The sequence below is a fragment of the Chiloscyllium plagiosum genome, unplaced genomic scaffold (genome assembly GCF_037043375.1).
Source record: "Chiloscyllium plagiosum isolate Xiang-an unplaced genomic scaffold, Cpla_swu_hap1 HiC_scaffold_8, whole genome shotgun sequence".
Classification (NCBI taxonomy): domain Eukaryota; kingdom Metazoa; phylum Chordata; class Chondrichthyes; order Orectolobiformes; family Hemiscylliidae; genus Chiloscyllium; species Chiloscyllium plagiosum.
The window spans coordinates 53,702,023-53,846,201 of NW_028270146.1; the positions used below are offsets into that span (position 1 = coordinate 53,702,023).

At 40.4% G+C, this 144,179-nt stretch overlaps 1 protein-coding gene across 2 annotated transcripts; it reads left to right on the plus strand.

Annotated features, from left to right (window-relative positions):
- Nucleotides 1-60,900: 60,900 nt before the first annotated feature.
- Nucleotides 60,901-89,042, plus strand: tmx1 (thioredoxin-related transmembrane protein 1). 2 transcript variants are annotated; one of them, XM_043697632.2, is made up of 9 exons: nucleotides 60,908-61,085; nucleotides 61,480-61,595; nucleotides 62,432-62,477; nucleotides 64,700-64,828; nucleotides 72,369-72,414; nucleotides 73,796-73,897; nucleotides 74,936-75,005; nucleotides 76,243-76,474; nucleotides 87,343-89,042. In XM_043697632.2, exons 1-8 carry the CDS (start codon nucleotides 60,919-60,921, stop codon nucleotides 76,452-76,454), a joined length of 888 nt encoding a protein of 295 aa, XP_043553567.2. In that variant the 5' UTR covers nucleotides 60,908-60,918; the 3' UTR covers nucleotides 76,455-76,474; nucleotides 87,343-89,042. The 2 variants fall into 2 exon arrangements, with proteins under 2 accessions (XP_043553566.2, XP_043553567.2); XM_043697631.2 differs by lacking the exon at nucleotides 87,343-89,042 and having other exon boundaries at nucleotides 60,901-61,085; nucleotides 76,243-76,507.
- Nucleotides 89,043-144,179: the final 55,137 nt, after the last annotated feature.

The window sequence follows — 144,179 nt, forward strand, 5'->3', positions numbered from 1 at the left end:
AATCCAACTCAGAGAATGTGAGGACTGCAGATGCTGGAGATCAGTGCTTAAAAATGTGTTGCTGGAAAAGCGCAGCAGGTCAGGCAGCATCAAAGGAACAGGAGAATTGACGTTTCGGGCATAAGCCCTTCTTCAGGAATCCTGATTCTGATCCCTGAAGAAGGGCTTATGCCCGAAACGTCGATTCTCCTGTTCCTTTGATGCTGCCTGACCTGCTGCGCTTTTCCGGCAACACATTTTTAAGCTTGAATCCAACTCAGTTTAGTAGTATAAAAATCTCCTTCATGCCAAAGTTCCAATGCCCAAAACTGACAATAGTTCATCAGAAATGTATTTCAATCAAAAAGATGAATAATGTGGCAAATGTGAATGTCACATATCTAATAACCTCCTTCCCTAAGGTTGAGGGTGAGGCACATTGTTGAAGCTGAAAGAGGAAGTTTTATTCTTGTGTCACCCGTATGACATGACCTGGGGTCAATACTGGAATTAGGTGCAGAAAATGTTGCACTCTCTCAGGATATACATATCCAGTTTTACTGAATTACAAAACAAAATCTTTGAGACAATTAAACATTTCAATTTCCTTGTCATTGCCTTATGAATAGCAAATAGCTTTGAAAGGTTTCCATTCATTTCTGTGATTTAGGGTTCACATTAGTGCAGATTAATTCATGAGTCTATTCAAAAGCATCATACTGAAATCCTATGAAAATGTTTGTCAACTCTAAATGTCAGTTTTTTTATAATGAAACAGGAAAGTTAAAAACAAGTTTTAAAATGTAATACTTTAGTTTCTAAGACACCCAGAGAAAATGGATGGCAAATGAACAAAAGTTGAAAAGATAATTACTAAGCTTTCTTTGATAATTACTAGCTTTTATCAAATAATAGCCACCTACTTCTATTCCTGTTTTAATTGGAGCTCATTACCTCTGAAACATGTTTTTCAGTTTCAAGTTACATTCTGTATTGAGGTCAACTGTGCTGAGGGGAAGAGGGGATTGAATACTAAAGCAACTGCAACCTGTTCTAATTGGCATATTTTTCAGAATGCTGACTATAATGACATTCAGATTTATGTTTACTTAATCCTCAGAGAAATCTCCGGAAGTTATATCTATGTTAAATATATAAATTACATATTATTCAGCAACACACACCTCAAATGGCTTATTGTTAATGGAGGCTTTTATTTCTTTATGATGTTCTGTTGTAATACCCATTGTTATATAAATAATCCCAGAAATAATGACTGTAATGTACAAGATAATCTCACTTCCAGGCTGATTTTAACATTTACTTACACTCAACCATATGCTTTCCAAAAATGAGTTTTATTTTAGGGTTAATTTTTACAAACACTTAGGTTGCTTAATTAACCTTAATTTATGTTACAGTTTAAAGCATTGCATTTGCTCTACAAATTGTGCAGGAATATCGAGTAATGGCTACTTAGAAACATGAAATATCTATAATAGGCTGACTCCTACAAGTACTTCACCATAATGGCATATTCTAAGACTTTTAGATTCTACGTTATTGTTTTGCATTGTTCTTGCAATACCTTGCTATACTTCCAAGATCATTATACTGTCAACAACTTTGCTTAATTTGATATAGAGAAAATGCACAAAAGTTGAAAGGGTTAACTTGAATTTCTACTAAATGAAGGTACTGAAAGGCAATACATTAACTATGATTCACAGCAAAACAATATATAAAGTATTATATGAGCTAACAATACAAAGCTCTGAGAAAAGAAAGAACATTCATGTTTTATTCTATTCATTTTTCTAATTTTCTCCTTTCCTCTCTTGAAGATAATAAGTGGTGTTAGGGTAGACGTCCACAGATAGTGCTATGCATCAGTGATTTAGTGGTTAGCACTAATGCCTCACAGCACCAGGGAACCGGGTTCAATTCCCACCTTGGGCGACTGTCTGTTTGGAGTTTGCATGTTCTCCCCATATCTGTGTGGGTTTCCTCCAGGTGCTCCGGTTTGCTCCCACAGTCCAAATACATGCAGGTTAGGTGAATTGGCCATGGTAAATTGCCTATAGTATTAGGTATGTTAGTCAGGGATAAATATAGGGTAGGGAATGGATCTGGGTGGGTTGCTCTTCAGAGGGTTGGTGTGGACTTGTTGGGCCGAAGGGCCTGTTTCCACACTGTAGGGAATGGAATCTAATCTAATCATTGATGCCCTGTTTAAGTTGTCATTCTGTACATTAGAGCTGATATATTGAATGGTGACAGGTTATTCAGCTGTACTGGCCATCATGGTTAAGCTCTATTTATTCTGTTTCATTCAAGATCCATACGTCAAAGCTTTTCTGCATGAATCTCTGAGAAATTATTTTCCTCTCTAGCTCACCTCTGCTGTGGCTAATTATAGCTGCTCCACTGATGATTCAGTTGAGATCACTAAAGTCAGCACGGGTTGGAAATTGAATGGGATCTAATAAAAATGCCCGGTGGAATCTTACCCTGATGCATTGCTGGAAAAGTTTATATTAATGTTTTAAAATGATCACAAAGGTTGAGCATTCCTTGTTTTATTTTAAATTAGTGTGAGATGGTGGGACACATTGGTGGGACACTAAAACAGAAGTTGCTGGAAAAGCTCAGCAGGTCGGGCAGCATCTGTGAATAAAAATCAGAGTTAATGTGTCAAATCTGGTGACCTTCCTCAGAACTGATGGTAGCTGGGAAAATGTTGGTTTATGTGCAGAAGATAGGATGGGGGGAAGAGGTAAGGATGAAATGATAGGTGATAATAGATTAGATTAGATTACATTACAGTATGGAAACAGGCCCTTCGGCCCAACAAGTCCACACCGACCCGCCGAAGCGCAACCCATCCATACCCCTACATTTACCCCTATACCTAACACTACGGGCAATTTAGCATGGCCAATTCACCTGACCTGCACATCTTTGTGACTGTGGGAGGAAACCGGAGCACCCGGAGGAAACCCACGCAGACACGGGGAGAACGTGCAAACTCCACACAGTCAGTCGCCTGAGTCGGGAATTGAACCCGGGTCTCTGGCGCTGCGAGGCAGCAGTGCTAACCACTGTGCCACCGTGCCGCCCATAATAGAGCCCGAAGAGAGAGAAGAAAAGTTGGACAGACAAAGGACTGATAAACGATCTGGATAGGAGGGTTAATAGCCATTAATGGAGACTGTTAGTGGTTAAAAATCTCCCACATCCTAGACCCCTACTCCCACATCAGGTCTTGTTATCACATATTCTGCCATTACACACACGAGCGCTATTGTTAGCCACAAACAATTTCCATTAACAGCTATTCACTCTCCTAGCCAGATCTTTATCCACTCCTTTGTCTGTCCAACTGCTCTTCTCTCTCTTTGGGCTCTCTTCCCATCTATTGTTTACTTATTTTCCCCTCCCCCCCACCCCATCTTCTACATATAAACCAACATTTTCCTAGCCACTGTTAGTTCTGAGGAAGGGTCACTGGACCCGAAAGGTTAACTTCGATTTCTTTTTACAGATGCTGCCAGACCTCATGAGCTTTTCCAGCAACTTCTGCTTTTGTTTCTGATTTACAGCATTCAAAGTTTTTTCAGTGGTTATTTAACATTGGTGGAAGTTGCTTATAGGTGACCAAATAGCAGCAATAATGTAAATCACACAATAAATCAGAAAGTTTGATGTACGCACCACAAGGATAATTCAGTAATCATGGGGTATTTCACTCAACATATGGACCATGTAAACCTAATTAGTGCTAATATTGTGGAGATTGAATTGTTAGAATGTAGGTAAGGTGTTTTTTTTTAAGATTGCTGCATTGAGGAGCCAACTAGGGAATGGGTTAAACAATTAGATCTAGTATTGTACATTGAAAAAGGAATCACTAATAATCTTGTTGCAAAGCCTTTGGGAAAGTGTCATCATAGTGTGATAGAATTTTACATTAAGTTTGAAAGTGATATTTTACAATCAGAAACGAGTGTCTTAAATTGAAACAAAAGAAACAATGACAGTATCAGGGCACATTGGCTATGGTGGCTTGGCAAACTACATTAAAAGTAGTTGGACTGGCAATGGCTAACATTTAAGGAACTAATACATAGTTCACATCAAAAATTAATTCTTTGAATGAAAAAAAAACCTAATAAGGAATGTGTTCTAGGTGTGGCCAATGAAATAATCAAGGATTATGTTGGTTTTAAGGAAAATATCTATGAAGTTGCCAAAAAGATAGTAAGGCTGAGGATTGGAAACATTTTGCAATTTTGCAAAGGGAACCCAAGTAAAAGCTTCAGGAACAATATGATATTCAATTAAGCTAGCAGAAAACATAAAACCGGATTGTGAAAAGCTTCTATGGGTATGTAAAGAATGAAAGGATAACAAAATCAAGTGGAGGTCAATGACACACAAGCCAGATAATTTATAATGGTGAATAAAGAACTATCAGAGAGACTAAACTAGGTAAAATATGAAGAAAAACAAAGAATGGCTATATATTGTTACTAAACAAGAGAGATACTTCATGAAAGTTTTTCACCTTGAATTCATCATGACAATTGACAAGAAATGCCAATGTAAAGGGAAAACATCATTTATACTGTAAGGGAAGAGGGTGTTGATTGGATGACATGTTGATCCTGACTGTTAGAGCCATTTCATAGAAAATACATTAGTTAATGATGACTAACAATTAACTACCAAATATTATTTAAATTTTAAACAGAACAGGTTGATTCTGCTTCAGAAAAGCATTGTCCTGAGAAATAAACCAGGGAATGATTATCACATAAAAATTAAACAAAGAGCTACAGATGCTGGAACCCTAAATGAAAACCTGAAATTGCTGGAAAAACTCAGCACATCTGGCAGCATCTATGGAGAGAAAGTGTTGTGTGTCCACAAGTCTGGCAGCAGCCATGACTCCCACATCCTAGAGCACTTTCATGTACCTGCGGTGTATGAGGGCCCAGTAATGAGGGCTCATTACTGGGGGACAAGGAATACCTGCTGCAATTATGGCTCAAAACACAATTGCGGAATCTCCGAGCTGAAGTGGAGCTCAGATAGAAGGCTGCCATGCTTCAACCCAGGGCCATGGTCGAGCAGGTGATAAGGTTAAAGATGCAGTTCTGTTGCTTGTACTGGTCTGGGGTGGTGGGGAGGTGTAGCCCATTAGTGTAGTCTGAATAAGTATGTCACATTATCCTGGCATGCTGTGCTGTGACAATTGGAGTAGACATCAAAGTGATGCAATAGATACTGAAGAACTAGAAGAATGGGAAGAGTCTGCTGAGAAGATTGAAAATATTGGGGAGAAGGAAGCTCTCCTTGGAGGCAGATCATTTATGACTGAGATAAGGAGGAATTGTTTTCTCAGAGACTGGTGCTTCTTTGGAATTCTCTGGACCAGATGGCCATGGAGGCTTGGTTGTTGTGTATATTCCAGACTGAGACTAATGAATTTCTACACACCAAAAACCTCAAGAGATGTGAAGAGCGTGCAGGGGAATGTTGTTAAAGTAGAATATCAGATATGATCCCATTGAACAGTAGAGTGGGTTCAAATGAATGAATGACCTACTCCTGCTCCTGTTGCTTATATTTTTGAGCTCTAATGCACAGACATGCACAGTATTAATTCCATGATAGTGAAGTCTCAAAAGGATTGGAGATAAAATTATTGAAAAACTACAGCATTTAGTACCTGTCAAATACAGCAGGTATTTGACATTTAGTCAAATAATAATGTGCTTCAGAAGATTTTAAACAATTTTTGAGCCCAAAATTTAAATGGCAAATTCTTGGATCAGAGTTGGCATGGCAACAAAATGTACTTTCATACTTGTGATTTTGTAAGCATTGTGTATGCCTATTCTTGGTCACAACACCTGCCTTAAAGGAACCTTGTGTGAATTTATTACAATCGGAAATTTTCTTTGAGTGCCAACAAATACAGGATCTCATCGACATTATAAACGTGCTCAGAAATCCACGGTGATAACATATCTGTTTGTGCTAAAATGATCTCAAAGTGTTGGAATACATTCAGCTAAACATCAGAGTACCCAACGGCAACAGTTTAGACATTGGCAAATTCCAATTGAAATCAGGGAAATTTGCAGGTTTTTAAGCAAGGAAAACTGTACAAAGCATGAGCAAGTGTTTCTCCTAACTCATCTGTTCCTATTATAACATTGGCTTTCAGGCTATAGTTAATTAAGTAAGTAAAATCACACCTTCAATTCATGGATCTATTGGTTCTAGTTGATCAAACAATAATGCTCTCAACTATCATGTACTGATAATTCAAATAATGGATTATTTAGTCTGTTGTCAAGGTCTCCTTGGGCTCCAATCTTTAATAGGCGGGTAGAATATAGTACTCTTTTTATTTGTTCATCAGTTATGGGCATTGTTGACAATGTCAACATTTATTGTCAATCCCTGTTTGACCTTGAGTAATGGTGATGTGTCTTCTTGAACTGCTATAGTTCACAGTGGATATGTATACCCATGGTGCTGTGAGAAAGGGAATTACAGAATTTTGACCCAGCAATAGCACTGGAATGATGATATGGTTTGCAGTCAGGATGTTGCGTAGCTCAGAATAAAACCTGTAGCTCATGGTGTTTGCATGTACAGATAGTTCTTCTACAATACAATGGTTGCATTCTTATGCAACCCACATTATAGAACAATCATGCTTTAGAAACAGTCCTTAAAATATTGGTGATGTAATTGCACTACAGCCAATGCATGTTTTAAAAGTTTGCACTTTAGAAACTGTGTCTCCAATTTGTCAATCGCACTACAGTGAATGCATGCTAACAAAATGTACGTTATAGCAAATGACCTGTATTTGCAACCATGTTCTTCTTGATGGCAGAGGTCATGGTGCTGTTGAAGGAGCTGGAAGGAGTTGCTGCAGTGTATCTTGTAGATGGAATGTACCGTTAACCCTTTGCATCAGGGAATGAATGTCAAGGCAATAGTTGGAGTATCAATCCAGTGAATTGCTTTGTCCTGAATGGTGTTGAGCTCCTTGTGTGTTGTTGCAGCTGCTCTCATCCAGGCCAACTGAAAATCAAAGAGATTCTACTTATGTGTTCTTGCAAAAGGAGGAAGTCATTATTTGATGATTAAACATGATGATATAAACTGATATAACACCTGAGAAACATAGAGAGGCATCTTACAGGGTTGTGAGTGATGCAACCTGTGGCAAGATCTTGTGGCAGAAGGTGATAAGTTTGATGAGGCCCATCTCAGTGTTGAGATCAGCATACTCCACCTTATATACTTTTCACAAATGGCATGGTGAGATTCTCAGTAGGCAGCAGTGAGACATCAATCGATACTCATGACTGATTGTTAAACATCTTGTTTATGCCACAGGGTGTCATTCATATTCAAGCTCCCATGTTACCATACTTGCTGAAAAAGCTCAATGCTAAAAAACAAGGAAACCAAAGCAGGCACTTGGCAAATTCAGCTCACCACGTGGTACGAGCAACCTCCATGTTGGACAGCAGCAACATTTCAGGGTCTGCTGCATGGGCATCAGCCATGTACAACTCATGCCCACAGGCGTTGATATCTGACATCTGCCAACTTCTAAAAGTCCTCCTGGTACCTCTCCAGTCAACTTACAAGACACGTCTACACATCAGTACTGCATCTTGGGCTTCACTGACAACCATCATCGTAAAGCTGCAGCAAGGACACTATGCACTCAGTGGCCTTAGTGGGAGGTGGATACAGTAGCAGACATTGGGTAAGTATGAGTCATTCGAAGAAAAGATTATGCCACTTACATCAGCAGAATGGAAAAGGATATTGACCTTTTTCCTATAGTGTAGGGCATTTCTCTAGATGGCCGAGACTGATTTAAGCTGATTGACGACTTCGGGTTATGTAGGCATGGTTGGGTTTAATGACGTCCACTGTTGGATCTTCAGGACAACAAAGTCCCACCTGTTGTCCCATCCAATTGGTGCAGGGTACAGGCAGCAAAGCAAGTGAGTGGCACTCAACGGATATCTCCCTTTTGATGCTGAATCTGGCATGTTGAGTGTCTTTGCACATGGGTCCTCTCCTCCTTCCTACAGAGGCTCCATAAATAAATGTGTTGGAGTTTGATCACTTTGCTCCCCACTGAGGAGCCTCAACTGGTGTTGGGCAGATACCTGCCACTGACCTAGGTGGGGTGGAGGCAGGAAAGTGGAGATGACCACTCAGTACTTCTACCTGTATCCATCACAGTCCCTCTAATAATGTGACATCCCTTGCCACCAAACTCACCCTAAGATGGAACTAAATTCTGACACTGGAGATTAGTCCAGCTAAGATCAGCAGATTATTTTTGAACGATAAATAAATGGTTATGTGGTCACCATTGCAGATGCTAACCTATTTAATTCCAGATTTATTTTGTTAAATAAAGTTAAATTCCCTCTCTACCATAGTGAGATATGAATTCATATCTCTGAATCTTTATTCCAGGCCTCGGGATTGTGAGTCAAAAATGTGGTGCTGGAAAACATTCCTGATGAAGAGCTTATGCTCGAAACGTCGGCTCTCCTGCTCCTCGGATGCTGCCTGACTGGCTGTGCTTTTCCAGCACTACATTTTTTGACTCTGATCTCCAGCATCTGCGGTCCTTACTTTCTCGTCCTTGGGATTGTGAGTCCAGTTCCAAAAAAAACCCACTATGTCATCATTTCCTTTATTTCTGAATGTGGCATTACAAATGTAGAATTAGTTTTGCAAACTCTCTTTTATGTTTCTGATGAATAACCTTATCTAACACTTTCTTTCAAATTCGATTCATACCTCTTTACATTTGCACAGTTGCTGGTTTATTTTTGATCACCACTTCTTGAATATTTTTCTTCACACATTCACATTACTGAATTCTGTCACTGGCAGATTTGGAATACAGGTAGAAGTACTGAGTTGTTTAGCTCAGTTGGGTGGATAAGTAGTTTTCGAAGCGCAGTAATGCCAACAGCGCAGGTTTAATTCCTGTAACCGGCTGAGATTATTCTGAAGGTCCTGTCTTCTCAATCTTACCCCTTGTCTGAGTTATGATTGCCCTCAGGTTAAACTCATGGAGTTTATGGAGACTTTACCTTTACTGCAGAACTCAGTATACCATATAAATAGGATAGTTTCTACAGCAACAACAGCTTCAGCCAATAATGCAGAATAATTCACAAAGCAGAATTCTGTTATAAAAGCAGCATTAGCTTTTTAGCTCACAGGAAACTGTAACTGTGCACCCCCGCACTCTACATAGATTGTGACGATGTGAAGTGATGGATAAATTAACAACAGTAAAGTGCACAAAATAAAGGGAAGCAGAAGAGGGGTTTCAGAGGATTAGCTTCAATAGTTATGTAGTGTTAATCATAGGCAATGCATCTTTCACTATTTTGTCTCTTACGCAATCTGCTGAGTGTTATGTAAGGTTGAGTTGGATATGATACCCTGGTATGTGTCATGGGTTGACACATCTCCATACAGTCTGCAGTGCAAGTTAGAAATATATGCAACAGATCCATTAAAATATGAATATACAAGTGATCACAATGTCCATATAAGGCATTTCTGAAAGTAGATACTGAAGCATGTTCTCTCCACCAGTTTCTCACTGCCCAAAACAGATGCAAAAATCCAAGTATTTAAAATGGCATTGCAATTTTATTTTATGAACATGGCATGCAATGAATAGTTTGTTCATGGATATTTAGTCTGGGAAATAGTTTTAATGCAGGAAAGCAGTGAGAAGAGGGCAAAGTGCCGGGAACACACAACTGACCACCCTGAAGACAGCAAGCTCTGGTAGCTAATAGGATGCATGATGCTGCACATTGGTTGGGATCCTAGGAAATTCAGCTCTCTCTGCAGGTAATACCTGGGATTGGACTTAACGCACTCCACCTGGTGGATTTGAAGACAAGATAGGCATGTTAAATCCAGCAGGCACTGTGCTTACTGGCCACATGCATTTCTCTGCCTCTTGCCACAGTTTTATGAGCAGTTGTGTGGTGGCCGGGCTCCCAACCATCTTCTATTTGTCGGCCATTATTCTGCCATTGTCAGCAGTGGGAGGAGCTCACACTAAATGCCCTGTCTAGCAGCACATCCAGTGTGAGCTTATTTTGGACATGGGGCCGGGTCTCAAATTGACGCCTCTGGACATGTGAGGTTTATCCCAAGATGTAAACCACCTCCTTCCAATCCTTTTTCCTCAGGCTTCCTTCCCTCTGCTGGCCTTATTAAATCAGATCCCATTTTCCATCCTTACCAGACCTTGGCCCTGGTGAATGTCAGATTCACCTGACATTCTGGATCCAGAAGTACAAGTCTTCCTTTCAGCCTGACTGAAATGCAAGTAATGGTTATCACTCCCCCTGGTGCTGTTGGTAATGGAGAGTAATGGGTACTAATTGGCCTGCAGTCTCTGGACAGGGATTCCCTGTTGCTAAAGTTCTTCCTCAAGTCAATGAATAGTCAATCAATATTTTAATTTTGTAGGGCAGATGGTGGGCATGAATTATATTACCCTGTTACATCCAGCCCCTGGTGACGCTATGGAGGGGTTTAGGGATGTGAACGGTATAGGGGTGAACTTGCTCTGGTAGCAGCACACAGTATCAGTACATTAACATAAGTTTAAAAGGTGACTAAAGCAAAATACTGCCAATTCTGGTAATCTGAAATAATCATAAAAATGCTGTAAATTATCATTTTTTATTAGATTAAAAGAACCTTGATTTTGTGTTTAGGTCTTGAGTGCTCCTTTTATGGAACTAATTCAATCACTGAAGATCTGGTTAAAGTAAGTACAACATTTGCAGTGAATGGTCTGCCTAGTTTTACTGTGGACTCCAAAACAAGGCGACAAGCTCAAAATATTGGTTTCAGTATTCATTTCCATTGCATCTGTTCAGTAGATGTGTGAATATATTATTAGATCGAAGACTTATTCCTGACTGCAAGTTTTCTTTTAATAATGATAGTTGATATTAACTTGTTGACATCAATGCATGAGAATCTGGACTGTCCTCAAAATGGAGAAGATGGAATTACTGCTTAATAATTCTAACTATCAGCTAGCTATTATTTTCACAGGGACCTGCTGCTGGATGTTGGAGGTCCCATACTGCTTCAGCTTATAACAAACCAATGTGCCAGAATGAGAAAATCCAGTGCTTTTGCTCCATGCTTTCCTCTAGAGCCTTGGGACTCAGTCTGTGTGCTTCTCTGAATGATGAACATTTATCTCCAGCAGGCTATTTTACCAAATGTTTCAATGATGCTTATGTTATCTCCCAATACTGAGAACTAGGACATAGATATTACGGTATTGAGGAATTCAACAGTCACTTCTTGCAACTAGCTAATATGGACAAACACTACATTCATTGACATATCATTGTTAACATTGAGCTATTAGATTGCAACCGATCTGTATGCTTTCGATACTATGTCATGCTTCAAGTGATATCTGAGTAAGATAAAATATGAGACCTTTGACCTCGCAGATCACATGCTGTGATAGAGTGAGGATATCATGACCCTGTTCTTAAAGATATACTCGACATACTGACCATGAAAAATAAGACAACATTCCCATTTTATCCAAACATATATCTTATCTCAAACCGGCATATACAGTTGTGTAAAGACGCATGTTGTCAATTTAAGAATTATACAAATAGCAAAACAGAGTTTATAAGATTAACAGTTTAATCTTCAAGGTATTACTTCACAGATGTGACAACTCATCCTGATCTCATGATTGAATACCCATTCGGAGGGCCAAGGGGTTCACTCTGTGCTGCTATTGTTTGTCAAAAAGGCACTCTTGCTGCTTGTTGCTGTCACTTAATACCATTGCACAATCTTCATCATTGGAGTGTTTTTCATCAGAGTGTTTTATGAAGGGTAGGTTGTGCCTCACAAACCTTATTGAGTTCTTTGAGAAGGTGACCAAACAGGTAGATGAGAGTAAACCGGTTGATGTGGTGTATATGGATTTCAGCCAGGCGTTCGATAAGGTTCCCTACAGTAGGCTATTGTACAAAATGCGGAGGAATGGGATTGTGGGAGATATAGCAGTTTGGATCAGTAATTGGCTTGCTGAAAGAAGACAGAGGGTGGTGGTTGAAGGGAGATGTTCATCCTGGAGTCCAGTTACCAGTGGTGTACCACAAAGGTCGGTGTTGGGTCCACTGCTGTTCGTCATTTTTATAAACGACCTGAATGAGGGCGTAGAAGGTTCTGTGCAGACGACACTAAGGTCGGTGGAGTTGTGGATAGTGACGAAGGATGTTATAGGTTATAGAGAGACATAGATAAGCTGCAGAGCTGGGCTGAGAGGTGGCAAATGGAGTTTAATGCAGACAAGTGTGAGGTGATTCACTTTGGTCGGAGTAACCGGAATGCAAAGTACTGGGCTAATGGTAAGATTCTTGGTAGTGTAGATGAGCAGAGAGATCTCGGTGTCCAGGTACACAGATCCTTGAAAGTTGCCACCCAGGTTGACAGGGTTGTTACGAAGGCATACAGTGTTTCAGCTTTTATTAATAGAGGGATCGAGTTCCGGAACCATGAGGTTATGCTACAGCTGTACAAAACTCTGGTGTGGCCACACTTGGAGTATTGTGTACAGTTCTGGTCACCGCATTATAAGAAGGATGTGGAAGCTTTGGAAAGGGTGCAGAGGAGATTTACTAGGATGTTGCCTAGTATAGAGGGAAGGTCTTACGAGGAAAGGCTGAGGGAATTGAGGCTGTTTTCGTTAGAGAGAAGGTTGAGAGGTGACTTAATAGAGACATACAAGATAATCAGAGGGTTAGATAGGGTGGACAGGGAGAGCCTTTTTCCAAGTATGGTGATGGCGAGCACGAGGGGGCATAGCTTTAAATTGAAGGGTGATAGATATAGGACAGATGTCAGAGGTAGTTTCTTTACTCAGGGAGTAGTAAGGGTATGGAATGCTTTGCCTGCAATGGTAGTAGATTCACCAACTTTAAGTACATTTATGTCGTCATTGGATAAGCATATGGGCGTACATGGAATAATGCAGGTTAGATGGGCTTCAGATTGGTATGACAGGTCAGTGCAACATCGAGGGCGAAGGGCCTGTACTGTGCTGTAATGTTCTATGTTCTATGTTCTATAACCAAACCCAGTGTTGCAGAATGTGAAAATCCAGTGCTGTTGCTCCATGCTTTCCTCTAGAGCCTTGGGACTCAGTCTGTGTGCTTCCCTGAATGATGGACGTTTATCTCCAGCAGGCTATTTTACCAAATGTGACAATGATGTATTTGTTATCTCTCAATACTAAGAACCAGGACATGGATATCATGGTATTGAGGAATTCAACAGTCATTTATTGCAACTAGCCATTATGGACAAACACTACATCTCAGTGCAGTTTTGGTAGTTCGCTATCTGCTCATTGGTCATGTATCTCTTTCATTCTGCTCTGTCTTTGAAGAAGAATGTCTCAGAATGGGTGGCCAAATAATTGCTTTGCAAGGTCAATCACACATGCCTTCTGAGCATAAGTCGTGCTGGAAATGGTAATCTATTCTGCAATTGTGTTGCATGAAAATGCAACAATGTGACGGAAAACCCTTGTTTGGTTGTTCAACACTGAATGAACATTGAATTGATCATATATAGCATGTATCTTATCAGGACATAATGGGAAATGATGTGATATGGCTCACTTTGAACTTAGTACACAGGTCTTGAAATTCGCAATGAACTGTGGTCTATTGTCCATCATTATCTTTGTCTGGGTACTGAATAAACTGTGCTCATTGCATTAATAATGATTACACTTGTGATGTTGCTAATTTGTGAAGAATGGGAAATTTAGAGAACTAATCCATTGTAAGATATAATTTTCCCCATGGATGTGACTAGATCTGTTGCACTTTTGTCCAATGAATGGATGGAACATCATGAGTATCTTGATCCATGTGTGATTGGGTAATCTGCTCAATGTGTTAGACATAAACATCCTGGAACCTGACTTACATTCACTTCAAAGTCACATCCTTGGAAATTGTTGAAAGATTTAACTGTGTCATGTTGGCCTGTTCTGCCACAGGCATGGCATGGCACAGATATCTGTATCAAGATCTGTGGAAGTTGACACAGTCATAGGGGCCATGCCTCAGGTAAGGGGTGAGGTTGAGAAGGTAGGGCCTTTACACTGGCAGGAATTGAACTAGTGCTGCCACTGTCACTCTGCATTTGTAAACCAGCCATTCCCTATATACCTGCAGACCTAGTACTTCTGTACTGTGGTATCTATAAGGTAGAAGGCTTTATGAAGCCAAGATTAACTTGTGTATTGGGTCTGCAATGTGACTCTGTCAATGGAATTAATTATCCATTACACCCTGTGAGTTGTTCTCTCATGAGTTCTATCATGAAGCAACATTTGCTGTGATTATGTCTTTGAGGTTGAATAATGATAATACGTTGACACTAATTCTCATATCAAAATTATCTTTTGGGTGAGTTGTCTTGTATTTTCAGGACTTATGATTTTGCAAAGCTTTTTAAAGGTTGTATAATGTTGATATGGTATTTGAGGTAACAGTATGGAAAGCTTGGTTATTTTCTAAAATTTGCCTTTTGTTTGGTTGACTCAGAAACTCTTAAATCAGATTGTGTTTGTGCACCTTCTAAACATTTTCCTTGTTGCCAGTACTGTGGTGTTGCACCATATAGTTGGTCACCTGTGTATTTTTCTAGAGCCAGACTCCACCTTTGGAACTGAATCCCTTGCATAATATGTCTCAGTGTTCCTTAAGAGGGTACAATTTAAAAATAAGGGGCATGCCATTTAGGACTGAGATAAGAAGAAATGTTTTTAGTCAGAGTATCATAAATCTTTGGAATTCTCGACCCTGGAGGACTATGGAAATTCACTGAGTTTCTCCTACAGTTGCTCGTCAGAAATGTCACACTCATGCCCTTTGTGTTGGCATCTTCCGACAAACTGGTCAATATACTCTTGATACTGCTGTCTGTGTGACTGACTTGGAGTTAGTTATGACAGACTTGTTAATCCTGAAGTTATTTCTCGCCATGAGTTTAATTTTGTAAGCTATCCAGTTGTTTTCTGGATCTTTCAAATGTACACGAAGACCAGATCTGTTAATTCTGCAACCCTCCTCACCAATGGCAAGGCAATATTTTTGGAGCTCTTCTCTCAGAATCAATTATTACTTCAGCTGTAATAAAGAACTGCGTATGTTGCTTGAATATCTGTAATCAGTGGATGGCCAAGTCATAATTAAGTATTTGCCTACGTTCTCCTTGCAGGTCTTTGTTTTTGTTTTAAGAGGTCAAGTGCAGTGTTTGTTTATTCCTTTTACTGGTTTTGCTTTTCTCTCCTTTTATTTTTGCCTTTTTTCTTCTATTTGCTTTTATTTATTTCCTCTGTTACTTCTCCTTTATACATTCCATTAAGACTACCTTTTAAAGACTACTTGCTTGAAATTTAAGAATTGCAGGCTTATTTTTGCAGGTTTCTGCCTGTAGATGACATTAATGTCAAAATGGGAATGATGATGTCAAATGTATATTCCTATTTTTACATCGATGTGGAGAAAGGAAATGGTGGAAATCACCAAGGTTCAGACACAGGGGAAGCTTTTAAAAGATTAAATCACTTTTTCATGTTCTTAAAGCTATATTTTGCTTCAGGAATCGTTTGGAGTGATGTGGTCAGGAATATTTAATTGCAAAATTTAAAATTGGATCAACAGGTTTTCAGGGCTTTTTTATAGTGAGGGATGGTAGAATGCTCACTGTGTAGCCTTTAGCTTTGCTTGCATTTGTAACTTAAGCCTTTTTAACTTTTAAGTAAAGGAACTCTTTGAAACTTCTTCTATCTGAAAAGAACTTAGAGTTTTATTCAAACAAAATTCATTTTGCCTTCTGGCTGATCATTGCAGATCTGTAAAGCTGTCTGTATTCAGAGAAACTGATTCTGCTGATTGGTGAATTATCTGATGTTCACAACTGTTGGTCAGTTGGTCTTCAATTAGTTTTCCAATTATTAGTCAAGGTGATCTTAGTTTTTTTTTAAAGAGATGGCCACCTTTGCTCACAATGGATGGGTTTTGACTCCAGCAGGGCATTCTACCTAATGTGGCAATGCTTTTTTTTTCCCATAACAACACATATTGTACTGTCGAAGAATCCAACATATTTATTGCTCCAAACTATTGTATATAAACATTACATTCACAGGAAAATCAGTATCAAACTTTTAGAGTCAACCGATCAGCATGCTTTTAGTAATGTGTCATGTTTCAAGTGATTCCATAGTCAGATTCAATTGGGATGTGAGAATTTTAGGTCCTCAAGTCACATGCTACAATACATTGATGATATTAGGGACACATCTCCAAAACATACACTGACATACTGATCATGAGACTTAAAACAACATGCTATGAGAAGGAGCAACAAAGCCTGGGACACTTCCGAGATAAAGAATGTTGGAAGTGAAGTTCTAACACGATGATTTGCTTTCTACATGGTAAATGATTCCATGATCTTATTGCACAGGGTCTACAAACTTGTAATATTAATAAACTTTGTTCAATTTCTCCTCATCATCTGCTGTGACTCAATGGAACACTTTGTGAAAAACAACAGTATGAACTATTGATGATCAGGAGATCCACCAACCTTACCATCACGCATCTCCCTTCAACAATCCCTTTGGTTAATGAACTTCACAGCTATTTTTGCTGTTTATGCACCTATCCTAAGACAGTGGCTGTAGTACCTGGTCATAGTCAATAATATTCCTCTATCATTTTTCTTCTCAGCTCTAGCCTTATGATTTGAGTTCAATGACTCCGTAGGCAAGTGTCTGCAGTCACTATTAGGCAATAAGCATATTCTGATCCACTTCTTCTGGCTGTCTTGTAGTCTGCAAGCCACCCATTGCTAATTTCTTACTTACAATATCTATAATACTCCTTACCCAGCCACTCCACCCATTTAGATGAATGTAAGTTAGCTAATGCGTGGGAATAAGAAAGCAAGTGAGGTAGGAGTTACATCAAAAGTGTTGAGGGAGGTATACATTGATTAGGATAGCACAGCCAAAGCTCAGTGTTTTTCCAACAGCTTTATTTTAACATTCTTATCGTTGATTTTAAATCTCTCCATGGATTTTCCCCTCACCTTTGTAATCTCCTCCAGCCTTACAATCCTCTGAAATGATTGTACCCCTCCAATTTTGGTGTTTTGATTTTAATTGCTTTGCAATGGTAGCCTTACCTTTAGTAGCCAAAGCCATAAGCTTTGGAATTCCCTTCTTAAACCTCTTCAAATGCCATCTAGACATATCTGATTTGCGAAAGAGTTTTGGTAAATTGCATTGCTTTTCACTCCTCTGTAAAAGAATAAAAGTTCTGTTTTCTTGATTATTCAAAGTTATGAGAAGAGGTTTTCTCTTTGTTTGAATTATTGATAGTGGGCAAGACAGCACGTCTGGTTGGCTGGCCTTCATACTGACCCCAGAGTCTTTGTGGCTCAGCTTAATGACAATAATAAAAAAGCTTTCCAGCTGGGTTGCTGCCTTTGATTGAGAGACAGTGGAATTGAAAGGAAGTTAGTATGCTGCTGCAATGACAGTCATTAACAAAGAAATATGTACAATTCGAAATCTGTACAGTATGTTTGAGAAGCTCACCAAAGTGCAGGGTATCTTACTTTTTGAAAAGTTTGGTTGAATTCCTGTCTAATATTAGAAAGAATAGAGAGATGCTCTTGAGAATGAATAAAGAAATAATCAAGCACTGTGACAAGGTGGTCTTGGCAATAATTGCTGCTCCTACCACTCTACTCATGACAAAGCATTGTTGTGAATAGTTTAATTACCTCACCAGTTCATGCAGGAAATGGAACCATACTTAATAATAACACTGTAATAAAATCTGACACAACCATCTTTTCCTCGCTGTATTATAGTGCTATTAATGTCCAGATGGCGTCAAAGGACTCTTAACTCACCAGTTTCATATATGGAGACTACTAAAAGTGAATTGTATTATGTGTTTTCTAGTCTCATTTTTTGCTTGTTTTGACACTTGGGTTAATTTTGTCTCATGGTATCCACAGGATTTTCATTCTCTTTTTATTCTTCCTATTCTAGATGCCTACTTTTTCTCCTCTGTTTGGTGTACAAGACAAGAAGATACTGAGGAGGATGTCAAACATTCAGCAGACCCTTTAATTTTACTCTGTCAACATATCAGTACACATGCCATCATTCACTGTCTCTGGCTCAAACTGACTAGTGGTCTTTAACCTGAGGGGCAGTAAATGGTGGTTTGTGAGATGATGATGCACAGAACTTCAGGTAGTTGGAGAAGCTACATCAGAAACTGAGGTGGATAGTCAGGAAAATCAGGTGGTATTATTCTGGGCAAAGTATAGAAGAAACTTACTAGCCATCATGAATTGGAGTCTTGTAAATTTATGGTCTACCTATCTTGGGAGATCCCTTACTAATTATTGCATTGGTTTTAAAGGAAACCTAAAGTCATATGGCTGACAAACCCTTGTTTCAAATAGGTCAGTGCTTCTAATAAAAGAGGAAGCATAAAAAGCATGTTAAACATTCATAAACAGTGATCCTACAATATAAATATCATGACAGTTCAGTAAATTTCAACAGTTAGCAGCTACAAATGTCCATAACTTGCTCTTAATTAAATCCAAATATAGTTAGATTAACAAATCATGATGTTAGTAATTTATGAGAAATAAACTGCCTTGTATATCAAACAGTTGCTCGTTGAATGGGGTATCTGCCATTTATGTAAATTCATGTATATAAAATTTGATATGCCAATTCTGGTTGGAATAATGAGTAGATGGATTGCCCATGAGAATCACATAACAAATTTTGGCAAGCTTTTCAAGTATAGTTGATTGCAAAGTATTTTGATATAAATTTATTAACTCAAAAACCTTTTGAGAAATGTTTTAATGATCTGCACTGTAAGTAAATGCTAAATAATAAGTTACCCTTTTTCATAAGTTATGAATGAAATTGATTCAGATTTTCTCCTTAGGATAATGAGATAAGTGCTCTTAGCATAAACACATAAATGGTCTACAGTAAATAGCAGCATGAGTACTTAGTGGTGTAGACTGTAAGCTTTTTCCCTTTGAGCGGCCTCAATTTGAGTCTACAATTTGGGAAGAGGGGAGGCTTTCTGTGGAATATTTTGATAAAATGTGGAACTAAACAAAGATTAAATATGGCAGGTGGCTGGCTCCTTTTTAGAGCTATGTGATATTTGTTAAAGTTAAAACTTGTGTTTCAATACTACTTTAAGTTGAAGACTGCATAAGCTAAATTTTATCTCCAATGTTATTTAATACAGAATTTACTAAAATTTAAATTATTGCAGATGTTCTGAGGTATAGCAGCCTGTGCAGCCAATCAGCATATTGCAATAGATAGATATTGGTACAAATGATTTAATGCATTAATACTCACATTTCCTTCCCAAGAAGAAGAACATGGGAAACATTTTCCAAATGGTAAGCTGTACTGATATTATACTGTTAAAAATTAATTCTGCAGTTTGCTGGTGAGGAGAAAAAATTACTTGAGGGTTTCTGGGAAAGTCAATTTTCCTACTGGAATAATGTTTAGAATAAATCGTGTGTAAAATAGATGCAATTAGCTGGACTGTAAACTAGTTTAACTTGCAAATCTAATCTCAATCTGCACCGTTAATGCATTGAAACAGTGAAGAATTTCATTCCCTGCACAATTGTCACTGAAAGGAAAATTGTGTGAAGATTCAGATTGTATGAAGATATGATCAGATAACTGATGCCGTTATTGACTGAGAAACATAAATTGAGAAGAACATTCGGGATGTTTAGATTAGATTACTTACAGTGTGGAAACAGGCCCTTCGGCCCAACAAGTCCACACTGCCCCGCCGAAGCGCAACCCACCCATACCCCTACATCTACCCCTTACCTAAAACTACGGGCAATTTAGCATGGCCAATTCACCTGACCTGCACATCTTTGGACTGTGGGAGGAAACCGGAGCACCCGGAGGAAACCCACGCAGACACGGGGAGAATGTGCAAACTCCACACAGTCAGTCGTCTGAGGCGGGAATTGAACCCGGGTCTCTGGCGCTGTGAGGCAGCAGTGCTAACCACTGTGCCACTGTGCCACCCACCAATGATGGAATTAGAGAATTTACAGACAGAAGGAAGCCATTCAACCCAATGTGTGTGTCACTTTTTGAAAGAGTGATCCAGTTTGGATCCGAGTATTTTTTTCACATAAACCTTACAGTTAGTCTTCTTCACATATCTTGAGTACTTTCTATTTTTATCTTAGATTTGTATTGTTCATGGGATTTTGCTTTTGTATTGGATAATTTGCAACTATTTTGCTTCCAGGAGTGCCACTCTCCCTAATGTGTTTTCCATTTCTTTTCATTCCCTTGTTCATGTTTACACATTCATTCCTTTTTGTTTCCCTTCTTGTGTTTGATCAGGTATCTTCCAAAATCCCCTTCTTTAGGCACATCTCCTTTTTTCATAACTCTTTCTAGCTCTGACTTATTTTATGTAGATTCCAATCAAGTTTCATCTTACATGAAAATAAAACAAAACTGCAAAGGAACACCTCTGCGTTCCTTCGCCAACATTTCTGTCACAGATTTGCTGCAGCGTTCCAGCGAGCCTCAGTACATCCTTGAAGAACAACACCTCATTTTCTATTTGGAGACCCTGCAGTCTCTAAGGCTCAACACTGAGTTCAATAACTTTAGAGCCTGGTTCCATTCTTCCATGTTTTTTGACCCACCCAGACCTGTTATGATGTGGGTTGCTTTTTAGTACAGTCACCCATTCCCATGTACTCCTAGGCTCTTTATCACATTGTATGGTTTGCATTCAGCAGAGCTAACCAATTTTCTCTCTTAGCATGTATTATCACTTATTCAGCTTTTCTTCTATCTTGGCAGCTATCCATAATCTCCTGTTTACTTACTCCTTTTGTATCCTTCTCTCTGGCCTCCATCTCCACCTGTCCGGTCACCTCTACCCTTACCCCAAACTTCCCCTTTCAGATTCAGCATAAATATCACATTTTCCTAGCTACTAACAATTCTGGACTTGAAACATTCAATCTGCTTTCTTCCTACAGATGCTGGCAGACCTGCTGAGTTTCTCAAAAATGTTGGTTTTTATTTTTGTTTCATCTTATATGTTTTGAAATCAGGAGAAAGGGAGGACTGCAGATGCTGGAGATCAGAGTCAAAAAGTGCAGTGGTGGAAAAGCACAGCCGGTCAGGCAGCATCCGAGGAGCAGGAGAGTTATGTTTTGAGCATGAGGACTGAGGGCCCAGGATTATAGGTATCTCCTAGCCATTCAGAATCCCTCAAATTGTTGATCTCCTGAGATCCACTTTTGATGCCATGCATCACCACATGCATACTCTTTAAAAAAAGTCAGTTTTTCTCACTCATTTTTTGTGGACATGCCACAAGATCCACAGCTACTGGGACAGCGTAACGAATGCCTTGGCAAAGATCTTGGGAACTGAGATTTGGTTGGATCCAGTGTCTCTCCTTTTGGGTTTTCTAAATTTTCTCTCTCTAGATGCACATGGGAAGGAACTGTTTACTCTTTTTGTGTGAGGAGAAACATTTTAGTGAGCTGGATATCGGAAAGTCCCTCAGGACTCTTGAACTGGCATAGGATAGTTATGGAACACATTGCCCTGGACCTCCTTATGAATATGGTACACCAGAAAACTGAATTGTTTTATAGAACATGGATGCCCTTCTTGAATTATATCGATGTAAATACATTGGCCATATTGTCTAGGGCCATTGTCTGGCCATTAGGATGATGTCTGTCGGTTCGGCGACCCCTGGGAGGAAGAAGCCCACATAAATACAGGTCTACTCACTAATGCTCCCATCGATTGCAAGCTGTGATGAGAGTGCTTTGAGTGTTGTAACTTTATTGAATGTAAATTAAGCTATCTTGTTATAACTTGGTACAATTCTATTTTGAATGTTTATTTATTTTTTGTTAGGTTTTTACTGTACTGCAGTTTTTTTATATATAGAGCTTTTTTCTTTTATATCCTCTTTTGTGTTTTGGTAGTTTGTAGAGATTAGAATTCCAATAGTATGGAAACAGGCCCTTCAGCCCAACAAGTCCACACTGGCGAGTAACCCATCCAGACCCATTTCCCTCTGAGTAATGCACCTTGTGCTATGGGCAATTTAGCATGGCCAATTCGCCTAACCTGCACATCTTTGGACCGTGGGAGAAAACCAGAGCAAACCCATGCAGACACAGGGAGAATGTGCAAGCTCCACACAGAGAGTCACCCAAGGCTAGAAACAACCTGGGACCCTAGTGCTGTGAGGCAGCAGTGCTAACCACTGAGCCACAATGCCACCCATGCTATGTCAAGTAGATTAGTAGCCTGTTTTCTTTATTTAAATTGTTGTTGCTCTATTGTAAAGTGGTTGCACTATTTTGTACTAGTTTTGTAATTTTGAAAAAAAAAACCTAAAAGCTTTCTTCTTTTCAATAAAAATATTTACAAAATAAAAGTCAGTTTTGATGAAAGGTGCTGAAACATTGGGTTGGGTTTTATGGTCCCACACTGGATGTGTTTTCAGTAGAGGGGCAGGTAAAATATGATGGGTGGATTGGCTACTGCCTTCACTTCCAGTCTAAACTGGTCATAACATGATTAACGTGAAGGCACAGAAATTATCAGCACACTGCAATTCAAAACATAATTACTGGGAAATTGAACTTGTTCTCAAGCCAATACACCTGAATAATGCATTGCCCATGTCATAAAATGATTGCATGTGCAGGTAAGTTTCAGACCATTTCTAAATAACATGATGGAAAAAGTGGGAAGGATTGGGATACATCTTTTGGGGAGTTTCCTGTGTGCATCATGAACACCCCACCAAGATGTTACTCCCCACTTGCTTTGTCCCAACTTGACCCTCAAACCCAACTGAAATACTCTTTGACTCTCCCTATCCCTTCCCATCCTAAAAGCTCATCCTGTTTCAATGTCCACAGTCTATTGCTCTTCTTCCATGAGCCTGAGAACTGGAATTCTGGCTGTACTGGGAATTCTAGAGTTGCAATCCAATCAGATTGGCTGGCAGTTCTCAAGGGCAGAAGCCTTACTGAGTGTTAGTATTGAGTACTGAGTGCAGCACCAACTCTCCCTCCTGGGGTGTGAACAATGTGCCATTCTGCTTATAAAATTCAATCCATTAGCTTTGTTTCTCCCTCCACAGATGCTGCCTGATTTGTTGAGATTTCTAACAGTTTCTTTTTGTGTTTCAGATTTCCAGCACCAGTTATGCTTTTGCATAACTCTTTAAATAAATCTCTATTTACTTTTAAAAGTTCCCAAGGCACCTGATTCCATCACCCTTTTGGGAACCTTCATGTCTACTTACAGTTTGAGATTCTGCCCATCCTGGGGAGGCCATTGCCCTTCATTGCTACTGCTCCTCAAATCTGACAGTTGTACCTCCATGCCAGCTGCGGCCTTCATGTAGGCAGATGACCAATTAATTGTGAGTGGCTGTTTTGTGCCCTGCTCTTTTGCTCCTGCAATGTCAGATACTGAAGATCCCTTTCAATGCTAAAGCATTGGGATACATCTTTTGGAGAGTGTCCTGTGTACATCATGAACACCCTACCAAGATGTTACTCCCTACTTGCTTTGTCCCAACTTGACCCTTGAATCCCTTTCAATGCCAAAGCATCAAATGCCCTTTCTCCACCTCACCCGTGCAGCATCACAGGCAACTCTCTACCAAATGGCAACTCACCTGCTGTACCAGTGACCCTCCTATGAGGCTGGGTGATTGTCTGGGACAATCATGACAGGGTCTGCACTCTTGTACTCACTTCCTTTCAGATGACATGCAACAATGGTTGGCATGATGAGTCAGTGGCTAGCACTGCTACATCACAGCACCAGGGACCTGGGTTCACTTCTACCCTTGGGCGACTGTGTGGAGTTTGCACATTCTCTCTGTGTTTGCATGGGTTTCCGCTGGGTGCTCTAGTTTCCTCCCATAGTCTAAAGATGTGCAGGTTAGGTGAATTGGCCATGCTAAATTGCCCGTGGTGTCCAGGAATGCAGGCTAGGCAGGTTAGCCATGGTAAATACAGGCTTAAACAGTCCTTGGATAAGCATACGGATGATGATGGGATAGTATAGGGGGATGGGCTTAGATTAGTTCACAGGTTGGCGCAACATCGAAGGCTGAAGGGCCTGTTCTGTACTGTATTGTTCTATGTTCTATGTTTCAGGGATGGTCTTTGGCAGATCGGTGTGGACTTGTTGGGCCGAATAGCTTTATCCCACACTGTAGGGATTCTATAGTTCTATGCAGTGCATGTAATCCATATGCTTCCTTCTGAATTTCTAGCAAGCTTGTAACAAGCTTTAAAATTACTTTAATATGCCTCAATACAGAGGAGAGTGTCCTGCATTGTCTCCATCGTTACTGAAACTGATAAGGCAACCAACAGCAAGCTCCCTCGTGTATGTTCTCATCTCCAGGGAAACACTACAAATTTAGCTTGATGCTCCCATCTACTTGATGCAAAAACAGGAAATAAAATTTTAAAAATTAAATCTGAAATGTATGTACAACAAGTAGTCTTAGAAGCAAAGAAAAAATGAACAGAATAAATATTAAAAACAAACTGCCTTTGAAATGAGCCACCAACTATTGCAATAAGGGCAAAGGTTGAAGATTTGTGAAAAGAATATTTATGGAAATTGTTGAAGATGAATGTCCAAAAGTCAGGAGAAATTTAATGTTTAGAGTGAAAGAGATACAAAGAAAATAATGGGCGAGGGCACACCCTAGTACCACAGAGATTCAAGGGCTAGACTTAATAAGCTAGAATGCTTTTGCTCAACCATTAATTTTCACATGCCCTTGGAAGAAATTAAGATAAAACAGAATAAACTAAGTTATTTATATAGAACACAATTTGTATGATTACAACACACACTGGTTTAGAATCATGGCTCCAGAAAGACTAAAATGTTAACTATTAAACCCCTTCATACACATAGGCCAAAACCACATGCCACTAGTTCAATATCCAAACATTAAAGCATTTTGTATTAATATTTATTAATTCAACTATGTTGTTGTGGTTCTGTTCGCCGAGCTGGGAATTTGTGTTGCAGACATTTCGTCCCCTGTCTAGGTGATATCCTCAGTGCTTGGGACCCTCCTGTGAAGCGCTTCTGTGATCTTTCCTCCAGCATTTGTAGTGGTTTGAATCTGCCGCTTCCGGTTGTCAGTTCCAGCTGTCCGCTGCAGTGGTCAGTATATTGGGTCCAGGTCGATGTGCTTATTGATTGAATCTGTGGATGAGTGCCATGCATCTAAGAATTCCCTGGCTGTTCTCTGTTTGGCTTGTCCTATAATAGTAGTGTTGTCCCAGTCGAATTCATGTTGCTTGTCATCTGCATGTGTGGCTACTAAGGATAGCTGGTCGTGTCATTTCGTGGCTAGTTGGTGTTCATGGATGTGGATCGTTAGCTGTCTTCCTGTTTGTTCTATGTAGTGTTTTGTGCAGTCCTTGCATGGGATTTTGTACACTACATTGGTTTTGCTCATGCTGGGTATTGGGTCCTTCGTTCTGGTGAGTTGTTGTCTGAGAGTGGCTGTTGGTTTGTGTGCTGTTATGAGTCCTAGTGGTCGCAGTAGTCTGGCAGTCAGTTCGGAAATGCTCTTGATGTATGGTAGTGTGGCTAGTCCTTTGGGTTGCGGCATGTCCTCATTCCGTTGTCTTTCCCTTAGGCATCTGTTGATGAAATTGCGCGGGTATCCATTTTTGGCGAATATATTGTATAGGTGATTTTTCCTCTTTTTGCAGTTCTGGTGTGCTGCAGTGTGTTGTGGCCCTTTTGAATAGTGTCTTGATGCAACTTTTTTTGTGCGTGTTGGGATGGTTGCTTTCGTAGCTTAGGACTTGATCTGTGTGTGTGGCTTTCCTGTATGGAACACACTGCAGTACACCAGAACTGCAAAAAGAGGAAAAAGAACACCTCTACAATGTATTCGCCAAAAATGGATACCCGCGCAATTTCATCAACAGATGCCTAAGGGAAAGACAACGGAATGAGGACATGCCGCAACCCAAAGGACTAGCCACACTACAATACATCAAGAACATTTCCGAACTGACAGCCAGACTACTGCGACTACAAGGGCTCATAACAGCACACAAACCAACAGCCACTCTCAGACAACAACTCACCAGAACGAAGGACCCAATACCCAGCATGTACAAAATCCCATGCAAGGACTGCACAAAACACGACATAGGACAAACAGGAAGACAGCTAATGATCCGCATCCATGAACACCAACTAGCCATGAAACGACACAACCAGCTATCCTTAGTAGCCACACATGCAGATGACAAGCAACATGAATTCGACTGGGACAACACTACTATTATAGGACATGCCAAACAGAGAACAGCCAGGGAATTCCTAGAGGCATGGCACTCATCCACAGATTCAATCAATAAGCACATCGACCTGGACCCAATATACTGGCCACTGCAGCGGACAGCTGGAACTGACAACCGGAAGCGGCAGATTCAAACCACTACAAATGCCGGAGGAAAGATCACAGAAGCGCTTCACAGGAGGGTCCCAAGCACTGAGGATATCACCTAGACAGGGGACGAAATGTCTGCAACACAAATTCCCAGCTCGGCGAACAGAACCACAACAATGAGCACCCGAGCTACAAATCTTCTCACAGACTTTAATTCAACTATTTATATTATAAAATCAATTTGACCATAATCTAAACTAACTCAAGCAAAAATTGTAGCAAACTACTGTCACAATAATGTGTATAAGCCAGATATTTCTTTTATTGTTGAGAAACCAAAGTCCAGTTTTGTATCCTAGCAAACTTTATTGGTAAGAAACTAATATTCCATGTGTATTTACAAAGTATTTACAAAACAGAACTCAGTAGAGATATGAAGGGTTGAGGACAACAGCTACTTTGGCTGAAACCATTCACTAATGAATTCAAATCACAGTAATAAGGTTAATAATAAATCCTGTAGAGTTTAGATAATCAAGCTCTATAAGAGATGTGAAATCTCCTTATTCTTTTTTTATAAATGGAATGAATTGTAATTGCTACATATTGTAGGGTTGTGTAGTTTTTTTACATAAGAACAATGATTATGAAAGGGCACAAGGAAAAAATAATCCTTCTGTAGACCAGGGTGCATTTTACAGTTCATTTAAAATAATGATATCTAACAGCAGCATGTGTAGTGATGCGATAACACTTTTCACTCTATATATAATTTCGACTGTATGTATGTGAAAATAGCTGTAAATTGCAAGCACAGGTGATTCTGATAATACTATTTTCTTTGCATTCCAACAGGCATGTTGTCAAGTGTATGATACATGTGTGATGACAGATCAGTAATAATCATTCAAGTTAGATGCATTTTTATTTCCACTTTGATGATATATCTATGGGTGGGCTATAAGATAACAACTGATAACCGAAGAATGTAGGTCACTAGTTTTATGTCTAAATGCAATGTTATGTACATTGTTCTCAACTCTAAGATTACATCAGTGCAAATATGTACTAAACGGTTTTGTGTCATTCTGGTGTTGTATTTATTCATCAGTTGTGAGTTGTTTGTCCTCCTTAAATAAAGGTGAAATCCAGAATGCTTAATAGAACTGTATTAAGATACCTTTTGATTGATTATGATTGTACTAAATATTAAAATAAAGCAATGCAAGCACCCAGGCATTATACTTTTGTAAAATACCAATTAGTAGAGATTATTCATTGAATTACAATGCACAAAGAAACCCAGTCCAATGGGCCCTGCAAAATCTTCCTCACTAATATCAGGAGACTGGGGCAAAATTCAAGAGACCTATTTTACAAATCTGTCAAAGATCTATGTATATCAAGCAATACACCAGAGGTTTCTAACACCATCCCTAGGTATGCCCTGTTACACTGACAGGACAAACTATCCAAGAAGGGGAATATGTGATATACATCTGGGAAGGAATGGCTTTGGGAGTCCTCAGAATTGTAATCAGATCTTATATAGTTTATGACTTCAGATGAAATGACTACTGTCTTCCTTCACATGATCAATCAGTACTCCATAGTAATGTAACCTAAATAAATACGAAGTTGGCAAGGACACTGAAAGTACGATGGATGGGGGTCTTGATTATCTATAACTTTGACTTGATTAAGGAAGTGAGGAACTAAAATATGATTGAATGTGGTTAGTTGCAAATGTTTTCTGTAAAGAGAAAGCCATATGTTCTAGGCCAAATTAATGTCACGGGTTTATGGTTTGATAGTTGTTTTATGGCTCAAGCTAACCTAAATAGTTAAAATGCTTTGAGGTAAAATCCTTTTATTTCATTGTATGGCTATGTTTTAAAATGGTTCAGTTTTATTGCTTGAAGTATGTGATAGGCCTATGTATACTAGTTTTGCTTATTTTGACCTTTAACTTGTGTTACATATCAATAGTTGTTGTGAAGTCACACATAACTGAGTTTTATTAAAATTGGCTAAGCATCAATTTTGGGGATGTTCATGGAGGGATTCTCTCCTTGAACGCTAGTGAGTTACACTCACAATTCTCTACTGCTCAAATTATTATATATTCTTCACACCTCTCTGGTGCCACCCCCATGCAATTTGGATTAGCACTTGAAATGTGGGCCAATGTTACCTGTGTAGACTCGATGAGCCAAAGAATCTCTTCTATAATGTATGATCTTATGCTACTTTTGGATTTCTGGACAGCTGTGCAGCTTAGAGGGAACCAACACACAGTAATAATGTATTTCACTTTGTACTCGTCAATTTTCTTGTTGCAGATGTGGATGTACATAGTAGCACTTGTGAGGTTTGACATCCACTTTTACTCTGAGGTCAATCTTCAGTGTGCTGTGTTGCACCACTTCTCTGCTAAATGGATGGATTCAGAATAGACTAAGGAAGATGCAATTAGGTTTGCCTGAACTGCAGTGACCATTAATCCCAGCAGAGTTGTATATCACCAGAATTTACAACATCATGCCCCAACATATTACTTATTTCTCCAACATCAAGCCAGATGACCAAACTTGCTTCTATTTTTTTCCCTTTTTATTCATTCATGGGATGAGAGTGTCACTGGATAGGCCAGTATTTATTGACCATCACTAATTGCTCAGGAGGCAGTTAAGAATCAATCAGTTGCTGTGGGTTTGGACTCACATGTAGGCCAGACCTAGTAAGAATGGTAGTTTCTTTCCCTAAATAACATTAGTCAACCAGATGGGTGTCCGACAATTGACAGTGGTTTCATGGTCATCATTAAACTCTTAATTCCAGATCTTTTTTATTAGTGAATTCAAATTCTGCCCTCTGCTGTAGCAAGATTCAAATCTGGGTCTCCAGAACATTATTTGAGTTTCTATTAACAGTCCAAAATAAAGCTCCTAGGCCATCACCTCCCCCTTTAAATGTGAAGTGTAAAAGTGTATGACAAGTGCAGCACTACCTTACTCAGAAAATAGAAACATGTGATTAAAGGAATGGTAGTAATTTGTATGGATGATTGATTAAGGGATGGTGGGGAATGGATGTTTTACTTACCGGAAAGAATTATGCAATGGTGATCCCCAGAGGTCTGCTCTTCATTGCTTTATGTAAATGTTCTGGACTCTGATATCGTGAGTACAATTTTGAAATTAATGAAGGATATAAAATTTGACAACACAATAAAGAAATGGATAGGATATTGCTGGACATCAGCAGGACATAGACTGCTGTAATGGGCAGGCATACTGCGGGTGTAATTTAATGGCAGCAAGTGTGATGTGATGCTTTGTGAGAAACAACATAGTGAGGCACAATGATCTCAATGGTGTATTTTGAGAGTCTTGGGGATGTGCATTCATAAATACTTGGAGATGACACAGCAAGTTAACACCAGTAAAGGAAAAGGTGGCATAAATGTTATGTCACTGGACCAGCAAACCAGAGGTTTAGGCTAATACCGTGAGGTCAAGAATTCAAATCCCACTGTGGCAATTTGAAGAATTTAAATCAATTAATTTAACTTGTTTATTTAAAATATCTGGAATTGAAACATCGGTTTTGAATTCCTGTAAAAAAATCAATTTGTTTCACCAGTACCCTATAATAAAGGATATCTTTGATCGTTATCAAGTCTGGCCTAGTTAGTGTTGCTCCAGATTTGCAGCAATGTGGTTGACTCTTAAGAAGTTTGTATCAAGCCACTGGAGAAAAGTTACACAGGAATAAAACTGGATGAATCACCTGACATTGATGTAGGGACAGGAAATAACAATGACAATAACAATCCTGCAAAGTCCTCATTACTAACATTTGGGGACTTGAGACAGTTGTCTTAACAATCTACAGACTGCAACAGCAGCCTGACATCACCAGACAACATCTTATAGCTAACACCCTGGACACCACCATCACCATCTCTAGATACATCCAGTCCCCCTAGCAGGATACAGTAACACAGCAGCATACGGCCAGGAGGGAATTTCCTTTGGAAGCCCTCAACAGTCCCTCTGAACCCCAGGAAATTTCACAGCATCAGGTCAAACATGGACAAGGAAATCTCCTGCCGCTATGACTGACTACTTCCCATCAGGTGATGAATCAATACTTCTTCATGTTGAATATCAAGAAATCAACACACTGATTCCATGAAAAATGCTTAGCAGCATCTAAGAAGTAGTACTCGGCACAAGTAAAACAAAAATGTCAACCTGATGAAGATACTGCTGGATTACTTGCATTCCAAATAACAGAAGCAGCATTAGTTGACAGAGCTAAGCAATCCTGCAGTCAATGTTGCAGAATGAATTATCAACTTATTGTTATTGGATCAAAATCCTAGAACTCCCTTCTTAACAGCATTATCGGTCTACCTGCACTAAATTGGCTGCAACAATTTAAGAAGGTGACTCCCTGCCACCTTCTCAAGGGCAGTTAAGGATGAGTAATAAATATCCACTTTGACACCAACATCCACAGAGAACAAAATATTCAGAAAACAGTTGTGAGATTGAGCTTTGTAAATAAAGGTAATAAGCAGAAAAAGAAGAAGTACCTAGAAACACTTTGCAAATCATTGCTTAGGTCTCAGGGGCAATATTGTTTGGTAGCAGCACATTCAGGGAAGATTGTCATGGACTTGGAGAGTGTACGTAGGAGATTTACCAGAGGAAGATACCACTGAGTAAGTTCTTCAATTACAAACACTAACTCACAAATACTCTGCTCGCTGATGCTCAGTTTGGGTTCTGCTCAAACTGCTTGGTTCCAGATCTTGTTATAGTTTTAGTCTAAACATGGACACCAAACATGAATTCCAGGGTGAAATGAGACTGATTGATTTTGACATCAATACAACATTCAGCTGCTTATGGCATCAAGAGAGGCTGGTAATATTGACGCCATTTAAGGTCAGCAAATACTTCTCCAGTGATTGGAGTCATATTTGACTCAAAGTAAAGTAGTTGCAGTTATTGGAGTTCCAGAACATCACTGGAACAATTCCTCAGAATAGAGTCTTATGGTCAATTGTTTTCAGCTCCATCATTAGTTCCTACCATCCATCATCATTATGATTACATACTGCTCAACTCTGTTCATATTTCTCTAGATAATGAAACAGTCAATGTATGTCAAGACTTAGACAACAATGTACTATGAAATGCCAACTAATATTTGCACCATGTAAGTGCCAGACAATGATAACTTTGAACAAGAGCCTCCTTAACCATCTTGCCTTGAGATTCAATTACATTGCTATCAGCAAGTTTCTCCACTGTCACTACTGACCAGAAACTCAACTGGGCAAGCTGCATGAACTCAATGAGATCAGTACCTGGTTATTCTATGGGCATTGGTCACTTTGACTCCTAATTACCTTGATCATCTGCCCCTCACAGATTTGTAGCCTTCATTACCAAAGAGTCCAAGGACAGATGCTGCATTAGAGCATCAGCACCTCAAAGTTCCCCACTGAATCACAAAACATATATTAAACTCATTTTGACATATATTAAACTCATTCACCATTGCTGAATCAGAACATTTTATTTCCTTATGTAGCAGTAATGCAGGTACAGTTTCACCACAAAGGCTGTAGTTAAAAAGCAAAATTTTTAGAGGATCAACTATCTTCTGATATCCACAATTAACTATGTTAGTACAATCACCAGATGTTATTGTTTAACTTATCCTTTAATGGTGTGAACATTGGTAGCCTTACTATTGTTTTAACTGCAAAATTCATACCTTTACATTTTGGATAGAATTGGAAAACAATAAGGGTGATTTCAATGCAATTATAGGGCCAAGGTAACAAGGCAACTGAATTTATTTGACTTTTGGTACATGATACCATTTACTATTTTGTAATTATTTGCTTCAGTCCACCATTTGCAATTTGACTTTGAGATTTGAGTCTGTGTTATATACTCAACAACTTTTCCAATCCTACAACCTACTGAGACCTTCAGAGTCTGGCCGTTTGTACATCCATGATTTTTAACCATTACTTCATTAATGACCATGCTTTCAAGGCAGTTGTCGTTTCGATCTACCTATATGACTCAAAACCATGGTCAGATTGATGGAAAAGCACAGCTGGTCATGCAGCATCCAAGGAGCAGGAGAGTCAATGTTTTGAGCATAGGCTCTTCATCAAGAATGTGGGTGGGGGTGGGAGGGCTCAAGGGGGCTGAGAGATAAATGGGAGGGGGGTGGGGCTTGGGGAAGGTACCTAGGAATATGATAGGTAGATGAAGGTGGGGGTTGATGGTGATAGGTCAAAGAGGAAGGTGGAGTGGAGAGGTGCGAAGGAAGATGGACAGGTAGGACGGTTCAAGAGGGTGGCGCCGAGTTGGAAGTTTAGATCTGGGGTAAGGGTTGGGGAGGGGAGATGAGGAAACTGGTGAAATCTACATTGATTCAATGAGGTCGAAGAGTCCCAAGGCGGAAGATGAAGTGTTCTTCCTCTAGTCATCAGGTGGCTAGGATTTGGTGATGGAAGAGGCCCAGGACCTGCATGTCCTTAGCAGAATGGGAGGGGAAGTTGAAGTGATCAGCTACAGGGCAGTAGGATTGTTTAGTGCAAGTGTCCCAGGGATGTTCTCTGAAACGTTCTGCAAGTTGGCGTCCTGTCTCCCCAATGTGAAGGAGATCATATCAAGAGCAACTGTTACAGTAGATGAGGTGAAAGTGAGGACTGCAGATACTGGAGATTAGAGTCGAGAGTGTGATGCTGGAAAAGCACAGCAGGTCAGGCAGCATCTGAAGAGCAGGACAATCGACATTTCGGGCAAAAGTCCTTAATCAGGAATGAGGCTGGAAGCCTAGGGGGTGGAGAGATAAATGGGAGAGGGATGGGGCTGCGGGGAGTGTAGAGCAGATAGGTGGGAAGGAAGATGGACAGGTAGGATGGACAGATAAACCAGCAGACAAGGGGTGTGCCATGGTAGTTTGGCGCACTGATCTCTACACTGCTGAAGCCAGGTGCCAGCTTGAAGCCACCTCTGCCTACCGCCCCCTCGACCAAGACCTCACCTCCCATTACCAAACCATCATCTCCCAGACCATATACAACCTCATCACCTCAGGGGATCTCCCACCCATAGCTTCCAACCTCATAGTTTGGGAACCCCGCACCTCTTGGGTCTACCTCCTACCCAAGATCCACAAGCCGGACTACTCTGATGGACCCATCGTCTCGGCCTGCTCCTGCCCCACCAAATCCATCTCCACCTACCTGAATACTGTCCTATCTCTCTCAGTCCAGGAACTCCCCATATGCGTTCGGGACACCATCCACACCCTCCACCTCCTCCAAGATTTCCGTTTTTCCAGCCCCCAATGCCTCATCTTCACCATGGACATCCAGTCCCTCTACACCTCCATCCACCATGACCAGGGCCTCCAAGCCCTCCATATCTTCCTCTCCACCAGTACCCTTCCACTGACACTCTAATTTGTTTGGCTAAACTGGTCCTCACCCTCAATAATTTCTCCTTTGAATCCTCCCACTTTCTCCAAATGAAAGGGGTAGCCATGGGTACCCACATGGGCCCCAGCTATGTCTGTCTCTTTGTTGGCTGCATGGAACAGTCCATCTTCCATAGTTACACTGGCACGATTCTCCACCTTTTCCTCCGCTACATTGATGACTGCATCGGCGCCACCTCCTGCTCCCATGAGGAGATTGAACAGTTCATCAACTTCGCCAATACATTCCACTCCAACCTAAATTCACCTGAACTATCTCAGACACCTCCCTCCCCATTCTGGACCTCTCCATCTCTATCAACAGTGACCGACTCAACACTGACATCTTCTACAAACCCACTGACTCCCACAGCTACCTTGGACTACATCTCCTCCTACCCTGCCTCCTGTAAAAATGCTATGCCTTATTCCCAATTTCTCCGCTTCCACCGCATCTGCTCCCAGGAGGACCAGTTCATCACAGAACACACCAGATGGCCTCCTTCTTTAAAGACCGCAATTTCCCTTCAACATGGTTGATGATGCCCTCCAGTGCATCTCATCCACTTCCAGCATCTCCATCCTCGAACCCCACCCCTCCAACAGCAATAAGGACAGAAGCAAGAACCCCACCAACCTCCGTATACATTGCATCATCCTCCATCATTTCCGCCACCTACAAATGCTACCCCACCACTAGAGACATATTTCCCTCCCCATCCCTATCCACTTTCCATAAAGACCGTTCCCTCCGCGACTCCCTCATCAGGTTCACCAACCCACCCTCACCTGCCTACACCTTCCCCTGCCACCGCAGGAATCGCAAAACCTGTGCCCACACCTTCCCCCTCACCTCCATCCAAGGCCCAAAGGAGCCTTCCACATCCATCAAAGTTTTACCTGCACTTCCACACATGTCATTTACTGTATCTGTTGCTCCTGATGCAGTCTCCTCTACATTGGGGAGACAGTACGCCTACTCACAGAGTGCTTCAGAGAACATCTCCGGGACACTTGCACCAATCAACCCCACCACCCCGTGGCCAAACGTTTCAACTCCCCCTCTCACTCTGCCAAGGACATGCATTTCTGGGCCTCCTTCATCACCACTCCCTAACCACCAGATGCCTGGAGGAAGAACGCCTCATCTTCTACCTTGGGACCCTGCAACCCCATGGCATCAATGTGGATTTCATCAGTTTCCTCATTTCTCCTCCCCCCACCTTATCCCAGATCCAAACTTCCAACTCCCTCACCACCCTCATGATCTGTCCAACCTGTCCAACTTCCTTCCCACCTATCCGCTCCACCCTCCCCTCTGACCTATCACCATTACCCCCATCTATTGCACTCTCAGCTACCTTCCCCCCAACCCCACCCCCTCCCATTTTTCTCTCCACCCACTAGGCTCCCAGCCTCATTCCTGAGGAAAGGCAATTTCCCAAAATGTCGATTCTTCTACTCCTCGGATGTTGCCTGACCTGCTGTGCTTTTCCAGCACCACACTCTCGACAGTAAAGTCATAGAGTCATAGAGATGTACAGCATGGAAACAGACCCATCAGTCCAACCCATCCATGCTGACCAGATAGCCCAACCCAATCTAAACCCTTCCTATTCATATACCCATCAAAATGCCTTTTAAATGTTGTAATTGTACCAGCCTCCACTACTTCCTCTGGCAGCTCATTCCATACACGTACCACCCTCTGTGTGAAAACATTGCCCCTTAGGTCTCTTTTATATCTTTCCCCTTTCACCCTAAACCTATGCCCTCTAGTTTTGGACTCCCCCACCCCAGGCTTTGTCTATTTATCCTATCCATGCCCCTCATAATTTTGTAAACCTCTATAAGGTCACCCATCAGCCTCCGATGCTCCAGGGAAAACAGACCTAGCCTGTTCAACCTCTTCATATAGCTCAAATCCTCCAACCCTGGCCACATCCTTGTAAATCTTTTCTGAACCCTTTCATGTTTCACAACATCTTTCCGATAGGAAGGAGACCAGAATTGCACGCAATATTACTACAGTGGCCTAACCAATGTCCTGTACAGCCACAACATGATCTCCCAACTCCTGTACTCCCACAACATGATCTCCTAACTCCTGTACTCAATACACTGACCAATAAAGGAAAGCATACCAAATGCCTTCTTATCTACTTGTGACTCACTTTCAAGGAGCTATGAACCTGCACTCGTAAGTCTCTTTGTTCAGCAACATTCCCTATGACCTTACCATTAAGTTTATAAGCCCTGCTAAGATTTGCTTTCCCAAAATGCAGCACCTCGCATTTATCTGAATTAAACTCCATCTGCCACTCCTCAGCCCATTGGCTCATCTGATCAAGATCCTGTTGTAATCTGAGGTAACCTTCTTTGCTGTCCACTATACCTCCAATTTTGGTGTCATCTGCAAACTTACTAACTATACCTCTTATGCTCGCATCCAAATCATTTATATAAATGACAAAAAGTAGTGGACCCAGCACCGATCCTTGTGGCACTCCACTGGTCACAGCCCTCCAGTCTGAAAAACAACCCTCCACCACCACCCTCTGTCTTCTACCTTTGAGCCAGTTCTGTATCCAAATGGCTAGTTCTCTCTGTATTTCATGAGATCTAACCTTGCTAACCAGTCTCCCATGGGGAACCTTGTCGAACGCCTTACTGAAGTCCATGTAGATCACATCTACTGCTCTGCCCTCATCAATCCTCTTTGTTACTTCAAAAAGCTCAATCATATCAGACATGATTTCCCACCCACAAAACCATGTTGACTATCCCTAATCAGTCCTTGCCTTTCCAAATACATGTACATCCTGTCCCTTAGGTTTCCCTCCAAATACTTGCCCACCACTAACATCAGGCTCACTGGTCTATAGTTCCCTGGCGTGTCCTTACCACCCTTCTTAAACAATGGCACCACATTAGCCAACCTCCAGTCTTCCAGCACTTCACCTGTGACTATCGATGATACAAATCTCTCAGCAAGAGGCCCATGCCCCTCATAATTTTGTAAACCTCTATAAGGTCACCCATCAGCCTCCGATGCTCCAGGGAAAACAGACCTAGCCTGTTCAACCTCTTCATATAGCTCAAATCCTCCAACCCTGGCCACATCCTTGTAAATCTTTTCTGAACCCTTTCATGTTTCACAACATCTTTCTGATAGGAAGGAGACCAGAATTGCATGCAATATTCCAACAGTGGCCTAACCAATGTCCTCTACAGCCGCAACATGACCTCCTAACTCCTGTACTCAATACTCTGACCAATAAAGGAAAGCATACCAAACGCCTTCTTCACTATCCTATCTACCTGCGACTCCACTTTCAAGGAGTTATGAACCCGGCACTCCAAGGTCTCTTTGTTCAGCAACACTCCCTAGTATCTTACCACTAAGTGTATAAGTCCTGCTAAGATTTGCTTTCCCAAAATGCAGCACCTTGCATTTATCTGAAATAAACTCCATCTGCCACTTCTCAGCCCATTGGTCCATCTGATCAAGATCTTGTTGTAATCTGAGGTAACCGTCTTCCCTGTCCACCACACCACCAATTTTCGTGTCATTTGCAAACTTACTAGCTTACTTACATCGTATGCTTGCATCCAAATCATTTATATAAATGACAAAAAGTAGAGGACCCAGCACCGATCCTTGTGGCTCTCCACTGGCCATAGGCCTCCAGTCTGAAAAACAACCCTCCACCACCACCCTCTATCTTCTACCTTTGAGTCAGTTCTGTTTCCACCTGGCTAGTTCTCCCTGTATTCCGTGAGATCTAACCTTGCTAACCAGTCTCCCATGGGGAACCTTGTTGAATGCCTTACTGAAGTCCATATAGATCACATCTACCACTCTGCCCTCATCAATCCTCTTTGTTACTTCTTCAAAGAAAAAGAGGTGTTCGGATGTACAGGAAAATCTCTACTGGATGTGGAAGAATCCTATGGGCCCTTGGATGGAGGTGAGGTGGGAGGTGTGGGTGCAGGTGTTACACCTCTTGCAGTGGCTAAGGAAGGTGCTGGGAGTGGAGGGTGGGTTGGTGGGTGCCGTGGTCCTAACAAGGGAGTCACAGAGGGTCTCTGCAGAATGTTGAAAGGGGTGAGAATGGAAATATATCTCTGGTGGTGGGTTCGACTGTAGGTGGCAGAGAATGATGCATTGTATCCAGAGGTTGATAGGGTGGAAAGTGAGAACCAGGAGTCTTTCTCCTTGTTGTGGTTGGAGGGATGGGGTTCAAGGGCAGAGCTGCGGGAAGTGAAAGAGATGCACTGGAGGGCATCGTTGACCACGTGGTAGGGGAAATTGCAATCCTTGAAGTAGGAGGCCATCTGGCATGTCCTGGAGTGGAATTGCTCCTCCTGGGCGCAGATGCGGCAGAAGTGGAGCAATTGAGAGTGAGGGATAACATTTTTACAGGAAAGTGGTGGGAGGAGGTGTAGTCCAGGTAGCTATGGGAGTCGATGGGTTTGAAGTAGATCTCCGTGTTGAGTCAGTCGCCGGAAAGAGGTCCAGGAAGGGGAGGGTGATGTCTGAGATGATCCAGGTGAACTTGAGGTCAGAGTGGAAGGTGTTTGTGAAGGAAATTCAGACCAAAAGTGTAGCCATGGGTACCCGCATGGACCCCAGCTATGGCAGCCTCTTCATCAGGTATGTGGTACAAATCAACTAAAAGTGAGGACTGCAGATGCTGGAAACCAGAGTTTAGATCAGGGTGGTGCTGGAAAAGCACAGCAGGTCAGGCAGCATCCGAGAAGCAGGAAAATCGACATTTTGGGCAAAAGCCCTTCATCAGGAATAGAGGCAGGGAGCCTCCAGGGAGGAGAGGTATGTGGTACAGTCTACCTTCTGCAATTACACCGGCACCATTCCCCACCATTTCCTCTGTTACATCGATGAATGTATCAGCACCACCTCGTGCTCCCATGAGGAGGTGGAACAGTTCGTCAACTTCGCAAACACCTTTGAGAAGAAAGAGATGTAATTGCAATTGAACGCCTGACATTTTTGGGTTGGACCAGAAAGATTACTTCCTCCAGCTTGGTAGTCTAGATTTAGAGAACATAATCTCAGGATGAAGGTTTGAAAATTAACTCAGATGGTTGTGAATCTTTGTAATTCTCTGCTCAGAGGTTGGTAGGTACTCATTTAATGTGTTTATTCAAGATTGATGAATTTGGGGACACAAAGGAAGTCATGCAATATCGGATTAAGATAGGAAAGCAGAGTTGGTGTACTTGCTCAGCCATGATTCTATTAAAAGACAAATCAAATTCAATAGATTGCCTGGCTTGCTCCTGCTTCTACTCCTTACATTCTTATATTTTTAATTTGTTGCGTAAAATACTTAAAATGTGGAAAATGCACAAGTAGGATTTCTTCATTAAGAGCACTGCACGCATTTATTCTATGAATCCATTTAAGTTAGTGTGGAGGGGGTAGAAATGATACGAGGCATAGGTTAATTGTAATTGACATCAAAGTTATCATTGAACCAGTGAGGATTGTTGAAAGCAGGCATTGCTGGTACAGCTCTGAGCTGATCACAGAAGCTTATCTGTGGATCTGGACTGCGAGAGGAGAAGCTGGTGCATTTGTACATAAATGATCTGCCTACTTCTGTTGCATAAGGTTGGGATAAACTACTTCCTGAAGATTTTTTTTTGAAAAATCTGTTTTGTAGATTATTGTGATTGAGCAGAACATGGAAGGTTTAGTTTGAAGCAGACCGTGAGATTTATTTTAACAATGCAGTAGGTTTTGGGAGTGGGTGACTGGTGGAGGTGGAAAATGTCTAATACACTGACACATGATAAATTTATGTGATCTGCTTAGTGACAGAGTGGGAGCTGTGATGTGGAAGATTCTAATTAAAGAACAATGTGTTGGATGTCTGATTGCTTGGCAAGGTGCTGCATGGATAACTAGAACTAATTATGCAAGCAACGAAGGGAAAAATTTGCATTTATTCCATACTTTTGCACTTATATATGAGATAAAAAATGTTGCTTCTCAATAAAGAGCATTAATTTATGTAAAGTATTGAAAATTCCATTGAGATATATTGCTATACTTTCCAACCCATTTCTTATCTGTAGCGTCATCTAGTGTTGACAACGTAACAATCACACATTGCAAATTCTTTATCTATTTGCATTGATGTAACAGATGAGCTGTCGTTCAAATAGCTAGTAATTTAAAAATCTCAATATGCATTTTAAAACAAAAGATATATAATGTATATTTGCATAATTCAAAGATAATTACAAAAACCGCAAATTGGATAACAAATACTAAATTGAAATAATTGAGGTAAGAATAAGTATTTGGTAATTGTAAGCACATTTTAGAAAACCCGCAGGAAGATTTATTTTAAATTTTCTGAAGGTGTAATTTCCCTTCTGCTGTTTTTGAAAGAACTGAAACAATTACAGATCATTTTCTGTGAAAGTGACAAACTGAAGATTGAGACATTTCCTGGTGTGATGGTGGGCTGCTAATAATTTCCTGTGGTTCTGCAGCAGATGGACAAGCTTTCTGGCAAATGCATCTGTTCTGAGCTTGTGTTGTGTTTGGCATCAACTATTCCTGCAAAGTAGCTGAATTTTAAAAAAAAAATAAAGCTTCATGAAAAAGCTACATTTTATGATCAAAAAATTATAAACTTCTAGCATTCCATGAGTTGGTCTACAAAAATAGCTTTTGTTCTGTGTTATGCTCACCACAGTTGCAGAATCTAGAGACAGAAAACTTTTAATGGGAAAAAGACAACTATGGGGCTGCACCATTGAATGACATAAACTGGAAAATAAAGCAGACTGCATTAAAATTCTGTACATTATTTATTTGTAGAACTCACTATGGATATTTTTAATCAACCTATTCAGAGATGGTATGACACATTTCTGGAGTAGGTGGGACTTGAACCCAGACGTCCTGGATCAGAAGTAGAACTCACTATAGGCTTTTTGTGAAACATGTATGCTATTATTCTAACAATAGCACCACAAATAGCTCATGTTAACAGGAGTAAAAAGGTACCACATCCTGCAACCAATGAAAGCCGTGACTGGAAATTGTATCCATATAAAAGGCCTTGGATGTAATTTTCCCCTTTCTGAGGTGGCACAAAATAATGAGGAGTGAGATGACAATTTAATTTGACTCAAAAAATCGGATTTTCACTGTCAAGTTAAAAATCTTGCAATTAAGTCCTCACACCTGAGATGGCAAACTCAAAATCTCACTGCTGGATGTTGACAAACCTATGTGCATGCATTTGTATCTCATTTATAGTTTAACTCACTGTATTAAGATCATAGCTATTGCGACAATTGGAAATTTAGATGGATGCAAAAATTCAACCAGGAAAACATGGTTTCCTGTCAGTCCCTATTGCAGCTTGTGTGATGCCTGCATCAGTCATCTAACTTCCCTTCACAAGGAGCAGCTTCATCTGCAGAAGCTGCCTCAATGGTCAATGGGCACATTCCTCCAAAGCCCTTCATCCATTCATTAACTCAGCATCGGCAAAGCAGCATAGAGTCATAGAGATGTACAGCATGGAAACAGACCCCTCGGTCAACTCATCCATGCTGTCCAGATATTCTAAATTAATCTAGTTCCATTTGTCAGCATTTGGCCATATCCCTCTAAACCCTTCCTATTCATATACCCATCCAGAAGTCTTTTAAATGTTGTAATTATACCAGCCTCCATCAGTTCCTCTGGCATCTCATTCCATACACACATCACTTTCTGTATGAAAACGTTGCCCCTTAGGTCCCTGTTAAATCTTTCCCCTCTCACCTTAAACCTATGCCCTCTAGTTTTGGTCTCATAGTATAATCTTGCTTGTCCTTGGGCCAGTCTAGTTATGGCTTGAGGGCTTCAAGTAACTACTTTGGAGCTGAATAAGAACTGGGACTTGGATGTTTGTGCCAGTTTCTTTTATATTGAGGGAAAGCCAGGCATCTTATGAACATCTTCATGACTTTTAGTGCTGACATGGAGTCAGGCATCTCCTGTTTCTTAGCTCACATTTTAGCACAGGCGGTTACTTAGTCTGATTTGGGGGTATTCTGTTTCTAATTTAGCCTGATTCTTTGAGAAGAAGGAGAAGCAGGTGTGTTGTGGCAGTGGAGCGTACCACAGATTACATGTTTCAGTCAGAGCAGGGGTGGAGATGTCACTGTATGGTGTGGTGCTGTATCAACTTCAGAACTGCAGCAAGGTGCCAGGAGCTGATGGAGCAGATACACTGCATGGGCTTGTAGAAAATGGCAATGTGTGAAAATTATAGTGGAGGAATGTTTAAGGATAGACTCCAGCCAGTCAGGGTGAATCTCCACAGTCAGCCCAGTCTGAGACCAGTCCAGGGGTTGGCCATGGTCAGTCAGGTGCATGACCCTACAAATCCAGGGATTCATTCTATTGTAGGCTAGGAGGTCCTCAAGGTCAAGTGAAGCAGTGTGAAGATCACAGGCAAGTCAGTCAGGGTGCTGTTGTTAGATCAATCGCAGGGGTGGGCCACAGTCACTTCTCAACATTATGTTGTTATATTATCAAGAGGCTTATCAAGGTGGAGCCAATAGTGTAATGGGGCAGCTCAAATCCTTGGATAGGCCTCATTATATTGGGTCACTGAGGAAATGGTGATAGAGATTGGGAATAATTGGAAACAGGGTAGAACATGATCATGTGTCAGAGAGAACTGCAAGTTCTTAAAGCGAGGGAGGGGGGAATCAAGCAGAGAATAATTATTCCGGTCACTATATGGAGATGGTGTAATGGCATTGGGGCATCCAGAGTCATGGGCTCTTGAAGTAAAGGTGTCATACTAATAATGAGGTAAAGGGGCTGAATTGAAATGGAGAGAGGCTTATCAGGTCACAAACAATGTTTCCTAAGCATGGCTGCATACACAGCTGCTTCGATGTTCCGCGCACTATGGTATCATCAATCCTCATCTCATCTGTAAGGCAGCACTGGTCAACTAATCCATGAAAATTCATATAATCATCGAATCTCAACAATACAGAAAGAGGACATTCGGCCATCAAGTCTGCACCAATCATCTGAAGAGCATCCCATCCCGACCCAACTCCCCTCATCCTAACCCTGTAACCCCACATTTATCATGGTAATCCATCTAACCTGCATATCTTTGGGCTGTGGGTGGAAAGCAGAGTACCCAGCAGAAACCCACGCAAACATGGGGAGAGTGTGCAAACTCCACACAGACAGTCACTCTGAAGATCTGGACCCATGGGGTGGGGGGTGGTCTCTCTGCTCCATTATCGGTCAATAAACACTACCAATTCAGTCTGGTTCTGTAAGATTTCACACTTTATTCAATTTGGCAGGACACAGGTTGTCCAGTAACACAGAGATTAATCACTTTCGTGTTCCTCGGAGAAACTGCGCGCATGGCTTAAGACAAAGACATTTTTATACCATTTTTGAGACAAGTACAGGGCATCATTAGAGAACACATTCAGACAATTACCAGTTAATTTTAATGAAACGACTTTATTGACAGCAACTTAGCCCAATGATATTTCCTGGGAACCAACTTTGTTTTCCAACATTCAAGTACTCCTATCTCACGAACCCAGTCTCTGCACCTGCACTTGCAAGGTCAGTTAGGATGGCTAGTAATGTCTTACCTAGTCTAGTTATTTCTGTGCTGTAAATGAAACATTGCTAATCTTTGTTGAGACAGACTATGGTTAGTTCAGCTTTTAGCAGTGTTAAAAGCCATTTTATGCAGCTTTAAGCAGAATTGTCCATTTGCAACCTAGAAGTCATTTCATCATGTTATTTGCATTAATAAGCCATTTTATTGCTGTCTATTTTAGTAAGAGTATGTATTAAATGGTTGTTTCTGACTACAACTAGTTTCTTCAGCCTGTATTCAGATTTCCGATACTCATCTCCCCACTTTGGTCATTCCATGACCACATCATAGGATGGGAGGACAGATATTAGGTCAGTCCATTTGAATGGACATTAGAGACCACCATACTTTCCTCTGCTCTGGGGAGGAAGATGGGGTAGGCAATCTCATCTCCTCACCATCATTTGGGTGGAAAATAAGCATTTTCTGGGGGATCCGATGCTGTTAAAGAAGTTATTAGCGAGGCAATAATGCATTTAACAATAGCAATACCAGTAAAGAGACAACCTAAAACAATACCATTCTACATGGCCAGATTTATCAACCAGTTGTACCATGAGGCAAAGCCCCAATCTCCCCATCCCGCGCCTTCTGTCATTTGACTGACGAAGGTGCGGATGTTATCTACATGCCTGGTAATATTCCCGATGAGGTCAGTAACCCCTATCATACACTTGCCCTTTACGATGGTGCAAACCCCACCCCCTTCTGCGAGTAGGTAGTTGAGGCCATACCAGTTTAGTTGGGAAAATAGGAGTAATTCTGAGACCATGTCCTTAACTCCTGCTAAGGCCACGCCATCTTGTTGACCAAGAGGGTGAGGCTGCAAATGAGATAATTTCGGTTTTGATGGCTAATAATTCCTGCAGACCCTCCTAAGGAAAACATACTAAGAAATGCTTACCCCACAGACTGAGCTTTAGCGCTGCCCAAAGCCTTAGCATCCCTCCATTGTGCACAGAATTCAGGTGAGACTGAACGTTTGACAGGGAAACCCCAAACCCATTCCCAGGTAATTGGACAGGGAACAGTAGTCGGGAAAAGTGTCCCTACAGCTACAGCATGGGGAGTACATATTTCATTAAGGATCAGGAAGTTGGTTGCTTTGCCTTGGCTGAAAAATAGAAATCAGATAATGGAGGGGCCTTCCCCATAAGAAGCATATGTGACTTCCCCGAACATATGGGTAGTCCATGGCTACAAAGTATGGTTGTCCTGAGCATTTATGGTGAAAGCTGCTCAATAACAAGATGTGGGTCTTTCGGTAAGTGATGCGGTTATTATCCCAGAATGGTTTCTTCCAACCCACAATTGAGAAGATGGAAATGCAGTTAGGGGTCTCACAGTGAAGGGGGTGATGCTGTTGCCCATACCACAAAGAGCCTGAATACCAGCAACAACAGAAACACACTCCTCCAAGAGGCATTCGCATGAGATGCGAGGCCCCACAGGGGAGCAGTAGCTACATTTGATCATAGCACATGGAATAGTCTTGGTCACATTCACATATCTTTCATCCCTTACCGTTGTAATAATTTGGATAGGCTACCCCGGACCTGTTGGAGGGAGTCCACAAGCAACTAGCAGGTGGGGTTAAATAACAGTCAAAAAAAAATTATGTCCGGTAAATGCCTTAGAAGCATTCCATGCTCCTTTGTTGGGATTCGGGAGGGGGAAAGGGGTCAAAGAGTCTTTTGCTGATGTAAGAGCGTAACAGAGCACTTCATCCCGGCTGAATATTTTATTATGACTCTGAAGAAACAGATTGTTAGTGAAAGATAGCATTCCCCCTTTTCTCTTTTGCAGAGTGCAGATTTAGCCCTATTTGAATAGGGGCAAAGCTTACCAGGGCCGCCCATAGCACAACTGAAATCAAACTGGCACACAACACCCTGACAGGGTAAAGACCATTGAGACTTGTCCTGTAAATGAACTGTCCAATCTTCTTGATACAGTTGACCATTGCGACAGTCAGTCTTGGTAATGTTCCATGCATCAAAGGAATCAATACACTTAATGTTAAGGTCCTAGGGAGTGTTGCTGAACAAAGAGAACTTGGAGTGCAGGTCCATAGCTCCTTGAAAGTGGAATCGCAGGTAGATAGGATAGTGAAGAAGGGGTTTGGTATGCTTTCCTTTATTGGTCAGAGTATTGAGTACAGGAGTTGGGAGGTCATGTTGCGGCTGTACAGGACATTGGTTAGGCCACTGTTGGAATATTGCATGCAATTCTGGTCTCCTTCCTATCGGAAAGATGTTGTGAAACTTGAAAGGGTTCGGAAAAGATTTACAAGGATGTTGCCAGGGTGGGAGGACTTGAGTTATAGGGAGAGGCTGAACAGGCTAGGGCTGTTTTCCCTGGAGCATTGGATGCTGATGGGTGACCTTACAGAGGTTTACAAAATTATGAGGGGCATGGATAGACAAAATCTTTTCCCTGGGTTGGGGTAGTCTAGAACTAGAGGGCATAGATTTAGGGTGAGTGGGGAAAGATATAAAAGAGACCTAAGGGGCAGTTTTTTCATGCAGAGGGTGGAATGAGCTGCTAGAGGAAGTGGTGGAGGCTGGTCCAATTGCAACATTTAAAAGGCAACTGCATGGGTATATGAATAGGAAGGGTTTGGAGGGTTATGGCGGGTGGGACTAGATTGGGTTGGGATATCTGGTCAGCATGAACAAGTTGGACCGTTCTGTTTCCGTGCTGTACATCTCTATGACTCTATGACTCTCGGCACACAGGACATCTTTTCTGCATAAATGGTACACAGTCTCTGGTTGTTCAAGATCACACAGGTAAACAGTCCCTTCTTGAGCATCAATGCCAGCGATGACAAGTCCATATAGCAGAGTAATTTCTATCTTCATCATCTCTCCCCTTGCAAGGGGCTCATCTGATAACTTTACAATGATGGAGGTGCCGGCGACGTTATCAGCAGTAGGGGTGGTGAGGCGAACCTGGAAGGGCCCCTCCAATCAAGGTTAGAAGCCACAGCTTGTCCGTTGTAATAGAGTATAAACCATTCCCTCTTTGTCCAAGTGTGTACAAAATGCACATAATCAACTAAAATAGGCAGCAGCAAAGAAGGAACACAAACTTGTCCAGCAGAAGTCACCCACATTTTAGTTTGAGTATCAAGGGAATAAGCGCGAAAAATGTGTTGCTGGAAAAGTGCAGCAGGTCAGGCAGCATCCAAGGAGCAGGAGAATCGACGTTTCAGCCATAAGCCCTTCTTCAGGAATGAGGAGGGTGTGCCAAGCAGGCTAAGATAAAAGGTAGGGAGAAGGGACTTGGGGGAGGGGCGTTGGGAATGCAATAGGTGGAAGGAGGTTAAGGTGAGGGTGATAGGCCGGAGAGGGGGTGGGGGCAGAGAGGTCGGGAAGAAGATTGCAGGTCAAGAAGGCAGTGCTGAATCCGAGGGTTGGGACTGAAATAAGGTGGGGGGAGGGGAAATGAGGAAGCTGGAGAAATCTGCGTTCATCCCTTGTGGTTGGAGGGTTCCTAGGCGGAAGATGAGACACTCTTCCTCCAGGCGTCGTGTTGCCATGTCTGGCGATGGAGGAGGCCAAGCACCTACATGTCCTTGGCGGAGTGGGAGGGGGAGTTAAAGTGTTCAGCCGCTGGGCGGTTGGGTTGGTTGGTGCGGGTGTCCCAGAGGTGTTCTCTGAAACGTTCTGCAAGTAGGCGGCCTGTCTCCCCAATGTAGAGGAGACCACATTGGGTGCAGCGGATGCAGAGAATGATGTGTGTGGTGGTGCAGCTGAATTTGTAACAGATATGGAAGGATCCCTTGGGGCCTTGGAGGGAAGTGAGGGGGGAGGTGTGGGCGCAAGTTTTGCATTTCTTGTGGTTGTGGGGGAAGGTGCCGGGATTGGAGGTTGGGTTGGTGGGGGGTGTGGACCCGACGAGGGAGTCGTGGAGGGAGTCGTCTTTCCGGAACGCTGATAGGGGAGGGGAGGGAAATATATCCTTGGTGGTGGGGTCTATTTGGAGGTGGCGGAAATGACAAAGGATGATACGATGTATCTGGAGGTTGGTGGGGTGGTAGGTGAGGACCAGTGGGGTTCTGTCCTGGTGGTGATTGGAGGGGCAGGGTTCAAGGGCAGAGGAGTGGGAAGTGGAGGAGATGCGGTGGAGAGCATCGTCAACCATGTCTGAGGGGAAATTGCGGTCTTTGAAGAAGGAGGCCATCTGGGTTGTTCGGTATTGGAATTGGTCTTCCTGGGAGCAGATGCGGCGGAGGTGAAGGAATTGGGAATATGGGATGGCGTTTTTACAGGGGGCAGGGTAGGAGGAGGTGTAATCTAGGTAGCTGTGGGAGTCAGTTGGTATCGAGGGAATACCCTATTTGAGGCCATAGTTTGAGTTCTTCAGCAGGGGCCTTCCCCTGTGATTTCTGTATCTTACCCAGGTCTGGTATACCTATCCCATATTGTCTCTATCCGGGTTTTGCTGGGGGCCCAATGGAACCAGAAGTTTGGGGTGTAAGGCTGCCTGCTTCCATTGCTTTGGAAACTATATCAGTTACCTCAGTGTGAGCCAAACACCTTGATAACTGCCAATTCGATTGGATAAAACAGCATTACTACAACGCCGCACCATATGGATTAAAACTCCTTTATGTTCCCACAAGGCTCCAAAATCGTGGATCACAGCACAATGAAAAGTCAGTGTATATTAGCAGATTTCCTTTTGGTAGGATGCAAGCATGTTGATTGCCTACGTTAGCTCCAGAGTAACATTAAAGACACATCACTCCCCAGAGGCTACATTTCCACAGTTAAAACAGGTGCCAGCCATTTGACCCTGGAGGATTTTGCTGTCTTGTTCTCAGTCTCAAAGGTATAATACTGGGGCCTACCTGTCCCCATTTTCAGAGTCCCTTCGGGAAAAGGTTATAGCATAGCCACAGCATAATCTTAAATCATTGTAGGTGTAAATTCTCTTAAAAAATATCAAATGCCATAATCTGAAGCTTTTTTAAAATCCACTGCTCTTTAAATGTGAAAGAAGCAGGCTTAAACTCTCAATGCGGGTTAAAACAAAGCCTTTGCATTAATTGATGGGGTATTTGCATAGGTTTAATAAAATCTGGTGACCCAGCTTAATAGAATTCTTTGTTGTCATTTCCCCACTGACTACTATTATTTAATTATGAATACTTGGCTGAGTTTCAAAAGCCACAATCATCTCAGCTGTAGAATCTCAGTTTGCAGTTTGATGGAGAGTTTAATGTGAATGTTAGATAAGTATCTGTCTTTGTGGGGTCTGAATAAACATATTTTGATTAATCACTTCAGATTTAAAAGCTTTGCATGGATTTATTAATTGAGAATTTCCTTTCAGTGCAAAGTGTGAAGGAGTGAGGGTTGTATTAGACTGAGAGGATTTCTTTTCCATCCACCATGGTTCCTGTGATGTAGTCATATTGGGTAGTGAATGAATGACTATGGAGATGTCATGAGAGTGTGAAGGGGCATTTTGAGTGAGTGAGACTCATGAGCTGCCAATGAGGTGGTTTGACATGAGACTTGAAGTGTGAAGGCTGAGGGCGAAGTGCCTATCAGCTTCTAAAACAATAGGGATGAAGTCCAGAAAACTGAAATATGCGCTCTTATCATCCCGACTTGGCACTCAACTATCCCAATGACGATCTAGAACTGTTGTTTGCACTGAAGCTGGTCTTCAACGCATCCCTTCCCCTACACAGCACAAATTGAATTGGCACATCTGCAAGCAAGTCAAACTGAGTATATCCATCTCATTAGTGAATAATAATTGGCTTTTGTTTGGCCTCAAGATATATCTATTATGGTTAAGTTTTTCTACAGCAAGAGTGATGCTTAAGCACAATCCAGGTTTAGCAAAGCTCTACATCAGTAGCTAAAAATCACAATTCTGCTCTAGTCAATGTTAATAAATATATTACATATTGTTAATTGATTAAATTGTTCATAAATTGTCTCCAAATTGTTTTGAATCTTAATTATGTTCCAAATGTAGAGCACACCTGATTAACAGCCATGATTATCTGGACAATAGGTTAAAGTTATTGTCTGGTACAATACAAAATCAAGTGTACCAGTCTTGAAGTACAATTATAAAGTGCTCAAAACATGCAGAAAATTTGGCAGAACCTATGGAGGCAACAAGAGTTAAATGTTTCTGATTAATTATTTTTCAGTAACTCAAGCATAGTTTCTAATGAACTTGTTCAGAGAAGTTATAAATGTTTCTGAAAAAGATAGGACTTGAACCGTCCCTAGCTCAAACATAGGAATTCTACCACAGCACCACATAATTTCCCAGGCATCATGTTGATACTTTGTTTACTGATATCTTGTGAGGCAATTAGGATGTTGCTACTGGTTTGCACTAAAGAGCATTAGGATGAGGAAAATGTAATCATAACTCTCATGTTCTGATTTTTATTCAAGTAATAAGTGCACATCTGGGACCAGGAAATTTTAGATATTAGCCTGATTCAGAGATGTCAGTTCCCACCTCAGCAGCGGCAGTGGCAGTGTTTTATCCTTTAGAGTTATAGAGTTGTACAACATGGAAACAGACCTTCAGTCCAACCAGTCCATGCCGAAAATAATCCCAAACTAAACTTATCCCACCTGCCTGTTCCTGGCCCATATCCCTCCAAACTTTTCCTATTCATGTTTCTATCCAAATGTCTTTTAAACATTGTAATTGTACCCACATCCACCACTTTCACAGGAAGTTCTTTCCACATGCGAACCACCCTCTTTGTAAAAACATTGCGCCTTATATCTTTTTAAAATCTTTCTCCTCTCACCTTAAAAATGTGCACCCAGTCTTGAAATACCACATTGTAGGGAAAAGACAACTACCATTAACTCTATTTATACCTCTTGTTATTTTATAAACTTCTTTCAAATCGCCTCTCAACCTCCTGTGCTCCAGTGAAAAAAGTCCCAGCCTATCCAGACTTTCTTTATAACTCAAACATTCCATACCCAACAACATCCTGGTAAATCTCTTCTGAACCCTCTCCAGCTTGACAATAACTGGGTGACCAGAACTAAACACAGTATTCCACAAGAGGCCTCATCAATGTCCTATATCACTTCAACATGACTTCCCAACTCCTATACTCAAAGGACTGAGCAATGAAGACAAGTGTACCAAAAACCTTTTTAACCACCCTACATATGTGATGTAAACTTCAAAGAATTATGTACCTGCGCCCATAGGTCCCTCTGTTCTGCAACACTACCAGTTGGTGCATTTCTGCTCTTGGAGCAGCGATTGATAATATTAAATTGCTTTTGCTACAGACTGGCTCTTCAGTCTGCTGTGGATACTCCCTTTTAGCATCAGCTATGGGTGTAGATTACCATTAATCTTTGCTAAATATTTTGATTTGATTAGCTTTTATTCCTTTTAGAGTGGCAACAATAGGCATGTGTCTCCTCCCTCATTAATACCGTTATCTGAGGGCCGTGCATGGAAGATTTGTCCTCAATTTGCATGTCATTGTTTTAGCTTTTGTTTTCAGTATCTAAGCCTTACTTCTGAATACTTGGATATCATATTGCAGTAAGTCAATGCTTCTATTATTAACAAAAATAATTTGCAATTTAAAGGTAAAATTGATCACTTCTTGCCTTGAAAAGAAAACATTGGGGGGTCCACTTGAGCTGTACTAGTTTAGAAGGAATGTATGTATTATTTCATAAACAATGATGCCACAGAACAAGATCTAACAGAGGGCTTTCTCTCTCTCTCCCAGAGTGATACTAAAAATAGTAATCAACTGAGAAGCATCAACAAGCTGCTAAGAATGATAGGAAAGAAAATTAAGAAATTTTCTTCTTGTACTTTCAGTTTTTACTTTAGTGCTACATTGAAAATTTGCTAATAATGCATGGCAACCAGTTAATAAAACAGTTTGATATATGATTAAATATTTTCTTTCTAAGAAAGAAAGGGAGATTCTTGTTGCTGACTGTAAAAAATTGTTTTTTTGTAAGATTTTTATTTTATTCCAGCAGAATCCAAATAGTTATTATCAAAGATGCATTCTTTGCTAGTTTATTCAATAATAGACCACATCTGATGTAATATGAAGTGCATAAAGCTTTCTATCTGCAATATGAAACAAATATTAACATAACATTGAGAATATAATCAAAAAGCTTACAATAACTGAAAGCTGTAAGCTGAAAATGTTTTATGTACTAAATAAATTACTCATTAAAGCCTAGAATTTCACTTTGACAGTCTGACATCTTTATTCGAAACCTGGTTGGTTTAGAAATTGGTCCTGACTAAGCCCATTACATAAGTAAAATGCAAGGGTAACAACCAGATTTGCAATGTGCTCAAAAGCTGTTTGATAAACATCCAATACAATATTGGCCCAGAATGATTCTCAGGAGGCCTGGGCAGTTGGTTAACAGTTGGCTATGGCAGGCATCAGCTGCTTGCCTGTGTGATTAAAATGAAGCCTGAGGCCCAATTTCAAGTAAGCCCCAAGCCTCTGGCATACACTTGAAGCCGTTTTATATTTTGGGCCTGAAAATGAGCCAGAACCTGTTTCTACCCGATTATGTTCAATTTGACAAAATTACCCTTAATGCTGTGGTACAGATGACTCACTGACTGGAGTAAATTAGACATGAAAGCTAATATTATCAACCAAAAAGACAACAGAATTGGTAAACCATTTGTATTTTGATTCTTTAAGGCCTACACTGAGATATTTCACAGGCCACAGGCATGATGGGCTAAATCGTCTCCTTCTGTGCTGTAAATTCTGAGTCTACGAATAAAAGTGATTCATACTGTATTATAGTAGAGTTTTCTCAAAACTTTCTTCACTAAATTCATGGGTGGCACGGTGACACAGTGGTTAGCACTGCTGCCTCACAGCACTAGAGACCTGGGTTCAATTCCTGCCTCAGGTGACTGTCTGTGTGGAGTTTGCACACTGTCTGCGTGGGTTTCCTCCAGATTCTCCGGTTTCCTCCCACAATCCAAAAATGTGCAGGTTAGGTGAATTGGCCCTGCTAAATTGCCTGTAGTGTAGGGGAATGGGTCTGGGTGGGTTATGCTTCGGTAGGTCGGTGTGGACTTGTTGGGCCGAAGGGCCTGTTTCCACACTGTAAGTAATCTAATCTAAATTTTTATCCATTGTCAATTGATTGAAAAGAGATGAGTAAGGATAATGCTGGTTTGTTTTTACACCCAGTGTCATCAAAGTATCACTCGAAGGACAAATAGGTTTGATGCAGAAGCATATCTTCTTTTAGTCTTTTCTCAATAATGTGATTAAATGTTGACCTCAAAACACTCATCAGTGTTACATTTTTGGTTCTGATACTACACTACTTTCTGGGCATGCACTAAGTTAGATAAAACATGAGGGTTTTGATGTTGCCTGGCCTCTGTAATACTGTCTGGATGAAAATCCAATAAAGATGTTTCACATAGTAGGTAAAACCCAGGGGCAAATTTACTAAGCATGGAATCATATTTTTGCTGCCTCCTAATTATATCTGTCAATATATTTGAAGTTTTGTACATAATATGCACTTCATATAACACACTCTGCTCATCACTTTTTTCTGAGAGAGCTTCAGTCATTTCAATCTTCAGGGATGAATTTGTCGATGCCATTGTTTATCAAATCAGCTCAGCAACAAGAGAAAAATACTAATTGTACATTGCATATAGATATTAATACATTAAAACAAACCGATTTTAATGCAATCTGGAAATATTCAGTGACTGTTTTAAAAACATATTAAGCAGCCCAACAAAGATGACCACACCTGTAATCATGTGATTAAACTTAGCAGTAACTTTCCAGATACTGCTCAGAAGTCAAAGTAAGCTGAACAATCAACTCCTCTTGTACTTCCTGATGGGACTGGAATGCTAACTATAGTGTTATAAGCTGCCACAGATACAAACTGTCTCCAAGTCTCTTAAGCCATAAAATTAGAAGCTAGTCAAATAATTTAAAGTGTGTTAATGATTTTTCACTTAACATCGGAGATTGGTCATGGACACTTATCTATCCACAATGCAAGCCCTGTTTCAATGATAACTGCTGTGGTTGTGGGTTCGCTGAGCTGGGAAGTTGATTTGCAGACATTTCATCCCCAGTCTGGGTGACATCTTCAGTACTTCGAAGCCTCCTGTGAAGCGCTGCTGCTTCCGGTTGCTGGTTTCGGTAGTTCATTGCAGTGGTTGGTATATTAGGTCTAGGTCTATGTGTTTGTTGATGGAGTCAGTAGATGAGTGAGATGCTACTAGAAATTCTCTGGTTTAGCTTGCCTTATGATTGTTGTGTTGTCCCAGTGTCGGATTTCTGGTATTTGTCACCTGTGTGTATGGCTACTAGGGACAGCTGGTTGTGGCATTTAGTGGCTAGCTAGTGTTCATGGATGCGGATTGCTAGTTGACTGCCTGTTTGTACTCTATAGTGTTTCATGCAGTCATTGCATGGAATCTTGTAAATTAAGTCAGTGATGCACATGGTGGGTGTAGAGTCTTTTGTCATAGTGAGTTGTCTGAGTGTGGCTGTCAGTTTATGGGCTGTCATGAATTTGAGTGGTTGGAGGAGTCTGGATGTTAGTTCTGAGAGTTTTTTATATAAGGTAGTGTGGTGAGTGCGTCAAGTCGTGGCATGTCCTCATCACGTTGTTTGTCTGCTAGGCATCTGCAAATAAAGTTGCAGAGGTATCCGTTCTTGATGAAGACTCTGTAGAGATGTTCTTCTTCTTTTCACAGGTCTGGGGTGCTGCAGTGTGTTGTATCTGTTTTGAACAAGGTTCTAATGCAGCTTCTGTTGTGTGTGTTGTAGTTCAGGTTCTGGTCCATGTGTGTTACTTTTCTGTACACTTCTGTGGTGCATTCACTGTTCTGTGTTCTTTCTACCATTACATTTCAGGAATGGGAGTCGATTGTTGGTTTCCTCCTTTCTCATAAATCTGATCCCTGTGAGCATAGTGTTGATAATCCGGTGTGTGTTCTCAATTTCCATTCTCTTAATAATTACAAAAGTGTCATCCACTTATCTGATCCAGAGTTTTGGCTGGATTTGTGGGAGGGCTTTTGTTCCAGTCTTTGCATCATTGCTTCTGCTATGAGCTTGGAGATGGGTGAGCCCATAGGTGTTCCATTGATCTGTTCACATATTTGGTTGTTGAATGTGAAGTTTGTCATCAAGCACAGGTCTAGTAGCTTGAGTATGCAGTCCTTGTTGATAGGTTCCCCTTCATGTTGTCTGTTCTGTTTGTCTAGGAAGTTGGCAATTGTGTCTCTGATCAGAGTTTTGTCAATTGAAGTGAACAGTGCCATTGCATTAAATGAGACCATTGCTTCGACCTTGTCTATGTTTATGTTCTTGATGTTGTCTAGGAATTCCTGTGATGATTGTATGGAGTGTTTGGATCTGCTAATAAGATTTTTCAGTTTTTGTTGAAGTTCTTTTGCCAGTTTATGTGATGGAGTTCCAGAGTGTGCCGCAATGGATCTAAGTCTGGTTTGTGTACCTTGGGTAATCAGTAAAATATTGGGGTGTTGTTGCTTTCTGGTTTCATCCTTTGTAGGTCAGACTTGGTTAGCAACCTTTTTTTGTAGGTTCCGCAGTGTGTTGTTTACTCCATTGGTTAGCTGTGGTGTGGGATCATACTCCCTCTGTAGGTAGGTGTCAGTATCTGCAAGTAGTTTCTCTGCTTTCTGAATATATTTGGTCTTGTCCATAATGACCATCATTTTGCCTTTATCCGCTTGTACTATGATTATGTTCCTATCCTTTTTGAGTGTGTTGAGGATTTCTCTCCTTAGTGTTGAGATTGTTCATTTGTCTTTTCTTTGTGAGTACAATGCTTGCTGTTTCTCTTAGGTTAGTCCGTTAGTCTTGAGCATACATTCTAGTGCAGCTAGGAAGTCTGTAATTTTTATGGCCTTGTGGTTGTAGTTGGTCCCTTGGCTAGTCTGGTTTTTTCTGTGTCTGTGAGCTGTCTTTTGGAGAGGTTTCTTATCCAGGTGTCAGTCATGTTGTCTTCTCTGCTGTTGGCTAGTATAGTCATTTTGTCTTGTAGTGCTGTTCTCTTTTTATATGTGTTCCGTTCTGTCCTATGGTGATGACCTGTTGGATTGTTGTGGTCCCCTTATGATTGGTTGTTTTTAAAACTAACAATTTTTCGCACGCAGTTTCTTGTCTGTACCTGTGTAGTTTGTTGTGTGTCCATAATCAGATGTCCCTAGTAGCCATACACACAGAGGACAAAGATCACAAATTTGACTGGGACAACATATTGATCATAGGACAAGCTAAACAGAGGACAGCCAGAGAATTTCCAGAAGTATGGCACTCATCCATGGATTCCATCAACAAACGCATAGTCCTAGACTCAATATAATGCCCACGACAACAAACTACCGGAACCAGCAAACAGAAACAGCAGGAACGGAACTAAATAAATTCCAGAAGACACAGCATGGCAGCACTTCACAGGAGGCTTCAAGGCACTGAAGATGTCACCTAGACAGGGGATGAAACATCTGCAAATCAATCTCCCAGCTCAGCAAACATACCCACAACCATGGCAACTGGCACCAAAGCTACAAGTCTTGACGTAAACCTTCAATGACAACTCTTCACCACAATGCTTGGGTAATTGACTCCCACGACGCTGAACCCAACTGCCTTTTAACCATAAAATTTTGAAATTGCAATTAGTTAAAAGGTCAGTGCTGCTTCATCAACTGACAATATCAAAATCATAACTTTGAGCTAAAAAAATAAAGTCTGCAGTATGTAGAAAGCAAGCCAATAACCTTTATTTAAGCTCTCTGCAAGTAATAAACCTTCTTTGGTAAAACAGCAAAGCAATATTCCTTAGAAGATGTTCCAAGGAATTTCAAACAGAACAAACTGTCTTAAACTCCATTGACTGAATGTTGGACAACCGTGACACAGTGGTTAGCACTGCTGCCTCACAGCGCCAGAGACCCAGGTTCAATTCCCGCCTCAGGCGACTGACTGTGTGGAGTTTGCACGTTCTTCCCGTGTCTGCCTGGGTTTCCTCCAGGTGCTCCAGTTTCCTCCCACAGTCCAAGGATGTGCAGGTGAGGTGAATTGGCCAGGCTAAATTGCCCGTAGAGTTAGGTAAGGGGTACATGTAGGGGTATGGGTGGGTTGCGCTTCAGCGGGGCGGTGTGGACATGTTGGGCCAAAGGGCCTATTTCCACACTGTAAGTAATCTAATTTAATCAATTGATCCCTGACACAATGGAATTTTGGTCACCAAGCAAGAATATTGATAAATAGATATCCTTTAGTTATTTTGTACTCAAGTTGTTGCTAATTGAATAATCTTTTTATCCACTTATATGTTTATGGGTGTGCATGTGCTGTGAAGCATATCCCCCATTGCATTGATAAGTGTTTAACACTGTTCCAGTGTTGTTGCGATCCTTATAAACTCAGAGCCCACAAACAGGGAACAGATGAAATACACCACATTGTTCATAAGCATAACTTTCTTACACACTGGTGATAACAAAAAGAGAGATTTGTTTTATAACTTGCAATCTATCCACAACACTTTAAACATTGTACCAAACTCTGATAAGAAGAGTCATTAGACCTTCTATAATGACCATTTTCACTGTGCTAGTGAAAGGAAGTAATTTAAATTTATTTAGTGCTTTTTAGATTCATAGATTGTCTCAAAAGTATTTCATGCCAATAAACACTTTTTAATGACTGGAATAGAGGTTATATAAGAACCATTTTCAAAGATGAACAAATTAAAAATAATGATGAGATAAATGACCAATTCATGTTAGCTGTCTAATGGTCACGGAGCACCAAATATTAGTTCTTTGATCATCTTGTCTTGATGTAGAGTCATAGAGTTATACAGCTTGGAAACAGACCTCTTAGTCCCACTCATCCATGCTGACCAGATATCCTGAACTGATCTAGTCCCATTTGTCAGCATTTGATTCATTTCCCTCCAGATCCTTCCTATTCATGTATTCATCCAAATGCCTGTTGTGATTGTACCCCCCCCCCCCCCCCCCCCACTTCATCAGCTCTTCTGGCAGCTCGTTCCACACAGACTACCTTCTGCGTGAAAACGTTGCCCCTTCTAAGTCTTTCCCCCTCTCACCTTAAACGTATGTCTTCTAGTTTTGGACTCCCCTACACTTTGACTATTCACCCTATCCATGCCCCTCATGATTTTATAAACTTCTGTAAGATCAGCCCTCAGCCTCTGATGCTTCAGGAAAAGTTGCTCCAATCTATTTAGCCTATACCCATAATGCAAACTCTCCAGTCTCAGCAACATCCTTTAAAATCCATTCTGAACCCTTTCAAGCTTAATAACATCTTTCTTATGGCAGGGAGACCAGAATTGAATGCAGCATTCTAAAAGTGGCCTCACCAATGTCTTGTACAGCCGCAACATGACGTCTCAAGTTATACTCAATACACTGACCAATCAAGGCAAGTATCGATATATCTTGCACTTTCAACTAAACAAGCAAATATTTAATTTGACACCTCATCCAAAAGACAAAATACTCTACTTCCTCCCCATTGGTAGTACTCCTTCAACAGCAACAATCATTTCAAATGTATGTGCTTTCCAAAAGGAGAATTGAGGGGGCGAATCTACAATTGGATCCAACTGCTCTACACAAATGATTGGGAATCATAAAACTTCTCAAATTTCTCTCCCTTGGCTTATTTGCGTATTGTATAGAACCTTGTTCCAAGCCCATCTGGAAGGCTAAGGGGTTGAGAGAGGTGGCTATCCTAGGTAGCAAAGGCATGCATGACAAAGCCTCTCTGTACATGGAAAAGCATTGCTGGCTTCCGCTCAGACGTGTTGGCATGCACTCATGAGAGTCTGCGAGTATGAACTGGCCTAGGAGCCAAGATCACTCAAGATGAGAGCAATTGGGCTGATTGATGCTTTGCTCCATCACCATCAGGTCAGACTGCATGAAGACACTGGCGATAGGAAGGAAGCACTAGTGCATGTACTAAAAATGGGTCTGATCCACTAACGTCCTTTAGGGTTGGAAATCTGCCATCCTTACCTAGTGCCCTATATGTGATTCCAGACTCAAAGCAATGTGGTTGACGGGAAACTATAGACCTGAGTCTGACTTTGGTTGTGCTTAAATTGTTAGAGGTCATTATAAAAGATAGGATTTATGAACATTTAAAAAGGCAAAAATGATTAAGGATAGTCAGTATGGTTTTGTGTGAGGATAATTGTGTCTCACAAATTTGTTTGAGTTTTTTTTGAGGAAGTTACCAAAAAGCTTGATGATGTTTATTTGGATTTTAGTAAAGCCTTCGATAAGGTTTTGCATGGTAGACTAATTAGTAAAGGTAGGGATGGGATTCAGGACGAGCCTGCCAATTGGATACATAATTGGCTTAACAGCAGGAGACAGAGCGTAATGGTATCTGGTTGCTTTTCACACTGGAGGCCTGTGACCAGTGGTGTTCCACAGAGATCAGTCCTGAGTCCTCTTTTGTTTGTCATTTGTATAAAATGACTTGGATGAGAATATGGAAGGCATGGTTAGTAAGTTTGTGGACAACACCAAAATTGATGGCATTGTAGACAATGAAGAAGGTTTTCTAAGATTACAAAGAGATATTGATCAAATGGGTCAATGGGCTGAAAAATGGCAGATGGAGTTCAATTTCGATAAATGCAAGGTATTGCATTTTGGTACAACAAACAAGGGTAGGGCTTATACAATTAATGGTAGGGCCTTGAGTAGTGTAGAAGAGGGACCTAGGGTTGCAGGTACATAATTCTTTGAAGTCTGTGTCACATATATATAGGGTGGTTAAAAAAGTCATTACACACTTGTCTTCAATGCTCAGTCCTTTTGAGTATAGGAGTTGCCAAGTCATGTTGAGGTTATTCAGGACATTGGTGAGGCCTCTTCTGGAATACTGTGTCCACTTTAAGGAAGAATTTATCAAACTGGAGAGGGTTCAGAAGAGATTTACCAGAATGTAGCCGGATATGGAAGGTTTGAGTTATAAAGAAAGGCTGAATAGGCTGGGACCTTTTTCACTGAAGTGTAAGAGGTTAAAAGGTGATCGGAAAGAGGTTTTTAAAATAATAAGAGGTATAGATAGAGTTAATGGTAGTTGTCTTTTCCCTAGGATGGGGTATTTCAAGACTATGGGGTACATTTTAAGGTGAGAGGAGAGAGATGTAAAAAGACATATGAGGCAATATTTTACACAGAGGGCAGTTTGTGTGTGGAATGAACTTCCTGAGAAAGTGGTGGATGCGAGTGGATGCCGGTCTCATTCCTGAAGAAGGGCTTATGCCTGAAATGTCGATTCTCCTGCTCCTTGGTGCTGCCTGGCCTGCTGTGTTTTTCCAGCACATTTTTCAACTCAACGATGCGGGTACAATTTCAACATTTAGAAGACAATTGGATAAATCCACAAATTGAAATGGATTGAATGGATACGGGCCAGGAGCAGGCATGTGGGACTAGTTTAGTTTGGGATCATGTTCGGCATAGACTGGTTAGATCGAAGGGTCTGTTTCCATGCTGTATGACTCTATGACTCAGGACTGTCCGTTGGGCAATAAATGCTTGCTGAACGAGTGACACCTGCAACCCATGATGAAGAATGAACATACATTGTGTCCATTCTGATGGGCCTTGAATCATGCATAATTCTGAATGTCTCTGCTTTATGGCACGACTACACCTAGGCATTCTGTCCATCACCCTGCATTCTTCCCAATGCCTTCTAGATCTGCCAAATCTAATTCTGTCCTGTGATGTGTGTACCCCCTGTTACATGTCCATTGCATGGTTATATTACATTCAGGGAGTCTGCTCGACCCTTTCCCACCCCCACAACACCAACACCACCACCACCTGGAAATCACTGTGACTGCGCATGTCCCGCCTAGGTGACACGCGCAGTGCGTAGCGGATGTGTCGGGAAGATGGCGGCGGCCGGGTCCTCGGGGCGGCCTGAGCTCGGTTTGGTAACGTTGTTACTGTTGACCGTGTGGGCTTCAGTATTGGCCGTACAGGCCCAGAGGAGTCCAGTCAAAGTCATCACCGACCACAACTGGAGGGAGATCCTGGAAGGAGAATGGATGGTGGAGTTGTGAGTGACGGGAGGTGGGATGGGGATGGGGATGGGGATGGGGATGGGGATGGGGAACTGAGCCTCCGGGACTGGGCGGTTCTCCCACGTGCTGTTTGCAGCAAGTTGTGTTCCTGAGACTGAGTCAGTGAAGGTTGAAAAAAATTACCGAAATTGAACCACATCAGGGCCAGTAACCATCACCCAGGAAGGGCTGTCACTTTTAACAATCACATCCCTACCTCCTTTAAACTTTTCTGAGTTACGATGTCTAAAATAACTTACAGATGTTTTGCTACTCATAGGATTTCTAAAAGTAAGAGTAATTTAAAACAAAAAAAAGGGGTTGGGTTGCAGTGATTCTAGTAAGTAACTATGCATTTGTGTTAATCTGTATGTCCACTTTAATCTCCAGCTATGCCCCCTGGTGTCCTGCCTGCCAGCAGCTACAGTCTGAATGGAATGAGTTTGCAGAGTGGAGTGATGATCTGGGTGTTAACGTAGCCAAAGTGGATGTAACTGAACAGCCAGGTAATTTTCTGCAGTTGTGTCATTACACTCAAATAATATTTTGTTGTGGGGAACAAAACCTGACTAAAATCTCCTGTAAAGAATGAATCTTCAGAAGTGTGTGCAAACTAGAAGGACTGATTATTATTTCCACTCTTGAGAAGAACGTGATAGATTTTCACACTTGAGAGGTTTTTTTTTAATTCTGCCAGTGTTAAACCAATAATTGCAAAAGCATTTCAGCTGAATGGAATATTTTGTTATTGCCAGTTCTCTGCACAAATGTTTCAAATCTGTATAATTGTACCCTTCTGATTTTATGGCTGCATGCTTTATTCTTGATGTAATTGTAATAATCTATATGAGGAGTATTTGTGCTTTGCATATGGAGGTAGTTGCTACATAAAGTGACAAGGATGTAGTTTTTATTCATTTTGTACTGGGGCAAGTGCCTAGGTTTCGTAAGCATTGTTTTTGTCAGAAGTCTGAACTATAAATCAGCATGTGGTCTTTGAAATATTGTGCCTGTTTGTCACTTCAGAAATATCAATTTTAGTATTGCTCATCTGCAGAATCCAACTTGGAGTCATAAATATGAATCCAACTTGGAGTCATAAATACCTTCCAATCTGTATAAGTCATGTTGAAATAAAATTTTCAGTTTATCTGCTGAAAAATAAGAAATATATAGTAAGCTCTGCTTGCCTGGGCAAACTGACTGGCAACAGTTAAAGACTCCTTTCTTAAGTGATATTTAGTACTTTTTTTTAATCAACCCATTGTTTTGTTCATAATTGATACAAAGGTTTCTTAATTATTTTGTTTTAACTGAGAATCCATTTTGTATTTTAAAATAGGTTTGAGTGGCCGTTTCATTATTACTGCTCTTCCTACGATATACCAGTGAGTATATAATACTTAGCTACAAATAGCACTGAAGAAAATTACAACGTACAGTATATTTACTTATATCTAAGTTCTTTTTATATCATTTTAATATCCACAAATACATAAATCTTTAAACATCATGCTGATCCTGTAGAACACATGATTGAGACTTTTGCCTTTTTCAAAACCATTTAAAATTACTTTGATAATGAGTTTACACTCCTTATGAATAAGAATGTGATTTGTCATACGCATCTTGTGGTAATGTAGCATTGCCTGAAACTGTAATTACAATTCTTTCCCTTTTCTTAGGATATCAGCTATGTGTCTTTAATATAGACTACAAATCAACTTTTTTACAAGTAAAAATTAGATATTTGCAGGAAATCAATACAGATCCAAAGAGTGTAAGCATCTTGGTAACTTCAGTGCAGAATTTGGGCTCATGCATCTGTAATGTGTTTAATCCACAATCTTTGTATTATGAAGCCTTTAAATAACCTTCTTTATTCAATGAATTATGTATAACTTGCCAAAAATGTATCTACATCTCATTGTCTGGGAAAGATGCTCTGAGGCATTCCCCTGTACCCAGAGATGATCTTTTGAGATCTGTTCCAGTCAACTGACCTAGAAAATAGAAGATTCATAAATCCCTACAGTGCCGCAAGAGGCCATTAGGCCCTTCGACTCTGTACTGACTTTCAAAGAACATCTCATCCAGATCCACCCTGTCTCCATAACTACACATTTTGCATGTCTAATCTCGCTAGCCTACTTCCCTGGACACTGTGGGCAATTTAGCTTGCTCAGTCACCTAATTTGCACATCTTTAGACTGTGGGAGGAAACCAGAGCACCCAGTGGAAACCCAGCCATACACTGGGAGGCTGTGCAAACTGCACACAGACAGTCATCCAAAGATGGAATTGAACCCAGATCCCTGGTTCCGTGAGGCAGCAGTGGAAACCACTTATGAAGGAAACATTTTGGGAATGGTGGTCAATGTTTGAAAGATGCAAATGTATTGGTGGTCTTTTGATTAGCTGACTCTGATAGCCTTGCCACAAAGAATGGGGTAGGTATTTGAAACCTGGTGACAAACAACTGTATGCTTGTAGAGATTTAGTAGTCAGAATAGCTGAGATTATTGTTTATAGTCACCTGAAGGAAGAAAATCTGAAAGATCTTTGTTATGTCATTCCAACCATAGAATAGGACTTTGGATTAATTGCCGTCCAGATGATTAGTCTGCAGTAAACAAAATGAAAATAAAAAGATCTCCTAAATGGATGATTAGAAATACATAGCTGATATTTACTTTGACAAAACTATTCATTAAAGGATCTTCTGAAGTAAGATTTGCTTAAGTATCTCAACAGAACTGTGATCATATTCATTGCCTATTAATGTTAAATGTTTTATTCATTTCCTGTCCAGCTTGTCGCTATCCCTACAAGGAAACCTGCTTTGCCATGACTAAGTATGGGGTTTATATTGTATGTGGTCCCAGGCTCCTCACAGGTGACTGTCCACATTGCTTTACTAAGCATAACAGCTGCACCCTAAATGTGTTACAAACATTACTCATCTGTGCCTTCTGAACCATTGACTTGTTAGCATCATCTATGTTACCTGCCATTCCTTGTATTCATTCACTTTGATGGGATGGTATCCTGACATCACAACAGCTAGGAATGATGGGCTGCTCATTTTGTTTTCTATGACTGCTGAATAGAGATGCCTAGGTATGGCCACAAGTGTACACAACCAGTTATTTGGAGTCAAAAATACGTGTTGTGCAGCAGCAGTTTCCGCTACCCACAATCTTTCTGATTGCGTTGCTTATCAGGGGGATCAAGGGTATTAGCCCTTTCAAACACTTCCGAGATGTCTCGGAAGTGACATTATCATAAAAACCAAAAGAAAATTGCTTTTGCTACCATAATACCAAAAAAAACCTTTTAATATTACAAGTATGGTATGGCTAATTACAATGATTTAACTTTCATTGTAATTATAAACCAATGTGTATGTTTACAAATAAAATGCAACTTCTTTCATATAAAGGTTTAAGAGCAGGGTTAAAAATAAAATTCAGATTCTTGGATTATAGCTGTTTTAAATGGCATTTAATTTGCTTAACTTTAACAGTTGTACTAGTTTTGTTCATGTACAGATTAGTGAAAAGGTCTCTTTACTTAAGTGTTTATAGTTGCTTTTTGTTTTGTTTTTCAGCTGTAAGGATGGAGAGTTTAGAAAATATCAAGGCCCTAGAATGAAGAACGACTTTATTGACTTTATAGATGGAAAGAAATGGGAATCCATCGAACCAATGTATTCTTGGTTGCGACCCTCCTCATTTTTGTAAGTTTAAGTAATCCAGATTACAATGTAGTATTAGTTTTCTAATTCTGAGTAAGTTATATTTCTTAGTTTTATTGTTATTTATTATTTCTTAATATTGTAAGTTACTTTACAAGATATTATTTAAAAGGTTTGACACCAATTAAAACTACTGAGGCCTATTTTATTGTTTCCCAGGGTCCAATCAATATTTGAACATGATCCGAAACACTGATTTTATTGTGATTGATAACATTTATTATCATTCCTTAACTATGCTTGAGGAAGTGGTGGTGAGCTGACTTCTTGAACCCATGTAGTCCTTGGGATGTTAGGAAGTGAGGATTTGGAACCAACACAGTGAAAGAATGGATGGTGTGGATGGCTTCAAGGGAAATTAGCAGGTGGTGGTGTTCCCATATATTTGCTGCCCTAATCCTTAAGTGTTGGTGGAGAAACCTTGGTAATCTACTGCATCTTGCAGATGACATACACTGTTGCTACTGACCATTGGCTGTGAAAGAAATTAACGCCAAAAGTAATGGTTGAGGTAAAGTTAAGCAGGTTCTTTATTCTGGATGTTGTCAAGTTTGTTGTGATTACCACTGCATCCATCCAGTGGAGAGCTTTGTATCATACTCCTAACTTGTACCTTGTAGATGGTGGAAAGATGTTGGGAAAGCAGCAGATGGATTACCTGCTGTAGAATATCTAGACCCTGACTTGATCTAGTACATTTAGTGTTTTTTTGACTGGTCTAAATTCAGTTTCTTTTAACTTGTACCCTCCTCCAGGATGTTGATAATGGGATTTTCAGTGGTAGTAGGTACTTACCGTTTGCCAGTCCATGTCTGGATGTTTCCTGATATTGCTGCATCCAAACACTGGCTTCTTTGGTATCTGAGGTGTTTGTAATGGTGCTGTAGATTTATGCAACCATTAATGAACATCTCCAATACTGTCCCTATGATGGAATGAAGATCATTGATGACGGAGCTGAAGATGATTCGGCCTAGCACACGTCCCTGAGAAGCTCCTGCAGTGGTGATCTGGGCTTTGATGTTTGACCTTCAACAAGCACAGCCATCTTCCTTTTTGCTATGTATGATTCCACCCACCCGAGACACTTTCCCCAGATTCCTCCAGTTTTGGCAGGCACCGTGGAGTGCAACTATTTTATGCATGTTTGGACCAAGGTTATAATGAGGCCAGGAACTGAATGGGCCTTGTGGAACTTATTGTTCCTTTGCAAATGGCAATTGATGGTATTGTTGATGAGGAAGAGTAGACTGCTACGATGGTGATTGGCGAGTTGGTTTTTGCTTGCTTTTTGTTCATAGCACATTTCTGGATAATTTACTACATTGTTGGGTAGACACTGGTGTTGCAGCTTTACTGGAACAATTTATCTCAGTTGTGGCTAGTTCTGGAGCACAAGTGTTTAGTCCTATTGCTGGAATATTGTCAGGGCCCATAGTCTTTTTTTATTATATCTAGTGCCTTCAGCTGTCTCTTGTGATCATGAAACTGACCTCACCATGTGCTGCCTTTGCCTGTTCCTCACCCTTTTAAAAGTGCCAGATGGAGGATGGGAAATATTTCTGGCTGTAACAGGCTGCTCCTTTTTTTTTTGAGGTATTTTAGGTGTTGGAAGTGATTTTCTTGAATTCCAGGAGCAGCAATTACTGTTTTACAAGCTGTTGCATTGTTTTGGAACTTCGGGGGGAAAAAAAAGTCAAAACAATGGCACTTTTAAAAGGGTGAGGTACAGACAAAGGCAGCACCATGGTGAGGTCAGTGCAGGAGAGAGACAGAATGAGAGAAAGAAACCCACATTGCTAACTGACACAGCAGTGAACCTGCGCAGTTACTGCCTTTGCTGTTGAATTCATGTATTGCTGGACATCGGAGTGCATCTGGGAAAATTAACAAACAGTGAAATTTACAACTGATCTTGGAGGAACCTGTTTGGGAGAGTCACAGCACAGAAACACATATGTGAATGGTTTTAAGGGTCTTGCTGTAAGTCTGCAGTAGTGAATAGAGTGGGTTCTTTCTTGATTATATGTTTTATTGAGATATGTCTCGATTAAACTTAAAAATATGAGCCATTAGTGTTAAGTTAACCTGGAACAGTGTTTTGTAGAGGAATAAGACGGTGCTATTTTCTGCTTCTGCAGATTGGAAGAAGCAAAAATGGTCCTTGGTAGAGTGATATGCTCTTTTTGTCAGATGTGGGAGTTTAGGGAGAGTTTACAGGTTACTGAAGATTATATCTGCAATAAATGCCGTTGGTTGCGAATCCTATCAGATGAAATTGAATGGTTGGAGCGACAATTAGAGGCAATGAGGAATTTACAAGACCTGGGGGGGGTGTGATGGATGGCAGTTATAGGAAGGGAGAAAAGTCGCAGACACAGTCACATAGATGAGTTAACTCCAGGAAAGGTAAGAGAGATAGACAGGTAGTGGAGGGGTCTTCTGTGGCTATCCCATTTCAAACAAGTATACTGTTTTGGAAAATTTTGGGGGTGATGGATTCTCAGGGGAATGTAGCATGAACAGCCAAGTTTCAAGTATTGAGACTGGCTCTAATGCAACGATGGGTATGTTGGGTTCCAAGAGATCGATTGTATTAGGGGACTCTCTAGTCCGAGGACTGACAGGTGTTTCTGTGGCCAGCAGCAAAAAATCAGAATAGTATGTTGCTTCCCTGGTGCCAGGATCAAGAATGTCTCGGACAGGGTCCAACAGGAGGTCATTGTACACATTGGAACCAACGACATAGGAAGGGAAAAGGTTGAGATTCTGAAGGGAGAATACAGAGTTAGGCAGGAATTTAAAAAGGAGGTCCTCGAGAGTAGTAATATCTGGATTACTCTCAGTGCTACGAGCTAGTGAGGGCAGAAATAGGAGGATAGAGCAGATGAACGTATGGCTGAGGAGCTGCAATATGGGAGAAAGATTCACATTTTGGGATCATTTGGAATCTTCTGGGGTAGACGTGACCTGTACAAGAAGGACAGATTGCACCGAAATTGGAAAGGGACTAATATACTGACAGGGAAATTTGCAAGAGCTGCTCGGGAGGATTTAAATTAGTAAGGTCGGGGGTGAGACCCAGGGAGATAGTGAGGAAAGAGATCAATCTGAGACTGGTACAGTTGAGAACAGAAGCGAGTCAGTCAGGGCAGGCAGGGACAAAGCAGAGAACAAGGTAGGACTGATGAACTAAACTGTGTTTATTTCAATGTAAGAGCCTAACAGGGAAGGCAGATGACCTCAGGGCATGGTTAGGAACATGGGACTGGGATATCATAGCAATTACAGGAACATGGCTCAGGGATGGACAGGACTGGTAGCTTAATATTCCAGGATACAAGTGCTATACAAGGGAGACGAGAGGAGTGGGAGTGGCGTTTTTGATAAGGCATAGCATTACAGCTGTGCTGAGAGAGGATATTCCTGGAAATAATCCAGGGAAGTTATTTGTGTGGAACTGAGAAATACGAAAGGGATGATCACCTTTATTGGGATTGTTTAATAGACCCCCTAATAGTCAGAGGGAAATTGAAAAATAAATTTGTTAGGAGATCTCAGTTATCTGTAAGAATAATAGGGTAGTTATGGTAGGGGATTTTAACTTTCCAAACATAGACTGGGACTGTTACAGTGTTAAGTGTTTAGATGGAGAGAAATTTGTCAAGCATGTACAAGAAACTTTTCTGATTCAGTATGTGGATGTACTTACTAGAGAAGGTGCAAAACTTGACCTACTCTTGGGAAGTAAAGCAGGGCAGGTGAATGAGGTGTCAGTGGGGAAACACTTTGGGGCCAGCGATCATAATTCTATTTGTTTTAAAATAGTGATGGAAAAAGTTAGACCACACCTAAAAGTTGAAGTTCTAAATTTGAGAAAGGTCAATTTTGATGGTATTAGGCAAGAACTTTCAAAAGTTGATTGGGGGCAGATGTTCGCAGGTAAAGGGACGGTTGGGAGCGCTAGCTGGGAGAACAGCATTTCATTTTCTGCTTTATTGACCCTCTAGCCTACAAAATGAGATAATGAGTCCAGAGACAGTATATTCTTGTTAGGGCGAAAGAAAAGGCTGGTAAGTATAGAGACTGTTGGAAGACTAAAGAAATTGAGGGTTTGGTTAAGAAAAAGAAGGAAGCATATGTCACGCATGGACAAGATGGATAGAATGAATCCTTAAAAGAGTATAAATGCAGTAGCAATATACTTAGGGAAATCAGGAGGGCAAAAAGGGAACATGAGATAGCTTTGGCAAATAGAGTTAAGGAGAATCCAAAGAGATTTTACAAATATATTAAGGACAAAAGAGTAACGAGGGAGAGAATAGGGCCCCTCAAAGATCAGCAAAATGGCCTTTGTGTGAAGCTGCAGAAGATTGGGGAGATTCTAAACAAGTATTTTGCATTAGTGTTTACTGTGGGGAAGGACATGAAAGATATAGAATATGGGGAAATAGATGGTGACATCTTGAAAAATGTCCATATTACAGAGGAGGAAGTCCTGGCTCTCTTGAAAGGCATAAAAGTGGATAAATCCCCAGGACAGGATCAGGTGTGTCCCAGAACACTTTAGGGAGCTAGGGAAGTGATTACTGGGCCTCTTACTGAGATATTTGTATCATTGATCGTCACCGGTAAGGTGCCGGAAGACTGGAGGTTGGCTAATGTGGTGCCACTATTTAAGAAAGGGTAGTAAGGACAAGCCAGACAACTATAGACCAGTGAGCCCGATGTCGGTGTTGGGCAAGTTATTGGAAGGAATCCTGAGGGACAGGGTGAACCTGTATTTGGAAAGGCAAGGACTGATTTGGGATAGTCAAAATTGCTTTGTGCATGGGAAATCATATCTCACAAACTTGATTGAGTTTTTTGAAGAAGTAACAAAGGATTGATGAGGGTTGAAAAATGTGGTGCTGGAAAAACACAGCAGGCCAGGCAGCATCCGAGGAGCAGGAGAATTGACGTTTTGGGCATAAGCCCTTCTTCAGGAATGAAGAATGAAGCTTATGCCCGAAACGTCGATTCTCCTGCTCCTCGGATGCTGCCTGGCCTGCTGCGTTTTCCAGCACCACATTTTTCAACTCCGGTAATCCAGCATCTGCAGTCCTCACTTTCTCCTAAAGATTGATGATGGCAGAGCGGTAGATGTGATCAATATGGACTTCAGTAAGGCGTTCAACAAGGTTCCCCATGGGAGACTGGTGAGCAAGGTTAGTTCTCATGGAATACCAGGAGAACTAGCCATTTGCATACAAAACTGGCTCAAAGGTAGAAGACAGAGGATGGTCGTGGAGGGTTGTTTTTCAAATTGGAGGCCTGTGACCAGTGGAGTGCCACTAGGATCAGTGCTGAGTCCACTATTTTTCATCACTTACTTAAATGATTTGCAGATGACTCCCAAAATTGGAGGTGTAGTGGACAGCGAAGATTACTTCGGATTACAACGGGTTCTTGATCAGATGAGCCAATGGGCTGAGGAATGGCAGATGGAGTTTAATCTGGATAAATGCGAGGTACTGGATTTTGGGAAAGCAAATCTTAGCAGGACATATACACTTAAGGATAAGGTCCTATGGAGTGGTGCTGAACAAAGAAATCTTGGAGTGCAGATTTATACTTCCTTGAAAGTAGAGTCGCAGGCAGGTAAGATAGTGAAGGCGTTTGGTATGCTTTCCTTTATTGGTCAGAGTATTGAGTAAATGAGTTGGAAGGTCATGTTGCAGCTGTACAGACATTGGTTTGGCCACTTTTGGAATATTGTTTGCAATTCTGATTTTCTTCCTATCAGAAGGTTGTTGTAAAACTTGAAAGGGTTCAGAAAATATTTACAAGGATGTTGCCAGGGTTGGAGGATTTGAGCTGTAGGCAGAGGTTGAATAGGCTAGGGCTGTTTTCCCTGGAGCGTCAGAGGCTGAGGGGTGACCTTCCAGAGGTTTGTAAAATCATGAGCACGGATAGGATAAATAGACAATGCCTTTTCCCTGGGGTGAGAGAGTACAGAATTCGAGGGCATAGGTTTAGAGTGAGACGGGAAAGATATAAAAGAGACCTAAGGGACAACAGTGGTGTGTGTGGGGAATGGGCTGCCAGAGGGAGTGGTGGAGGCTAGTACAATTGCAACATTTAAAAGGCATCTGGATGGGTATATGAATAGGAAGGGTTTGGAGGGATATGGGCCGGGTGCTGGCAGGTGGGACTAGATTGGGTTGGGATATCTGGTCATCATGGACAGGTTGGATCGAAGGGTCTTTTTCTGTGCTGTACATCTCTGACTATGTGGAGTGAATTGAATTGGTTGGAGACTATAATCTGTAATACAAGGACCTCCAGAGGAGTGGATCCACTTGTCCATTCTGACTGAAGGTGGATCAAAATATTTAGCCTGGTCTTTTCCAGTGATGTGCTGGGTCCTCTCATTGTTGTGACATGGGATATTTATGGGCCCTTAACCTCTTCATGGTTTAACTTTCCATCAGCATTCACAACCGAATGTGGCAGGACTGCATACACTTGATCCATTGGCTGTGGTATGCTGAGCTCTGTTTAGTCCAACTCTTAATTCATTGTGTGTGATTCTTTATTACAGTAGAGAACAAAAAATGTTTGAGTGCAATCCTGAATGGTGGGCAAGCGTCCAAAAGCCAGAATGTTGCATATGCGTTGCACTCATCTGGAAAATAGTGAATGTAATGTACTTGGGGATAAGAAAGCAACTTTAAAAAGTTTCCCTTTAAATTTATTTTGTGGTATGCTGTCATTACATCCACATATCTGATTTGTAATTAGGTAAGAGCATTGATTGTTTAATAAAATTTGATGGGAGGTATATTTTTTGCCAGATGCTATTCCTTGTAAACGTTGGTGTCTTCAGCTACTTTCAGATGTTGTTTTGGAGCTTGTGCATAATATTGAATGGTTTATCGTTCTCAGCATTTGCCAATTGATAGCTTTCCTCTGGTAGAATTCAAAACAAATGTTATCACGAATAGAATTTCTGTTACTATATTAATGTAGAAGGACTAAAAGAATATTTAGTTCTGAACAAGAGTCACTGGACCAGAAGTGTTGACTCTGATTTCTCTCCACAGATGTTACCAAACCTTCTGAGTTTTCTAGCAATTTCTGTTTTTGTTCCTGATGTCTAGCACCTGCAGTTCTTTCTGGTTTTTTTTTACTTAATTCTGTTCACCTAATTTATTAATCTCAGCCTTTTCCAAGGTGAGATGTGTTTGGTAATTGGCCCACATTCCTACCTGAAGAAGGGCTTATGCCCGAAATGTCGATTCTCCTGCTCCTTGGATGCTGCCTAACCTGCTGCGCTTTTCCAGCAACACATTTTTCAGCCACATTCCTTTTACCAATTTATAGCCCACAAGCCGTTAATGCTACTGGAACTTGACGTAAATCTTTCAGACTTTTGTATTTTTTCTAAATTTGTTCAAGTTGAATGACTAGCTATTTCTTTCTAAAATGTTTTAATCCTAATTGACTATTACTGATATCCTTGCTTTGATTTCCATTGCAGGATGACTGGCATGTCAGCATTATTTCAGTTGTCTATGTGGATTCGTGTAAGTTTTTTAAATTTTTGATTCTACTATTAACAGTTGTACTGTTTAATGCTGAATCATGGTTCTTACAGTTTGGATATCTTTTTTCCTGTTCATTACATTATTATGATTTGTGTGCATGGAGAGCTCAAATCTCTTCTCTCCTCCTGGTACCTTGCCATTTAAAAAATATTTCAATTTTTTGTTCAAGGATCTGAAGTCGATAATCTTGTACTTCCACATTATAAGCATACGTTATGTTGCCCAAGCCATTGTTAAAGCACATATAGTGTAATGCTAGACCCTGGTACGGATTTGAGGAATAGCATTTGTCAGAGAATATTCCCCTTTATTATACCTCAACATTCTTCTCTCAACCTTCTACCAATTTATTATCATTATTGGTGTAAAAGATTTCAGTTGAAGGCTAAAATAGTAATTGTGTATTTTAAGAAATACAGAGGAACCTCGATTATCCGAATACCAATTATCTGAAATCGGATTATCCGAAGGAGATCTCGAGGTCCTGATAGACATTACATCAAAGACTTGTTTCCAACAGATTGCATCTTTTGTTTACAGTGATTAAACAGGCACCGTCTCCAAATGACTGACTGCCCGCTCTCACTCTCTACCCTCTACCCAAACCTTCCCTGGAGTGTTTGGAGACTTATCCCACAAAGGCAGCTGCAGCAGTCTTTTTGTTGGTGTCCAGTCCAGCTGTCCTGGAGAGGGGGTGGGGGCGGTGCTGGACAGGGATGGGGGCGGGCGGGGGAGGTTCCAAGGGGCGGTGTTGGGCTGGGCAGGTGTGGGTGGGGTTGGGTGCAGTGGGGCGTTAGACGGGGTTGGGGAGCGGGAGTTGGCGGGCCAGACTTGGGGTGGGGCCTCGTGCGTTGTGTGCTGCTGTAGTCTCCTGAACGGGGAGCAGACTGTTTTAAAAACTCCAAGCCCCAGAAGAAAGGCATTTAATCGATTAACCGAATGATCGATTATCTGAACGAAATAGTGCCCGCCCATCTCGTTCAGATAATTGAGGTTCCCTGTATTTTGGTGAACGGCAGTTGATATTTATATACAATTGGCCTCTCCCAATTTTGTTAACTCGTTAACAGGAGCAATCAAGGCTACAACTGAAATGATTGTGTTTTTGTGTGTAAAAATGCATGGCCCCTTTTGATGATATGCTGTTCTTTAGCAATTCAAATAATTTTAAAAGTAATTCCATAGTTATGGGAAATAAATCCAGGCATCCTCCTACTTTTGTGTACTATATTGATGTATTTGGGGGCCTTATTTTCTATGTCATGTTTGGCCTCTGTCATTGCCACTAACTGATTTAGTTATATGCTTTGGATTGTGGTTGCAATTCAAAATTGCTATGGCATGTTTGTTTATTTTCTAGCATTGTCACAATTACTTCACGGAAGTTATCGGCATACCAGTTTGGGGATCATATAGCATTTTTGCTTTGATAACGCTTATTTCTGGTCTTGCACTTGGATTGGTAAGATTTACTAATTTGATTTTTACAAATAATTCCTCTAAGTCATAATTCAGATATGCAAAACATTTTCAAATTATTGCTGAAAATTATGTCAGTAAATGAAATTGTCCACAGAATTAAAGTGAAAAAGTTGATAAACATATTATGTTTCTGCTTTGTTCCTATGGTTTCACAGGTTTTCAACTTATGAATGGTAGCATCATATTTATATATCAGAAATAAGCATCTTACCATTAAAGAGTTTAATTGATCTGATGTCACAATTGAACTGATGTCAGACTTGCATTAGTTTGAATTTTGGCTGTGACTGGAATTGAGAGGAGGTTGATTTTCAGTATTTCCTTTATCATGCAAACTGCTTCACCTCACTGGGAAAAAAAACTGTTCATCCTGAAATAGTATTTAAATAACTTGGAATCAACTTTCAACTCCATTAGCTTCATATAGTTGTCTCTGATGACAACTATATAAAGTAGACTTAGCGATGCTTGTTTAATTAGAGGTACTTTGTCTTGATGCCAATGACCATTGGCTACTGTGTGTACAATTTATCAAAGGTTGCCAATTTCAGTACGGTCGAGCTACAAATAACTGAAATTGTGGGCTGTATGTGTATTTCCATAAAAATGGGGCAGGTCACACCCTGATTGTAAGAAACAAGTATCTCTGCATTCATGCATAGGCAGGCAATTATCATTCTAAATTGTGACATGGACAGAGGATATTAGTCAGCAAACCAGCTATATGGCAGAAGCAGGCCTGTCTTGGATAGCAATACTTCAGTAATGCAAATGAACACTTGAATATCATTTATTGCAGTTAAGTTATGGCATACCATAGATTTGTTAGCAGTTATCCTATAAGGATATAGTCAAACAAATTTGTGCAAACTCCATATCATAGAGTGCTATCTTGACTAAGAGAAACTGAACTATGTAATTTAAAAAGTGAGTAACTTTTGTTATGGTTCACCAATGTAATTATTTGATGATAATTGGTTATTAGATTAAAATTTTTTAAAAATCTGCTTTATTTTAGGTTCTGGTCTTCGTGGCAGACTGTGTGTTGCCGTCGCGACGATATAGGCAACAACCATATTGTACCCAAAGTGAGTTTATCTTTTCTGTTTAACATACTTGCAGTAATGTTTGTGACTTTGAAGCAGCTGACTGTATGGTAAAGTCTCAAGTTCATAATGTTTGTGTAAGTTCACTATAGGAGATTGGTTTTTGAAAATTGGTTATCTTTCAGATCTGGTTATCTTTTGGTTCCATTATGAATATTGTTCAAGATTCTCTAATAGTAGCATTTAGATTTACGCATCCAAGATGATTGTATTTTGCCTACCACTTCAGATCTGAACCTATTGCGCTTGTCTCATTACCATCATACGGAAGCAGAGTCATATCGGACTCAAAACGTTAATTGTGTTTCTTTATCCACAGATTCTACCAGGCCTGAGTTTCTCCAACATTTCCTGGATTTCCTATAAATTTCCAGCATCTGCAGTATTTTGCTTTTATTGGCTAGCCTCAATTTAAATCTTAAGTCACTCTCTTTGCATTTATGGAGAATACAGAAGAGAAGGAGTTAAAGAATGAGGTGGTAGTGAAGGAAAGAAGCCAGATTTGTCTTTGCTCTCCAGGATGATCCCACAGGGATGATCAGTTTTGATGAGAAAAATAAGGTCCATGTGGCACTTCATCTAGTCACATATACAGAATGAAGCACCCTTTGTACTTGAAGGAGTGAAGTTGATGGATATAACAGGGTGGTGGAAAGTAAATATTCTGTGCAAGAACATCAAAGGTACTCATGAGTGAGTTGATCAAATGCAGTTTTGAGAAATATAAGGTAGTTCTTGTTGGTCCGAAGGGCCTGCTTCCACACTGTAGGGAGTCTAGTCTAATCTAATGAAAGTTTCAATCACAGATAAGGATATGGGATTAGGGAGCACACTTGAGATGGCAGAGAGAGGGGTGGCTGTGAAAATTAAGAAAATTAAAAATGGAAGAATGAGGAAGTGGTAGTGAAATCAAGAGAAATAAAAACCATGGTGAGTTGAAGTGAAGATCACAGTGGATGAGGAATTGCTCAGTGCAGAGGCTCAGTGAAGAAAAGGAGAAGGAAACCTCCAAACAAAACTAAGGACAGTTCAAGGAGAATGGAGTCATGTGGGATTATTGCAAGAAAGCAATAATATTTACTTATAAGAAATATTAAATAGCTTTGAACAATATATTGCATGCAATCTATGGTTGTATTATAATCAAGCGCAACTTTTGTTATCTCTTAGTACCATGATTTTGTTTCTGAATGAAAATTTTACAATTTTATTTTGTTAGAAGGAAAAATGCCACCAACCAAGTTATTGAAGCCAAAAGATTGGCGGTTTCAGGAGGAGGAGGATGAAACTGAAGATGATCTGTGCTCACAAGCAGATGAAAGCAGTAGTAAAACATTTGAGAAGGCTGTGGTGAATGATTGTGGAGATTACTTGAAGCAGAATGTCAGAAAACGTACTAAAGAGCACACTGAAAGAGCTGATGACTCCTGATTTTAACAACAGACTAAAATGTAAGGTGACTGAAGCTGCAATGCTTTTGTAAGGCATTGTTTAAAGCAGTGGATTTATGAGCCAAGGCAACTGTACATTAAAAATTTGAGATCAGCTGAGATGGGTAATAATATTGTACTAAGATTGCTTTTACTGCTGCAGGCTTTACCACAAAATTGAGAAGCTTAAATTGTGAAAACAAGTTTTGCATGCTCTTTTGAGTCTTCCACACTTTCTTGGTTGTACAGCCAATTTGGTATTGAGTCCTTTATACATTGTTGGGGAAGGCTTGAAGTGGAGCAATTATAAAATTACTATTATGGCAGTATCCTTGATGTAAATCTAAAAATGCATATCTCCCAAGCTGCTTGCTAAATGGTTTTGTTTTCCAAAATGGCAGTTTAAAATGTGACCTATTAACTAATTATACTTGCTCATGTGGCAACTGATTTCTGCCTTATTACTGAAAGTAGTTATACTATATGTTCCAGAACAATGCTATGTTATTTCTCTGTTAATTTTGCTTTCTTTTATTTCAAACGATAAGCTGATTTTTTAAAAAACTCAAAAACAGCTATTGATAACATTTTTGGAATTTCTGCTTATTAACCAATAATTGGATTAAAAAATCCTATAATCTTGTATTTCAGTTGGGTCTAAACCCTTTATCTGTCACTGCCTCACATTTATTTAAATTTGCTATCCTAGGTTCAAAGTTTCTGTTCATCAGTCATTAACTGTATTGAAATTTCTTTCTCTTGAACCTTTTATTAATCAAATCTTTGTCATAATATAAACACTTGGTAAACAAACCAGCCTATTTATTAATGTATGTTCAAATCTAGAAGCAAATTGGGCATGAAAAGATTAGTTGGTTCATCATATCTAATTGTAAACATGTGATTTTTTTTTTTAGAAATTGTGTGAAAATAATCATTGGTGGCCTAAATTTCACTGAATTCTTGAAGTGCTGGTTATAAGGGGCAGGAGTTTTAATTTTATAAAAAAAAGAGTAATAGCCCTTATTTTTCAAAAAGCAAATAGCCAAAATTGCACTGCAATGAGCTCTTTAAATCAAGAAGGACCCTGGTCTTTGGTGAGTGACCTGACCTGTGTGGGATTTGAAGTTTTGGTTTGATTAAGCACCATAATAAGCTTCAGTGTTCCTTAGTTAGGGAGGATAAAAATTAGCCCAGCTTTCTCTCATGACTGCTACCAATGATTCCAATATATCTAGACTAATGTTGACTTTTATCCTAATGGCTTATGCTATCAAGTATCCCCATGATACTCAGGGTTCAACCTCAGATGTGGAAATTGGCCACAAATAAAATTTTAGTTGAATGCTGAGGCCAGTAGAAATATATTGAGCATGTTGCTGAGAGTCATAATGAAAGAACCTTTTGATTAGGTTAAAAAGTGCTACATTTTAATCTACTATTTAATAAGAGATGGGATGCATAAAGACCAAAAGTTTCAGGTATTTGTACTCCCATTGCCTGTTTATAAATAGTATCTTCTCGTGTGGGAACTCATCAGTAATTTTAAAAAAAACGTAGTTTGACGAGGGCTTGTGGTTTCAATTAGGAACTTGAGGTTCGCCATCAAAAGCACCAACTAGTTTACAGTGTTTTATTTGTGTACAGAAATATTTTCAATGGGCATAGAATTTGCTCTTAAAATGTTCTTTTTCTGTAAAATAGGTGAAAAATATGCCTTTTTGTATTTTTGGTTTAGAGTTAAAACTCTTTAATAGTGCCATTAAAATCTGGTACATTAGTGCTGTAGTTTTGAATGCCAGAAAGTAAATTCTGTTGCTAAAATTACACACTCAGTATGCAGACAATAAACATCTGTATGAATGTGATACATACAATGGATTTACTGTAAGTTTTGTTTGCTGTGGTATGACTTTCTTTAACCACGTCAGATGTATTTAGCTGTCAGAGGTGTGTGTGATACTTTTGAATTAATTATTAGACATAGTGGAATAACAGACTAATTCCAAAATTCATTTATTATTTACAACTTTGAGAGTATATCTGAACGCATGTTCCAGACTCTTGAGCAGATTTTTCTTTTTGTTGGGGAGCTTATGTTTGAAAAGGGATGGAGAATAAAATTGAAGAAAAACATTTTGTAAATAGCTTTGTTCTGACAATATTGTTGTACGTTTATAGGAAGTGCCTGACAACCATTTGGTTATGTTAGGCTGACATATCTTGTAAGGTCTTTTTTGTCTTAATTTGTATAAAGCTATTTCTTCCAATGATATTTGTTTGTTTTTCCTTTTGATTCTCAAAAGTTTATAAAAACAAAATCAAAAAGTGTTAAATGATTTTATATTTAGTAACCACAAGTGAGTTGCAGTTAATATTCAGCTGAAAACTTCTAGTTCAAAGTGGATTATTTGCAGTCTAATTGTAATTATAAAATATTAGTGATATGTGTAGTGGAAGAGTCCCTTGTGGAATCTCATTTAGGTTTGGATTGTACTCTGGATATGAGGAATGGATGACTCAATACCAAATAGTATGTTTAAACAACAATTTTATTAAATAGTTATTGAAAGTTATAAACATTTAAAATAAATGAGAAGAAAACTGTTTGTGTGTGTCTATATGTAAATAAATTAAAAGGATGGAAAAAAAGAGACAACTCTATTATGGCATAAATAATTTCAAGTTGTACATGACAGCTCCCCAAAATTGTACAATTCCTCTTGGTATATGTCCGCTTGGTCCTGTCTGCTCAGTGACATCGTTGATATTCCTTCCGCTGTTGCCTTCAATGGTTGAGGAGATTAGTCCAGCTGTAGCCCTGAATACTAGAGACTGTACACTCTTTAATTCCAATTTCTGGCTCTGTTCTAACCTTTTGATACCCTTATCCAGACCTTGTCAAAACAAAAGTCTGAAAGCTACGAGTCATTTTTAAATTCACTCCACAGGCAATGCAAACTTTCAGCCTTTGCTGAACTCAGACTGCTTTTCTATAGTTTAGTTGAAAAAGACATATTGTTGAAGTTTTTTTTAACTTATCAGGGCAATTTGCAAGAACACAAAGGAAAAATGATTTATAATGCAAGAAAGGAGGCTGCTATTTGGGTGGCAAGTGGGATCTGATTGGTAATGCTATTGCTATGAAGAATCCACATGTTAATTCTGGTTATCAAAGAACTGCCAGTCTTTATTTATATTTTTAATTGAGTAGGGTTCTTGATATTCTGTGGTGGTGTCTCTAAGTTTGAGCCAGGATGCCTAGTTCAAGTACTGCTTGCTCCAGTGGTGTGTAATAACATCTCTGAACACACAAATTAGAAAATATGTGTTTTAAATCAGGTGGGTTGACTGTGTTCAGGGCACTGCCTTGAGAAATGACCCACTGGTAGGCCATCTGGGTCATATCAGTGAGTTAATGTAGAGTAACTCATTGGGAGATCTAGCTTGTCCCGAAAGCTTTTCATTTAAAATATAGAATCTAGGAAAGAAATCAGATCCAATATTTCTTGAAATAACAATAATTGCTGGAGAAACTCAGCAGGTCTGGCAGCATCTGTGAGGGGAAAAATAGAGTAAACTTTTCGAGTTCAGCGAGTCTTCACACCTTAGGTAGCTAAGAAAAATTGGTATTAATGCTGAAACTGAAATGGGGAAAGGGAGAGGTGAGTAGATAGGTGAAGGCGGAGCTGAGAGTTATGAAAGGGGTAGGTAAACGAGATTATAGATTGCTGGCTGGAGCAGAAGAAAAGCTGAACAAGTGATAAGCAATTTGTTGAACTCGCAAGAGAAAAAATACTGTGGGATCAGTGCTTTCAATCACTGAAGTTAGAGAAAAATTTTGAAAATGTGAGGGAAAGTATGACTCCAGAAGAATACCAGAATAGTATTCTGGGAGCTCTTAAAACATATTTAGATAAGGGTAAAGTATCAAAAATCTAAACAGCAGCAGTTTTGGTAGATAGCCATGACATCCAAGACAGTCATGTACTGGTAGGGAAATAGTGATTATGGGAATGAACATTGGAGGAATAGAAAATCTGGAGATGGAAACAGCATTAGTTTTAGGTAGCAAGCAGAAGAACACCAACGCAATAAGACAGATACTAGCATCTAAAAGTGATGTGAAGAAAATGATATGCTATTATTACAATAAGACTGGACATGCTAAAGTTAATTGCTTATTTTAAACCAATAGAGATATTGCAAGATACTGGAGCAAGTCAGTCATTGATGCTGAATGACAGGACTACAAACTAAGAGCAGGAGTACACCTTCTGGCTCTTCGCGCCTGCTGCGCAGTTCTATAAAGATCATGGCTGATCTTTTCGTGGACTCCGCTCCACTTACCCACATTTTCACTGTAACCCTTCATTCCTTTATTGTTCAAAAAAATCTTATCTTAGCTTTAAAAACATTTACTGAAATAGTGTCAACTACTTCACTGGGCAGGGAATTCCATAGACTTACAACCCTCTGGGTGAAGAAGTTTCTTCTCAATTCAGTCCTAAATCTGCTCCCCCTAATTTTGAGACCATGATCTGGTTCCAGATCAGTTCAGGTAGAGACTGCCCCATCAGTACAGACACTCCTGTTCCAAAACTGATGCCAATGCCCCATGAAATGGAACCAGTCTTGCCCATACTGCTCCCTTAGCCATGTGTTTACTTCTCTGATTTTCTTATCCCTAAGCCAATTTGCACATGGCTCAGGTAGTAATCAGAGATTATGACCCTTGATGACCTGTTCCTTAATTTTGTTACTAGTGCTTGATAATCCCAAAACATGTCCTCCTTCCTAGCCTTTCCTATGTTGTTTGTCCCAATTTGGACCACAACAACTGGATCCTTCTCCCCCTCCTTCCTCCCCCTCCCCCCCCCCCCCCCCCCCCGCTCCAATATCCTTTCAAGTCGGTCAGAAATGTCCTGCACGCTGGCACCGGGCAGGCCATGTGTGACTCCTGATCCAGCTTGCAAAGGATACTATCTGTCCCCCTAATTATAAATCCCCAAAAACTACAACTTGTCTTTTTGCTCCCCCCTTTTGAATGGCTTTCTACGTCATGGTGCCATAGTCAGCTGGCTCATCCTCCCCACAACCCTCATCAACACAGGGAGCAAGCATCTAGTACCTGTTGGACAAAGTCAAGAGCTGAGGCTCCTTCATTCTTGACCTCGGAATTCTCCAACCTGCCTCACTTAGTGTCACACCCTGTTGTTCCTGATCGCTAACTGAATTTCAATTACTTAATTCTCCAGGTGTGTCTGCCTCCTGAAACAAAGCATCCAGGTAACTCTTTCCCCCTTCCGGATGTGCCACAGTGTTTGAAGCTCAGATTCCAGATTATCAATTCTGAGCCAAAGTTTCTCAAGCAACCAACACTAGCTGCAGATATGGTCACTGCAGTTCACAATGGGATCAGCCAGCTCCCACGTCATACAGCTACAGCACATCAGCTGTACAGCCATCTCTACTTAGTTAACTACTTTACTAATTTATATAAATTTATGAGTTAATTTTTAATGCTTCTCTTCTTTCAAACTTACTGCAGATGTTACAATTTGTTTTCTAGAGGGGTTAATAATGGAGAAAAATATTAATTGGAAGCAAACACCGAGGTTTCAATCCCAAAATATATACTTGGATTAAAGGGTGATTTAGTAAATGGAGGAGTTGGAGTCAAAGTAATGCAACAAACCACTGTAGAAGAAATAGAGCAGGTGCATCCTGAATTTAGAGAGTTGTGCCATGCAATGTACTCATATACTTAACTAGAGCCAAACTTGTTTGTTATCAGTTTTATTAGCAGTATTGTAACAGATAATCAGAATCATTTAACAGGTGAGGATGTTTTAACAAGGTTTCCTGAAGGCACATATTTGGGGGGAAATGTAACAGAAATGACAGTGGAAAAGTTAATCTCATTTTTTACAGGACATGGATTACCAAAAGAAATACAATCAGGTCAAGGTTACAAATATTTAAAGAAATTATGTATAGTCTGGGAAAAAGCAATTCACATCTTCAGCTTATCATCTACAATATCACAGAACATTGGAAAGATGACATCAAAATTTAAGATTCAGGATTAGAACTACTTGTCAAAAACATCCTAATGATTGAGATAAGGGAATTTCTTTTTAACTGTTTGCCATCAGGGATGCCCCAAATGATTACATAATATTCGGTCCTTTTAAATTGACATTCTAACCTGTGTTGCGAGGAAATGTAAACATAAGAGACATTTGTAAACCAAACCTTAGAGACCTGTGTCAAGTTTCTGAAATGATTTAGAGGTGCTGGTGTTGAACTGGGGTGGACAAAGTTAAAAATCACATAACACCAGTTATAGTCCAACAGGTTTATTTGGAAGTACAAGCACCGAAAGATTGTACTTGCAAATAAACCTGTTAGATTATAACCTGGTTTGTGTGATTTTTAAATTTCTGAGAAACCAACCAAAGCATGAGTTAGCCAAAAAAGTGGAAAAATCAGTGAGTGTGTCATGTTAATGTATTAATGTTATTTCATGACAGGGATGACAGCCACTACAAAATCATATTTGGAGTAGTGAAGGAAGTAGCGAGTGAGATTTAATATGAGTGATTGGAGAGTGAATCAGAAATTGAAAATTCTGAAATCAATACTCCAGTAATCAGTTTGGATAAAACAAGATGCATTTGAAATATTCAGTTGAATATTACGCCATGTCCCAGTAAACTATTGAAATTACTTATAAAAGCTACTACATACTCATAAATTGATTTATTTAAATAGAACAGAAGCATGAGTTTTGTTATACATAATGTTATTGTAAAGGGTACTTTACCCATGAATCAATATCCTTGCAGATTCAACCCAAGGAAATTAGCTCAAGTGAACAAAGAGACTAGGTTTCTGATGGATAATGATATTATTGAACTGAGTCATAGTTGCAGAAGCTCACTTATTTTGTCAAAACAAGAGATTACAAGGATTATGTATAGTTTATCATAAATTCAATATTGTACTAAATGAGGCTTCCTTTTCGACTCCATGATTGGAGAATTGCATTGAGACGATTCTAAAAGCATAGTTCACTACAAAGATTGACATGTTACAGGGATAGTGGCTTTTATAGCACTGGCTGGACTTTATCATGGACAATAAGCTGGCATTAAAAAATTCACCAGCAATCTTTTAATGATTAGTCAACAAGGTCATCAAAGGATTATGCAATGGTGTTGTAAGTTAGATGACTATGTTGTGCTCTGCACTTGATTGAACAGTTTCATTGATTACAAAGAGCAATTTTTTGGTCAGACATTTGGTGAAATGAATTGTCAATGCAATGGTGGCTTATTTTGGATACACTGACAGACAAGGTTAAGTAGCACCCAAAGAAGCAAAAGAAGCGATCTTGATTTTTCCTGTGCCTGAAATAGAAGAAAATTCGGTGGTAATTTAGTATGAGTGGGCTTTATAAAACGTTTCTTTGCGTTTCAGCATTGTGTTGGCTCCTTTGACAAATTTATTATAAAAAGGCAAGACATTTGAATGATCAAAAAGTTGTTTTTTTTTTGACAATTTGATAGTTATACTGGTGACTGCCACACCAGTTTTAGTAACCTCAAATTATGCTAAGCTAATAAGAACTAGCAGTTAGTGCCAGTGACATTGCGGTTGGCACAGTAGTGGGACAAAATGGCGATCAAACAGTTACAGTAGTTTGTTATTTCTGTGGAAAATTGAATTCATGTCATGAGACATATTCAATGATTGAGAGTGAGAGATTGAGTTACAGGAATATTTAGATGGATTGGTCAGAAGGGCAGATCAGTGGTAGATGAAGTTAGCCCTGATAAATGTGAGGTGATGCATTTTGGAAGAAGTGACACGACAAGGGAAACTCAGAGGAATAGAGGGATCTTGAGTGCTTGTTCACAAATCCTTGAATGTGGCGAGACAGGTTAATACAGTGCGAAAGTGAGTACTGCAGATGCTGGAGATGAGAGTCAGAGTGTGGAGCTGGAAAAGCACAGCAGGTCAGACAGCATCCGAGGAGCAAGAGAATCAACATTGAAAGCATACGGCATGCATGCCTTCATCATTTGAGGTATAAGTTATGAGAGCAGGAAGATTATGTTGGAGTTGTACAGAACTTTGATTAGGGCACTGCAGTTTTGGTCACCTCACTATAGGAAGGATATGATTGCACTGGAGGGGGTGCAAAGGATATACATAAAGCTGTTGTTTGGGATGGAGTATTTTAGCTATGAGGAGAGGCTGGATAAGCTTATGCTGTTTTCTTTGGAGCAAAATAGGCTGAAGGGGAAACTTGATTGTGGTATATATGATTATGAGGGGTATGGACAGGGTGAATAGAAAGAAGTTGTTCTTCTTAGTTGAACCATCAAAAACAAAGAAGCATACTTCTAAAATGACAGACAGAAGGTTTTCAGGAGATTGAGACAAACATTTTGCACCCAGAGGGTGGTGAGGGTCTGGAATGCACTGCCTGAGAAGGTCCTTGAGGCAGATAACATTCTAACCATTAAAACATACTTGGATGAACACTTGAAGTGTCATAACATTCAAAGCTATGGCCTAGAGTGGGAAAGTGGGACTAGTATAGGTAGTAGTGTATTTCTGGCAGTACAGGCTTGATGGGCTGAAGGGCCTCTTCTGTACTGTATGATTCTATGAGTCTGGTGTTAGCTTTGTAACATTTTGAAACCTGCATATCCAACAACTCTGCAGAAGCATTATTTTAATAGGGAGTATAATCTTTCAGATTTCACACTGAAATTGTTTTGTGGAAGTATAATGCCACTATCATTTAATTTGAAAATTATTCATATTCCAGGAAAAGACAATTTTAAAGTAAATCCTTAATCAAAAGGATATATGAAAGCAAATGAGTATCATGATCGAAATGGACTCGAATAGAATAAGCTTGTTATGGAAGCCATGTTAATGAAAATATTATTACTGTCCAAATGAAATAGAAATAACAATAAGATAACATTTTCACTTAAAAGGAATATGCATTTTAAAGATATCTTTTCAGTTTTTTTCTGGAGGGGTGGCAAGGTGAAATGAAAGTTCATAAATTATTATTTAGGAACTTGGGTTAGAAAGTGAAAGTAGATGGGGTTTTCATTTTTTGGGTCGATGGAATGTTTTGGTTCATAAGAATCAGCAACTAATTTTTTTTTTAGCTGGGGATCAATATAGCATTTCCAAGAAATTATGTGAACTAAACTAAGTGACAAGATTAGCTACTTGGTGGGATAATTCTGAAGTGTTTATTTAGTTTTCCTTTTATGATGTATAGAAGTAGAGAGGCTAGAAGTCAGAAACCTGTTAAGTTCAGTTTACAAAGATCCATTCTAGTAGAAGAGCAAACACAAAAATTGCTGGAAAAGCTCCGCAAGTCTGGTGGCATCTGTGGAGAGAAATCAGAATTAATGTTTTGGGTTGAGTGACCCTTCCTCAAAACTATCAAAAGAGTAGTTTAATTTTGGCAATCTCCAGGTCATCAGAGTTGGAAAGAAGTCTTAAGCCATTTAACAGTCCAAATAGACAGGGCTACAAAAAAATCTGAGTTTTTTTAAGAGTTCAGGGGGAATAAGTCACTGAATTAGTCTGCATCTGTATTTCTTGGAGAGTGACAGTAACAGAGAATCACATTTAGTGAATGTACACAAAGTAATCAAAAGAAAAAGCTTGAAAATTACTTAAGTGATTAGGAAGTTTTAAAGTGAAGCTAGGGGTGATACTTCACTGAGGTCAGGTGTTTGTAAAGGATGTAAGGATTTCTTTTTACATTTATGATGAGATCTTTCCAAATTATAAATAGCTTTGTTTTGATTCCTGTTCTTTTATGTAATAAACTAATGTCCTTTTGTTACAAGTACATTGGTAGCCACTATGAATATGTTCAGTCGCCGATCACCACAGTAACAAAATTACAAAAATAAAACTTAGGGTCTATCATACCAGGTTTCACTCTGGAATCTGACTTGTCCACTGTTATAACACTTCAATAACTTAAGATTTTCTATCCCTTTTTCAATTAATATTAAGGCTGCAAAGTTCCTAATAGAACGAAACAATGTGTTTGCCCTGTTTGATTGAACTTGAGTGCGACAATGCAGGAGGCTGAGAACAGAGAAGTTAAACTGGGAAAGATTTTTTTTCTAATTACAGACAGAATGGTGGTGTTAGGAGAGCAGTTCTTGGTCTTGAAAGGTGCAAGACTCTGCACCATTTATTTCAAACGTGATATCCATAATTAGAGAAAGGACACACTAAATTACTGTCTCACTGCTTGCCAATTTTCGTGATTGCATATAATAAAATCATTAAAAATATTCTTGTCTAATGTCGATCCATTCTTTTCGAGTTTTCTTTGTAAAAAGTGCTGTTACACTTGAGGCAATGTGGGTAATGATCCTCTAGAGGGCACTGGTGTGTTGCAGAGTCCAAACATTTTCTTCCTCCTGATGTAAAATTAGAATGTAAGGAATTCTCATTATAGCTATTAGAAGCTGGCCAATAACTGGGGACAGGGTCTAATTAATATCTCACATCATTACTAAATAAAAATACATGTTCTTTAACAAATGCTATTGAAATCATGGTATGCACATGTCTGTTCTGACTTTCAGTCTGAGTTATGCTGTTTTCATTGTCAACTAGATTTGTAGGGTGGAAGCAGACCTGAACGTTTTTAAATATACGGTCCAATACTGATTAAAGTAGTGAATTTTATAAACAATGTTGAGCATTTTCTGTTCTGTAAACTATTAAGGCAGGGACTGTTGTTTGAGATTGTCATCCAGATGATTGTGATGGTCATAATTTATCATAGTTAAAGGTTTTCATATTTTTAAACCTATTTACAGGTTCTTCTGAGGACTTGGTGAGTTTACCCAATAAGCAGCTGGACTATACAGATCAGGATGATCTCTGATTTCGCCCCGGGATGTGTTAAATTAGGAAATCTGAAGTAAAGTGGTCTAAGAGCGCTACAACTAGCCTATCTATCTCCAGTAAGCTGATGTTTTTGCTCTTAATTCCTATTCAGAGACCCTTGCTAGAAATGCTTATGTAAGGCCATTGGATACATACAGGGTTCAGTTCAACTAGGAATGAACAGCCCGCTAACATTTTCTGTCAACTTTTGTATCTGGGAATTTTCTGTGTCAAAGTCATTACCTTCAGGAAAGAAAGACAGAAAAATAAATTAAGCAATTTGTGGTATTTATTCCTATTGTCTTCAGCCCTTGACAGAAATTCCACTCCTTAGCCACCAATGCCATTGCTTCTTTGAGCATTGTCTCAGGATGAACATGCCTGTTTGCAAACTGGTCGTTTTGTTTCTGAATTTAAAACTCCACATTCTAGCCATCATAAAGATTCTATGTTTAACATAGTTCAATTCACCTCTGCCTCAATCTATCTCCTGCTGAAAACCTCAACTGTGCTTTTGTTACCTCCGGTCTCAACTCTAATACCCCTTGGCCAGTCTCTCATCTTCCATCCTTCATAAATTTGAGCTCATACAAAACTCTGTTCCTGCAACCCAACTCTCACCAAATCCTATTCACTTGTTACCCTGTGCTTGCTGATCTAGATTGGTTCCATCAAGGCCTTAATTTTAAAAGCTTGATCTGTCCAATGCCTTACACTCCCTATCACTGTAACCAAGAACTCTGCGTTCCTCCAACTCTAGCAAATGTCCTTCACCAAACAATTGGTGGTCATACCTTCAGCCAACTGTCCCTTTTTCTTTGAAATTCCTTCATTGATTATTTCCATCTCTCCTCCCATAAAGTTCTTCTTAAATAGGTATCCCTTTACACAAGTTATCAGTCACGTTTCCCACTGTTTGTTTTGTGGCTCATTGTTAATATTTGTCTGTACTTCTGTGAAAGACCATGAACATTTTACCATGGCAAAGGCACTATAAATTTGAGCTGTTGTAATAATGCTGATGTTGCTTTCTGTTAACCAAGTTATTTTGTAAATTGCAGCTTCAAGTATTTCTCTTCAAGATCATACTCTGTTGTGATAACTCAACTTTTGATGCTATTTGCACTTGTTGTAAAATTATTTGGCTCATTTGCATTCCAAGTCCATTTAGTTTTTATATAATGCTGAAGCCATTCACTGCCTCCTTCTGCAGCTGGAGAGCTGGAATCATCAAATTCTCAGAACAGCTTGGTTATTACTTGGTGACACATTGGCTATGCATCCCTTAATCATTCATCCCTGGAATGAACTATGTTGGCATTCATACAAAAGACTGGCAAAAAAAAAGTCCCCATTGGTTGGTTTAATTACAGTTCAAGAGACTTGACAAGTGTTCTGAGTAAAATTGGAAAATTTGCAGCTGGCAATTGATCCATTGTTTGTTTTCAATTCTGTTTGAGTTCAATAAGTGAAATTATTGGCATGAATGATATAATCATTGTTTCAGTTCAATAATTTTTTAATGTTTAATTACTCCCTGAACCACTTAACATTGTTGTGAAACAAATGTATTATAAAATGTATTTTATTTAAATAAATGGCAGTGTTATTGTTCTTAATAAAATGTGTAAATATATTTTAAATGGTAAAGGAACTCTATCATGCCTTCAGATCAATAGTGCACCTTCTTATCTTCAAATGCCACTAACTATTCTCACTTTAGAATAGTAATCCAAACAAAGGCACTTGTGATCAGTTCAAAGAAAAGCTAGGAAATTCCTTTCTAACCTCATGTTTCAGAAGACTGCAGTTATCATTGCCTTATTATAATCCCACTTAACCCCATTTTCACCACATCTTAGGCAGTATGCTCAACAGATGAAATAATAAATTATTTTCTAGTTGAGTACAATACTCTTCATTTTGTACTTACAAAGTTTAGCAATGTAATATAAAAATATATTTATTTTCTATAGGCACTTCACACAACATACATACTGTCAATTATTAACCTAGCTTTCTTTCAAGACCCATGTATGTCAATCTACTTATTTGTAAAGTAAAATGTGAGAGTTACTCAAATGTAAAAGCATTATTCACCTACAAATGGGAAAAAGAACAATAATACTATTGCAGAATTGTTTAAAGACTTGTCACTGCACTTCGCACATTTAGCAGAGCATAACAGCAACAACAGCTGTAAATCTTCTACTTCTTTGATCTGTGATCTGTGATGACGGATATATTTTGGCTTAAACCACGAGATATATAGCTTTGAAAGTAAGTAAAGTAATTACATTTATTCAGATCAATTGGGTTCTAACCCTAACAATGGATTTGAATTTCTGCAGGGCCATTTGCTCTGATATTGCACTGCCGAGCTGGGGATAATTCCCATCACTGCTATTTAGTGCTGATTCTGTTGTAACATGCAGGTCAGTCTATGTGCGTATTTATTTATTTATTGGCATTTTAGAAGCAGAATTCCTGTGTAACATTGGAGTAGTTTGTTGGAGAAGGGGATATGGAAATAAAGATTGTAGAGATTTAAAAGATAAGAATGGTTGAAGATTGGGTTTGTAACTCCAGTTAATGGCTTGTGAACCTTTGTGGTACTTTTGTAAAGAATGCCTTTAAATAGTGGAACAGACGTAGGCACCCAAAGAAAGGAGCGGAGAATTGATTGAGGGGAAGCCGTGGCACAATGGTAATGTACTGGGTTACGTACTGGACAAGTAATCCAGAATCCCAGACTAATATTCTGGGGACATGGGTTTGAATCCCACTGTAGCAGCTGGCAGATTTTTAATTCAATACAAGAAGTTTGGGATTTTAAAAAGCTATACTAATGACAACTATGTAATGATTTATGTATAAAACCACCTGATTCACTAATGTCCTTTAGGGAAGGAAATCTGCTGCCCTTATCTGATCTGGCCGCATGTGACACCAAACCCAAAACAGTGTGGTTGACTCTTAAATGCTCTGTTGGCAATGCTGGTCGTTACTGGGAAAGAGTCGTACTCTTACCTCATGAAAGAATAAAGAAATTCTTGGCAAAGAAGCAGCAAAGGGAGAAAGGCAGCCATGTGCCCTTTTTGGGAAAACTATTTTGGGAATACTTTTCCATACCATTTGGAGAGAGTTGACAAGGTGTCACTTCCTGTAATTCCAGAACTACACGACCAGTACTGAAAAACCTCCCACAGCCCGAAGATGACAGTTGAGGTGACAGCCTGGTACTATCTCTTCCTTCTTGGGCATGAACACACTGTTCACCTAAATTTAATAGCTTCACAAATAGGTACACAACAGAAACCCTTCATACACCAAAAGGGAATCAATAACTCACTATCTTTAGTGTGTCATTGCATTGACTCTTAACTGGAATAATCTTACTTCCAATGTACAATTTCAAACCAGCAAATTCATTACATTGACTGTTTGATTCCACCTGGGAGACATTCATTAAATGGCAAAGTTGAGCTAAATTGTAAAATTATTGCAGGCAATATCTGCACATACTTGGATGGGTGCAGCTCCAACACCATCCAAGAAGCTTAACACCATCCAAGAAGCTTAACACCATCCAAGACAAAACAGCCAGCTTGATCCACATCCACAAGCATTCACTCTCTCCACCACTGACACTCAGTAGCAGCAGTGTGTACTGTCTACAAGATGCATGGCAGAAACTCAGCAAAGATCCTTAGACAGCACCTTCCAAACCCCCGACTACTTCCACCTAGAAGGACAATGGCAGCAGGTACATGGGAACACCACCACCCTCCAAGGCACTCATCGTTCTGACATGGAAAAACATCATCTTACCTTCATGGTTGCTGGTTCAAAATCCTATTATGTCCTCCCTAAGGGCATTGTGGGTCAACCACATGGACTGCAGCAGTTTAAGAAGGCAGCTCACTACCACTTTCTCAAGGGCAACTAGGGACAGCAATCAAAATACTGACCAGCGGTGTCAACGTCCCACAAATGAATGAGAAAAATAATATCAATGAAAGACGTCAGAAATCTCACACTTTAGATTATATAAATACGGTGTGGTCATTGTAATTTAGCTGTAGCCATTGTTTTCATTATCTGCTCCCAATTCTTTTCCTGGCTACTAACTCCATTTTTCTCCCTAGCACATGGCAACAATCTGAGGTTAAACTATCTGTTCACAACGTTAGTGTCATATTTGACCCTGAGAAATACTTTCAACAATATATTCACATTATGACTAAGATTTTCATTGCTATGACATTGCCCATCTTTGCTCCTATCTCAGATCATCTGTTACTAAACCATCATCCATCCCTTTGTTATCTCTGGACTTATTCTAACATACACCTGGTGGTCTTCAAAAGTCCACCTTGTGTAAAACTTTGTTGCTGTATGTTAACTTGCACTAAGTCTCATTTACCTATAACATTTGTGGTCAGTGACCTGCATTGACTTTCAGCCAAGAAGCAGCTTCTGGTCATTTGAACGAATTATATGGCTCAATTATATTTGTTTTATAATGCTTCTGTAAAGTGCCTTGGAACCTTCAACTATACTAAAGGTACTCCATAGATATAGATTGTTGTTGTACTTTGAAAAACTTTAATTTTTACTATCATTTGACACTCACAGAGTTGATCTCAATTCAAGTCATATTGCATTTAATTTGAAGTGACAAATGTCTCCTTTAAAGCATTTTGACATTGAATAAAAATGCCATGATGTCAAGCTTGACTCTTAGCAATGTAGCAATGCCTATATTCACTGCTCATGAAATTGTAAGGAAAATGTGGCAGCCATGATCCTCAGGTCAATTGTATTTTATATGGAAGACCCTTCCTTTTTGCTTAAACTGCTGATACGAAGTCTTTTGTTTCTTTATTGAATAAATCTGAAGTAAAATATAGCTGTACATTGGTAAAAATATTTCTTATGCCCTGACTTATGTTGACTTATGTTGAATGATATTTGAATGCATCAGTGGGCAATCTGAAAGCCCTGAGTGAGTAATCTTGGTTCTGACATAAATTGCTGTCACGGCTCAGTTTAGATTTAGGACACTAGAAATTTAGCTAAATATTGGAAAAGTCCGAGGAAGCCAGTCCAGGCAGCCCGTATTAAGACAGATCTAATGTCAGAAATTGCCTTTCCTCCTTCTAGTGCTTTCTTCTCTGGAGTAAAGAGCATATATTATAGGATGAGACTTCGCCATTGTTTAAATTGTGTGAAGATGAAAAACAAATTCCACATACCCACACCTTGTTTGCTTTATATGCGCTTATCAGCATACCAACTTTTCAAACTATTATAATTAGCTGTTATGAATTGCATTTCACTCAGTAGGCTGCAGCTTCCTAATTATCTTGTGTACATTCAAACGATTTCAACTGTAAAATTGATCCTGGTGTTCATGCAAAAAGAAAATGTTATGCATAATAATAATTTTGCAACATAAATAATGTAACAGATTTTTACTAAATACAAATGAAGGGGAAACATAACCTCTCAACCATTTAAAAAGATACTTCAGTGTTAACACAAGTGAAATGATTCACTGATAGATGCTCAATAACATATGAACATGCCAACGACACAGTCTCCCTCTTTATGGTTGATTTAAATCACTGTTATCAGCTCTTGAGGTTATCCAAGTTACAAGGCAAAGCTCAAGCATGCACTCTATCAGGAGCTACAGAAAATAGAAGCATCTCTTTCTCCAGACATCAAGGAGTTAGGATCAGACAAAATATGTGGTATACCAGAAGCTGAATGTTCTCAGCTCTGTACTTAATAAACTGACTTTCTCATTAGTGAATTTAATGGTACCTTAGCTTCATTAGAAGGACCAACAAATATCACAAAAGCCATTATGAAATAGTGGCAAGAAGAACAAAGCAATTTGGCAATTAAAGATTGTGTAATGGTTATATTACTGAACTAATGATCTGGAGAATATGAGATCTAAACCCAGATGGGAATTTTGAAATTTGAATTGCTTAAAACATGTCATGAATTATAAAACACCTTACATCAGTAAATGTGGAACGAGTCTGCCATATTAGTGTAAACACGCTGCTGGTTCATGACTGTCATTTTGGGAAGTAAATCTGTTGCCCTTTCCAGGTCAGGATTATATATGATGCCAATCCCACACTAAAGTGGGTTGGCTCAATTGCCCTGCAAGACTGGAACGGGGTCAAGTTGTAAGAGAAACAACATGACGTGGTACTCAGGTTAAAGATGCATGTAGCATGGAAGCAGACTTTTCAGTCCAACCAGTCCATGCCAATCATTTGCCCAAACTAAACTAGTCCCACCTGCCTGTGTTTGGCCCATATCCCTGCAAACCTCTCCTATTCATGAACTAATCCAAATGTCTTCCAAATGTTGTAGTCATACCTGCATCTTGTCACTTTCTTTGACAGTTAATTCCACACACGAGCCACTCTGCATAAAAAGGTTGCCACTCATGTCCTTTTAAATCTTTCTCCTCTCACCTTAAAAATATGCTACCTAGTTTTAAGCCCCCATATTGTTCAGATTGCTGAACAACACATTTACATTTACATCTTTTAATACAAAGGCCGCAAAAGAATAGGGATGTTGTATGAGGAAGGCCAAAGGTGTCAGCATCACCCATTGCTCTCATTTCTTTTGCTTCCATTGATGCAGCAGCCTCCCAGTATAGATTTCTATGCATGGTACATCGTCTGTAACCAGGAGTGATACTTCATACTGTAACAATGACATTCAGGGCTCTGCAGAGAGACTGAAAACCAAATGTAAAGTGGAATCAATGAGATTTACAGAAAAAAGTGCAAACTCATGTAGCGTGCATTGTTTTCCAAGCCACCAAACCGCCCTGAACAAATCTCCTTCCTCTCTTGGCCACCATGTCTTGGTGCACGTTCCTGGCTTTGCAGCTGCCTTAGATGGAACCTGCTCAGCAATGGAGCCCATTGGCCCTGTAACCTTCATTTAATGACTCTGAGGGTATTTGTGTTTGGACAGGCTAGATATACCAAGATGGAGTCCAATGTGCACCAAATGACAATAGACTCCAACAGAGGTGCAATGTGATAAGGTACAACATGCCCTGTGCCACAAAAGGAGGATTGAGAATTCAGTTAGGGCTGAAATACGTTACAACAATAGGGTTGATTATTTATGGTCATTTCAAAAGTTTTTTGGGGCCATCTGTAATCCCAGAACAAATATGTTGTTGCTGGGAGGAAGGGTGACTGTGTGAATGCACTAGTTGTCAACTTCCTAAAGGATGTTTGCACTCATTATATTTTATGTTTCTGATTGACTCCTGGTTCCTGAATATGGACCTTCATATCTGTTTTTGAGTGTCTCCATTTTTCTTTCTCTTTACCTCATGGTTACAAAGACATTAGCTTATTTTATCCAAAATATTGGATCAATCAGAAATGGAAAGTCATATGGAGCAGAACATGGTGCAAGTCATGAAGTTAAGCAAGAATAGAATCGGCCACATTTTAAATTACTTGGCAACAGGAAATGGGAATACTTGGAGCCCAAAATGGGAACAGGCTGAAACCAAAAATAATGGTGTTTCTCAAATGGCGGCTCAGACTGCATTCTGGGATTTTTCTTTCTTCCTTATCTTAATTAATCTTTTTGAAGCAGGTAGTATATTTTCCACCATATTGACTTCACTTTTCTGCTTTTCTTAAATTATTTTGATTGTTTTGTTTTCTGTTTTCAGCTGTTTCTTTATATCCTATACATTTTGTTTTCTGTTACCCTCTCGTTCCTTCCTCATTTATCTTTCCATTGCTGTTTGTACACTACTTTTACAATTTTACATCTGAAGTTTGTTTTCCCTAAACGTTGGGGAATGAAGGACAAACAATGTGGATTGCAGGTCAGGTAAATGCACAGGGGCCAATGCAATAGTTCTGACAGGAAAACATTTGATTTTTATTGTTGTCACGTACTGCGACGCCACAAGGAAATAATCAAAGCAAGCAGCCTATGAAACACTTAGATTTAAAGTTCACTTGTGAACTAACAGTGGCAAGAAGCAGCAAATATCTCAGCCAAGCAGCTGGCAAGACTGGAGTAGAAAGGTGATGACCAGTAAGTTACACTTTGGTGGTTGGCAAAGCCTGCAGAGGCAGTGGGCTCGTGACATTTCATTTTCCTCTGTTTGTCTCGTATGTGGAATATGTCTCATGGGGAATGGGAGCAGGTTTCTCTTTAAAGACAACTAAAGAGTCTTGCATGGCTCTGGTCAGTACTGTACTAGGTCAGTTACAGGCAAACTCAAACTTTAGGTAGAAATCACTTATAACAGAAAATTAATTCTACAAGTGAGTTTAGAATTCTACATTTTCCTTTTTCTATCAATGTTTGTCTTTGTTTGTATGCACTTATCTGACTGAGAAACCAAGATAGCAACAAAAGATTTTTGTGAAGGATTTGAACCTTGTCTCAATGATTCAGCATCTGTTTCTTGCTGCTAGTAGTAATGATTTATAGTTGCAAATTTTATTCTGGCTTCCTATGTGGTGATAGCTACATTCCATACTTGTCATAGCAGAATTCTGTCACAGCTTTACACATACAACGTTTCCAGCAGTGTGACACAGGTGTTTATATGAGCTGCACAGAGTGACAGAGGAAGTGTGACAGTTGAAAAACAAAGTAAGTGTCACTTCTGTTGGTCATGGTGAATCAGAGTGTTTGATGTTTCCTATTAATCTGAATAATGTAACATACATCCATACATTCGTCAGTTTAAAATCTAAATGAGTTTGAGTTTTTATTCAAAATCTGAATAACTGGGACATGATAAAGCAGATAAAAACCAGAGCCCAAATGATCTGTGTAATTTCAAATACCATCACTAAACCTCAAGAAAACAAACAAGCAAATAAGCCTGGTTAGATAAGGTAGATGAGAGCACATAGCGCCCCTCATCTCCTCTTGCAGGGTTTAACCTTTCCTTAAATAATTTTGGGACTTCAGACTCTCATGCACTTCCAGGATGATATTCACCTTGCGCTTGAGACATATCTTCTGCCCCAGTCTGAAATTGGAAATGGCACCTTGATCTAGTTTGCTGGAGCTGCAGGAGTTGGAGGAGGGAGAGAGAAAAGGTGTGTGTGCGCGTGTATGTATATGTATGAATGTATATATACATGTGTGGGGGGGGGGTGCATGTGTACATGTACATGTGTCTACATGTGTATATGTGGATGTGTATATGTGTGTGCTGTGTGAATGTGTATGTGTGCATATGTAGGTGTTTATATGTGTGTGTACATATGCATGTTTGAGTGTGATGAGCATGTAATCTAATAAATAAATCAATCCAGAAATAAACAGAAAAATCAATCTTAAATGGGAATAAAGTTATAATGGGAAGACTGCAAATCTTACTCCCCCAAATGTTAGAGGCCATATTGTTGTACAGAAATGATTACTGGGGAAAAATTTGCTGCACCATTTGTAAGAAACTGTATCTACTAAGTGAGCTTGTTCAAAGTAGAAGGATGAAGCTACAAGGATCTCACTACAAAACATAAATTCTAGTTATCTTACCAGTTTAAAATTTTGGTATCACAAAAACTTGTACATTGCGAAGAAATGTCCACGGTCTATTTGTGTCCTTAGCTGTCAAGAATATATTCTTTGGGGGAAAGGTGATGGCGCTGTAGTGGTAATATCACTGGACTTGTAATTCAGAACCTCAGCATCTGCAGTCCTCACTTTCTCCTTGTAATTCAGAACCTCAGACTAATATCCTGGGACATGAGTTTGTATTCCTCCTTGGCAAATAGCAAAATTTAAATTCAATAGTCAGTTCACCGTGTAATAGAATCAGAGTCATAGACTCATACAGCACGGAAACAGATACTTCAATCCAACTCGTCCATGCCGACCAAATTTCCCAAAATACACTAGTCCCACTTGCCTGCATTTGGCCCATATCCCTCTAAACCTTACCGCTCCAAATGTCTTTTAAGTGTTTGAACTGTATCTGCATTTACCACTTCCTCTGACAGTTCATTCCTACGAATCACCCTCTGTGAAAATCACCCTCAGGTCCCTTTTAAATCTTTCTCCTCTCACCTTAAAAAATGCTCCCGGTTTTGAACTCTTCTATCCTGGGGAAAAAGACCTTTGCATCATATCTATACCTCTCATGGCTTTATAAACCTCCATAAGGTCACCCTCCTATGCTCCAATGAAAAGTGTCCCAGCCTATCCGGCCTCTCATAACCAAAAACCTCCAGTCCCGCAACATTCTGGTAAATTGTTTCTTAACCCTCTCTAATTTAAAATCTCCTTCCTATAGTAGGGTGACCAAAACTGCATAAAGTATTCCAAAAATGGCCTCACCAATGTCCTGCACAATCTCAAAATGATGTCCCAAATGACCTGAGTAATGAAGGCAAGCATGCGAAAAGTCTTCTTAACCACCCTATCTATCTTTGACACAACTTTCACAGATCTATGTACCTGAACCCATAGGTCTCTTTGTTCAACAACAGTATCCAAGGCCCTACCATTAACCGTATGAGGTGTACCCTTGTTTGTTTTACCACAATATAGCACCTTGCATTTATCCAAATTAAACTCCATCTGCTACTCCTCAGCCCATTGGTCCAATTGATCAAGGTCTCTTCATAATGTTAGATAACCTTCTTCAATGTTCACTATGCCACCAATTTTGGTGTCATCTGCAAACTTACTAATCATGCCTCCTAAATTCCCATCCAAATTGTTTATATAAATAACAGACAAAAGTGGACTCTGTCAATTGTTATAAAAACCCACCCAGTTCACTTATGTCTATAGGAAAGGACATCTGCCATGCTTACCTGGTCTGGCCTACATGTGATTCCAGACTGACAGGAATTATTGACTCTGGAAAATTAGCGATGGGTAATAAATGTTGGCCCAGACCCCCACATTCTATGAAAGAATAAAAACAAAATCTTTACAAATAGCACAATTTTATATCACATTGTATGTTAGTAATTAACTTCAATCATGCTAATGCACAAAGAATTATAAACAGCAGTTATTTGTATAACTCTTACCTCACTGTACTTTCATGGATTAATAATTTTAATCACACACCAAGATAATAAAAGGTGAAATACCTCACATCACAAAATATTTAACATGTCTATAAGTGTAAATGAAACAAAACTATATAACTAAAAATGGTAGTGAGTCAACAGATACTATAGGTCAAATAACTAGATAAACTATTTTTTGCTTTATACTTCTGATTTATGATGTTACAGCCTTATAACTGTTACCTCGATGCCTTTGTACAAGCACGTTGTATCAAAAGGTCACACATCAAGAGCAGGCATTTCAACAATACTGATAAAAGTCAGATCATGTTGAAGCATCTTTCCAGCATGACATGAAACAGGTACTGAACATTTATCTGTTACAAATCAGCTTTGATTGAATCCATGACAAGTCTATCTCAGCAATTAGGACAGCTGAAACTGGACACCTACTCAGATCTTGATTTCTCTTAGCAGGCATCCTCCTGCACATGTTGAGATGAATGAGAGATCTTCCCTCAATTCATTTTATTTGTAACAGATTCATTTTGCTGTTAGTGCTGCAGACTTCCTTTCTCAATTTGTTCATTTCATTGTGTTTGAGGTGTGGTAATAAAAGTGAACATAATTGGTAAGGAATATGTCATGTCTTCTGGTTCCCTTCAGCTAGAAATAATCACACTTTGGAGTCTAAATGCTGGACTGTTGAATATATTTCTTGCTGCTTTTTGTGTGACTAATGGACTGATACATTATTATTCACCACATGACCATAGTGCAACAGTGAGTATGGCACTTGCAATGTATATTCACTTAACAAATCATTCTCACCTTATCACAAATAATATATCAATATAAAATCCCTCCATTTCTTAAAAAAAAGCTTCTTTTTTATGTATATATTTTTATTGAAAAGTTTTTAAAAAAAAAAATTGCAACAAATCCAAAATAAGACAATTCAAAACAGTACAAAGAAAAAGCACAGAACTACGTTCATGTATAAATATGTGTGTATATATACATATGTATATATATATATATATATATATATATATAATAAGAAAAAAAGAAAAGGACTCATTGAATACATAAATAATAACCAACAACTAACCACTAGCTAACTAATAAATAATAATAATAATAATACAGCTCAGCAAGACAAAACAATAGCTCTCGACCATCGAGAGCATTAATTTATGCATATTCATATGTTCATAATTCTTTCTCTCTGGGTATTAGATTTATTACTCACAATCAGCATGGCTATATAAAAGCCCTTTAAAAAGCTTCTTTATCAGTATTATCGTTCCAATCATTAATTTTCAACTTATAAATATCTAACATAAAAAATGATATTTACAGCATGTTTCCTTTTCTTGAAAGTGTTGTGCTCGGTTGTGTGCCTCCATCTTGTAGATTTGGCATTCATTGCTCTCAGTGATGAGTTTGAACATAGCAAGGGTGATGTGTGTGTGTGTTGCAGCAGTCATGCTTGATGTTGCTGACATTGTGTCACTTGCTGGTGATGTTGTGAATGTTGCACTGTATGGCGATGATTCTGTTGATAATGACTGGCTTGTTATAGTGATGTTGTTTGAAGGTCTTTGACACTTTTCCAACTCAGATGGTAGAATAAGAACTCTGTTCCTTCTCAATTGTTTACTGCGTTTGGTCTCAGTGACGTTTGATCTTGGGGTCTCATCTTCAGCAGCTATCTGGGTTGGGCTGGATTTCAATTTTTCGTGATTTGATCCTATACATGTATAGTTTCAACAGCTCAGGCAGAGATATAACATGCTTGGCAGCATTGTCTTACACTTTCTTCAATTCAACAGCCATGAAGGCAATTTTGTATCAGCCTGGAGAGGTGCATGTTGTAATGACAATAGGGTGCAGTTTGTACCTTCCTGTGACTCTCTGTGCATGTTGTTTTCACTGTCTGGACATGTGATGATGGGATGACGATGTTGAACCCCATATTGTTTGGTAAATCCTCTAAATTCTTTCAAAATGAACTGGTCTCCCATTGTCACATATTACTCTTCCAGGAATCCCTTGCTCTGGAAACAGAACCACTACTGCTGAGAAGATAGCTGTCAAATCTTACCTTTGGAATAAAAGGGAATTTTGAATATTAGATTTCAACTATGAAATACTATTTTTGATTGTGTGTGAATATACCAACTCAACAAGCAACAATTAAAGGTTCAGTTGTTGATGATTTGGAGCTGAGGAACAGTTCAGCTGCAGTTTTGTTCGCAGCAAGAAGTTGATCGGTGTATGGACTAGACAAGTTATCAATGATTGGTTCTTTTGTAACTGAACAGTTTTGAGCTGAGAGCATTTTAGAGAGAGGGAGAGAAAGCAGCATACAGTTCTTCTCCAGCTCAAGGTTGGTCTCTTTATTCTCTTTATTATAAGCAAACCTCACAGTAAACCTGAAGAAAATCAGTTTATCCTTTCTGCATCAATTGTTGCATGTTGTGAATTTCGAATGATAAATCAGAGTACTTTCACAAGCAAACCAGCCAACTTGTGTCTCTCACCAACTCGTGGAAGCATCTGGAGAATGATGACTGAAGCAATGTGCTGATCAGCAGAAGAATCATTAAGATCAGCTTAACAACAGAGCCTGAGAACAAAGACTACTAAACTGTCATTCCAGATTTTTCCCATTTACACAGTCTGTTTCTCCGTCTATATTTATAAAGGAACAGATATTTTAATTTATAATGTTATATGCTGATGTTTTATAACTCTTAACCTGTAGTTAAAGTCTAATTACTTGTAATAAATAGTAATCATTGTTCAACACAGAAATCTGGCCCATACTTTTTATTAATCTATGTCTGAACATCAAGTAAATTGGGGAACATTGCATCCTTTATAAATTCTTTAACTTTGAAAGAATTCCCCAGTGAGGTGCAACAACTGTAGGCACCATTGTGTTTGTATTTTTTCTGGATGATTACCCAGTACACAGCTGATGTGGCTCTGAGGTCACACTTTTCCATTCCCATGTGGCCTTTACTATTCTATTAGAGAAATCTTTGGGTGCATATTTTTGGGTCTGACTATTCTGCAAGCAACTGAACTCTGTCTTTCAGTGAGATTAGATTAGATTAGATTAGATTACAGTGTGGAAACAGGCCCTTCGGCCCAACAAGTCCACACCGACCCGCCGAAGCGAAACCCACCCATACCCCTACATTTACCCCTTACCTAACACTATGGGCAATTTAGCATGGCCAATTCACCTGACCCTGCACATCTTTGGACTGTGGGAGGAAACCGGAGCACCCAGAGGAAACCCACGCAGACACGGGGAGAATGTGCAAACTCCACACAGTCAGTCGCCTGAGGCGGGAATTGAACCCGGGTCTCTGGCGCTGTGAGGCAGCAGTGCTAACCACTGTGCCACCGTGCCGCCCATCATTTTGCACAATGACAGGTTCTTTTTGGTCACAGTATGACAGAGTTTTCTCCTTGCATTTTACTTCCTTGAGTTTGTTGAATCACTTTTTGTGTGCCTTTAACCACTGGTATGCCACACATCCTTTAGAGAAGACTAGATGTCTCCTCTAAAAACCCAGTTCTGTTGTATTACTGACTGTGACTGTTGCATCCTGCCAGATCATCTCTGGATCACTTGCTGAATAAGTACCTGTAACTTTTTTTGTTGGCTTCGTCTTTAATATGACACAGGTTTGGTGGAATTACACTCACTAGGTGTTGAAACTAAGACAGGGCACCTGCTAGCACTATTTTATATTCCTGTCTTGTATTTCAGAGTGAAATCAAAACCCTGAAGCCGCAGGAGTAATCTGTGTACTCCAGCTGGTGTCTCCATTCAGATTCTGCTTGTAAATCTCCTCCAGTGGCTATGATCACTCTTCACTTTCTCCAATGAAAATATGTATGTAATTTCTTAGACCCATATAAGACTGTCAAATGTTTTCCTTCTTTGCTGCCATATCTGGCCTCAGTTGATTTTAGAGCTTTGGGTGTGAATGGTATTGACATCCCCTCTTGTATTAGAGGTATTCCTAGTCCTTTTGTAGAAGCATCATTTTGCACAATGACAGGTTCTTTTTGGTCACAGTATGACAGAGTTTTCTCCTTGCATTTTACTTCCTTGAGTTTGTTGAATCACTTTTTGTGTGCCTTTAACCACTGGTATGCCACACATCCTTTAAAAATGGTGTCATAGCTTCACTATATGTTGATTCATGTGAAGTTTGAAAGAATTCACGTACTGGATCAAGTCAAGGAAAATTCTCAACTTTTGATCCTCTGTCTCAGAGATGGCTGTGACATTTTCTGGGCTTAGCTTGACACTGGTGGATAGGTACACCATCCCCTAAGATCTGAAATTCTGGCAACTTCACAATGCATTTATATGTGTTTAGCTTGATCCCAGCTTTCCTAAATCTCTTCATGCCTTCATGTAGATGGTGGTGCCATGAAAACATGCCTTATGTCAGATAATAATTTTTCACCCTCCAGCTAGAAACATAAATTGAACTCTGAGAAAAGACTTTTTTTTAAACTGAAGTTAGAGATGGCTATCCTAATTTGTATCACTCCACATTCCTCATTTTAGTAAATGGAACTGGTGACAGTATGTCTGCAAAATCCCCAAAGAAAATGTCCTCTTGGGAATACGAGAGGCCCATATCTCCTGTCCCAATAACAAGGCATTGAGGCAAACACCAAAAGTGTTTCAACTGTTGAAGAAGATTTGTAAAGGCTAATCACTTGGACAATGGAGCCCTGGCTAAGTAAACTTCCAAGACATGATCTAATGTTGGAGCACATGCACAATTTAATTATTTAAATCTAGTAAATATTTGGAGACAGAATGTCACGCAACAACCCTATGCATTTGTTTTGTCTAAATGGCTAAGGATGAAGAGTTAAGAAACTGTGAGAGGGGACTCAAATGGGCAGTCATTCCTGTTACCCTCGCTCCCTCCAAACAACCTGGCAAGCTGCAAGCTCTGCCTGCTGCCTGTGACCATTCAGAAACACTCCCTTTGCAGGCAGAGACTTCTGAATTTAACTCAGCATAACTGGCTCCAGAAGAACATCCAAATCATCTGTCTGCAGATTTAAAAAAATTCAGGAAACCTCAAAACTATCAAAGGAAACCTGCAGGACCACCAAATTCAGCCAAAAGTCAGATGAGCCACTACTCTACAGATTGTGGTTACTTCCCTGGACTTTAAGTTGACCAACCAGTACTCTCCCACTCTGTAATCAATATTCATGTCTGTGAGTTGGTGTGCCCATGTGCAAAAGTTGGAATGTATTTTATTTGTTTAGATAAACTGGCTCAAATGTTTTAAAGTTAACTTTCTTTTTGTTAAACTGAAGAAAACCTGTATGGTTACTTTATGATCAGAGCACGCGAATAGTTAAGTACTCACTATGTATATCTTATTCCGATTTCTATGGTCAAACAAAAAGAGAGGAAAGAAGCAAATCACTCAAATGCTCCTCATTTTGCTGTAGAGTGGTCAGGGTCCTTTTCATCAACATCACAGGTGTGAATATCATCAGCTTTCCTGATTGCTCTTTCACATCCTCGGTATGTGTTGTCTGCCTTCTGCTGAACACATCGCAATTTTGGCTAAACGGTATCCACATGAATTTGTGCCAGTCAAAGGGAGTCTTGGGTATTGTCAACAGTGAAGATTGCTTGTCATGCATCATGTTGCAGTAGCCATTCCTGGTATCAAGAGTGCTGACAACCTTTGCTCCTGCCGGTGTATTTATGATCTGTTATATTATTGGAGTAGGATAGTGATTCCACTTTATTGTTTGATTAAGATCTGTAAAGAGTCTTGTAATGCAGTTGGTAACATCCTAGACTTTGGGCCAGAAGGTCTGGTTTCAAGTCCCAGTCCGGGACTTCATGGCCAAGAAAGGTGTTTTCAGAACATGACTAAGCAGAACAGGTAGTAACTTGTAAATGATTCCAACATGCATCATAGGGAGGTGATGGCCTAGTGATACCATCACTAAACTATTAATCCAGAAACCCAGGTAATGTTCTGCCAGTCTGGGTTCAAATCCCTCCATGGCAGATGGAATATAGATTCAATAAAAATCTGGAATTAAGAGTCTGATGATGACTATGAATCCATTGTCAATTGTTGTAAAAATCCATCTGGTTCACTAATATCCTTTAGGGAGGGAAACAGCCATCCTTAACTGGTCTGGCCTTCATGTGACTCCAGATCCACTGACTCTTAACTGCCATCTGGGATTGGCAATAAATGCGGCCTGGCCAGTGATACCCTCATCCCATGAATGAATTTAAAAAAACTTAAATAGGCAATAAAAGTGAGAGCAATTCCCAGTTATCTATGGAAACAAAATTGGAAAATTGGTCTGTACCATCACAGTCATAGCTCTGGACTATCATGCGCATGTTGCCATGGCAATTCAGACTCCTTGAGTGGGATATAATGGCTAGACAGTCAATGTAGATCAGCTTGATATTAATAGCATTGGATTTGATCCTTATTCCAGCTGGAATAGATTTGGAACATGCCAGCATACCCAGGGTGGAGATTCTGGTGTTTTGGGTCAGACATGCTTGCAGGCAGAGAACTACTGATGAAGAAAGATCTTCAGAATTCAATCAATTTCTTAACAGTTTATTTGGCTTATCAGTGGAATTTAACCAAAGTATAGGTTCTGTATCTCTGGTATTCACCTTCTTTTCTTCCATCTCCTGAAATTATTTTTCAAACTTTGTTTTTAGTTCTATGACTAATTTTCATAGGGGCAAATCATTGATCTTATTGCTGAGCCAAAATCTTCAAAGCATCCAACAGTCTTACCATAACATGTTGGGTATATTTTGAACAGATCTTCCTGGCTTCAAATCTGAAGTCATTTTTCAATGAATGTGCTATTCCCCCTCAGTGTCACCTACTTCACCTCATAGTTTAAGGAGATAGGTAATTGCAACCATTCAACTGTCGGAAAGTGGGACCATATGTTTTATGCATCTCTCTGATTTGGCTTGTTTGTAGCTTTGACCTGAATGATGTTGCATTCTTGAATGTTGTTGGAACTGAACCCATCCAGGCATGTGGGGAATATGTCATCACATTCTTGACTTGTGTCTTGTAGATGATGGACAGGCTTTGGGGTGTGAGGGGGTCAGTTACACATCACCAAATTTTAGCTTCTGACTGGTTCTTGTAGCCACAGTATTTATATAGATGGTCCAGTTAATATTGGTGTATAAGGATGTTGATTGCAGGGAATTCAGCAATGGTAATTCTATTCAAAAGTGGATGGTTAGATTCTTTCTTGTTCAATGTGGTCTTGTGTGGCTCAGATGTTACTTGCTACATATCAGCATAAACCTGGATAATATCCAAGTCTTACTCATTTTGATGCTGGCTGTTTCAGTACCTGACAAAACATGCAATTTTGTGATATTTCTGCGTATGACAGTTCCCAGAGAAAAGGAAGACATATGACTATTTAATTCAGTAAGAAAGTGAAAAATAAGCAGACAGCCATAAATCTGAAGCTGAAACTTGATACCAAAGCACAGAGTAATATTGTCCCTCTCAAACTGTACTGGAAAATATTGAAAATGTGAAAGAAACTGGTTATCCAAGGAAAGGTGCTCTGATACCAAAAACCATCATGCTAACAGCATATGGGAGAACTGAGATTGGACAGCTCCTGCAATGCATCTTGTAGATGGTACACACAACTACCACTATGCATCAGAGATGAGGAGGTGACCGCTGAAGGCAGTATGAGGGGCTCAAATCAAACAAGCTGCTTTGTTCTGCACATATTTACCAAGTAAGGTGGCTTCCCACAAGTTCTGCAGCTTAGTATGAATATGGAATATTTCCTTCTGTCTGTGAACTTGAGGTTGTCCACATGTTTTGGATATCTATTACTCTGTCTGGTTTGCAATCTTTTGTTGCTGTTCATTGCATTAACTGGTGATGAGGAGGTAGTGTCCCAGGATATCTCACTTGATACTATTGCAAAAATGCTGCCTCTTCCACAATTTAGGTCAGCTCTGATGAAGAAATTCCTAGACTGGAAAGGTTAGCTTGCTTTCTCTCCATAGATGCTGCCTGACCCATTGTGATCTCCACTTTTTGTTTTCAGTACAGCTTTGAGAATCCTTAGTAATTTGCTCTGACAGGGTGTCAAATAGGTTGGGTATGAGGGTGCCAGAAAAGGAGGGTGTCATCTGAGTAGGAGTAGGACACAAGGTGGATAGGATACTAAGTGGGATGCTAATGGGGTAGGGGATACGATGCTAGGTTAGAAGGATAGCAACTGAGTAGGGTGCCAGATTACCAAGTAAGTAGCATGCCAAATAGATGGGAGAGAGGGCACAAGCTGGATAGGATGCCAAGTGGGAAGAATGTAGGTGCCAAATGGGTAGTATACCTGCATGTAAGATGTCACTGATGCAGCGTGTAGAGTAAGTCAAGTTGGGTGGGAGAAATCAGGTCCATTTGCAAGTGTGAGTGTCAGGCCTGAGGGATTCAAGTCCAAGAGTGTTGGGAAAATGTGATTGGATTGGGTCTAGCAGGGGTAAGTAGATTGAGTTGGGTTGGGTCCGGTGTGAAGAGTCGGGGTTTTTGGGTTGGGTCTGACAGCGGAGGAGAGGAGTCCATCTGTTAGAAGTGGTGGGGGGGAGTGGGTTTTGGGTACCAGAAGGATGAGTGTCAGTGGGTTGTCTATTCAGGGTCTGAGAGTGGAATAGGGTAGTGTGGTTGGGATTTTGTGACGAACTGCATGACAAATGTCCTCCATTCATTCAAATTCCTGCTTCTTTATGTTTATATTATTCAGAAGCATCTTGCTACTTGTTGAACTCAACCTTTCAATTGAAATAATGAAATGCCCCAAACCTCTGCTGTTGTTGCAAATTTACATGTTGCTTTTATAATGTCTGTTGTCATTTAGCTTCAGAATTTAAATTTTTTTAAAAATTGAACATGACAGAGTAGCACACATCTTTACATATTATAAGTAGGTGTTATATTTCAAATTTGACATTGTTTTAAGGACTATCAGCAACTTATCTTTAACAGGACCCCGGCAATTGGCAAGGACAATGCGTTGTGTTCAGTACTCATATTGAAAGAGGATGAGACATAAGATTTGTAATTTCTCTAGATATTAACATGGGAAGAGACAATTTAGTATCTCTGAGGTCTGTCCTGAGGTCTTTGTCAAGAGATGGGAAAACAAAGGTTATGTTGTCTTTACGTTAAGGAGACCCATCTCTGCTGATCTTTCTCCAGTTCCATGTATGGGCTGTCTAATGCTTGACTGGATTACCAAATATTTTTCAGTTGTTTTGTCCACATTTTATTCAGTGCTGCCTGTCCCCAGACGTTCTTATTAGGTACCCCTTCTCATAACTACTTTTACTAATTCAGTTGATGTTTTTCCTCATATAAACAAAATATGAAATAAAAGAACTCTGAGCACATGAAAAAGTAATGATAATAGTCATAAATCGGAAAGGTCAATGATTTTTTTTCTGCTTTCTCACACTCACTCAACTTCTTCTCAGCTCCCACTAAATCTCAAGGTCTATTACTTTTACTAGTGCATTCAACATCTTCCCTCCCTTGCTGTAACGCTTCCCAACCCCACCCATCACATCTAATTCTGCATGGCCTCTGTGCTGCCTACTCATTCATTCAGGATGACTCAACCCATTTCCTCTCTCTGCACCAGCACTAACATTAGTTCCAACCACTTTCATTTCACTTGATTCCACATTTTCTCTTATTCCAGAAGAAAATGGCTCTCATTAGTGCAGAAAGAGTACAAGATGGGGGTGTTAGGTGTCTAACATTTGGCTCCCCAGCCTCCATGTGGAGAGGAACTGACTGAAGGCTGCCTCCCTTGAGTTGACCAAGGATACCCCCCTCCTTAGAGTTGAGACATGCCCATTTGGTGAAGCACAAGCAGTGTGGTTGCCATGTACACTGCTGGTATGTGTTACAGATGTGAGGTTGATGTAACATTGTGACAGGCAGCAACATGTCCACGCTCTTGATTCATCACTGCTGACAAGCATGAGAAACCACCTGGCCTTGTGTCTGCACTAAAAGGCAAGTCACAACAAAGCTACTGTGAGACTTTAACTTCTAGATGAGGGGACAAAGTGTAAAAATGCAAGTCAAGGCATGGTCTGGCAAGCAAAACAGGGCAGGACAGACATGCAGTGAGCATCCAAGTAGGTGTGCACAAAGCGACCAATCAAGGAGCTCTGAAGGGGGGATCTAAGATGGCGGCGATCTGAGAAGATCACACTGCAGAGCTTCGCATCGCAGCAGGAGCAGGACGGTCCTTTAACCCACCCAACTCAGGTCATCAGGATTTCTTGAGGCGTTGGAAAGATTGTGAAGCCCCAAGAAACATTTAAAAATTGACTTATCTGTATTTTCAGCTGTCCAGAAATGCCTAAAAAGGGAGGAGGAGCATCTGAGGCCGGGCCTGCAGCTCAGCCTGCAGCAGCCTCAGAGCCGATTGCTCTCCAGGACCTGGTGAACCAGCTCTCGAAATCTTGCGAGATGTTAGGGAAACAGATTGAAGAGAAGCTGGCTCCAGTCTCTCTCATGCTGCAGAAGCATGAGCAGCAGCTGGGAGACATGGAGAAGAGGACAGATGAGGTGGAGCACAGGGTCACAGCGGTGGAAGCTGATGCCAGTTCATTCAAGGAAGAGATCCAAGCCCTGAAGACACAGGTTCATAATTTGCATGACCAAGTGGATGATCTTGAAAACAGGGGCAGGAGAAAAAACATTCGGATCATCGGTCTGCCTGAGGGTAAGGAAAGTAAGCAGCCTGCAGAATTTGTTGAAGATTGGCTTCCGAAATTCCTTGACTTGGAGGCTGGCATGAGAGGATTGAAGATAGAGAGGGCTCATTGGGTCGTAGCACGGAGATCGGGTCTGGGTCAACGCCCTCCTCCTTTCCTGGTGCGGTTCCATCATTACCGGGATAAGGAGAGAGTCATGGAGGCTTCCAGATTCCAGGTGAAGGATCCAAAGGCCCTAGTTTACGAGGGGTCTAAGATCATGTTTTTTCAGGACTTTTCAGCGGCAGTGGTCCAGAAACGAAAATCGTATGATGGTGTCAAGAGAAGACTGAAGGAGCTTGGGATTCAGTACTCCCTGTAATATCTGGCAGTGCTTCGGATCACCTTAGATGGATCCATGCATCTCTTTACACATCAGAGAAGGCAAGAGACTTTGTGGACAAACTAACCTAATTTAACCAATTGTAGTATGTATAAATATTGTTGCTTGGGTATGCGTTTATCATTCTGTAAAAGAAATGGAGGAAATCCGGTTGGAGCTTTGTTTTTCCCCCTTTTTTTCCTCTATTGAGAATAATTTGGTTTAAACTATGTCTGGCGGTGGTTAAGATGTATATTTTAAATTTCTAGGTTAGGACATACCAAAGGATGAGTGGGGTATTTATTCCCCCTTTTTTAATAAAAGAATGTTTTTTTTATTCATATTGATATTCTATGGGGTGTTTATTCTTTTTAGCTTGAGCTTGCGATGTGGCTCTAGCTGGGAGAAGTGAAGGTGGTTGAGATGGTTAGATGCCTATTTATGGGCAGTTCGGGACGGGTAGTTGCCACCTCTGGGCAGGGGATGAGTTCCCCTACTCAGCCCTATTGGCGATTTATATGTTGGTTTGTTTTCTGGTTTTTGTTGTTTTTTATTTTTAATAATTTTGTATGTTTGTTAAATGTAGTGGTTTTAGTTTATGTAGTTTTTATATTTGATGGACCATGCGACACTAAGGCTCAGCAATTTGTGGTTCGGGTTCCTCCTCTCTGGAATTTAAATGTAATTGCAGAAGATTATGGCTAATGATTTGATTAAATGGTGTACCTGGAATATCAAGGGAAGTCACTCACCAATTAAGAGGAAGAAGGTACTCTTGAGTCTTAGAAAGGAGAAGGTGGATATTGCTTTGTTACAGGAGACACATTTGGATGACAAGGAGCATCTGAAATTACAGCAGAATGGCTTTGACCGAGTTTATTTTTCTTCATTTAGTACCAGAAGTAGGGGAGTGGCTATATTGGTAAGGAAAAATCTCTCATTTAAATTGTTGGAGTGTGTTAAAGACTCGTACATGAGGTTTGTAATTCTTAAAGCCTTGATAAATGGGGAAGAATATGGCATTTTAAATGTTTATTGTCCCCTAGCTCATCCTCTTAAATTCTTGGTAGATGCTTTTTCTAAACTGATAAGTCTCAAGTCTCGGCACATCATTAAAGGGGGAGATTTTAACTGCCTCATGGACCCCACAGTAGACAGATTGCCTAAAGTTCCCTCGATACCCTCTGCACAAACTAAACAGTTATTGGGTTTGTGTGGGGAATTAGGATTGGTGGACGTCTGGAAGTGTCTCCACCCTACAGGTAAGGATTTCACATTTTTCTCCAATCCGCATAGATGTCACACAAGGATTGATTTTTTTCTGACCCCTGAGGTAACCCTAGATCTGGTGGCATCCTGTCCAATTGGTAATATTGCCATCTCTGATCATGCTCCAGTGTACCTCATGGTTAAAATTAAGTATGTTATAGTGGATTCAAGGTACTGGCAAATGGACCCCTTTATTCTCAATTTTGTGGAGTGTTTCTCTAGGGAATTTTGGGCATTCCCAGACATCAACATAGGCTCGGTTGATAGCTCATCTGTTCTCTGGGAAACTGCCAAAGCTTATGCCAGAGGGTTCGTTATTTCATATTCCACAAGTAGGAAGCGGCAGAAGGGTGAGCAGTAACGTCTCCTTGAAGCATGGCTGAAGGCAGCCGAGAAGGCCTATTTTGACAGACCCTCGTTGGTCAAACTACAGAGGATTACTGCACTGCGGTCTGCACTAAATTCCGTGCTCACGCAGATGGCAAAGAAGGAGCTGGCCTTTGCAAAACAAAGGTTAGATGAGCATGGTGACAAGCCAGGCAAATATTTAGCATACCTTGCCAGAAAGAGAAGTGCCCCACAAACCATTACAGCGATTAGGGAAGGGTCTGGGAACCTAACATGTGATTCTAAAAAGATTAATGTGATGTTCCAGAGATTCTACTCTAAGTTATATCAGTCTGAGAATTGTGAGGAGGGGCAGGCCAAAATGGAATCCTGTTTTAGAGATCTGAAGCTCCCGGGTGTGACTCCTGAACAACAGTCCTTTCTCAATGCCCCATTATCAGAGCAAGAAGTGCAGGAAGCTGTGAGGCAGCTTCAGAGTGGAAAGGCGCCCGGTTCTGATGGACTTCCCAGTGAATTCTATAAGGAATTTATAAGTATACTGTCAGGCCCAATGCTGAATGTGTTTAATGATTCATACAGTCATGTTTGTCTCCCACCATCTCTGAGAGAGGCCAATATTTCACTTATCCTTAAAAAAGGGAAGGATCCGGAAGACTGTGCTTCATACAGGCCCATCTCGCTCTTAAATGTGGACTTTAAGATCCTCTCTAAGGCTCTCGCGTTAAGGCTGGAGACTGTGTTACCCTCTATTATTAAAGAGGATCAGACGGGCTTCATAAAGGGTCGCAGTTCCTCCAATAACGTTAGGAGGCTGCTTAACGTAATTCAAGCATGCCAACAGCAGTCAATACAGGGATTGGTGATTTCTTTAGATGCAGAGAAGGCATTTGACTGAGTTGAGTGGCCGTACCTTTTCTATACTCTAGACCAGTTTGGTCTGAGCGAAGTTTTCATAAGATGGGTAAAGGTTCTCTACAGTGTACCTCTCGCTGCGGCCATTACCAACGGAGTACGATCAAGCAATTTTAATATTTCTAGGGGCAGCCAGCAGGGCTGTCCCCTTTCACCATTATTTTTTAGATTGGTGATTGAACCGTTGGCAGAGGCCTTTCGTGGGATCTCAATATATCAGCTCCAGAAGTGGGGTCAAAATTACATAAGATCTCGCTGTATGCAGATGATGTTCTAATTTTCTTGACAAATCCAGCAGTCTCAGTACCTTGCCTGATACAATGCATTCACATGTTTGGCGCTTTTTCAGGGTATAAGATTAATTTTGCTAAATCAGAGGCTATCCCTATGCGTGGTCTTACGAAAGAGCTGGCCCTTGAGAGTGACTATAGATTCCCATTTAGGTGGTCACAGGGGGGTTGTGTGTATTTGGGCATATTCATTACTCCAGTTCTGGATTGGCTGTTCAAAGCCAATTTTACTCAATTATTTGAAAAAATTAAACAAGATCTCCAAAGATGGGAGGAACTTCCAGTCTCATGGTTGGGTCGGATAGCGCTTATTAAGATGAATATTCTCCCTCGTTTGCTATACCCTATATGGATGCTCCCCCTGATTTTCAATAAACAAACACTAAGGAGACTGGCACCATAAACGGCCCCTCATTAAATTAGCCAAACTGCAGTTGCCTCACAGATTGGGGGGAGTAGACCTTCCGAACATTAAAAATTACCAATTAAGCTCGCTTTTGACCTACGTAAGTGATTGGGTTTGTAGGGACCCTCTTTCAATATGGCTAGATATCGAAGTCTCCCAGGCAAGGTGCCCCCTTACCAGTTTGCAGTTTTTGGACAAAGTGAGGACAGTTAGGGAATATTGCCATAACCCAATAGTCATCAATACTGTTAAAGCATGGAGGGCAATTCGGCAGAGGGAAGGTAATATTGGCAAAACATCTTTGTTTACACCTTTAGTGGGTATGCTGAGTTTTCAACCAAGTATGATAGATTCAGGATTTAAACGTTGGGCAGCTAGGGGTATATCTTGCATGGGTGATTTATTTGAGGGAGATGTAATGATGTCCTTCGATCAGTTAGTACAGAAGTACAAGTTACCTAATAGAGACCTCTTTCGTTTTTTTCAAGTTAGGGGTTTTATTCAAAAAAGGACCACACTTTTGACTGATCCCTACAAATCTGACATAGAAAGAGGGGTACTAAGGGCTAAGGGTACACTCTCTGTCAGTACTCTATATCACCAATTGGGTGGCCACCTCAGATGAATCTGATCGACTCTGCAAGATGTGGGAAAGAGAGCTGGATGTTGAAGTTTCTTCAGAGGTATGGAAGGATATTTGGGAGAATGCTAGGAAGATATCAATTTGCAATAGGACTCATGCTTTACAGTTGAAGATTCTCCACAGGGTCCACTTAGCCCCAGACCGTTTGTCAAAATTTAAACGAGGGGTATCTTCAGCATGTCCCAAGTGCAAGGTCTGTACGGGTACTCTTACCCATTGTCTTTTGTCTTGTGACAGGCTTCAAACATATTGAAGCGCTGTGGTGGGTGCAATGGAGAGGATTTTAGGTGTAGGGGTGGAGAAGGACCCTATTTCTCTCCTTTTGGGCCTACCCATTGTATTTCCTGCAGACTCACATAAGGCAAAACTTTTCAATATTCTTACATTCTGTGCAAGGATGAATATCTTGCTAGGTTGTATATCAGAAAACCCCCCCAGGCCTGTCGGGTTGGCGGAAGATTGTTATGGAGCATATTCCCCTGGATTTTCTCACAAATATGGTACACCACAAAACTGAGAATTTTTACAAGACATGGCAACCCTTTTTGAAATACCTGGACACAGATTTATCTGCCCAACTAACAAGGGCTTTTATATAGCCGTAACGATTGTGTTTCATGAGTCCAATATCCAGGGAGGAGGAACTGTGAATGTGTGAATGTTTTGTTTGGCTGGGCTGAGTTATTACTATTTATTTATTTGTTTGTTGTCAGGTATTTATTTAGTTAGTTAAATAGCTAGTTTAGGGTTTTTTTTCATTTTATACTTCTCTATATATATTTATACATTCATATAGGAGAGTGGGTTGGGGAATTTTTTTTATTATTTGGATTTAGTTTTGTACTATTTTTGTACTGTTTTGAATTGCATTGTTTGTAGTTGTAATATTTAAAAATCTATTTTTTCTTAATAAAAATATATTATATTAAAAAAGGAGCTCTGAAAGATATTGTGGTCGAATCCATGATTTGGGTGCTTGTCTCTGAGCACAATGTGTCCTTACAGCAGCATACAATGACAGGTGCTTGTACACTCCAATATGTAACATTGAGATACAGACCCATTCTGTACATGGATTAGAAATGAGCCATGAGGGTGCAGGGAGGCTGGTGCATGTCTAAAGCCAATGTTTATGGATGGGGGATGTGGGTGGTCAGTGTCGATAGAACATCACCTGAGATGTTGGTGATTGCTATCCAAGATGGAGGGCTGAGGAGCAAGTGATCAGTTGGAGTCACCAAGTAACTGCTCTGACTTGCATGTCAGGAATTATCACTGTCTGTATTCATATGGTGGGTGTGAGAATGGGAAACTGCATATCACTGAGGTGAGATTAGGTAATAAATAAATGTTAATGCATGCAAATCCATGCATGCAAAAACATGCAAATAGTCTCTCATTGCTCACCAGCAAGCAACACCTTTTACTGTTCAAGTTCAACCAACTTGGTTGTTTAATGAGACTTTTTGCTCCTGACATTGAGAATCATCCCCACTTTAGTGTCAATGCTCCTGTCATTCAGTGTCTGTGAAGACTTTTCCCATTAATTCTGCTTCATTCTGAGTGTTTCCTGAATCTTCAATTTTTATGTCAGATTTTCAATATCCACAGTATCTATCGTCTCTTGTTTAAAATTATGGAATCCAGACATTGCAGATAAAGGCCACTCAGCCCATCAATTCTGCATCGACCTTCTAAGAGAATCTTGCCCAGACTCAACTCCTCCATCCTATCCCCATAACCCTGTAGTTACCATGGCCAACTCACCTTGCCTATGCATCCCAGAACATGGCGGGACAATTCACCACAGCCAACTCACCCAGCCTGCACATCTTTGGATAGTGGCAGAAAACTGGAGCACTTGGTGTCTCCATGCAGATACAGGAAGAACATGTAAACTCTACACAGACAGCCATCTCAGGCTGGAATTGAACCCGGGTCTATGGTGCTGTGAGGTAGCAGTGCTAACCACTGAGTCACCATGCCTCAATGGAATTATAATTCTTCATTTTCTCCGTTGTTGATGGTGTTGGATTTTCCCATGATTCCAAAAGTATTTTCTCTCTGGTGGAAGTGAAAACTAGGTAAATATATGAATTGCAGGAAACTGTTCTCCTATTAGACACAGAGCAGTTAGGTATTAGTTGGGATATAGTGGGACATTAAGGACAGTTATTGTTTCCAATAGCTTCCATGATTTTTAGATCAAAGAACAAAGAAAATTTACAGCCCAGGAAAAGGCCCTTCGGCCCACCAAGCCTGAACCAATCCAAATGTGCTGTCTGAATCTGTCGGTCAATCTGTATCTCTCTGCTCCCCACCTACTCAAGCATCTGTCCAGACGCATCTTAAATGAATCTACCGTGCCTGCCTCTACCACCTCTGCTGGCAACGCGTTCCAAACACCCACCACCCTCTGTGTGAAGTACTTGCCGTGTGTATCCCCCTTAAAATTTCCACCTCTGACCTTGAAAGCATGACCTCTCGTTATTGAATCCTTCACCCTGGAAAAAAGCTTGTCTCTATCCACCCTGTCTATACCCTTCACGATTTTGTAAATCTCAATCAGGTCCCCTCTCAATCTCCTTTTTTCTAATGAAAATAAACCTTACCTACTCATCCTCTCCTCATAGCTAGCACCTTCCATACCGGGCAACATACTCGTAAACTTTCTCTGCACCCTCTCCAAAGCGTCCACATCCTTTTGGTAGTGTGGCAACCAGAACTGTACACAGTATTCTAAATGTGGCCGAACCAATGTCTTGTACAACTTTAACATGACTTGCCAGCCCTTATACTCAATAGCCCGTCCAATGAAGGCAAGCATACTATATGCCTTCTTGACCACTCTATCCACCTGTGCAGCAAACTTCAGAGTACAATGGGTGGCACGGTGGCTCAGTGGTTAGCACTGCTGCCTCACAGCATCAGGTTCCCAGGTTCTATTCCAGCCTTGGGCAACTGTCTGTGTCTGCGTGGGTCCACTCCAGTTTCCTCCCACAGTCCAAAGATGTGCATGTCAGATGAATTGGCCAGGCTAAATTGCCCATTGTGATAGGTGCATTAGTCAGAGGGAAATGGGTCTGGGTAGGTTACTCTTCAGAGGGTCAGTGTGGACTGGTTGGGCCGAAGGGCCTGTTTCCACCATGTAGGGAATCTAATCTAAATGGACCTGCACTACAAGATTCCTGCCTATCAACTTTTCCCAAGGCTCTTCTGTTCATTGTATAATTCGCTCTAGAATTAGTCTTGCCTAAATGCATCACCTCACATTTGTCTGGATTGAAAACCATCTGCCACTTTTCCACCCAACTCTCCAGTCTATCTATATCCTCCTGTATTCTCTGACAGTCCATCATGCTTTTTGCTACTCTACCAATCTTCGTGTCATCTGCAAACTTGCTGATCATACCAACAGTGTCCTCTACCAGATCATTTATGTACATTACAAACAACAGTAGCCCCAATACTGACCCCTGTGGAACACCATTGGTCACCTTTCTCCATTTTGAGAAACTCCCTTCAACTACTACTCTCTGTATCCTGTTGCTCAACCAGTTCTTTATCCACCTAGCTAGAATGTCCTGCACACCATGTAACTTCACTTTCTCCATTAGTCTACAATGGGGAATCGTCAAATGCCTTCCTAAAGTCCATGTATATGACATCAACAGCCCTTCCTCCGCCTATCAACTTGGTCACTTCCTCGAAGAACTCTATTAAGTTGGTAAGGAATGATCTCCCCTGCACAAAACCATGTTGCTTACCACTGATAAGCCCATTCTTTTCTAAATATAAATAGATCCTATCCCTCAGTACCTTTTAAATAGATCCTATCCCTCAGTACCTTATAAATAGATCCTATCCCTCAGTACCTTTTATGCAGAAACTTGGGAGTAGAATCACAGCCAGCCAGTTTACGTTGAGATACATGTTTGCTCTCAGTATCTAATGTTGTCAAGGGAGGAAGAAATGGGTGCTCAAGATGTTTGTCAGATTCTGAACTGCTAGTTATCCATTTTTGAGGCATGAGAAGGATGTTTGTCAATATTGCAACTAGCAGTTTCTCAAGATAATGAAGCAGTCCAACAAGCATGCAGCCAGTTTCACACCTGAGCTGATTAGTGGCAAATAACATTCACACCATACAAGTGTCAAGCAATGCCCATCCCCAACAAAACAAAGGCTAATTATATCCCCCTTGACACCAATGGTGTTACCATTGCTAAAACACCACTATCAACATTCTGGGGGGGGGAAGGGGGTATCATTGATCAGAAATGTAACTGAACCAGTTATGTAAACACAGTGACTACAAGACCAGGCTGGGTATTTTGTGAAAGGTAATTCACTTCTTCATTCCCTAAATTATTTCCGATATTTCCAAGGTATATTTTAGAGTATGCTATACTATCCCCCACCTCTCTGGCTGAGTGTACCTTCAAAAATGTTCATGAAGCCTGACACCATACATAACAAAAGATTCCTGCTTACTTTGACACCCCGTCCAGTGTTCAACAATTACTCTCTATACAATTAGCAACCCATTGTTGCAATGTGTTTCCATCTACAAGGTGCACTACAGCAACGCATGCAGGCTCCTTCAAAAGCACTATCCAAATCCGCAATCTCCACCACCTAGAAGGACAGTGGCAACAGGAAAATGGGAAACTGCATCATCTACAAGTCCTCCTCAATGTCACATATCTTCCTGATGTGGAATTACATCATTGTTCCTTCATTGCTGCGGGCTCTATAACCTGGAACTTCCTCTCAACAGCATTGTGAATGTAACTATATCACATGGACTGCAGCAGTTCAAGAAGGCAGCTCATTGCTACCTTCTCATGGTATATGGGCAATAAATGCAGCCTTGCTAGCATTACCCGCAGCCAATGAACAAATATAATATGCAATATTTTACAACTGTAGTATTTTTTTATATATGAACGTGAATGTTGACAGCAACAAGTTAAGGGAGAGTACTCCTTTCCTGTTAAAAGTGGAAGTGTAAGAATACTTCAATTTCGCAGAATTTTGTCAAGCAGAATCCAATGTGTTGGGAATGCAAACTTCCCATTGGGAACTGTTTGAATGAGTTGGATCGGAGCATCAGTTTTTGGATCTGCATCTTGTTATTTGGTAATTTGTTCATGTCATTTTGATTAGTGTGTGTAATCTTATGATAGATACTGCAATAAATCAAGATAAATGTGACTGTATTTTCATTAACAAAACATATCAATTGCTCTCTGATTTCTTCACACCAGAAATATTGCATGTGTTTAGCAATATACATTCAAATAAACTCCAGTTAAATTTTGTTGCTTTACAAAGTTTAAAATTCTAATACCAGTTGTTTTGTGAATCTAGAAGCAAGCAAAAAGAAAGCTCTACTTACATGCCACTTTCCATGGCCAAAACATATGAAATAATTTGGCATTTAATGATTCTGTATGTAAGTTACAAAAAATGTTGCCTTTTCTCCAATTTGAAATATGTTTCCAGTTAGTGAATATCACCCCATGACTCGGTATTATCAGTACATTGATTATAATCCACCCCATAAAACAAATTCAGTCATATCTATTAAACAGTATTTATTATTTTAAAATGTTATATATAAATTATTTATACATAAATTATTCTAAGAAGTTATCTTTATTCACAATTTCAATTCAAATCAAGATGTTTGAATTGAACAATTGAATGAAGTGCACTGTCTGAGTTGATTTGAACTCTGAGTAGGTGATCAATGGGGCAATTGTGAAACGCACTCACAAATGTAAAGTTGAAGATGGCATCCTGGTTTTGATTCACAATGTTTATCTGTTGCTCACTTGAAACAGGCAGAAATCCAAGTTGGTTGATAGGCAGCAGAAGAGAATGTTTGGGCAGGCAATGTTTGACACTAAGGGGGAAGGCAAGGTGCAGGACAGGGAATTTAAAAGGCTGCATAGGGTCCATAGGAGGGCCCAGTGTCTACTGTTGCTACTTAATTTGGACTCACAAAGGAACATTTTTCATATGTCTTGGAGGGCTTCTGTTCTATGTGGCATCTACTTCAGTGGATGTAACTTGCCAGTTCTTGTCCCAGTTAAATAAGCTACTTTTAGTGCAGTTAGAACCCAGTTTTTAATAAGTTCACGAGGCTTCTGGACTAAGTGGGTACAGAACCCTACAGGTTAAAATCAACAACATCTGGGAAGAGTTAAATTTTGAGTGAATCACTAGTCCTTTCAATATAAACTGCCTACAACTCATGGTTTCTGCCAGGTGGACGGTGTTAGAATTAACTCCTCTGTTTCAATGCATGTTCATGCTAATTTCGTGAGCCATTTTACAATTCAGAAGTTAACAAAGTCATCAGGCAACTATACAAAGTAAAATTAGAAGGGAACAGATATTCATGTTGTATTCCAAATTAGATAATAAAAGGCATCCTGATAGAAATTACAACCAGGTTGTGCAATAAATGGGAAAAAAATTAGATCAGAAGTGTCCATGCATCTGTTAACCTTCAATTCCTATAGATATCATATAGTTACTGTCTGATTCCACATACTCCTAAATACAATAAATGATAGCTTTGTGTAATAATCTTCCCAATTTTCCATCCATCCATACTGCAATTGTCAGCTTAGCATCTTGTTGTCTTGTGGGACATAAGTTCTAGCTTCCGTCTTTTGTGCTAGACCACTATTAATTATATTAATGTATATTAATTTCCTTTTGGAAATAAGTTCCCAAATGAATAGAATATTGGGTTACATGTGTTTAGAATTAAATTCAGCATAGGAGGATACCAACTGGCTTTCTACACAATGAAGCAGATTAGGAAGGAGACAGTGGAAGTATAAATTTTAATTTTACAAATATATTTGGAAACAGGGATAATACCAAAAGACTATAAATTCAACAAAATGGAAATAAATAAGTCGAGACTATAACCAGTTGATTTTATCTTGGCTGTGGATAAAAGTTGAGTCTATAAAACAAGTAAAAGTTAGTAAGCATTAAGAACAAAATGGGGATAGATTGTGGATTGTAAAAAGCTACCCATAGTTGACTGAATTATTAGAGCATTGGAGATAATAAGTGCAGTCTCGATAGAAGTGAAGGAAATTGATTTCATCCCTAATATCTGCTTTGGTGACATCCCATTGTAACAAGAGGAAGATTGGGATTTCTGTTATGCAAAAGGCTAATTTAGTCTACAAGGAAGATGGGAAGTATGTCAGAGAATTAACCAATATTTAAAAGGATGGATGATTAGCTAAGTTCAACTGTTATTGAAGCATTGCTCATGTGACTATTGGAATGGGGGAAAATGAGGACTGCAGATCAGAGTCAAAACGTGTGGCGCTGGAAAAGCACAGCAGTTCAGACAGCATCCGAGGAGCAGGAGAATTGACGTTTCAGACATAAGCCCTTCATCAGGAATGGCAGGGGGAGCCCAAGGAGGCTCAGAGATAAATGGGAGGGTTGTGGAGATGGGGTGATGTTAGCTTGGAAGGCGAAAGGTAGATGAAGGTGCAGCGTGATGGTGATAGGTCAGATCGGAGGTTAGAGCAGATAGATGGGAAGGAAGATGGACAGGTAGGACAGTTCAAGAGGGCGGTACCAAGTTGAAGGGTTGGATCTGGGATAAGTTGAGGGAGGGGAGATGAGGAAATTGGTGAAATTGACATTGATGCCGTGTGGTTGGAGTGTTTGTTGCTTGTTGGCTGTCAAAGGTTTGTAGATGGAGAAGTGCATGCAATGCTACATGTTCCCTGACATGATGGTGATTGCTGACCAGGCTGGAGGTTGTAGGAGCAAGCAGTGAGCTAGAGTTGTCGGGTAACTGTTCTGACTTTCATGTTGGTTATTTTCAGCATCTTGTTTCTATTCTGTCAATGAAAGAATGGGAAACTGCATGTCAATGAGGTGAGATTAAGAATAGTTAGACAGGAATGCATGTTAATGCATACAAATAGGCCTCTCATACTTACCAGCGAGAACCTCTTCTCACTGTAAAAACATTGACTGGAAAATGGGACTTCGTGTTCTCAATATTGAGAAGTTCAATGGTGGACATGTCACTCGATGTTTCTAACTTTCTTGCCATGGTCCAGGTTGTTCAGGGTCTAGGAAGATTCTGCACATAAAGTATGAGAGGTAAGGATTGGATGAATGGTAGAAAATATATATTGGCAATTGTGTCTTCCTTTACTTTGACTATTTGTTTAGGTCACTGACCTTTATGCATTGGTTGTAGTTTTTAGGATGGTATAAGTTGCACTTATTGCCTCTGTCAGCTCAAGGTCAAATGCATGTACCATATTTCCACTGTATTGTGCTTCTACTGAAACTCTTGCCTTTACTGTCCAAGATTATGCCTCTTCAGGCTGTCAGTGAACTTACCAGCCCCTCCAGAGTGCCATCTGAGAGTCAAATCTTACTACTACTGCAGTAAAATATACCATTCTCATTCTTCTTGATGTCATCCTCTGACTGGCTGCAGGGCTCTGACTGGTCATTTTAGTAGGATATTTGCAAATTTATCTGGGTGGGAGGGATTCATGGTCTACTTCTAATGGTAGAATAACTCAGTACAATGTGCCAGGAGAAATAACTTATTGCACAGAAGGTAGCCAGTGTGGACTCTTTTGTCGTTGCCAGCAGAGCTCAGGAGGTTGATGCTGAATATAGAAGCAGCCAAGTTGGAAGGGATTGAAGAGAGCTGAAACTGAGAGTTTCAAAATGGAGTCAAAACAAATGGTCAGAGAGAGTGAGATTGGAAGCCTGAACAAAACAATCGCGGCTCCAAGTTTTTTGAAGTCAGTGTGGGAGTTCAGTTTGGGAAGAATAGATGAAATAGGAGCAGGAGGAGGTCAATTAGCCCATTAAACCTGCTCTACAATTCCACCAGGTCGTGATCAATCTTCTATGTCAGTACTGCTTTCCTGCATTACCTCCCTATCCCTTGATATCTGTAATATTTAGAAATTTTGTTAAAATCTTGTTGAAATCTTGAACACAGGGCAACTCACGTATCCGCAGAATCATTTTCCACGGTTTCAGTTATCCACGGTTTATCGTGGCCCGAACATATTTTAGGGAACCTGCAGAACCGGGACCAAGGTATTGCCGGGTAGGTAAATTTCCCATTAAAAGGAATGGGTTCGCTCTTATCCGTGGTTTTGGGCTTCTGCAGTAGGTGTTGGAATATGTTTCCTGTGGATATGGGGAGACTACGGTATACTCAATGAGTGAGCCACCACAGAAGCATGACAAGGCAGACGAAGTGATAGAGTCACAGAGATGTACAGCTGGGAAACAGACCCTTCGGTCCACCCCTTCCATGCTGACCAGATATCCTAACCCAATCTAGTCCCACCTGCCAGCACCCGACCCATATCCCTCCAAACCCTTTCTATTCATATACCCATCCAAATGCCTCTTAAATGTTGCAATTGTACCAGCCTCCACCACTTCCTCTGGCAGCTCATTCCATACACGTACCACCCTCTGCATGAAAAAGTTGCCCCGTAGGTCTCTTTTATATCTTTCCCCTCTCACCCTAAACCTATGCCCTCTAGTTCTGGACTCCCCGACCCCAGGGAAAAGACTTTCCTATTTATCCTATCCACGCCCCTCATAATTTTGTACACCTCTATAAGGTCACCCCTCAGCATCCGATGCTCCAGGGAAAACAGCCCCAGCCTGTTCAGCCTCTCCCTGTAGCTCAGATCCTCCAACCCTGGCAACATCCTTGTAAATCTTTTCTGAACCCTTTCAAGTTTCACAACATATTTCCGTGTCTGAGAAGAAGCACAATTTTTCGCATCTTCTTTCTGAATGCATTTTTCACTTCAGAACTTTAACCTGTAATCTGTACTGACATTTCATTACCCAGGGATTGCTGCTCTGAGACTGTACTATGTAAATGCAGGCTGCAAGAGGCAGCAATTTTCTGTTCACCTCTTTTTAAATAGTGCACTAATGAATAAGGGAATAAAAATAACTTTACAAAAATCAGTACAAAGACATTAGAACTCTTTTAAACTTTTCAATTGTTTTGTTTTTGGTTTTGTCATTGACCTCAGCAGGTCATTAGGAATCAGAAGTGACAAACTAGTGTTTTGTTTAGATAAAAGTTTTTCTGAAAGATTGTAACTGCTGAGTGTAACCAGACCTTGGTTCAATGTTTATTCAGCAGCCTGCAGCAAGTACAGATATCTGATAGATCACTTCTCAGTAAGGTCACAGGATAAATGCGTAAGTAATGACACACAGATGTTTATTTCCTGCTGTTTAAATGCCTTCAAGTCACAGACATTATATTAAAAATATTTGAATATGTATTAACAATGATAGGAGTGTACTGTGCATTCAAATATTAAGTAAGAGTACAAATTAATTCCAAATGACTACAACTGTAAGATGCTTATAATAACACATTCAATTATTTATCTTACAGCTCTCCACTGTGTGTGAACCAATTGGTATAAGGGAGAGCAACTGCATTGAAAATAATAGAGAAAATCTGCAGAAATGTATGTTTAGCCAGATCTTATTTTAAATTTATCCTAAATCAAACATAAACAAACTAGGCTAAACTTTTTAAAAGTTTTATTATTCAAAAAACATCATGTGTAATCCAGATTTCTGTTCTTGTTTTTAATTAGGAATATAAGTATTATGTAATAATACCTCCTATGTTATATGTGGAAAAATTGGGAAACCGTCGGTTAGAATTGAAATAATGCTCTCTCTCTCTCTCTCTCTTTCTTCACCACTGAATGTTGAAAAGAACAGAACTTTAATAGTAATAAGCATCTGGTTTGGGATTTGAGATAATTGTTACATTTGCCAAAAATGGTAACATCGCTGGAAGTCAGCTCCAAGGCATTTGCCTTGTTTTGGATTTAACTCAGGGTGTGTGGATGTATGTGTGTGTGTGTGTGCGCGTGTGTGCGTGTGTAACCTTCTCTGTTTATAATACTTACATTAAGGAAGGAGTTTGTCACCAACATTTAACTTCAAGACCACAATCTGTTGAATGTGTGCAAAATATTTTTTTTTGTGAAATTTGGAGTTTAAAATGAGAGATGTATAAGGGCGGGGTTAATGCTGTGGAAATCTTTTTAATAAAATGATCAGAATGTCATTCTGGAACAGTGACCTTAATGCATCATTTCCAAGAAGACGTGTGACAGTATCTTATGGTGATAATGGAATAAGACACATGCTTTTGAGTTGATGTAAACATATTAACCCATTGGTTTTGTTTTCAGTTAAGATCAGAAAAAGTTTTGGTTGGATGAATTAAGAGGTTCAGAAGCAAGTTTTTCGATTCTCTCCCAGCAGGTCTTACATCATTTCATAAGAAATTAGTCACTGCAGCAGCAGTGTTTTTTCTCTCTTTCTGAAGTTTCCAAGCCAGGAGAGAATGGGATAGCAATATTTGTTAATAGAATGAAGATTTTGAGGCCATCCAAATTTTGAAAGGTTCATGCCATCAGATGTAGAGCAGAATTGTAAAATTATCTCAACAAGTTCAAGAATGAGAAACTGGAAGAAGTCAGGTAAGTAGAAACTTTAAGACTTTAGTCTCTGAAATGGATGGAGTTGGTGAACAAGTTGAAACATTATTTTAATGTCTGTATTAAGGTGTTTCTTATACATATGTGTGTGGCACAGTGGCACAGTGATTAGCACTGCTGCCTCACAGCGCCAGAGACCAGGGTTCAATTCCCACCTCAGGCGACTGAATGGAGTTTGCAAATTCTCCCCGTGTCTGCGTGGGTTTCCTCCGGTTTCCTCCCACAGTCCAAAAATGTGCAGGTTAAGTGAATTGGCCATGCTAAATTGCCCGTAGTGTTAGGTGAAGGGGTAAATGTAGGGGAATGGGTCTGGGTGGGTTGTGCTTCGGTGGGTTGGTGTGAACTTGTTGGGCCAAAGGGCCTGTTTCCACACTGTCAGTAATCTAGTATGTGTGTGTGTATATATATATATATATATATATATATATATATATAAATGTATGTGTGTTTGTAACATACACACACGTGCGCGTGCTTCATTTGTTTTCTTTCTTTTGTGGAATAAACTTGTCGGTTTTTAAAGAACAACTGCAGCCTCATATGAATATATTTCAATGGCTAATGACCATGGTAACAAAACAAACAAGAAATTAAACATATTATCTTTCAACCTAGATTTCATTCTGAAATCTGGCTTGTCCAGTTGTACCATCAACTGCAATCATGAAAAGTTGGAGGTTATTTGGGCTCAAAATTTACTAAATTTAAGAAATCTCTGTCTCTTTTAAAGAAACAGATACAGATAGGTATTGGACACAAACAGGAGTGTTGTGATGAAATTTATTGCATTGATTAGACTTTCAACATAGCTTGAGTCGATGGGCCAGTGGGCTAAGGAATGGCAAATGGAGTTTAATTTAGACAAATGTGAGGTGCTACATTTTGGAAAGGCAAATAAGGACAGGACCTATACACTTAATGGGAAGGTCCTAGGGAGTGTTGCTGAATAAAAAGACCTTGAAGTGCAGGTTCATAGTTCCTTGAAAGTGGAGTCACAGGTAGAAAGGATAGTGAACAAGGCATTTGGTATGCTTGCCTTTATTGGTAAGAGCATTGAGTATAGGAGCTGGGAGGTTCATGTTGCAACTGTACAGGACATTGGTTAGGCCACTTCTGGAATACTGTATGTAATTCTGGTCTCCCTCCTAATGGAAGGATGTTGTGAAACTTGAAAGTGTTCAGAAATGATCTATAGAATGTTGCCAGGGTTGGAGGGTTTGAATCGAATTGAATTGAATTGAATTTATTGTCACATGTACCCAGATACAGTGAAAAGCTTTGTCTTGTGAACAATACAGGCAGATCACATAGTTAAATAGCATAGATAAGTAAATAGTAGGTAAACAGTGGCAAACACCAAACACAGGTACAGGTGAATGTTAAGAGTTTGTGAGTCCATTCAGTATTCTAACAATCCCTGATTGTGGCCCATGGATCAGGAAACTGAGGATCCAGTTGCAGAGAATGGGGCTTAGTCCAAGATCAATAAGATTAGTAATCAGTCTCGAGGTGATAATAGTGTTGAAGGCTGAACTGTAGTCATAGATTTATAGAAATGTACAGAACAGAACCAGACTTTTCGGTCCAACTCATCCATGTCGACCAGATATCCCAACCCAATCTGGTCCCACCTGCTAGCACCCAGCCCATATCCCTCCAAACCCTTCCTATTCATATACTCATCCAAATCCCTTTTAAATGTTGCTATTGTACCAGCCTCCACCAATTCCTCTGTCAGCTCATTCCATACACGGACCATGCTCTGCGTGAACAAGTTGCCTCTTAGGTCTCCTTTATATCTTTCCCGTCTCACCCTAAACCTAAGCCCTCTAGTTCTGGATGCTCCCACCCCAGGGAAAAGACTTTGTCTGTTTACAATATCCATGCCCCTCATAATTTTGTAAACCTCTATAAGGTCACCCCTCAGCTTTTGATACTCCAGGGAAAACACCCCCAGCCTGTTCAGCCTCTCCCTAAAGCTCAAATCCTCCAACCCTGACAACATCCTTGTAAATCTTTTCTGAACACTTTCAAGTTTCACAACATCTTTCCGATAGGAAGGAGACCAGAATTGCATGCAATATTCCAACAGTGGCCTAACCAATGTCCTCTACAGCCGCAACATGACCTCCCAACTCCTGTACTCAATACTCTGACCAATAAAGGAAAGCATACCAAACACCTTCTTCACTATCCTATCTACATGCAACTCTTTCAAAGAGCTATGAACCTGCATTCCAAGGTCTCTTTGTTCAGCAATGCTCCCTAGGATCTTACCATTAAGTATATAAGTCCTGCGAAGATTTGCTTTCCCAAAATGCAGCACCTCGCATTTATCTGAATTAAACTCCATCTGCCACTTCTGAACCCATTGGCCCATCTGAGCAAGTTCCTGTTGTAATCTGAGTAGTTTTCTTCGCTGTCCACCACACCTCCAATTTTGGTGTCATCTGCAAACTTACTAACTGTACCTCTTATGCTCGTATCCAAATCATTTATGTAAATGACGAAAAGTAGAGGATCCAGCACCGATCTTTGTGGCACTCCACTGGTCACAGGCCTCCAGTCTGAAAAACAACCCTCCATACCTCCCTCTGTCTTCTACCTTTGAGCCAGTTCTGTATCCAAATGGCTAGTTCTCCCTGTATTTCATGAGATCTAACCTTGCTAACCAGTCTCCCTACTCCCAACGCTTTACTGAAGTCCATATAGATCACATCTACCACTCTTCCCTCATCAATCCTCTTTGGTACTTCTTCAAAAAACTCAATCAAGCTTGTGAGACATGATTTCCCATGCACAAAACCATGCTGACTATCCCTAATCGGTCTTTGCCTTTCCAAACACTGTACATCCTGTCCCTCAGGGTTCCCTCCAATAACTTGCCCACCACCGACGTCAGGCTCACTGGTCTATAGTTCCCTGGCTTTTCCTTACCGCCCTTCTTAAACAGTGGCACCATGTTAGCCAACCTCCAGTCTTCTGGCACCTCACCTGTGACTATTGATGATACAAATATCTCAGCAAGAGGCCCAGCAATCACTTCCCTAGCTTCCCACAGAATTCTAGGATACACATGATCAAGTCCTGGGATTTATCAACTTTTATGCGACTTTCAAGACATCCAGCACTTCCGCCTCTGTAATATGGACATTTTTCAAGATGACAACATCTATTTCCCTACATTCTGTATTTTCCATGTCCTTCTCGACAGTAAATACTGATGTAAAATACTCATTTAGCATCTCCCCCATCTCCTGCGGCTCCACACAAAGGCCACCTTGCTGGTCTTTGAGGGGCCCTATTCTCTCCCCAGTTACCCTTTTGTTCTTAATGTATTTGTAAAAGTCCTTTGGATTTTCCTTAATTCTATTTGCCAAAGCTATCTCATGTCCCCTTTTTGCCCTCCTGATTTCCCTCTTAAGTATACTCCTACTGCCTTTATACTCTTCTAAGGATTCACTCGATCTATCCTGTCTACACCTGACATATGCTTCCTTCTTTTTCTTAATCAAACTCTGAGTATGATTCTTACATATCTGTTCTTGGTGTCAAGATGTTTTAGGGAGGAGTGAAGGGCAAGTGATATGGCATCTGATGTGGCTCTGTTTGTCGAATAGGCAAATTGGAGTGGGTCAAGAGGAGTGGGGAGGCTGGAGCTGATTAATGCCTTGACCAGCCTTTCAAAGCACTTCATGACCACTGAAGTTAGGGCTACTGGGTGGTAGTCATTGAGCTATAGTGAGAGGATGAATAGGGTAAAGCTGTTTTCCTGGAGCATCAGAGGCTGAGGGGTGATCTTATGGATGTTTATAAAATCATGAGGGCCATGGATAGGGTAAATAAACAAGGTCTTTTCCCTAGGATGGAGGAGTCCACAACTAGAGGGCATAGGTTTAGGGTGAGAGGGGAAAATTTAAATGGAACCTAAGGGGCAACTTTTTAATGCAGAGCGTGGTGTGTGTATGGAATGAGCTGCCAGTGAAAATGGTGGAGGCTGGCACAATTATAACAATTAAAAGGCATCTGAATGTGTATCTGAATAGGAGGTATTTGGAGGGATATGGTCCAAGTGCTGGCAAATGGGACTAGATTAATCTGGGATATCTGGTCGGCATGGACAAGTTGGACAGAAGGGTCTGTTTTCATGCTGTACAGCTCTGTGACTCCATGAGTATTGCTGGAACTTTTCTTGGAGTAGAAGACATGACAATGGATTATTTGAAATCGTTGTGGTTCTGTTCACCGAGCTGGGAATTTGTGTTGCAGACGTTTCGTCCCCTGTCTAGGTGACATCCTCAGTGCTTGGGAGCCTCCTGTGAAGTGCTTCTGTGATCTTTCCTCTGGCATTTGTAGTGGTTTGAATCTGCCGCTTCCGGTTGTCTGTTCCAGCTGTCCGCTGCAGTGGTCAGTATATTGGGTCCAGGTCGATGTGCTTATTGATTGAATCTGTGGATGAGTGCCATGCCTCTAGGAATTCCCTGGCTGTTCTCTGTTTGGCTTGTCCTATAATAGTAGTGTTGTCCCAGTCGAATTCATGTTGCTTGTCATCTGCGTGTGTGGCTACTCAGGATAGCTGGTCATGTCGTTTCATGGCTAGTTGGTGTTCATGGATGCGGATCGTTAGCTATCTTCCTGTTTGTCCTATGTAGTGTTTTGTGCAGTCCTTTCATGGGATTTTGTACACTATTTGGAATTGTTAACTAAGGGTAAATGAGAAGTTAGCAGTTAAATTGAAGATTAGAAATAAAAGCAGGATCTCATAAAAATGAGATACTTAAACTGATTGCCCAGCATGGAGAATTAGGAAGGAAACATTAAATTGAGATGTCACAGCTAGAATTAGCTAAGATTCAGTTAGAAATGAAAAATAAAACTATTAAGAGAGAAAAGAGAATGAAAATACCAATAAAAATGGAAACAAAATCAAGAAAGCTTGATCTTCAAAGTGGAGTGAGAAGTCAAATATTGTAAAATGAATGAATTCAGTTCATTCATTTAAGAATGTATATGAATGTTAGTCTTTATTACAAGGGAAAAAGACTTGGCGAGCTGAAAATGTGTTGCTGGAAAAGCGCAGCAGGTCAGGCAGCATCCAAGGAGCAAAAGAATCGACGTTTCGGGCATAGGTCCTTCTTCAGGATTCCTGGGCATAAATACCTCAATGTATGTGGAGTTCAGGAAAAAGAGAGAAACATATGCAGAGTTAGATAGGAGCTTAACATGCATCGATTTGAATGTTAGTAATATGCTGAGAAGCCTGTGGTGTAGACTGTGGTGTATTAGGCAATAAAGTTCATGGAATAGTCTTCGAATAATGAAACAAAAAATTAGAGTCTGGTATATCTCTCAGTACTATATATTGTTGTATTCAGTCTTAATATATAATAAGAAGTCTTCTGAAGATACCCAAGCCTGAAGGCAATTCTTGACCTTATTTCTTCTTGGCCAGTCTGTCACGAACCTAAACTAATGCTACAGCAGATTTGCTATAATAACCTTTGCAGAGTCAAATATTCCACAATGGATTTTAATGTTTTGAATGGACGAAGTGAAAAAAAAACAATTACTGCAATTTCTACTTATGGAAAAACCTTTAAAAGCTCTACTTACAACAATATGATTAAGTCACTGTATGGTTTGTTTTGTCATGATATCAAACAGAATAATGAAATTAATTAAATCTCAGTATTCCCTGTGCTACTAAACGGTACAGTCAACATGATCTTACCAGACTGTAGGGCTGCGGTCTAATTAATAAGAGATAACTAGCGGTGGTTTAACCTGAAGGTCACCATACCTCAGGGAAGGGGAGAGATTGAGAAGGAGACTCCTTCATGGTAACCTTAACCAATACAGGAATTGAATGCACAATGTTGGCATGACTCCCTCATTGCTAACCAGCCAGCTATTTCTGAAGTGTCATCAGTCTAGTAATGTAGGAAATGCAGCAGACAATTTGCACAGAGCATACTGCATTATGATAATGAGCACATTATGTGTAATATTGGTTGAGGAACAAATGTTGCTCAGGAGGCTAGGCAATTCTCCCCTGCATTTCTTTGAAAGAGTAGCATGGGATCTTTTACATTCTCCTGAGAGGACAAAAGAGGCTTTGATTTAATATTGCATCTGAAAGATGCCACCTTTGACTCTCAGTATTCTATCAGATGTGCACTGAAGTGTTTGCCTAGATTTTGTGCTCAAGCCTCTGGAGTGGAGCTTAAACCAATCTTCTGACTAAGAGATGAGAATACCATTGAATCAAGTCTGAACAATGTGAAAGGAAACATTTTGTATATTAGTGAGGGAGTGAAAATGTAAGTATGTATATGCAGAATTCAATCTTGGTAGGGAGAATATGATTGATATTAGTGGCAGCTTCCACTGTAACATGGGTTTTGTTGGATCTTCTTTGTAATTTTCAGGCATTTATTTGTTTCATTAATAGGTCTTAATGCAAACGTGTTAAAGGTAAAGTTGCCACAATCTGACTCTCCCATTAGAGTATTGAGTACAGGAGTTGGGAGGTCATGTTGCGACTGTACAGGACATTGGTTAGGCCAATTTTGGAATTTTGCGTGCAATTCTAGTCTCCTTCCTATCGAAGGATGTTGTGAAACTTGTAATAGTTCAGAAAAGATTTACAAGGATGTTGCCAGGGTTGGAGGATTTGAGCTATAGGAAGAGGCTGAATAGGCTAGGGCTGTTTTCCCATGGAATATTGGAGGCTGAGACCTTATAGAGGTTTATAAAATCATGAGGGGCTAGCACTCTGTACTGCAAACCAACTGTCCAGGAGAAGGTGAGGGCTGCAGATGCTGGAGAGACAGAGTTGAAAGTGTGGTACTGGAAAAGCACAGCAGGTCAAGCAGCATCTGAGGAGCAGGAGAGTCAACATTTCGGGTACAAGCCCTTCATCAGGAATCTGATGAAGGGCTTATGTTACATTGAATTCCTGATGAAGGGCTTTTGTCTGAAAAGTCAACTCTCCTGCTCCTCGAATGCTGCCTGATTTGCTGTGCTTTACCAGTGCCACACTTTTCAACTCAAAACTAACTGTCCAGCCAACTGATCTAACCAATCCGTTTGTGAATTGTGTACAACGTGAAAATAGCTGGGGCCCATAACCATTTCTGAATTTAATTTGTGAGAATTTTTGTTTCTTAGACGGGCCTAAGCTCATCCTGAATGCTAACATTCATATTGTCGTATTGTGTACTGATAATTATATCGATTTGCAATCAGGATTGCAAAATGTTACATTGAATTTTACTTTCCTCTTTTCTATTTTAATAACTTAATTTTGCATCGCTAAGTGTATTTTATAATACAATGGGCTAGGTTTTACACTGAGATATAGGCCTCTGGCTTTGGATGACAGCTAGGTTTGAGCGAATTGTGAGAAGATTTGTAGTTCAGGTTGAGGTTCTGGATGTAGGTTTGCTCACTGAGCTGGAAGGTTCGCTTTCTTCCAGCTCAGCGAGCAAACCTACATCCAGTTAGGTTTGAGCCTGCCACTAGTTTGGCTGGCTCACCCCACAGCCTCTTCATGGTTTTCCAGCTGTAAATTGGCTTGAAATGAGTCTTCCACTCCCCCTGCAATGTAAGTCCAAGCAGCATCACAATGGGACTAAGCTTGGCATCAGTGGGCACTTGGCTGGATGGTGGGGTGGGGCAGGGAAAGATGTGAAGGAGGGTACTTTGGTGAGGGTGGTTCTGGTGGCACAGAGGCTCATAAAGGGTACGTGCCTTGTACGGTCACCAGCTCAAATTCACTGGGTGGGCTGGACATTTGGTGCCATACTCCCAGGCATGCAGATAAAACCCTGTGGCAGTAGGAAGAGGCCCTTAGTTGCCTATTAATTGGACTTACCAACATTCCCTTCAATTGGCACCCTTCCATCCAAAGCTAAAAGTGTGAATGCTCACTGGTTGATTACAGTGTTCTACTCCATTTGTAACTCCTCAGATAATGAAACTGTCAATGCTTGCATGCAGTAAAACCTAGAACATCATTCAGATTGATCTGATAAATGGCATGTAATTACAAATTATGCAAGCATCAGGCAATGACTATTGACAAGAGAAAGTCTAAGCACAATGTGATGGAAAACTCTCCAGTTGCCAGGAAGGACACAGGTCCAAGCTCAACGCCATTGAAGGCAAAGTAGCTGATGTGATTTTCAGTCTGTTCTCCACCACCTTTAAGACTATATTTTCTCGATCGTAGACAGACCATTCCTGTGATGTATCTGCTTATGAGATGCAGCAATTTGCCAGGTCTTCCAGCCAAATCTGAGATCTTGATCAACTGGAAGGTTAATGCAGCAGGAGGCATAAGGGTACATCTACATCTGCAAGTTTCTCTCCAGGAACACGCCATCTTGACTTGAAATTATTGGCAGAAACTATGGGGTGGTGAACTGCTCATCCTCCCAGAAGAAAAGCTGATGAATCAGAAAAAAGCCCACTGTGCAGTCTGTACTCTGCGCGGGCAGGCTACGCTGCCTAATTCTGGGACTTGTGCCTCTAGTTTGGGAGGCAGCCTGCCCTCAAGAGCTGCTGGCCAATCTGACTGGTGAGCTGTGCCGTCACACCTGGCAGTGCCAGGTGTCAGCAGAGGACACTGTCACGAGTGCACGAAGAGGCTCCAGGGGCTCATGGCAGCCTGGGATGCTGGGCGTTAGAGTAGGAGAAGTCCTTAGAGTCCAGGGAGGAACGTAGAATGTTGAGGTAGAGGGGCAGGTTCTGTTGGCCAGATAGGGTGATAGAATCCCCACAGTGCTGCCGCAGTGATGTGACGCCTTGGTGGGGACATGCCTCTGATGAAGTACTCCCTCCTTCCATCCTGCTTTGTGCATGGAGGCCTTTGAAAATGGCCCACGCAAGGCTGTCTGACTGCCCACAGCATCTTTATTTTGGTGTTGGCAGTGTATTATCAGGGTCAATCAACCCAAAACGATTCATTTATATTTGGTGGGCAGGCTGCCAATTTCATCACTTACCCAACCTCTATATCATGGGATTGATTTTGATCTTGTGGTTTTTAATTTTATTGCCATGTCTATTTTACAGCAAGACTACAATAAAATACAGTGAAAAGCTTTCATTTGTTGTCACGAAACAGCATCATTTTGAATAAGTTAAGAATAATGGAAAAAGAAAGATAGAGCCTGAGTCATGAGCCAGATCATCACCATCAATGATGACTGTGATACCATCCCTTCTCAACCGCTCCGCTGTCATCTACACCAGACCCAACCAACATTGAAGTTGCCAATCCTCCTCTGCTATTTTTGCTGCTGGGCCAATTCTCCTCCAGCAATGCCTCACCACTGCCCGCACCGGACCAACCAACTCCAGAGCTGCATCTCTCACCTCATGATATTGCCAAGATGCCCTTCCACCACCACTTCGCTGCCCCCAACCAACAACAAGATTACCGATCCTGAGGCACCACCTTTTGTTGCTGGATTTACAGTGTCGATGTTGCCTCTGCCGATGTAACAGCCACCAATTCCAGGTCCAGTGCTTGCTCTGGAAAAGTAAGTAGGCACTCACTCTCCTGCATCTTGGGTCCATGCAAGGCCCATGTCCTAGTCCTGCTCAAAATCCAAACCCTGGGTGTGCTTGAGCTCCGTGCCCTGGGCCCACTCAAAGTCTATGCCCTGGGCTCACTTGAGGTCTGTGCCCTGTGCCTGCTCAAGGTCGGTACCCTGGGCTCTTGTCTCTGCCGATGCCATCCATACTCAGGACAAGGTCAGTCAGTAAGAAAGAAACGAGATGGAAAAAAAAGAGAAAAAGCAAAAGCAAAGCAGTCAGAGTGGAGTAGCTCTGTCATAGGAGCCCTACTCCTCCACCATCTTGGACAGGATTGTGCTCAAATCAAGTGGTGGGCTAGCATCTTAACCTATCTTAATTGCTCTCATGCCTGTGGGTACCCCTCACATCTGTCCCTTCATCATTGCTGGAACTACCACCCTGACAACACTGTTGGCTTACATGCCACATGACTGTAGTCATTGAGGAAGGTAACCGCATCACCTTCACAAGGGCATTTAGGGATGGGCAAGGAATGCTAGCAAAACCAGTAAATGAATGAATGAGAAGAAAGTGAATATGATACTAATGGAAAGCACATGAATCTGAAAATAATCAAAATCTACAAAAAGGTTCTTTTGTTAGTTGTTTCTGTTAAAAAGAACAGCTGCTGAAATGAGTTGGTAATAAAGAACAGATTTAGATAACAATCTGAAATAAAAAGGAACTTAACTGCTACAGCCTCAGTTTGGGAAAAGTACATTAACTGTAAGAAATCTTTTCCCAAAGGCCATGAATGCTTCAGTACTGCTATGAATAGCATCTTCTCTATTACATCTTGTAGGGCCATTGATTCTGAAAACCAAGGAACACATTAAAAGTGTTTGTGATAATAGTTGTTTGCCAGTAACGCTAACTGTAACAACAAACAGACAAATAGGATAAGGTTTTCTGACCTCAGATCACTTGTCGAATGTAAGCACAAGTATATTGAATTACTTCTTGATTACACCGTTAACTAAGACTTTTCCTCATTGGAAAAGCTTCTAATCGCAAATGGGTGTTGTGGCCCTTATGAAGGATCCATTTTAAACCTGCGCACACAGTGGGTTGGCTGGAAGGTGTGATCACTCCACTGACTGACCCATTCTAAATATGTTGAGCTGCATCTTTCCAGAAATCAGCTAAGTATTATTTTTGGCTAGCTACGTGAAAGTTATTTCTCCATGTCCCACGTGAGATTTGTCACATTAACTTCCCAAACACACCTCATTAGCTGTGCACCACACCACAGTAGCATCCCGCTCGCCCACTCACCACAGGCAGATATACTGACCATTGCTGGTGCCTCCTAGGATTCCTAGAATTGATGCCATCTTTAAAGGTCAGCCACGGACCCGGTCAAGTGCTGCCATCCTGTGCTGCCCTGCATTGTTCATTCGATTTGCCCTGTTTTATTAGTCAGGCAGAGGGTAATTGATACCCTGTATTGACAACAGGAACTGGGAGGAGCGACAGCGAGGACCCGGTGCCTGCCAGGAAGGTAAATTTAAATTATATAAACTTACCTCGTGTACAGTCAGAGCACACGCTGAGCAGGAGTGAACATGAAACTGTTGAGTAAGTGAGGTAATATATTTGGGTGGTTGCTTTACCCAAAACACTAGAGTCATAGAGTCATAGAGATGTACAGCATGGAAACAGACCGTTCAGTCCAACCTGTCCATGCCGACAAGATATCCCAACCTAATCTTGTCCCACCTGCCTGCACCCGGCCCATATCCCTCCAAACCCTTCCTATTCATATACCCATCTAAATGCCTTTTAAATGTTGCAATTGTACCAGCCTCCACCACTTCCTCTGGCAGCTCATTCTATACCTGTGCCACCCTCTGTGTGAAAAAGTTGCCCCTTAGGTCTCTTTTATGTCTTTCCCCTCTCAACCTAAACCTACGCTATTTGGATAATGTCTCCTATCTGTCCTCCTCCTCTAACCAAATCAAAAGGTTTTGTGCGCCAGATTGGTAAAGTAATTAGTTCTTAAATTTTATTTAATGGTCTCTTTGGAAATTTAGAATAGTGTGAATGGAGGTTAGAGCAGTTGAATGTTCCTCCTGCAGAATGTGAGAGGTAAGGGTCACCACTACTGCCCCTGTTGACTTCCTCTGCAGGAAGTGCACCCAACTGCAGCTCCTCGGAAACCGTGTTAGGGAACTGGAGCTGGATGAACTTTGGATCATTCGGGAGGTGGACGGGATTATTGAGAAGAGTTACAGGGAGGTAGTCACACCTCAGGTACAAGGAAAAGGTAGATGGGTTCTTGTCAGGGGATGGAAAGGAAACCGGCAGACAGTGCAGGGATCCCCTGTGGCCATTTCCCTCAGTAACAAGTATACCGTTTTGGATACCATTGGGGGGACCACTTACCAGAGGTAAGCCATGGGGTACAGCTCTCTGGCAGTGTCTGTCCCTGTTGCTCAGAAGGGAAGGTGGAGTGGAGCAGAGCATTAGTCATTGGGGACTCCGTAGTTAGGGGGACAGACAGGAGGTTCTGTGGGAACGAGAGAGACTCATGGTTGGGTGTATTACCTCCCAGGTGCCAGGGCTCATGATGTCTTGGGTGATCCTTAAGGGGAGGGGGAGCAACCCCACGTCATGGTCCACATAGGCAATAATGACATAGGTAGGAAAAGGGATGGGGATTTAAGGCAGAAATTCGGGAAGCTAGCGTGAAAGCTTAGTGCTAGAACAGAGTTATTATATCTGGTTTGCTGCCCATGCCATGTGCTAGTGAGGTGAGGAATGGGGAGAGAGAGAAGAGTTGAATATGTGGCTACAGGGATGGTGCAGGAGGGAGGTATTCAGATACCTGGATAATTGGGCCTCATTCTGGGGTAGGTGGGATCTCTACAAACACCTGAACCAGAGGGGTACCAATATCCTGGGGTGGTCGGGGGTGTTGGAATTTACTAATGCTCTTCACGAGAGTTTAAACTAATTCATCAGGGGGATGGGAAACTAAATTGAAGTTCTAGCATCCAGGTGGTTGAGAGTAGTGAGGTCAGAAATAAGGTTTCAAGGTTGCAAGAGTACACCCACAGCCATGAAGATGGTTTGAAATGTGTCTACTTCAATGCCTGGAACATCCAGAATAAAGTGGGTGAGCTCGCAGCATGGGTTGGCACCTGGGACTTGGATGTTATGGCCATTTCAGAGACATGGATAGAGCAGGAACAGGGTTGTTGTAGGTTCCAGGGTTTAGATATTTAAGTAAGAATAGGGAAGGTGATAAAAGAGAGAGGTATGTGGCATTGTTAGTCAAGGACAGTATTACAGTGGCAGAAAGGACATTTGACGACTCGTCTACTGAGGTAGTATGGGCTGAGGTTAGAACCAGGAAAGGAGATGTCACCCTGTTGGGAGTTTTCTATAGGTCTCCAAGTAGTTCCAGAGGAAAGGGTAGCAAAGATGATTCTGGATAGGAGCGAGAGTAGTTGTTATGGGGGACTTCAACTTTCCAAATATTGACTGAAAATGCTATAATGTGAGGACTTTAGATGGGTCAGTTTTTGTCCAATGTGTGCAGGAGTGACGCAGTATGTAGACAGGCCAACAAGGGGTGAGGCCACATTTCATTTGGTACTGGGTAATGAACCCAGGCCAGGTATTAGATTTACAGGTAAGCGAGCACGTTGGTGATAGTGACCACAATTCGGTTATGTTTACTTTAGTGATGGAAAGGGATAGGTATATACTGCAGGGCAAGTGTTATAGCGGTGGGAAAGGCAATTATGATGCAATTATGCAAGATTTAGAATGCGCTGGATGGGGAAGGAAACTGCAGGAGGTGGGCACAACTGAAATGTGGAGCTTATTCAAGGAACAGCTACTGCGTGTCCTTGATAAGTATGTTTCTGTCAGGCAGGGAGGAAGTGGTCAAGCGAGGGAGCCATGGTTTACTAGAAAAGTTGAATCTCTTGTCAAAAGGAAGAAGGAGGCTTATGTAAGGATGAGATGTGAAGGCTCAGTTAGGGTGCTTGAGAGTTATGAGTTAGCCAGGAAAGACCTAAAGAGAGAGCTAAGAAGAACCAGGAGGAGACACGAGAAGTCGCTGGCAGGTGGGATCAAGGAAAACCCTAAAGCTTTCTATAGGCATATCAGGAATAAAAGAATGACTAGATTAAGATTAGGGCCAATCAAGGACAGTTGTGGGAAATTGTGCGTGGTGTATGAGGAGATAAGAGAGGCACTAAATGGAACTTTTTATCAGTATTCACACTGGAAAAAGACAATGCTGTTGAGGAGAATACTGAGATACAGGCTACTCGACTAGACAGGATTGAGGTTCACAAGGAGGAGATGTTAGCAATTCTGGGAAGTGTGAAAATAGCTAAGTCCCCTGGGCTGGCTGGGATTTATCATAGGATTCTCTGGGAAGGCAGGGAGGCAATTGCAGAGCCTTTGGCTTTGGTCTTTATGTCGTTATTTTCTATAGGAGTAGTGCCAGAAGACTGAAGGATAGCAAATGTTGTCCCCTTGTTCAAGAAAAGGAGTAGAGACAACCCTGGTAATTATAGACCAGTGAACCTTACTTCGGTTGGGGGTAAAGCATTGAAAAGAGTTATAAGATTGAGGATTTATAATCAACCAGAAAGGAATAATTTGATTAGAGATAGTCAACATGGTTTTGTGAAGGATACGTCGTGCTTCACAAGCCTTGTTGAGTTCTTTGAGAAGGTGACCAAACAAGTCAATGAGGGTAAAGTGGTTGATATGGTGTATTTGGATTTCAGTAAGGCATTTGATAAGGGCCCCCACAGTAGGCTATTGCACAAAATACAGGGGCATGGGATTGTGGGTGATTTGGCGGTTTGGATAAGAAATTGGCTAGCTGAAAGAACACAGAGGGTGGTGCTTCATCCTGGAGTTCAGTAACTACTGCAAGGATCTGTATTGGGGCCACTGCTATTTGTCATTTTTTTTAATGACCTGGATAAGAGTGTAGAAGGATGAGTTAGTAAATTTGCAGATTACACTGAGGTCAGTGGAGTTGTGGATAGTGCTGAAGGATGTTGAAGTTTATAGGGGATATAGATAAGTTGCAGAGCTGGGATAAGAGGTGGCAAATGAAGTTTAATGCAGAAACGTGTGATGTGATTCACTTTGGTTGGAGCAACAGGAATAAAGAGTACTGGGCTAATGGTAAGATTCTTCATAGTGGATGAGCAGAGAGATCTTGGTGTCCATGCACATAGATCCTGAAAGTTGCCACCCAGGTTGATAGGGTTATTCTGAAGGCATAAGGTATGCTAGCTTTTATTGGCAGAGGGATTGAGTTTCAGAGCCATGAGGTTATGTTGCAGCTGTACAAAACTCTGGTGTGGCCGCACTTGGAGTATTGCATACAGTTCTGGTCACCAAATTATAGGAAAGATGTGGAAGCTTTGAAAAGGGTGCAAAGGAGATTTACTAGGATGTTGTCTGGTATGGAGGAAAGGTCTTATGAGGAGAAGCTGAGGGATTTGAGACTGTTTTCATTAGAGAGAAGAAGGTTGAGAGGTGACTTAATTTGACATATAAAATGAGCAGAGGATTAGATAGGGTGGACAGCCAGAGCCTTTTTCCTTGGATGGTGATGGCTAGCACGAGGGGACATAGCTTTAAATTGAGGGGTGATAGATATAGGACAGATGTCAGAGGTAGTTTCTTTACTCAGAGAGTAGTTGGGGCACCGAACACCCTCCCTGCAACAGTAGTAGACTCACCAAATTTAAGGGCATTTAAATGGTCATTGGATAAACATATAGATGAGAATGGAATAGTGTAGGTTAGGTGGGCTTCAGAATGGTTCCACAGGACGGCGCAATATCGAGGGCTGAAGAGCCTATAATGTGCTGTAATGTTCTATGTTCGATGTTCAACGTCCTGTGAGCTGGGGTGCATGCAATTGTCTATGGAGTGTCCTCTGAAATATTCGTGACTGATTTGGTGTTGCCAGGTTATCACTTTAACTTTCATGTCAGAATTTGTCAATGTTTGGTTTCTATCTGTTCAGTGAGAGGATTGGAAACTGCAAGTCAATAAGATGAGGTAATGTAATATTGGGGATGTTAATACATACTAATTGGCCTCTCACTCCTCACTAGCAGGAATCTTGTTGGAAAATAGCCCCCTTCTCACCCTAATATAATTCTATCAACTTTCTTGCAAACCCCAATGTCAGTCAGCATCTGGGAAGCTTCTGCCAACTATCTTCTTCTCGGTTGAATTTTTTGTTAGGTGAAAATGCCTCTGGGCAGAAGAAAATGATTTTCCATTTTCCAAGTGTGAAACCAAGTTAAGTGCTAGTACTGCATTATGTGGACCAGACAGATTGTTAGAGGGCATTGTTAATGATTGATTAACAACTCTGGCACGGTCTTGGAAGCTGCAATATTTAACCTTTCATTAAGAGGCTGCTGATTCTGATTCAGATAGTACTGCAAGCATAGCCTTAAAGACTAGTTTGACCTGAGATGGAATCTATGCTGGAAGTCTAGACAGTTTCAGCTGGCTAAACTTCAATAATACACCTTTGAGTAATCAGAAATTTAAAAATACTTAGAATTTAGGGATTCTAATCTCTTTAAATTCAGGTAGGCTTTTGTCCCAAAGAGGGAGAGCAGTATCTGTTGGAGCAAATAAAAATACATCTTTCCGAGATATTTTACCTAACCTGTCCAGAGATGTTATTGTTTGTCCCTGGAGCTTGTATGACTCAAATCTGGGTCTCCTGCCTCAGAGGTCAGGACATTACCACTGTCCCACTAGAGCCATAAGGAAGGCACATGTGAAGGGCAGCAACAGATTTAACAACTTGAAGGCTTCTGGGGATGGGGGGATGGGGGGGGAAGGAGGTGCCCTTGTGGTGCAGTGGTAGTATTGCTACCTCTGAGCCAAGTGGCATGGTTTCAAGTCCAATCTGATCCAGAGGTGTGTAATAACATCTCTGAACAGGTTGATTACACAATAGATACAATTTTAAAAAAAGACTTGAATATTTCCTTGTGTTTTCTGTGGCCTAGAGGAGTCCATGTTTGATGTGTACACTGGATATGTGTACATTGCATCTAAAGATTTGCTTGCACTTCAGCCCCATGCTCCTGATCTTTGGACATCTGTTGCAGACGAGGAGAGACTCATCCTGACCTCACCAAGATGGATATTAATGGCTCGGGCAGCAGGTTGTCATGGGGGTTGTTAGACCTGATTGTCTGCCTCTCTTCTGGGATGAAAGCCACAGCCAAGTGACCTTGTTTGGCGAGTATATGGTGCCCACTCTCACCTGAGGTTTTCCATGGGGACTGGAGTGCAACGTTCCATTCAGAATAACATTTTAATTTAAGTTTAATTTTGCTTTGAATATTCAATTTCCATCACAATATGCCTTTAATGGATGTTTTCCTTCTAATGTCATTTCATTTTATTTAGTTGCATTAATTTAATTACTTTAACAAATGAGCACAAGAAAGACTTCTAACACACTGGATGTTGGTTTGGGAGGAAGCAGATATATATATAATGTTGCATTCTGTAATTGAATCTTGCATTAAATAAAGGATTAGAATCTGGTTTACTATTTCACGATTAGGTTTTCTAATTAATTGACATAGTTTTCAATAGTTTGATGTGAAGATGTGATGGAGTTTTGATTGGCTCGCTGGTTAGAGAAGGAGGGAATGCTTAAGATGAAAATATTCCATTTGTACAGTCTCAAGATTTGAAAAATATGATACATGCTGAATCTCATATAACCTTTGATCATTTTTATTCATTTGTATTGTTCTTTGTTCTTTTCAGAGGAGGTGGTGGAAGCATTCAAGAAACACCTGGACAAATACACATATAGGAAGAGAATAGAGGCATCTGGATCCTGTAAGGAAAGACAGTTTTAGTAATAGAATGGCAAAACATGGCAGTGCAGGCTTGGAGGGCCGGAGGGCCTGTTCCTGTGCTGTATTGTTCTTTGTTCTTTGTTCTTGTTCTTTGTTCTTTGTTCATTCCCCTGTCAAATTACTGATCTAAATGTCCTGGTATTGTTTCAGTGACTGGACTATTCTGGAGAAGAGTCATACTGGACAAGAAATGTCAACTCTGTTTCTTTCGCCACACATGCTTACAGGCCTGCTGAGTTTCTTCAGAATTCTGTGTGTTTGTTATAGGGAAGGCCTACTCCCTGAGCCTTGTTTAATTCAGAGCTGGAAATGTGTTGCTGGAAAAGCGCAGCAGGTCAGGCAGCATCTAGGGAACAGGAGAATCGACGTTTCGGGCATTAGCCCTTCTTCAGGAACCTGAAGAAGGGCTAATGCCCGAAACGTCGATTCTCCTGTTCCCTAGATGCTGCCTGACCTGCTGCGCTTTTCCAGCAACATATTTCCAGCTCTGATCTCCAGCATCTGCAGACCTCACTTTCTCCCCTTGTTTAATTCAGGTTGTTGAATTGATCTGGTGGCATGTCTGAATACAACATATAATAAATCATACAAATATGAAAATCTGTTTATATTTTAAAGTACTTTGTAAATATGTTACTAGTTTCTAGGCTAACCAGGTCATTACTGATCTGAGCCGTGACACCTTATGGACCTTTGCTTGGAAGTGGTAGATGCATAGGTTGAGGGTCTTGAGGTGGCTAATGTTGGAGCACAGGTCATTCTGCTGTATCAGGATGACAGGTTTGGACACACACAATCTGCCGCTCAGCAACAGATGCACCGTTGTTAGGTTCATGGCAGGGAATGGGTTTTATTGAGGAATGTCAAGAGTTTCTGAACTGCAGAGAACATCATGTGAAGCCGTTTCTGGTCACTGTGATTTCATTCAAACTCTCCACAATTTCTAGTGATGGAAAACACATTGAACTCCCATGGCAGGAGATCATGGCCCAGAAGTAAAGAGAAAGCTTCAGAAAGTTAGGGAACAAGAGGATTTCGGGAATCCTTGACAATGAATGTCAAAAAGCTGGAACCCTAGTTCAGTGACTAATAGGGAAAGCAAATGGAATGTTGGCTTTTATTTCAAAGGGAATTGGGTGTAAATGTAGAGAGGTTTTGTTCAAACTATACAAGGCACCAGCAGAACAATGGAATAATGTGAACAGTTTTCGACTCTTTATGTAAGGAAAGAAACAGCGACGTTGGAGGCAGTTCAGAGATAGTTCACTCGGCTGAGGGTGTGGAGGGACTGTCTTATACAGGTTGGACCCATACTTGCTGGAATATAGAAGAGTGAGAGGCAACCTTATTGAAAAACGCAAGATTCTTAGGGGACTTGACAAGGTAAATATAGAAAGGTTGTTTTCCCTAATGGGAGAGTCCAGGCCCAGAGGGCATAATCTTAGAATAAGAGGATGCACATTTAAGGCAGAGATTAGGAAAATTTCATTTCTCAGAGGGTAATGAATCTGTGGAACTCTTTATGATGGAGGGCTGTCGAGCCTGGTTCATTAAGTATATTCAA

Coding starts and splice junctions, on each gene's coding strand:
- tmx1 (XM_043697631.2), top strand. CDS start 60,919: ATGGCGGCGGCCGGGTCCTCGGGGCGGCCTGAGCTCGGTTTGGTAACG. Junction 61,086..61,479: donor GGAGAATGGATGGTGGAGTT/GTGAGTGACGGG, acceptor TTTAATCTCCAG/CTATGCCCCCTGGTGTCCTG. Junction 64,829..72,368: donor TTGCGACCCTCCTCATTTTT/GTAAGTTTAAGT, acceptor TTTCCATTGCAG/GATGACTGGCATGTCAGCAT.